Source organism: Pinus tabuliformis, chromosome 9 (assembly GCF_031772625.1).
Source record: "Pinus tabuliformis cultivar Carrire ecotype Pingquan chromosome 9, CPIR1, whole genome shotgun sequence".
Taxonomy (NCBI): domain Eukaryota; kingdom Viridiplantae; phylum Streptophyta; class Pinopsida; order Pinales; family Pinaceae; genus Pinus; species Pinus tabuliformis.
This window is the reverse complement of record NC_142307.1, coordinates 40,239,748-40,383,926: the sequence shown is the minus strand read 5'-3', so window position 1 is coordinate 40,383,926 and position 144,179 is coordinate 40,239,748. Positions and strand designations below refer to the sequence as shown.

The 144,179-nt window shown below is 37.3% G+C and overlaps 1 protein-coding gene across 1 annotated transcript; it reads left to right on the top strand.

Moving 5' to 3' along the window:
* The first annotated feature begins 40,737 nt into the window (after positions 1-40,737).
* LOC149147047 (hexokinase-1 protein) lies at positions 40,738-87,655 on the top strand. The gene is made up of 3 exons (XM_089439704.1): positions 40,738-40,898; positions 87,065-87,144; positions 87,319-87,655. The coding sequence occupies exons 1-3, from the start codon at positions 40,788-40,790 to the stop codon at positions 87,404-87,406; spliced, it is 279 nt and encodes a 92-aa protein (XP_089295830.1). The 5' UTR covers positions 40,738-40,787; the 3' UTR covers positions 87,407-87,655.
* The last annotated feature ends 56,524 nt before the right edge of the window (positions 87,656-144,179 follow it).

The following is a 144,179-nucleotide window of genomic DNA, read 5'->3' as shown; positions in this document are numbered from 1 at the left end:
TTCCAAGGCTTGTTGTATATTAGTATATCATCAAAAACTACTAACACAAATTTTCTAAGGGTTTGAAAATGGAATTCATCAAACTTTGAAATGTAGAAGATGCATTGGTAAGGCCAAAAGGCATGACCAAAAATTCATAATGACCCTAATGAGTTCTAACTGTTGTTTTTGGAATGTCTTCCGTCTTCATTCTAATTTGATGATATCCTGAACGAAGGTTCAACTTGGTGAAGTAAATTGCTCAATGCAATTCATCCAATAATTCATCAATGACAGGAATGGGAAATTTATCTTTAATAGTGATCTTGTTGAGCTCCATATAATCTGGACAGATGCACCATGATCCATCCTTCTCGTGCACCAATAATACTAGAGCAGAGAAATAACTTTGATTAGGTTGAATTATACCATCCTCTAGCATTTCTGCAAGGATACGTTAAATTTCACTCTTTTTGGCATAGGGATATCTGTAAGGTTTGATGTTTGGAGGAACACCTCCTGGAATCAAATGAATAGCATGATCATGATCACGAATAGGTGGGAGGCTTTGGGAGTCTTAAATACCTTGGAATGATTGTCCAAGACTTTTTGGAGATCTCGAGAAATATATGATTTCGATGTGGGAATCTATAGCCAACATAATTGTGCAATTACGCCATGTTGTTCTTTCTCTAGAAGCTTTGTCATGCTGTTAGAGTTGATTATCTTTCTCGATACCCCTTAATTCAACTTCCTTTCCCTCTAAAAAAAAGAAGAAGCTATCGTACCCAAAGATTGTAGCCATTGGATTCCTAGTACAACATCAACACCACCCATTGGAATGGAAAGAATTGGATTATTCAACACATATTCTACCATGGATATCTTGATATTATGGCACTTTCTAGAGCAATTTATGGTTCCTCCATTTGTAACCATCACTTGACACTCTAGTGCTCGATATAGAAGCAAATCAATTTCTTCGTTGTCTTACAATGAATAAAATTATGGGTGCTGCCTAAATCAATCAACGCTATTACATTTTTCTTCTTGATATGTCCTTCTATCTTGATAGTTTTAGGAGTGGTAATTTCGGCCAATGCATTACAAGATATGGTCGGATTCATTTCTTCTTTCTTTAGGGTTTGTTCCTCGTGTGTATCCTTTTCTTTTGATGTTTCTTGTTCCTTTTCTTCTTCCTCTTCACAATCAATGTAAAATAATTTCTTCTCAGCACACTTATGACCTTTATTGTATTTTCTATCACAACTATAACAAAGCCCTTTTGCTCTGTTTTCTTCCAATTGTTGTGGTGTCAACCTTGTAGGTTGTGGAAGGCTAGAGGCAACAACACTTCCATGTTTATAGTTGTGATTGGTAGGATTCTTTGTTGCCATAATTTTGCTTTCAATTTTTCTTGCCAACCTGAATGCCTTCTCCAATGAATTAGGTTCCCAAAGGCAAACCTCATGTCGGATGTTATCATTTAAGTCCCTATGAACACATGAATCTTAAGCTCCTATGGAATATATTTTACCCTTATATTCAATTTTTGGAAGTCCTCAATGTGCTCCACCATTGAACCCTTTTGTTGGAGATTTATCATTTGGCTAAAAAAGGTGTTGCTTTTTGTATCCTCATAATGTGCTATCATTTCTTCCGTAAAAATTTCCCAAGTGGCAATTTTTTTATGAGAGAAAATCCATCGATACCATACAAACTGATTGGGTTCCAAATATAAAGTCTCCATGCGTACCTTTTGTGTGTTTTGCACATTATGGAGATCGAAATATTGCTCCATCTGTAGTATCCATGTTACAAGATCCTTGCCATCAAAATTCCTCATATCGATCTTTGGACAATGGTGGGTCTTCAATCCAACGTAAGATTCTATGAAATCATGACTAACATTTCTTTTGTTCTCATCATGAGTTTCCTCTACTACCTTTTCGCCATTAGGAAGCATTTCTTGTAGCAACTTTGCAAAACCTTCCATGTCTTTCTTCAAATATTCAATGTTTACTTCTAAACCATCCATATTAGCTTCCACGCCTTCCATATTAGCTTCCACACCATTCATCTTAGCTTCCACGCCTTTCTTTAAACCATCCATCTTAGCTTTTGTTACTTTTTGTGAGAGTGAAATTTGTTGCACCTGGTCTCGTAATTTTGATATATCATCTTTATTAGAAACCGGAGAACCCACAGTAAAAACCATTATTTCTGTCAACGTTTCAGATCCCAACAGGGATCCATCATCAGGGCAACTATTGAGTGTTGATAGAAGAAGAGCTTGATAGGAGATATAAATAGTTATGAAGAAAGTTGTTTTGATTTAAGGAAAAAATGAAAGTCGGCTGTTTAATAATTAATAATATCAAAATATTTAATTTAATCTATTATTTATTTATTTATTTAATTTTTATTTATTTTAATTTATTTTAATTTTTAATTTTATTTATTTTTAATTTAGGTTTATTTTAGTTTTAATTATATAATATTAATTTATGATGATAAATTAATATTAATAATAAGTAGTAAAGGTTTCTTAGTAAAATACTTTCTCTCTTAACAATTAATAATTTTTTTTCTTTTCTCTTTCTTAATAATAATCTTGCATATAATAATTTGAAATGATTTATAATAATAGTATCTTGTAGTTAAATTTATTAATAATCTAAATTTTTTGATAATAATAATTAATGATAAAAATAAGAAGAATAATAATAAATAGTAAGTATTATAATTGTTATAAATAATTATTGTTAATAGTTTTCAATAAATAATAAATAATAGTAATAAATACTAAATATTAATAATAATGAGTTAATTTATCAAAATTAATGAGATCTTTTTAATTTGAATATTAATTAGATTATTTTAGGGGGTTACTTGGATTAATTCTTAATTTTTTGAATTAATGATAATACTACTAGTTATAATCTATGATAATAATTAGTGATAGTTAATAATACTAATTTTTAATAATCATAAGTAGTAATCTTATAATGATAATTAATAATACTATTGATACTAAATAGTCATAATTAATAGTCAATACAAATTATGAATTATCTACCACTTAAATATTATTAATTTAGTAGATTAATAATTATTATATTTGAATATTAATTATTAATGCCCTGAGTTTGATTAAAAAGGAAATACTTACTGAGGGCAAACCTGGGAAGCATTGGAGGTCATAATTTCTCTGATTAAGGGAAACCAGCTACTACTGATCTCGATGCCATTGTCCCTATCATGTTGCATTTCTTCCTCTTCTTCATGAGTCATGCTAGAGATCTCAGGTTTCTTACTAGGTGTTTCCATTTTCTTTCTTCGGGGCATCAATTAATGATAAATATGCTTCATTGTGCCCTTTGAATTACTTCAAACAATTTTTTCAAACCAAACTTATGAAAAAAAATTAAAAAGCCTACACACCTTTTTTTCTCTTTATAGGAGCTCGATATTGAATCTGTTGTATATTTGTAATTTGGATCTCCAAGGTCTGAAATTTTGTCATTTGATAGCCTTTGCATCCTCTTTCCAACCCCACAAGTCTGATCCAGATTGGATTCTCCAAGAAAGAGTTATGTCAAATCTCCCACGATGTCCTGATTATAGACTGGTTCAGTAGAGTGAACTTGTACGAAGTGCCACGTGTCACTGTTTTGACCTTTAGACCTGCAAATGATACAAATAAAACTACAGTCTGTCCTCTTTCTGTGACTCTTTACAAAATTTCAATCTGATGCTTAGAGAAACAATTATAACGATTTTCCCAAGGTGACATGTTTGAGATCGAATTCGAGAGCCTGCAAAAACCCTAACTTCCTTAGTTCATATCTCCGAAAATATAGCGAGACAAGATATGAAATTATGTCCCGAGGTTCATCAAAATGTAGTCTCAAATGGGTTTTAATTTCACCTTGTTAAGTTTCGTAGAAAAAAAGTTATAGAGAAAATTCTATGATGGCTTGTTTGAAGCAACGAAACCCTAAAATCCAAAGCTTTGATACCAATTGTTATGCAACCTGCTCACAAAATAGAAGAATGAGATATATCAGCGACTTCAAAAGTAGTATCCTCGAGGGGGAAACATCCTTTACATTACATAAATGAACAATTCTTGGATGATAGAAATGAAAATACATCTTTTCTTTATATAGGATTCTAAGGGGTCACAATATAATCAGAGCCGACATAACAATAATAATGTAAGGGCACAACAATAACAATAATGGGCTTCTATGGGGCACAATAATAATAATATGGGGACAACATGGGCACAACAATAACAATAAGGGGCTACAATGACAATAATAATAAGGGAATACACGAGTGTAATAGGGACCTAACAATTTAAGAGAAGGAAATGTTGGCAATACTACATGCACTAAAACAATGGAGACCTTACCTAATGGGAAGACACTTCAAGGTAAAAACAGATCATGATAGTCTTAAATACTTTTTGGAACAAATATTATCTTCATAAGAGCAACAAAAATGGGTCACAAAGATGTTGGGTTATGACTTTGAAATCATCTACAAAAAAGGGAAGCAAAATGTTGTTGCAGATGCACTCTCAAGAAAGGACGAGGATGTAGAAGAATTTCTTTGTGCCATTTCTATTATCCAACAGTATTGGATAAGTGAAGTAAGGGATGAATGGAAGATGACGAAGAGATGTGGACACTCATTCAAAAGTTGCAACAAGATCCCAGTACATTTGATACATTTAGCTAGAAAAATGATTCATTATGGTACAAAGATTGCTTATATCTTTGTAAGAATTCCCAACTCAAGCAAACAAATATTTTGGAATTGCACACCACCCCCCCCCCCCCCCCCCACCCTTAGGAGGGCACTCAAGATTTTTAAAAACTTACCACATGGTCAAGAAGGAATTTTTTTGGGATGGCCTTAAATCTGATATTCATAAGTTTGTGGCAGAATGTTTGGTATGTCAACCAATTAAAGTTGAGACAATTAAGACCTCGTGTCTGTTACAACCTTTAGCCATTCCAAGTCAACGTTGGGAGGAGGTCTCAATGGATTTTATCATAGGTTTACCCAAGTCTAAAGGAAGGAGTGTCATCATGGTGCTAGTTGATAGACTTACCGAGTATGCACACTTTTATGCATTATCTCATCCTTTTAAAGTTAGTACAGTTGCTTCTACATTTATGGAAACAATTCAAAAGCTACATAGAAACGCAAAGATTATTGTAACTGACAGAGATCCCATTTTCACTATAAATTTTTGGACAAAATTATTTTCTTGTCTTGGAACTCAATTAACTCATAACTTATCTTATCATCCTCAATCTTATGGGAAAACTGAGATAGTGAACAAATGTTTGGAAATATATCTTTGTTGCTTTGTATATGATAAATAAACACAATGGGTCAAGTGGTTACCTCTAGCTAAATGGTGGTATAGCACTTTCTTCCATACTGCAGCAAAAATGACCCCATTTATGGAACTTTATGGATATCATCCACCATCCATCGCATCATATTTAACAAAAAATTCTAAGGTTCAAGCAGTGGAAGATCACATCAAGCATCAACAACAAGTTCTCCAACTTTTAAAAGATAACCTCACTCTCGTGCAAAATCAAATGAAACAACAGACATATCAACATCGTAGTGAAAGACGTTTTGATGTAGGCGAATGTGTATTTTTACGACTATACAAACAAATGTCCCTCAAGCAAGCTAAGAAGGATAATAAATTATCACCCAAGTACTATGGTCCTTACAAGGTGTTGTAAAATATTGGTATTATGGCATACAAATTGGAGATGCTTGCATCTTCTCGAGTACACCCAGTTTTCCATGTTTCATACTTAAAGAAGGTTATAGGTGACAAGCTCCCAGTTCAAATAGTGTTTCTAGAACTTAACGAAGAATGGAAAATCATATTTGAGCCTAAATCAGTTACGGAAATAAGAACCCAACAACTACGGAATCGATTAATTTCAGATTATCTCATTAAGTGGAAGAACTTACCCACTAAAAATTCCACATGGGAGGATGAGAATTTTATACAGAAGCATCCAAAAATACTCAAGCGTTGAGGAAAACACTTTTTGAAGGAGAGGGGCATGTTAGGTCCTTAAATACTAGTGTATTCCCCTTATTGTTATTGTTAGTGTAGTCCCCTATTCTTATTGTTGTGCTCCATATAAGCCCACTATTGTTATTGTTGTGCCCTTACATTATTATTGTTATGTAGGCTATGATTATATTGTGACCCCTTATACTCCTATATATACCAAGGAGGTCTTATCATTTGTATCATCCAAGAATTGTTCATTTATGTAATGTAAAGGAGGTTTCCCCCTCAAAGAGGATAATTTTTAAGTCATTGATCTGTTTTTTTGTGAGATAGCGGCATAATACTTCTTCTCGGTTGGGCACATGTTGCAGTTACAATGAGTAAGAAGTGGATGCTTGTTCCCTACAAGTCTGTAATGCACATTGAGAGAAGGATAATCTCAAAAATGGCTAAGAAATGATTAATAACAAGTAAAGAGCACAGTAAAAGTGAGAGAAACAAGTTGCAAGTGTTCATATATCCCCTCGCAATCATGACTAAAAGGTGAAAAGCCATGGAATGCGAAGAGTTAGTAGAAACTCCACATGCAACAACAAGACAACACTTGTGCGAGCAAGAATAAATATAAATGCCAATTAATATGTAAAAATGTAGATCAAAACACCACTAAAGAAAGCAAAAGTGACACTAAAAATGACAAAAGCAACACTTCTCAAAACTTACCAAGAATTAGCGCACTTGTGACCAAGAGTGAGGAGAGGCTCCTTGTAATGATAAAATGCGCTCAACTCAAAGTGAATATTGATTGTGACAATGAACAACGAGTTGAGCTCCTTATAAAGAAAAATTACATGTAAGTTAATATTAGGGTTTCAACACATGCTTGCCATTTATCACATGATCATTGGGTTAGATGAGTGAAGAGGGAGAATACCCTTATTTTATATTCCTTTCTGCATGCAAACAAGGAGTGTGAATGTGTGAAAGACAAGGAGTACGCACCTTTTGTTGTTAAGGAGTGTGAACCTGTTGAAGACAAGGAGTGCACACTTGTTTTTGACAACGAGTGCACTCAAGCTGAGAATCAGAAGTGCCCAGTTTCCCAAGATAACACAATTTCCATTTGTCGTACATGTGTGAAGTTAAATTTTGAAAGTGTGCTTCCGCTAGGACATAAAGATGTGCTTTCATGCTTTTGTGATGTGTGCATGTCAAGTGAGGAAGGTTAGCTAGGTCATAAAGAAAGCTAAGGATTTTATTATCTTTAGAAAGGCGACAAGCTAACTTCTAAGAGATAAGAAAGTGACACGTGGGTAACTTTGACCTAGCAGAAAAAGTAACACGTATATATGTTGAAGGATAATCAATGTTTAGGAAAAATATAAACAAATGACACAATGACATAAGATGGATTGAAGCGATAACTCATGAAAACATAAGTAGGCTCCAAAATGGGTGAGGCAAAATTTTGGAGGGTCGTTGTCACAATGACAATAACTGGAAATGCAAACAAGAAGGGCACTACAAAAATGACTATAGATCTAAAACTCTTGAGAAAGGAAAGTGATCTCATGATTCTCCTTCTACATAGGTGAAAACCACCTCAGATGAAGGTGGGTATGTGTACTTGGCTTCTTCTTTAAGTACACATGTAGATCATGAGGCATGGTTGATTGACTCAAGTGTATCCTTTCACATGACTCCCCATAGGGGGTGGTTATGCAAGTACGAGAAATATGATGGTGGTGATGTCTTCCTAGGTGATGACAGGAAGACCATAATCATAGGATGTGAGAAAGTCAAGTTGAAGCTACAATGTGGAAGGATTAGAACACTTACTGGTGTTCTACAAATTCCAGGATTGACCAGAAATCTAATTTTTGTAAGAAATATGGATGATGCAGGTGTAAAAGTAATGTTTGAGAAAGATACCTGCAAGATGGTTCAGGGAGCATTGATATTGATTAGGGGAGTTGAGATCATAACTATATAAAAATTTCTAGCACTACCATTATTAATGAGTGCAATAATTTTGTGGTTCTCAAAAGTGGAGCAGAAAATCTTGTAATCTTTGGTGAAAAGACTATGTTGTGGCATCAAAGAGTGGGACACATTGGAGAGAAGGGCTTCCAAATACTACATGGTAATGGTATGGTAGAAGTTATTTCTAATTTCTCTCTGGATTTTGATTTCGGTGAACATTGTGTATATGGGAAGCATAATCGGGTGAGTTTTTCCTGTTGAGATGTCATTGTTGTCATTGATGGCCTAAGCACAAAGAACAAATATTTTCCTACAAAACATACATGGAAGAAGCCCTAAACATGACAAATTAGTGGCATGATCATAATGACAAATAGGTTTGCCATGGTTGAAATGGTTAATAAGGGTAAATAAGGAGGGAGCAAGCCCAAAACAAGTCATGCAAGAAAGAATGGGGTGGTGATGTACCTATGGTTCAAGTGTGTTAGTGCCCTAACTAGCCAAAATGTGGATGAACTGCTAGAGACTATCATGCTGGTCAGAAAGGACATGATTGCTTGAATTATGGAGGCAAAATCACCACTCACAAGCATTGATGTTAGGAAAAGATAGGAAGAATGCCTGGAATGTAAAATGCAGAAGCCTTGGTGTTTCTCTCTTCCAAATGTCATATTGTTTTTAAGCACTACAAAGGAAAGCTATCAAGAGAGGCCATTTCATACTCGATATCATTCTTAATATATGTGGAAGTGTTCCATTTATTGAGAAAGGAAAGTGGATACATGGTTATATTATTAAAAATGGGTATGAATCAAATGTGTTCATAGCTAGTGCCATACTTGACATGTATGTGAAGTATGGGAGAATGGATTATGCTCAACAATTGTTTAAGGAAGTCTTTCAGCAAGGGGAAACTCCTTGGAATTCTTTGATTACAAAATATGCACAAAATGATCGATGGTGATGAGACTTTGAAACATTTTCTTCAAATGTAGTGGGCAGACCTCAAGAAAAATCAATAAACATTTGTTAGTGTTCTCTCTACGATGTGCGAATATTACTTCTCATTGCAGCAATATTGTTCATCACCAGCCAAATTTGGTTACCACATTAAAGAATTAAAAAAATGTTATTGCACAAGTCGGCTCCTTCCTTCCAAAATATGTGTCTTTTCACATGATCGAACAAGTATATATTGAAACTAGACCTCTCCATTTCTACACTGATTTTAAGTAAGCAGTTTGATGATTTAAGGCTAGAAAATAGAAGGAACATTTTCAGACTTGAGAAAAAACATATATGTGTTTCTATTTATCCATTTGAAGGGTATAAACTTGACCTGTTCCAGATTTAATCCAACCTCTAAACCTGGGCCTTTGTATAGACCCAGTTTCATCCTCTATAAATCTCGGCCCTAAGGTTACCTCATGATTTAGTTTCAACACCTATAACTAGGGAAACTTTATCCCTTTGTAAGTCTGGTCCTGAGGCAAGAATATATGGTTGTAACTAACCTCGTCCTGTAGCCTATTACCGTTCATATTTGTGGAAATTATCATAAGGCTAAAATGCAAAGTTTTGGAGGCTCTTATACTCAGTAATGATCATGAAGATCGGAGGTCATAATTCCTATGATAGAACTCAAGTTTTTTAGTTGTGACAAAGGTCTATCTTTAGCCCTCTTACGAACTTATTACAAACTACATCTTCGACTTATTGTGGACATAATTGGAGGAACATCATCCTAATGTTTGAAAGGTTGACTTGGAATTTTGAAGGATGATTTTCTTAGCTTCATTACTGGTCATTCCTTCAAAGTTCTTTGAAGAAATATTGCATAGACTTGAAACTATTGCAGAAGTAGACTTACTGCAAAAATTTGAGACCATTGTTAGAGCTGCCTTTCTACACTTATTGTGCAGAGTCAAGGCCTTCATTGGAGTGTTCTTGGAGCACTATTAAAGATATTAGTGCATCATTGGAAGCATAATTGAGACCCTTTTTGAAGACATTCCTTGGAGCAAGCTTTTGTTGAAGCACTCTTGAACACTTGATGAAGCATTATTGAAGAATTGTTGAAGGACCTTATGAGGACCCGATGTGCAGACCTGTTGAAGACACCTTTAAAGCAACATTGTTGAAACTGTTGTAGCTTATATCATGTTTGAAGTTTATTTATCAATTATATCACTATTGGGAGTTCAAACTCAATAAAATTCCTTTATATTCTTTACCCCCCGCCCCGAAAAGTCTAAAAGAAGTGAAACATTTTGTTTATTATATATCGGCGTCGCTAAAGGAAGAATTGTTAAAGAATCGGCCCATGTGAAGTCAAATCACAATATAATAGTTATATGGAGCGGGTCATATATATGTGTGTGTGTGTGTGTGTGTGTGTTTGTGTGTGTGTTAGCGATGCGATTAGATCGCAATCGTGAAAAGTGCAGCGGGCAATTATATGAATTATTACCACAGGAATCGCCGATCGCCAGTTGCGATAAAGGCATATCTTGAAAATTGTGCAAAGGTTTTGGAAAAGGCGGAAAAAGGTATGGTTACACATTTTATATGTATTTCTATTATAAAGGATTATAATAGAAATAAAGCATTAAACAGGCCAAACCCGAAACACATATATATTATGTTTTAAAGTTTCAGCAGGTCCGCAATGATATAAATGATTGGTTCCGCCGATAGCGCCGATTGCAATATGCGATGGGCCGATGGGCTGGACCCGAAGCATATATATATTGTATTATAAAGCCCCGACGAGTCCGCAATATCGCATAATGATATATATATATATATATATATATATATATATATATATGGATATATGGGTTCCGCCGATTGCGATATGCGATGGCCAGACCCGATATGGTTTATATGCCATGTTTTATACTATCATCGGGTCCGCCATATCGCAAATTGGTAGGATTGGGTTAATACACCACTGAAAGCATCGATTGCGATATGCGATGGGATTCCAGATCCGATGGAGTTATTAAACTGGATTTATTCTTTTTCAGTTCTGCTTTTGCGTGCTTTGTGTTAATTTTGTTATGCAAAATGAAAAATCAGCGTTGAAGCCGAATCTGAAGAAAACGAAGTTGGGCATGTTTTCTTTGTGTTTGGCCAATATAAGCACATTTGATATATACGTAAGCCCCGGTCTATGCACAATTCAAAGTTTAATGCAATTAATTACGGTTTAAATGGATTAAGCGTTATTAAAGCATCCGCAAAGGAACTCAATAGCCAATTAACAGAGCCGAAAGCCAGCAATCATTGTCATCTTCTATGTTCAGTTATTTTCCGTTATTTTATGTTCTTTGAGATGTCTTTACCCTCTAGGTAATATTTTGTAATAATTCTTACTTCAGATAGTTAGAGAAACAGTTTAGTAGTTTGACAATTTCAAAGATCAGCAACTATTTCACAAATGTATAAAAGGAGGAAAACTTACAGAAAATGGGTTCGAATTTTGGAGAACCCAAAGACTAGGCCACTGTATTCCTGATATAATTGTTGATTAATGAAAGAATAAGAAGTTTCCATGAATTCTTGGGTATAATTTTGTTACCCTCTCTGTTATGTGTCATCTTATGTTTTCTTCTTTAATTATAGTAATGAAGTTGTAGGTCTTTATTTGCTTATGTAGATCAAGTTAAAATTCCTTAAAAGAGTGCTCCTATACTTGAAGTCTTCACCTTCCTTTCTAAGTTATAGATAACAGTTTCTATGAAAGACCAGCATATTATCTTTAACTTCGCCAAGAGTCACAAATAGTATTTTCTATGTTAAGCAGCATATTGTCTATGATTCAGTTCTCATTTTCATAATTCTTCTAAGTTACAGATAGTAGTTTTTGTGAAAGACCGCATATTATCTTTAACTTCCCCTTCAAGCTTTCTTCATTCATCATTTGTATCTAGCAACAAATTGCATTCTAAGATGTTCTGGTCATACATGTATTAAGGGTTAAAGACCAAGTTTTCCAGGTCCTTCATTTGATAACACAACAAGCAATAAAGTGACAACAAACAATAATCATTAATGTCTTAAGCACAATTTCTCCACAGCCAAGAAATTGGTTTCTTAATATACAACATTAATTGGCACCGCTGCCGAGGGAAGAAGACAAGAAAATTTTCCCTGGGTTTTTAAGATTTTCCTCTGGTTGTTCAGTGAGGAGAAAATACTTGGCTATTTCAAATAAAAGCAATAAAAGGTGACTCCTTTGTAACAAAGACCACAGATTGCAAAGCAATAGAATAAGAACATTTTTTCTTGAATTCATTAAGTTTGAAGTTGATTCTTGAGAGTGACAAGTTTCAGCAGTTGGTTGTACATTCACACCTGTGATTTTCACTTACAACATTGATTGGGGAATCCACTGTACTTTGAAGTTATCTTTTCTGGGTTTTAATGGCTCTCCCTGCATTTTTAGCCCATAAATTTGATCCATTTGGTTTTACTGGGATCACCGGCTATCCTCATGATATGCCTGCATTTTATGAGCAGGATAAGTATCTTCCAAAATTTAGTAGAATGGAATATGAAGATCAAGCTCAGCATCTCCAAGAGTTTCATGAATGCATGGAGCAGCAAGACATCATTCATGAAGATGTTAAGATGAAGTTGTTTATGTTTTCTTTGGACCAAGAAGCTAGGGCTTGGTTCAGGCCTCCGCCTCGTTCAAGCATTTCATCTTTGAAATATCTCCATTCAGTATTCAATTCTTCTTGTAGAATTTATTATCCACACAAGTTTCTTTTTTAAGGTTGTTCTGAATATTATGTTTCTAAAGAAACTTTAAAAGCTCATCATAATCTTGTTGAAAATATATCAAGCATTCAGAGAGATTATAGCCAGATTAACTATGAGCAAGTCTCTGAAAGCGAGGAACTATCATTTTCTCAAAATGATGCAGAAAAGTTTTTCTTCAATAATCTCCTAAGCAGAGAATTGATTGACTATGGTCCAAGCAGATCGAGCATCGTTTTCTCAAAATGATGTGGAAAATTTTATAAAACATTTCTCTCCAATGATCTCCCAAGTAGATAATTGGTTAACTCTGTTCCAAGCAAATCAAGAGAGTATTCAGATGGAGGAAAGTTCAAACATGCATCAAGAGTCTCTGCTCAGCAGTCAAGAAGAGGAAGAAATGATTGAGTTGCAAATAAATCCCCAGAGTTCCTATTTTGTTAAATTTGATGATCCTTCTATCTATAATGAAAATGGTTTAAATGGGGAACATGATGAAGATCTTCAAGTGCATCAGTTGGATGTTGAACCTACAGGAAGAAATCAACAAGTGGAATATGTTGGACAACAATATATTGAGCCATCTATCATAGCAAAAGAGGCTATCTTATGTAAAAAGAAAGATGATAAAGAGATTGTATATCATTGCATTGAAGAATGTAAGGATGCCCATGGATCAGAGGTAAACAATCTCTTTGAAATTGATCATATGTCATATAGTAATGTGAAAAAACCTCTCTTTCTTCCTGAGGTTAGAATTACAAATTATTTTCAATCAAAGCTTAGAGATGAAAAGTGGAGACATGAAAGTCACATAGATCGTTTTCTTAAAGATGTTGATGATTGTTCTGTTGAACATATTATCCCAATAGAAGGTCTAATTGAGCAGGAACCCTCATACATAGAGATTTTCTTTTTTGGGGCTAATCAAGAACATATTTTTTCTTATACTTTTGAAGATCATGTGTCAAATTACATGGAAGAATTTATTAGCAGTCTACACATATCATTTCGTGGATATACTCCTAATTTTTGTTGTGAGCTGCTTTTATGCATAATTTATTTTTTGTTCAGGATGAATTGCATTTTCAAGATTCATTGGCAGAATGGTTCTAGATTAAGCACTCAAATGCTAACCTGTTACCACTAGAAGATTGACTTCACCTTATGGAGATCAATCATGTGCATATGTATGAACTTGTACATAAATAATCTCAAGTGTTGAGCATTTGGTTTCTAGTTGCAGTTCTTCAGTTTAATCATTAGTTGATGAATAAGGGTGACTTTCCCAGTTGGACACTGGTTTGCAGAGGCTTCAGACTTTAGGATTGTCAGGTTCCAGTTTGTCAAATTTCATGGTTTTCACAGTTTCAGGCTCCATGCCCAACTAAGGCTATTGATCTACGATTCTCAACAAACATCCTATCACTACAGATATCGGCGTGGGTTCACTGTATAAAATTTTCACACAGTTAATCTTGGCGAAGTAATGTATGACTCCATGCCCAAGGACAAGGCACTAATCTGTGGTTCTTAGTGCTTCTGTGACAAGAGCAATATCCCCAATTGGAGCCAGATGTTGTAGCTTATATTGTGTTTGAAGTTTATTTATCAGTTATATCACTATCGGGAATTCAAACTCAATAAAATTCCTTTATATTCTTTACCCCCCCCCACATAAAAGTCTAAAAGAAGTGAAACATTTTGTTTATTATATATCAGCATCGCTAAAGGAAGAATTGTTAAAGAATCGGCCCATGTGATCAAGTCAAATCACAATATAATAGTTATATGGAGCAGGTCCTATATATATGTGTGTGTTTGTGTTAGCGATGCGATTAGATCGCAATCACAAAAATTGCAGCGGGCAGTTATATGAATTATTACCATAGGAATCGTCGATTGCGATAAAGGCGTAGCTTGAAAACTGTGCAAAGGCTTTGGAAAAGGCGGAAAAAGGTATGGTTACACATTTTATATGTATTTTTATTATAAAGGATTATAATATAAATAAAGCGTTAAACAGGCCGGACCTTAAACACATATATATTATGTTTTAAAGTTTCGGTGGGTCCACAATGATATGAATGATTGGTTCTGCCAATAGTGTCGATTGCGATATGCGATGGGCCAATGGGCCGGACTCGAAGCATATATATATTGTATTATAAAGCCCCGATGGGTCCGCGATATCGCATAACGTTTTATATCTATGGCCGGACCCTATATGGTTTATATGCCATGTTTTTTACTATTGTTGGGTCCACCATATCGCAGATTGGTAGGATTGGGTTAATCACCACTAAAAGGGCCGATTGCGATATGCGATGGGATTCCGGATCCGATGGAGTTATTAAACTGATTAATTCTTTTTCAGTTCCGCTTTTGTGTGCTTTGCGTTAATTTTGTTGTGTAAAAGGAAAAATCAGCGTTGAAGTCAAATCTGAAGAAAAAGCAGTTTGGCATGTTTTCTTTGTGTTTGGCCAATATAAGCGCATCCGATATATACGTAAGCCCCAGTCTATGCACAAGTCAAAGTTTAATGCAGTTAATTACAGTTTAAATGGATTAAGCATTATTAAAGCATCCGCAAAGGAACTTAAGAGCCGATTAACAGATCCGAAAGCCAACAGTCATTGTCATATTCTATGTTCAGTTATTTTCCATTATTTTATGTTCTTTGAGATGTCTTTACCCTTTGGGTAATATTTTTTAATAATTCTTACTTCAGATAATTAGATAAACAGTTTAGTAGTTTGATAGTTTCAAAGATCAACAACTATTTCACAAATGTATAAAAGGAGGAAAACTTACAGAAAAGGGGTTTGAATTTTTGAGAACCCAAAGACTAGGCCACTGTATTCCTGATATAATTGTCGATTAATGAAAGAATCAGAAGTTTCCATGAATTGTTGGGCATAATTTTGTAACCCTCTCTGTTATGTGTCATCTTATGTTTTCTTCTTTCAAGTATAGTAATGAAGTTGTAGGTCTTTATTTGCTTATGTAGATAAAGTTAAAATTCCTTAAAAGAGCGCTCCTATACTTGAAGTCTTCACCTTCCTTTCTAAGTTATAGATAATAGTTTCTATGAAAGACCATCATATTATCTTTAACTTCTCCAAGAGTCACAGACAGTAGTTTTTGTGTTAAGCAGCATATTATCTATGATTCAGTTCTCATTTTCATAATTCTTCTAAGTTACATATAATAGTTTTTGTGAAAGACCAACATATTATCTTTAACTTCCCCTTCAAGCTTTCTTCATTCATCATTTGTATCTAGCAACAAATGGCATTCTGAGATGTTCTGGTCATACATGTATTAAGGGTGAAATACCAAGTTTTCCAGGTCCTTCATTTGAGAACACAACAAACAATAAAGTGACAACAAACAATAATCATTAATGTCTTAAGCACAATTTCTCCATAGCCAGGAAATTGGTTTCTTAAGGTACAACAAAAACCATGATGAAGTTTCGTTGCATAAGATTATTTGAAGCAGACATTGTAAGCTTTTGAGACTCCTTCAATGGATATTGAAGCATTGTATAGGTTGGAGCCTGGTTTATAATTGAATATTTGAGTATTTATCTAGGGATGGAGGCCTGAAAGAGTTATAAGTTCTTATTGTACAAATTGGAATTTGAGTCCTTATTGTGCAAATTGGAATTTGAGTTCTTATGAGAGGAATGGAGTCCTCATCATTTTATTTATAGAATAATTCTTTGTTGTACATCTTATGTTCTGGTTTAATGATCTTAACTGGCATAATTCAACCCTGCTCACAACGAAAGAAGTCTTCTCTTTAGAAGACATTAAGTTTGGGGTTAATCGCCTCGCGAATGGGAAAGCTAAGGACATTGAAGGTTACCAGGCAGAAATCTTAAAAATTGGAGGCCCTGTCCTCATCCCCCACATCCACAAGCTTTTCAACCAACCTTTTAAGCAAGGGTTCCCTAAGCCTTGGACTGAGAGCCTCATTATCCCTATTTTTAAAAGTGGAGATACAAATAACCCCTCTAATTATCGGACAATTATGATCAGCCCTCTCTTAGCCAAGTTGTACGGTAGTATTCTGGAAAAAAAGTTAAGCATATGGCTTGAAAGTGAAGGTAAGCGGGCTAAAGGCCAAGCAGGTTTCAGAAGGCATCACTCAACAACAGACCACCTTGTTACGCTTAGGATCATTGCGGAGGAATGTCGTAATGATAAATCCAATTTATTTTGCTGCTTTGTAGACTTTAGAAAGGCTTTCGATACGGTTCCTAGATACAACCTTTGGAATAGGTTATAAGAGCTAAAGGTTCCTCTTGAGTTGAGAGCTGCTGCTATAAGGCTATACGAGAATGTAATTGCCAAGCTAAAGAACAATGAGGGGTGGTCAAAAGATATTAAGTGTAACATCGGAGTTAAACAAGGCTACCCCCTCTCCCCTACCTTATTTGGCATTTACATCGATAAGCTTGAAGGTTATTTAGAAGAAGCAGGATGTGGTGGCACAATCTTAGCTGGGATAATCGTTATCCTTCTTCTCTATGCTGACGATATTGTTCTTTTGGCAAGGTGCCCTTCTGATCTTGATAAGCAACTCAAGCTTCTTAAGGATTTCTGCTCTACCATGGGTATGACTGTTAACACTGACAAAACAAAAGTTATGATTATCAAATCCAAGAAGGACACTTGCGCTAATTTTATGTATGACAATAATAACTTGGAGGAAGTGTATTCTTACAAGTACCTAGGAATTGATATCCATCACAAGCTCAACTGGAACCATAGCATTGAGAAAACGATCAATGGGGGATGGAAAGCTTATTTTGGTCTTGAAAATAATTGTAAAACTGCAAACCTCGTAATGTGGGATAAAAAGAAGTTCCTCTTTGAAACTTTAGTCATTCCTGTTATCTTATATGGCTGTGAAGTTTGGGGCTGCAGCATCTCCAGAGAATCATGGAGAAAGATTGAGAAAATCCAGAAGCGTTTTATAATTTATAACCTGAAAATTAAAAGTAATACACCCTATCCTATTCTCCTTATAGAAGCAGGTCTCTCTCCTATTGAGAGCCTAGCTATGCTCAGGTTTCTGGTGTACAAGCACAAGCTCAATAACATAGACAATCATAGACTTCCTAAGCTAGCTTTAAATTCCAGCCAAAACCACCTAAGGCTTAACCGAGGATGGCATAAGGACACAAAGGCCTCGTTAAACTATTGGGAGATCAATGAGAATAATGCTTTGAAAAACATAAATAACATTAAAGATATTGTTACTTCTAAGTTCAAAGAAAAATTGTGGTGTGAGAAAGATTTAGCATCTAAAATAAAATTAAGTTATTATAAGAGGGTCATCAACCCCACCCTTGAAGATCAAAAGTATCTCTCTATTTTAACTAGCTCAAAGAAGAAAATTAATATAGCAAAGATTAGAACGAATTTTCATGAGCTCCATAGTGAAACTGGCCGTTGGGCAGTTCCTAAAACGCCATGGATAGAAAGGATCTGCCATATTTGTGAGAATAGGAGCATCGAGGATGAAAACCACTTCCTCTTAGAGTGCCCTGCATACAACCACATTAGATCTCAATTTCACAACCTTTGTTACAATACTGACCTTCCTAACCTTTTACAATGCCAAAATTATAGTGAACTCGGGAGGCTTCTCTCCAAGCTTTTTGAGCATAGGAATAAAATCTTAAATCAAAATAAATAATTTGTCTTTTTAGGTCCGATAGATCATTATTTGGTCTCAGCGGACGTTAACCATCATCATCATCATCATCATCAACAATTGAAAATAAATATTGATTCACCCCCGCTCTTAGTATTTCCCTCATTTCTTCTGGTGTAAAGAGGGAAAAAGGGACATTAGAGCTTGCACACAATGATGTGTTTGGACTTGTGAATATTCCATCACAGGGTGAATCTGTGTACCATGTCTCATTTATAGACCACTTATTGAGGAATACATGGATATATTTCCTTAGGAACAAATATGAAGTCTTTGACAAGTTTAAAGAATTTAAGGCTCCGGTGGAAAATTAGATAGTGAAGAAAGTCAAGGTGTTAAGGATAGTTAATGATGGAGAGTTTTGCAAGAAGTAATTTGAAAAGTTCCATAAGAAGTGTGGTATAACACAATATAAGACCACTCCATACACACCTCAACATAATGGAGTTGAAAAAGGAATGAAAATGACGTTGATGGAAAAGGCAAGGTGCATGCTCAGTGGTGTTGGGATAGGACAAGAATTCTAGGTAGAGGCAATGGATACTGCATGTTACCTGTTTAACATATTGCCTTCAACAACGTTGCAAGATAAGACTCCACATGAGGTATGGACTAGTAAGAAACCCTCTCTCTCACATCTCAGGGCATTTGGCTACAATGCATATGTACATGTTCCAAAGGAGAAAATAATCAAGTTGGATAGTAAATGTGAAAGGTGCATCTTTATTGGGTATAAAGATGGTTTAAAAAGTTATGAGCTTTGGAACCCAAAAATAAGGAAGGTTGTGTACAGTCGAGATGTGGTTTTTAGAGAAGTGAAAGATGTTATTAAACATGAAGTCCTACCAAAAGAAAAGGAACCAAAGAAGGTAGAGTTTAAACTGAAGGAGGAAGAATCGGGATCTACAGAAGAACAGGAATTAGAAGAGGAAGAACCACACGCTCTAGTTTTGAGGAGATCAATTTGAGAGAGAAGGCACCCAGAGAGGTATAGTCCATCTGCTTTTTGTTCAAATTTTGCTTTATCTATTACTGATGATGATCCTAGAACTATCAGGGAGGCAGTGGATATGGAGGATGGGAAACTCTCGAAAAAGGCCATGGTTGAAAAAATGGCGACCTTGGACACAAATGAGGCTTAGGATCTAGTGGAGTTGCTAGCTAGAAGGAAAATCAATGACAACAAATGGGTGTTTAAGAACAAGATGAATGCAGAAGGAAAGGTGGAGAAATACAAAGCTCAGTTGGTATTAAAGGTTATTCCCAGGTGTTGGCAATTGATTTTGGTGATATTTTTTCTCACATTGCCAAGTTAGCTTCTATTAAATTATTTTTATCTATTGTTGCTGCTTTTGATTTTGAGGTAGAACAGATGGATGTGAAGACAACATCTCTTCGTGGGGGTATGGATGAAGAGATCTACATGAAGCAACTAGAAGGCTTTGTGATGACGAGTAAGAAAGAACTGGTATGTAGATTAAAAAAGTGTTTGTATGGGTTAAAGCAGTCACTAAGGACGTGGTATAAAAAAATTGATACATATATACAGGGACTTGGCTTCACAGGGAGCAAAGCGGATCACTATGTGTATTTTAAATTAATTGGTGAGCATGTTATTTATTTGTTCTAGTATGTGGATGATATGTTGTTGATTGGAAATGATAAAGAAATTATCAAAGATTTGAAGACCCAATTGTCCTCTGAATTCGACATGATGGATCTTGGTGCTACAAACTATATTTTGGGCATTGAAATTTAACAAGATTGGGCAAAGAAGAAGCTTTGGTTAAACTAGAGGAAGTATGTCGAGACAATATTGCATAGGTTTGATATGTAGGATAACAAACCGGTGAAAGTTCTTATGCTTATAGGTGTAAATTTATTTGTTGAATAGTGTCCCAAGACACATGAAGAGGAAGAGGACATGTCCCATGTTCCATATGTGAGTGCAGTTTATAGTCTAATGTATGTAACGATCTGTACCAAATCATACATCATACAAGTAGTGGAAGTATTGAGTAGGTTTATGTCAAAACTAAGGAAGGAGCATTAGGTAACAATGAAGTAATTTTTTAGGCATTTGCGTGGCACAAGTGATTATGGCTTGTGCTACCAAGGAAGACTAGGATTTGATAGAGTTTTGGAAATACATGGCTTTCTTGACGCAAACTAGGCTGGTGATCTGGATCAGAGAAGATCTACAAGTGGGTATATATTTAACCTTTTTGGAGGAGCAGCTAGGGTGATGAGAAAGAGGTAGTGGCACTTTCAACTACAGAGGTTGAATACATGGCAAGCACTCATCTAAGAAAGGAAGCAATTTGGTTGTAGAGATTGTGTTCAAGTATGGGGTTAGTACAATGAGCTATAAGGATAGATTGTGACAGCCAAAGTGTAATTTTCTTGGCAATGAACCCTAATTATCATTCGAAGACAAAACATATTGAAGCTAAGTATCACTTTGTGAAGGATATGGTTGAAGACAAAAAGGTGTTGTTGGTAAAGGGGGACACTTTGAAGAATGTTGCAGATTCATTGACAAAGTCTGTGAACACTGAGAAGTTTTCTTGGTGTAAAGAAACAATGGGCATTGCAGCCTTGGACCAATGACTATGCACTTTTGCAACCTTCTACGTGGAAAGAAAACAACAAGTGGGAGAATGTTAGGTATGTGTTATATTCTTTGGGCCCAGGGCAATGCCTCGAGATTATTATTATTATTTTTTTATTTTTTATGTGAACCCAATCATGGTTGGGCAAACCCAAGAAAGGGGGGCGAACCCAAGGATGCAAGGCGAACCCAGGGATGGTAGGTGAACCCACCCATGGTTTTGGGCACGATGGCTTTACCCATGGTATTTGGTAGATCTATTCAAGGGAACTATGGTTATGTTCTAATCCAGGGTTAACGGATTGGGGTTTATGAATGCTTCGACATGTATATAATGTATTGTAACATTAAAAAGCATATAATGAAAAATCAATCTAGCTTTCTTGGTTTTGGGTTCCAAGAGCTAATCTTTGTGTGTGTGTGTGTATTATCTTTTTCTTCTTCTTCTTATTTTTATAAGAATTCACTTGCAGGTGATTTTTGTACAAGGTTAAATCCTACAACAATAACTTAGCTTTGTTTTATTTTCTACCAAAACTCTCATTGAATTTGGATGTGATAAGATTTTTAATATTATCGGTGTCTTGTAGAATGACAACTTCCTATATTCCCAATGATTTAGCCAAGACTTGGTGCCTTAATGTCATCCTTGCAGTTGGTGCTTCTTTTTGGAGTTGCATGTCATTTTTGGGAGTCTCTTGTTATCCTCATTGTTTGACTTGTTGTTGTACATGTAATAATTGATTGTGGCCATGCACTCAATGGGGGAGAGGTTCACTACTACGAGAAGGATATGATATGGTGTATTATTTTTAATATTGAGATTATAGGTTATAAAGTTCTTTTGGATTTCATTTATTCTTCTCTAGAAATATTGCATCCTCGAACTTCACATCTGTATAAGATAACATGAGTGACAAGAGCAGGAGATTTTTCTTGTTCGACAATTGAAGATCTATTAAATTACACTTGTTTTCAAGTCCATAATAAGCTTTCCACCCTCCATTTACCATTTTTTCAACACTATAGTTCCAATTGAGTTTACAATGAATATTGATCCCACGATATTTGTATGGAGGCAATTCCTCCAAACTATTATTATCACATATGAAAATGCCATAAGTGATCTTGTGGGATTTTATCATCATAACCATTGTTTTCTCTGTGATCACAATCATACCCATACCAAAGTACAAGTCCTTAAGGATTCTTAGATGATTATTGAGGTCATATAGATCATGTGCCATAGGAATAATGTCACTAGCACAAGGAAGAAGGATGATGACTATACCAACAATAGTCAGGCTAGTACAACCAATTTCTTCCAATGAATATTTTAACTTTTCGATGTATTTGCCAAAGAGAGTAGATGACATGGGACAATATTGCTTGAATCCTATATTACAATTAATTTATTTTGACCACTCCTCAATTTTGTTAAACTTGCAATGATACTTTCATATAGCCTTATTACAACAACTCGTAGCTCATAAACAACTTTGAGCTCTTCTAACCTATTTCAAAAGTTAGTCATGGACATTGTGTCAAAATATTTTCTAAAATTAATGAAACAAAAAATAAGATTAGTTTTATTATTGTGGTTATCTTTTGTAATAATCCTTGATATAATAAGATGTTCTATAGTTGAATGATATCCCCCAAATTCAACTTGTCCTTTAGCTCTTTTTTCTATGACTTTCAAGCCATATGCTAATCTCTTTTTTTTTCCAAAATACTTTGGCAAAAACTAGTTAAGATGGGGCTAATCATAATGGCCTTATATTTAAATGGATTACTTTTATCCCCACGTTTAAATATAGGAACTATAAGGCTTTGAGTCTAGGGTTTAGAAAAGCCATGCATGATTGCTAAATTGAAGAACTTGTGTATAAGAGGGATGAGGATAGGCCCTCCATTTTTCAAGATCTGAGCTTCGTGGCCTTTGATGTCTTTATATTTTCATTTTGCAAGCTACTTAACCCCAAACTTTATTTCTTTTGTAGAAAATACTTCATTATGTATAAAAAGTTTTGGAATATTATCCATAGCAATAGGAGATTCATAAAGTTTTTTTAGGTTGGAGTTCCATTCCTTCAAGGGAATCATATTCCCTTTAATTTTACTAGTAAAAATTTGCCTCCAAAATCTCTCAAGATCGATCTTTGATAGGTGGAGAAGCTTTTCTTACTGTTTAATTATGCAATGTATTTTTTCTATTTTAATAAAGCCTTTGTATCTTTTTATCTAATATGTTTTGAAGATCTCATTAGAGTCATCTCTAATGGTTTTTATTATAATTTTACACCTATTATCATATTGTTTATTTATGCATTGTCTTTTTCCTTTTAATCAAGGCTTTATAGTTTTTAATGTTATCTAATACTAAGAACACATTAAAGGCATCTCTAATGGTTTTTCCCACATTTTTACACTCATTCCTATACTAAGGGTTGGTTGTGGTATCTTTCTTTTTACATAACACCTTAATCCAAAATCTTCTAATAAAAGTAGAAAGTGTTGTCCTAAAATGATGATAAAGGTCATATATTTAATTTACTATATAAGTTCTTTAAGAAAAGATGAATTATATTAAAAATTAAATAAATTGATAACCAATTTTTTCCTTAACAAAACTTTTAATTAATTATTAAATACTTCTAACTTTACTTTTTGGAATAAATAATTATATTACCTTCCAAATAAGATGTTACATGAGACTGTTAGAGGTTTTAGATTGGTTGGTCCCTCGGGAAACTCAACCATATCCACAAATGTACTCATTTAAGAGAGGTAGAAGTTAGCCTCAATATTTAGCTTAGTTGGTCGAGTCCCCGTCGTTAAAAACACCTCTCATATTGAAAGGTCATAGGTTCAATTCTCTCAACACTCTCAAGGTCAGGCTCCTTGGTTGAGTCAATAGGAAGTAATGCTTTTCAGGTAGCTTTTCCTTGTACAAATATTTCATGGACGTAGCAATCACCGATTTCGACGACCGTGAACCATATAGAAAAAAAGAGAAGTAGAAGTTAAGACGTTGCGTAAAGATTCAAAATACAATATACATCTACTGACAATTGTTGAATAGTGTTATTATTGATGCCAACAGTTGTTAGTGAACACTCTTAATATTTATCTAGATTATATCAGTTGGACGCTCCATTGGAAGGATGGTTAGAAACCCTAGCTCTTGGGTTGGGATGTCTTGGTCAATTGGCATATCCAACAATCGTTGGAAGTTTTGAAGAAGCAAATCATTTAATTTTCCCAAGATATCCTCACCAATGGATTCTCCTCGTCGAGTTGATTTTGGTGGTATGTGGAACACCCTAAGAGGCCTCCCGGTTTGAGAGATATTTGTGTTTGAAGTTGAAGAACCTAGTTTGTGGGCAATAACCCCAAGGGTTTTTGAGGTGGCCTCATATTATTGGTTGAATGATGTGGAAACCAAGTCACGAGGATGTGGCAAATTCTCTTTGATGACAATGTGGCAGCATTACATTAGAGGATAATTTCATTCTAAGAAGGAAATTTAAATTAACTAGTCAAATGTTAATTTAAATTCTTTATGGTCAAAAAATAAACTTCAAATTGACTTATAGTTTAAATTAGAGGGATTATTTTATTTAATTCAAAATTTTAAATAGAATTACCCTCCAAAATATTAAGTTGTCCCCTTAAGAACAACTTCTTGAAATATATATAAACAAGATATCATGATCTTCAAATGTATTTATGGAACTAATTGAACTTCTCACAAAAAATCAATTCACTCTTTCATCTATGGCTAATCAAAAAGGTTGAAGCTATGTGAAGTCAAGTTTTGGTTTGGACTAAGGGTATTTGGTGGTTTATCTCTGTTGAGGGATTCACTGGAATATTTGTTTATTGCAGGCAAAATATTCACTTATGAAAGCTTGGAAGATCAACGAATGATTAAAACAACCTTTTTTTATGGATTAGTTGAGGCTACCTCAAAAAGCATAGGGGTATTACTAAGGTTCAACCTACTATTTCTATGGTCAACGGATTGGTTGATCTTTCTTTGCTCAAGAATGCTACATGGCCACTCGAACTCCCTTTTGAAGCAGATAAAGGGAAAGCTTGTTAAAATTTATTGGCTCTATATGTGGAGACTTATTTTCATGAAGAGCGAGCTATATGCATAACAACTTATTATCTACTACCATAGCTCTTGTGAAATACAAATTTCAGCTATCCTTCTCTCGGGAATATTTCACTCTAAAGGTTGAATCTAACCCTGTCCTAGCTTAAGTTGTCGCTCATATTGTGTAAAGGATTCGATCACTTGAACTAGCAAGGAGGTATGTAAATCTACACAATGACCTAATAGTCTTGCGACCTTCTTATTTAACAGAATTCTCGGTTTCAATGCATCAAATTAATTAAGTTTTGGTCACTAAAATATGTGATTTGTATCCTTAACAACTGAGGGAGGTCTTTACATTTGTTTTGGCACTGGGATTTTGGTTTTATCATTTCTATTACATGGAGAAAGGTCTCGACCCTTTATGAGGCATTATCTATGTTCATAAGTGGTTGATTATTGGTCTTAAAACCAAAAAGGCTACGTGAGTATTATAATTCACCCAAAAACTTATATTGTCACCACTTTAAACTTGCAATTTCCCTTTGATATAAATAATTGATCAAAAGCAATCATTGTCGGATATTTTCTAAAACAACTATAATATTCAATCAAGCTTATACTTCCCTGAAGATTGGTGTCATAATTCATCAAATTACATGTCAAGTCTGGAGGGCTTCTGGAAGCATTCTACCATTATTTTGAAGTAAACATTAAATCTGTGCACATATAGAAACTTGTGAAACCTTTGTACATTTGGGTAAAGTGATTTGAAATAGAGAGTAGATAAACGACTTTGATTGTGATAAACCTTATGATATCTAAACAACAAAAATTATAACGAGTGCATACATACTATCACAATTAAGAGCAATTTCCTTAAGAAAAACTTTGTGAGACACATGCATAAGATTTAAGAATGAGACGTTGATAAAGCAACCTTGATAAATTATGGTATGGCATTTATGTCCAAACATGTTTGAATAATACTACATGGCTCATTGAGGAATTGAAGTATAAGCTACATGGTGACATGATATAATCATATATTATTATTATTTAATAATAAACCTTGTGAAACTTTGATTTTTTTATAAGTACCTTGTCCATGTATTGTAAAGCAACAATATTTGTATGACGATTTATGAGCCCATAATAAACCCTGTTGGGTGTTTATAGTTGCCAATGGTTTTTCAGTGATATATGACGCTGCAATTTTGACAAAGATAAATATATGTTGAGATAGGGTTTTGGAAGAATTAATTATGCAGGGTTTGCAAAGAAGACAAAGAGATCAAGGTTGTCCATTTAGGGTTTGGTTCAACAACATATTTGGCTATACTAGAGTTTCCTATTGTGTAGCATGTAGAGTTTGACAAAGATGTTGAACAATGAGTTGGATCATTGATGCGAATAACAGTGGATTCATTGTCGATGCCTTTGGTTTCGTGTGTCAGATTGAGCAGAGGCAAATTTGTGTATGACAATTGATTGACAGGGAGTATATTGCAAGTTTTTGTATTACGATTTATTTTGGATTCATATATAGAGCATAACTGGATCCAGTCTTAAAATTGTGAAACGTGGTTCACCGACTGATCAAGGTGGAAGGGTGGTGCAAGGGAAGAGAGTGGAATCTTGGAACCTTTAGCCAACCAAATAGACCAAAGCATACTCATATGGACTGTACAGTTGGTCAAGTCAAGCTAGTAATGACCTAACCCAAGCCACCTTACCTCCCTACCTGAACTGATTTCAACGAACCATACAAGCCATACATCCAAGCTAGTTAACCCCATACCGGGTGGTGTTAGGGCAGCTTGTAGCTTGCACAGGGCATTGGAGCGTTCGTCCAGTTGCAGTTGGTAGACAGGTTGTTGGAGCCTGAGATCTAGGGTATTAGAGAGTCTCCCAATTGTAGTTGGTAGACACATTGTTGGAGCCTATAAATCAGGGGGTTGGAGCCTCCTTCATTTGGAGTTGAAAACTTGATGTTATTATTTTTGAAGACAAATATTAAGAAGCCTTCAATGGTTTTTGATCCAAAGGGGGTTTTCCACCTAAAAATCTCTATGTCTATTGTCTTGATTATTGTGCATTGTTGGATGGTGTTGTTCATTGTTGATGAATGCTTATATTTATATGATGTTAATGATAATTAATTCTTTGAAGATTAAAATTAAATAATTGGAAAGAAATATTGATTCATCCCCCTCTCAGTGTTTCCAACAATTGGAGTAAAAGCATGTTCCTTTAGTAGCAACTTAACAACTGGAAGGAAGATCTCTGAGTACAAATATGGGAGAATAAAAAAAGAAAAAGGCCAAGCGTTCAAAGGAAGTTCCAGGTATTGAAATAATTTCAGATCCTATCGCTGCTGACAAATAAAATGACATAGGAAGAGTGTTATTCATGGCTAGAGATAACAGGAAGGAAGGTCTTGAAGAAGAAGATGAAGAAATAAGTGAGAACAAATTTCAAAACAAATTTGTCAGAGTTATAAAGGAGCTTAAGGTTGAAAAAGAAAACGTTAAATTTCTGGAAGATGGATTGAAGATAACAAATAAACATGCCTAAAGCCTCAATAAGAAGAATGAAGAATCAAAGGAGCTCATCATCAACTTTAAAGTGTAGCTGGAAGAAGCCAAAAAAGTTGAAGAATCACTCATAAGATAACTTGAAGAAAATGACAAAGAATGGAAGAACACAGAGAAGGAAAATCACACACTCAAACAAGAAGTTTCTCTATTGAAACTTCAAGTGTAGGAAATAGAAAGGAAAGAGAAAGACCTGATAAGCCAACAAAAGGAATATGGTAAAAGGTACATATCTAAAGTTGATCAAAAGAAAAAAGGAGTTGGATAGAGTTGTTGCAGAAATAGACAGGCTCAGGAAGGAAAATGAAAGGCATAAGGAACATATTCAAGTTCTCAACAAAGAAGCAAAAAAGTTCACTCTTCTAAAGCTACACGTAGAAGAAGCAAAAGAAAGAAGGAAATTGTTGAAAGGAAGATTTCAAGAAGACTTTGCTAAAAAATATGAAGAACTTGACATAGCTCTTACTGAAATAAATAGGTTAAAGTAATGGAAAAAGGAATACTTGCAGGTTATTGACAGGAAAGATCAAGAATTGGTTGAGTTAAAGATGAAATCAAAAGAAGCAGGTAAAGCTCCATGTGATGAAGGCACAAGCTCCAAAACTCTGCAAGGTCGGATTGATGAAAATTTTGATCGAGATTAAAGGCCGAAGAAGATTACAAATGTTGCTTCTGTTGATTTTGGGTAGCATAAGATGTGCTCTAGCTCCAAACTTTCGTGGAGAGGCTAGAACACATGATATCTCCAAGACCCAGAAATCGTTTGGGGAAATTCCACCTAGATGAGGAGTTATTAAAATAATTAATATTTTTAATGTGTTCCTAAGTCTAAACTTAGGAAAATAAAAATATTAATGGTTATTAATAAAGACGAGGGTGAGAAGCTTCTAAGAGACAAGGATCAAGTCTGTTTTAATCTTAGCCGTTGATTAGAGACTTAATCTCGACCGTTGATTCATCAACAGGAAAAGTATAAGATAAGACTTGAGGGTCATTTGGAGACACACTGGGCAAATACTCAGTATCTCGAGGGAAATCGATTTTCAAGGGTGCAGATTTTGATTTCAGAGGGAGAGTTGCAGGGTGAAGGAAGAGGTGGGGTTTAGCATCAGTCAGAGACTGAGGAGGAGGTGACACAGTACCTCAGAGAGACAGCGCAGAGGGAGAGCATTGAGAGACAACACATGCAGGACGAGATCTCACGCAGATGATGCAGGGGTGACACAGTGATAGGTAAAAGGTCTCTCTGATGTCATAATTTCTCCTAGCCGAGGAAGAAATTTATCTCATTTGTTTTCTTTAATAATTCTCTATGTACTACAAAATTATTCCTTGTAAAGAGATTGTTGTTGAAGAATAATAATAAACCCTTCTCTGTTGCACCAATTTTCCCGCATTGGGTTTTTCCGAGGACAATTGTCCAAAAATAACTATGTTGATATTATTGATTCTCGTGCTTGTATATCACCGTTATTTTTCTTTATGCTATTGTGTGATAATTGCAGTAGAATTTATTTTAATGTTTGTTGAAGGGCGTTGCAAACAACTTATTGCGAGAAATAAGTAGGAGAGAAATAAATCAGTTACTGCAGTAGAATTTCATGTTAGAAATTTTCACATGGTATTATAGAAGAGATCAGGCAACAGGAATAAAGAATCTACTATGAGTCAGGAGCGTGATGTTGGGGCATCAACTTAGGAAGACCCGTGCATATCTCTAGAGGGAGAAGAGAGCACAAGGAACATGGATTAGGATTATTCTATGTTAGCTTGTAGACTGGAAGAAGAATTCGCTTGCTTACCAAGTTCTACCTCATTTGAGGTTTGGTATATAGATAGTGGAGCTTCCTGGCACATTACAGGAACATGAGAATGTTTTTCGAATTATCAGGAAGAAAGGATGAACTTCAAGATCACCATGGGAAATAAGTTAAAATGTACCCCGTAGGAAGAGGTACCGTAGTATTTCAAACATAAGTAGGGGATCAGCTTCGAGCAACCAATGTGTTGCATGTGCCTGGATTAGGGATGGACTTACTCTCTGTATCCCAGCTTCAAAACAAGGGCTATGATGTTTTCTTCATTAAAGAGAAATTATATGTGAAACACCTAAGTTGGAAAAAGAAGGCCCAGATTGGAGTCAGAAGTAACAAGTTGTACAGATTACAACTAGAATCTCCAATGGCATTAATAGGCAGCAATGGGGAAAAATATTTGAATGAACTATGGCACGTGAAGCTGGGACACTTACACCATGGGGCTCTAAGAATTCTCGGGAGAACAATATCAGGAGTTCCAGAGTTGAGTACCGAACGAGATGATGTATGGAGAGGGTACACTCTAGGAAAGTATGCCAAAGCAACTTTTTCCAGAAGTAACAATAGGGCTAAGATTGTTCTCGGACTGATACACTTAGATATCTACGGACCTGTGTCCACAAAAGCTCTCAGTGGTGTCGAATACTTCGTCACCTTCATCGATGACCATTCCAGGAAGACTTGGATCTACTTTATAAAAACCAAGGATGAGGTTTTTGGTCGATTCAAAGAGTTTAAGGCTCTAGTAGAGAATCTGACAGGAAAGAAGATAAAAGTGTTGCACTCAGACAATGGTGGAGAGTACATTAACAAGGATTTCATTGATTTTCGTGATAGGGAAGACATCATAAGAGAGTGGACAACTCCCTACAATCCGGAGCAGAATGGAGTAGCAGAAAGGAAGAACGGGACTATTGTGGAAGCAGTTAGGGCGATGTTGTATGATCAGGATATGCCCAAATTCTTGTGGGCAGAAGCATGCAGCACGACAATTTATGTCCAGAACATGACTCCTCATAAGGCATTGGGCAAGATAACTTTGGAAAGTGTCTTCACTGAGAAGACACCTGAAGTTAGTCATTTCAGGATTTTTGGGAGTTTGGCATACTGCCATATACCCGAAGAAAAGAAAGAAATTGGATCAAACAACAGAAAAAGGATATCTTGTGGGATATAGCGAGAATGTTAAGGCATATAGAGTCTATATTCCAGGGAATATGAAGGTAGTATTTCGGTGGGATGTTGTTGGGTTTTGTTATATTCTTTCCACGTAGTTAATAGGGGGTTTAAAGGGCACTCGTAACCCCACTTTATGGGGTCTGGGGCAGTGCCCCGGAAAATTTTGGTTTTGGACCCTATGTTAGGTTGGGCAGACCCACCTATGGTTTTGTGCATGATTTTCGCACATGTTTTTTGGACGCAATGGTTTTTGGTCCATGGTATTGGATGCGATGATTTTCGATCCATGGTATTGGACGCGATGGTTTTTCAGTCCATGGTATTGGATGCTTCGGCATGTATAAATATGTATTGTAACATTGAAAGGAACATAATGAAAAATCAAGCTGGTAGTCCCGGTTTTGGGATCCAGTGGGAAAATCTCTGTGTATATGTGTTTTATGTTTTATGCTCTCGCATTGTTTATTTTTCTGTGTTTTGGAATTCGTATGCAGGTAATTTCTATACGGGGTTAAAACCTACAAATGTAAAGTTCATGGAGGACGGAGCTTTCAGGAAATCCTGAGAAATGCCTTCCGCAAAGCAGTCAAAAGACGATCCGTTGATCCAACCAATTCGACCAACATAAACTAGTACCAATAATTATTATCCTAAAGACAATGCTTCAGAACAAGTGGAGTCTCAGGAAGAGGAAGAGCATATGGATGTACCCACTACCAGTGGAAGAACGAGCCAAGAACTTGAACAATTCTACTTGATGCAGAGGACTTCGTTGGTGCACCCAGGAATGATAAAAGGGAGCGAAGACAGCCAGACAGATACCAGGCCTTGGTAGCTCAGGATGGGGAACCCTCTAGTTTTCAGGAGGTCGTTCAACATCAAGTATGGGTAGATGCTATGGTGGAGGAATACAATTCTATAATGGTCAATGATGTTTGGGAAGTGGTACCTAGGCCTTAGGACAAGTCAATGGTAGATTCGACATGGATCTACAAAGTCAAATACGTTGCAAATGGCAATTTGGAAAAGTACAAAGATAGGTTTGTGGCTAACGGGTTTGCTTAGAAGGAAGGGATAGACTACGAAGAAACATTTACCCCAGTAGCTAGGTATACTTCTATTAGAACCACGATATCCCTTGTAGCACAGATGGGGTGGGAGATTCACCAGATGGATGTCAAGACAACATTCTTGAATGAGGTGATAGAAGAAGAAGTATACATTGAACAACTAGAGGGTTTTGAGAGACATGAGAAGAAATATCATGTATGCAGGTTGAAGGAAGCCTTGTATGGGCTTAAACAGGCACCTAGAGCATGGTACGGTCGAATTGATTGCTACTTGCAGAAGATGGGATTCATCAAGAGTGACATAGATCCTAATCTGTACTATCTTGTCGTAAAGAATGAGCCTCTAATCCTGGTGTTATATGTGGATGATCTTTTCCTGAAAGGCTCATCCGGACTCATCAAAGACTGCAAGTAGAACCTAGCCACAAAATTCGACATGAAGGATTTAGGACGGATGCATTATTTCTTGGGGTTGGAAGTTTGGCAACAAAAGGGTGAAATATTCCTTGGACAAGGGAGATATGCTACGAATATTTTGAAAAGGTTCAGAATGCATGATTGTAGAACTATGGATACTCCAATGATCACCAACTGGAAGAAGATTGATGCATCGAAAGATAAAGACGTTGAACCCACCTTGTACAGGCAGCTTATAGGGTCCCTGATGTATCTGGTCAATACCAGGCTAGACATTTGTTACGTTGTCAACACCCTCAGTCAGTTCATGGTGGAACCAAAGAGGGCCCACTGGGCAGCAGCCAAGCATGTTCTCAGATATATACAAGGAACAATTGAGCATGGACTATTGTACATCCAAGGCAATGACATCAGGCTGAGTGGGTTCACTGATGCAGATTAGGCTGGAAGTTCGGTAAATCAGAAATTACCACCAGGTACTGTTTCAAGATTGGATCAGGAATGACCTCCTAGTGTAGTAGGAAACAAAAATATGTGGCTCTGAGCTCAACTGAAGCAGAATATATGGAAGTTAGCACAACTTCGTGCGAAGCCATATGGCTTAGGAAATTGCTTGTGAATCTATTCAAGAGGAAGATGGAAGCGAGCATGATTTTTATGATAATCAGAGTTGCATCAAGCTCTCTGAGAATCCAATATTTCTTGATCGGTCGAAACACATTGATATCAGGTGTCACTTCGTCAGAGACTGTGTCCAACGAGGGGTAGTACAGTTGAGGTACACTCCAACAAGAGAATAGGTGGCAGACATTCTCAACAAGGCTCTAGGAAGAACAAAGTTTGTTTATTTAAGGGAGAAGATGGGGATGATGAAGAATCTGTTTCAGTAGCAGAAGTGCATAGTATAGGGAGTTTCAATGCAACAGTTAGCAGTGGCAGTGCTATGGGTAGCATGAAGCAACACATTCAGAGGGAGCAATAGTATAGATGTAGCAGTGACAGTTGCAATGTCATGGGAATTAGTACATGTTGCAACAATGCAGTAAATGAGGGGCAATAGACTGAGCATTAAACAATGCAGAGGACTGATGTCATGGATCAGTGTGGTGCTTCTATTGGGAAGTATTGTTAGAGCACATTACTTGCTAAGATGGAGTGTTGATTTTGGGTAGCATCGGATGTGATCTAGCTCCAAAATTTCGTAGAGAGGCTAGAACACATGAGATCTCCAAGACTTAGAAATCGTTTGGGGAAATTCCACCCATATGAGGAGTTATTAAAATAATTAATATTTTTAATGGGTTCCTAAGTCTAAACTTAGGAAAATAAAAATATTAACGAGTATTAATAAAGATAAGGGTGAGAAGATTCTAAGAGACAAGGATAAAGTCTATTTTAATCTTAGCAGTTGATTAGAGACTTAATATCGATCGTTGACTCATCAACAAGAAAAGTATAAGAGAAGAGTTGAGGGTCATTTGGAGACACACCGGGAAAATACTTAGTATCCTGAGGGAAATCAATTCTCAAGGAGGCAGATTTCGATTTTAGTGGGAGCGTTGCAGGGTGAAGGGAGAGGTGGGGTTCAACATCAGTCAGGGACTGAGGAGGAGGTGATGCAGTACCTCAGAGAGACAATGCAGAGGGAGAACACTGAGATACAACGCAGGTAGGACGAGATCTCACACAATCCTCACGCAAATGATGCAGGGGTGACGCGGTGATGGGTAAAAGGTCTTTGTGGTGTTAGAATTTCTCCTAGCTAAGGAAGAAATTTATCTCAGGTGATTTCTTGAAGATTTATCTATGTACTGCAAAATTATTCCTTGTAAAGAGATTGTTGTTGAAGAATAATAATAAACCCTCATCTGCTGCACTGGTATTCTTGCATTGGGTTTTTCCGAGTTCAATTGTCCAAAAATAACTGTGTTGATGTGATTGATTCTCGTGCTTTTATATCATTGTTATTTTTCTCTATGCTATTCTGTGATAACTGTAGCAGAATTTATTTTAATGTTTGCTAACGGGCGTTGTAAACAACTTATTGTGAGAAATAAGTAGGAGAAATAAATAAGTTACTGCAATAAAATTTCATGTTAGAATTTTTCACAACTTCAAAGAATAATGTTGTAACAATCAAGGACAAAGATCAACAAGAGGTTGTACATCCTCCAAGAAAGAATGAATACATAAGATCATCTAGATAAGATAATTCATATAGGTACATTAATTTGTTTAATGATTATTATTTTTCATGCACTAACTTTGGACATATGGTTGGAGATTGTAAAGCTTATGATAGGTACAATTATCAAAACCCTAAAAGTAAGGTTGCAGGAACTCAAGACAGACACTTAAATGATTTTGTCAATTGAAATTATGTATATCGCTCCATCATTCAGGGCCCATATTGAATGTTACAAATGCCATAACTATGGGCACATAACTCATGATTGCAGATACAAGACAGAATATTTCATGATGGACAACCCTAATACCAGGTACAAGAAGACTTGGAGAAGAAAACAAATACAAGAAGATCAAGCAAATGAGAAAGCGTAAATAATTATGCTTTTAGGTTTTGTAAAGATAAGAGAACATGCTGAATCTTTGATGGAAAGTGTTGAAGTTCAGGATGATCCAACTGAAGAGTAGGGTTATAAATTATTTTGAAAAATCCAGCTTGTTGACCCCTTAAATCTTGAATAGGGCGAGTCTATGCAGCCGTAGTTGCATATTTTTTGAAGATTTATCTATTGACAAGATGACAATTGACAAATATGCAATATTATGGATATAATAACAACTTTAGATTGACAAGACATGGAGAGGATTTCAATCAAATGTATCGAGTCCTGAATTATATCAAGCTGGGGGGGAGAAGAACAATCAAAGGAATACATGTCCACAATGATCGATCATTAGAATAACTCAAATAATCATCAACATTGTTTGCAAAGAAAATTGCAAAAGGTGACAACTATGCAAAATTGTGAAAGGCAAAGTTGATCCATAATCAACAGTGGTAATTCATGTGAAGCATAACATGATAGGGGGGGATAGGTTGTTTATTGCAACAAGCATTGATCAAGGCATTTCAAAGTAGATAAGGTATCTTGAAGGATGACAAAAGAAGGCTTCTCGTCAGAGGGAAGCACAAGCAAATTACAGGTCCACAGGAAGCTGGCAAATTGTCAGGGGGAGCCATCTTTTGCCATTGATGTCAAAGGGGGAGATAAATTAGGAGAAGAAGATTGAGGCATGAAGTCAGGGGGGGTTGTACACGTAGAAGGAGTATGTGTGTTGTCATAAATGAAAAAGGGGGAGATTGTTGAATGGTGTTATCATTGATGCCAATGATTGTTAATGAACACTATTAATATTTGTCTGTATTACATCATTTGGGCTCTCCATTGAAAGGATGGCTAGAAATCATAGCTCCAGGGTTTGAATGTCCTGGTTAATTAACATACACTACAATTGTTGGAATTTTTGAAGAAGCAAATAATTGAATTTCCCTAATGGATTCTCCTCGTTGAGTCGATTCCTGTGGTATGTGGCACGCCCCGAGAGGGCTTCCTGTTTGAGAGAGATTTGTGTTTGAAGTTGAAGGCCCCGATTTATGGGCAAAAATGCCAAGGGTTGTTGAGGTGGCATCATATTATTGGTTGAATGATGTTGAAACTAAGTCACGAGGATGTGGAAAATTCTCTTTGATGACAATGTGGCATTATTACATTGGATGATAATTTCATTCTAAGAAGGAAATTTAAATTAAATAATCAAAGATTAATTTAAATTCTTTATGGTCCAAAAATAAAGTTCGAATTGGCTTATAGTTTAAATTGGAGGGATTATTTTATTTAATTCCGAATTTTAAATAGATTTACCCTCCAAAATATTAGGTTGGCCAACCTCAAGAACAACCTCTCAAAATCTATATAAACAATATATCATGATCGTCAAATGTATTGATGAAACTAATTAAACTTCTCACAAAAAGTCAATTCGCTCTTTCATCCGCAACCAGTCAAAAAGATCGAAGTTCTGTGAAGTCAGGTTTTGGTTTGGACAAAGGGTATTTGGTGGTTTATCTATGTTGAGGGATTCGTTGGAATATTTGTTTATTGCAGGCAAAGTATTCACTTCTAAACGTTCAGAAGATCAACTAAGGATTGGAACAATGTTTGTTATGGATTAATTGAGGCTACATCTATACACAGAGGGGTATCACTAAGGTTCGAACTACTATTTCTATTGTCAGCGGATTGGTTGACCTTTCCAGTTCAAGAACACTACATGGCCACTTGACTTCCCATATGAAGTAGATCAAGAGAAAGCTCATTAAAATTTCTTGCCTTTATTAAGTGGGGACCAATTTTCATGAAGATCGGGCTATGTGCATAACAAATTATTATCTACTACCATAACTCTTTGGAATTGCAAATTTTGGTTATCCTTCTCTCTGGAATATTTTTCTCTGAAGGTTGGATCTATCCCTATCCTAACTCTAGTTGTCACTTATACTGTGTGAAGGATTCGATCACTTGAACCAACAAGGAGGTATGTAAAACTACACAGTGACGTAATACTCTTGCAACCTTCTTATTCAATAGCCTTTTGGGCTCCAATGCATTGAATTGATTAAGGTTTATTTGCTACAATCTGTGATTTGTATCCTTGACAATTGAGGGAGGTCTTTGTATTTGTTTGGCACTGGGATTTTGGTTTTATCATTCCTATTACAGGTAGAAAGGTCTTGGTCCTTTATGAGGCATTATCTTTGTTCATAAGTGGTTGATTATTGGTCTTATAAATAGAAAGGCTAAAAGGGTATTATGGTTGGCCCAAAAACTTATATTGTAACCAATTTAAACTTGCGATTTCCCTTGGATATAAATCACTGATCATAAGCAATCATTGCTGGATCTATTTTGAAACAACTACAATATTCAAGCAAGCTTATACTTCCCTGAAGACTGGTGTCATAATTCATCAAATTATAATTTGTTGCATGTCAAGTTTGGAGGATGTCTCGAAGCATTCAACCATTATTATGAAGTAAACGCTAAATATGTGCGCATATAGGAACTTGTGAAACTTCTGTACATTTGGATAAAGCGATTTGAAATAGAGAGCAGAGAAACCACTTCGATTGTGATAAACATTTTGCTACCTAAACAACAAAAATTATACCCAGTGCGTACATGTTGTCACAATTAAGAGCAATTGCCGGAAGCAAAACTTTGTGAGACTTGTGGGTAAGATTTAAGAATGAGTTGTTGATAAAGCAACCTTGATAAATTATGGTATGACATTTGTGTTCAAACATGTTTGAATAATGCTACATGACACGTTGAAGAATCGAGGTAGAAGCTACTTGGTGACATGATATAATCATATATCATTATTATTTAATGAACCTTGTGAAACTTTGATTTTCGTATAAATACCCTATCAATATATTGTAAAGCGATAATATTTGTATGACGATTTATGAGCCCATATTCAACTTGGTTGAGTGTATCTAGTTGTCGATGGTTTGTCAATGATATATGATAGTTCTATTTTGACAGAGATGCATATATGTTGAGACAAGGTTTTGGAAGAAATAATTATGTAGGGTTTGTAGAGAAGACGAAGGCATTAAGGTTGTCCAACTAGGGTTTGGTTCAACATCATTTTTGGTTGTACTAGAGTTTGATATTGTGCAACATGTAGAGTTTGATAGAGATGCTTAACAATAAGTTGGATCATTGATGCAAATAATAATGGATTCATTGTCGAAAACTAGGGTTTCATGTGCAGATTGGGTAGGGGCATATTCATGTGTGACAATTGATTAACAAAGAGTATATTATAGATTCTTGTATTGCAGTTTCCTTTACATTGATATTCAGAGCATAGGTGGATCTAGTCTAAAAATTGTGAAATGTGGTCCACTGACTGATCAGGGTGGTGCAAGGTAGGAGAGTGGAGTCTCCTTCAAGTTGGAGCCTGAGAACACTTCAAGGTGGCAGGGTGGTGCTAGGGTAGGTTGTAGCATACACAGGGCATTGGAGCACCCATCCAATTGTAGCTGGTAAATAAGACGTTGGAGCATCCATTAGGTTGCAGCCTGAGATCCAGGGTGTTGGAGCGTCCTCCTATGGTCCTCCTAGTTTTAGTTGGTAAATAGGGTGTTGGCGCATCCTACATGTTGGAGCCTATAAATCAGGGAGTTGGAGTTGAAAACTTGATGTAATTATTTTTGAAGAGAAATATTAAGAGCCATTCAATGGTTTTTGAATAAGAGGAGGTTTTCCACCTAAAAACCTCTGTGTCTATTGCTTTGGTTATTATGCATTGTTGAATGGTGTTGTTTATTGTTGATGAATGTTTATATTTATTTGATGCTAATGATAATTAATGCTTTGAAGATTAAGATTAACTAATTGGAAAGAAATATTGATTCACCCCCCTTAGTATTTCCAACAACAATTGGGCTTTTAAGTCCTTAAGAGAAAGACAAAAAAACCAATAGCTGATAAATTGAAAGGCTAAGAGGAGGGATCTGAGTCTGTTGTTGTGACTTGGATTGACTCCTTGTTGCTGTCCGAAAAGCAGTAAACAATAGGGGGATTTCAAGGTGCTTTTTGATGCACTTTAGTCAATGGTCCAAGTTCCTCATGTGTCGATGTAGGTGTTCCATGGAGAAGAGGAGGTCCTCCCTGTTTTCTTGCCTGTTGAGTAAGACTTTTCCCTGTAAATACTTCATGTACCAATACAAGTCCACCATGTACATGTATTGATTATATCATCCACATGTGTGATTTGCTTTAGGCAATTGATCAACCATATATGTCAGTACCTCTGTGTATGAGAGAAGATGTCGCCGGTTAGTTATTTCACGTTTGGCCTTTGAAATTTCTTCTTGAATAGAAAGTAGGGTGAGATCTCGAAAATGTGTTGTTGAGCCCATCTACTGCCTTAATTGCCACACTCTTGATAGTGCACTTCCCCCGGACAGACGTGAGCTCTTTGACGTTGCATGGTTGCTACATAAGGAGGAAGGCTAAGCTTAAGAGCAAGGAGAGTGGTGTTAGAGAAGAGACATGGATGGATGGGGGGTGAGGTGTTTATAGGAAAGCGCGACCAGAATAATGTCGAAGGTAGGGGTTGAAATCAAGAGAGGGCCATACAAGAAGTGCATTTTCCAAGAAAGGAGAGGGAGCCTGTGCCCCAAAGGTCAAAGTACTGAGAGAGAATGAGTTGTCGAGAAGGTTGCAAGGGAGCAAAAACTGACAAGAAATAAATAGAACCCATAACCTTAACAAAGGTGGAGTTCAAAACTGATCCACCTAAAGGCATAAGAGCAAGAAATAACCAGTGGCGAGGATGATCAATCTACAACAAGGTATGTCCAACCTGCTATTGAGATGACTTCCCACTAAACTGGAGCTCTTGAGCCATGTTTGAAATCCAAGATATGTCTCTATCTAAGAGTGAATTGTAGTGGTTGATACAAATTGCAGTTCATAGATGAGAAAGGAAAACACTAAAACCATGGAACAAAGCTCACTTACGAGCTATCATTCCTTTTCAAGAAACTCTTCAGGAAAGTCAAGAAAGTTTGAGATCTATATAACCAAAGGAGGAAGAGTCTGCTTTATGCATGAAATGTAGGACTGGGTAGGGTTGAGCTAGCAATCAAGGACCCAACTCCTTTGAGACAAATGGTTCTAAGTTTTAAGAGCCCCCGATTTAACCACTTGAAACACCCAACATTGCTAGAAAGCCTTTTGTCCGATTTTTCGGTCAGATGTGATATGGGGGGTAACCAAAACCTTGTTTTTAAACTCTATATTAATGGTTGTAACCTTTGACTTGTCACATGAAGCAAACACGTGAGGTGAGCAAGTGCGAAGATTATTTGCTAAATTGAATAGATTTGACGCAGGGTTGAAGCGCAAGAGTGGTGATCCATTTGATGGACACTAGACAACAAATTAAGATCGTCCCCCATGTTGTGACTGCACTTCATGTTTAAACAATTAAAAGAGCGTGTTGCTATGTCCCCTAGTCATGTGGCCTAATGAAACAACAACAATCCACCCCACCCTGGGAAGCCAATCACCCCATCCAAATTTTTTTTTTTTTTTTATTATTATTTTAATTTCATTTATTTTGAAATAAATAAAATACATTTTTCAAAATTTAATACACACTTAATCTTAAAAAATTCAAATAAAACTTTTTATTTTATTTTTTCAAAATATTAACATTATTTCCCTATTAAATTGATAAAAAACTAATTAATATTTTCCCCCATAATGTGGGCTTTATAATTTTTCCTCAAGTACTATCGTCTATATGTAAATAAAAAAATCTTTTCCAATAACCGCTATTATAAATAGATATATACGATCTGCAGCAGTATAGTATGAAGTGTTTGTCTTGCGAGTTGATTTGGATAGAGGGTGCAAATGGAGGACAGACCCGTGCCACGCAGAAATAGCCCCTGGGGAAATCCACAGGAAGAATACCGCCAACCTCGCGCTCACAGATGCAATGATCGGTTGGAGGACATCATCCAGGTATTTGTATTTGGATATTTGATATTTGATTTTATTTTGCGCCACCAATAGAATCCATCATTTCGCGAATAAAAGATCGCCATACCCATTTTAGAATTTGCCCTCATTTCCAGCCCTAAGTCCCATTCTGATCCATGATCGTCGACTTATACGACTTCTGGTAGAATGCTGTCGTCTATTATCTATTAAGACAATAAATAGATTACCTTTTTTGGCTTTGAAACTAGAGGCGTTACCCTTACGAAAAACAGAACCTCGTTCATAACCATCTTCATCAAAAACTCCCACAGTTTACTTCCATAAATTTTCCACTGGTAAATATCAACTAAAGACACCTAACTATGACACGCAAAATAAGGAGGCAGCTACAATGCCCTACTAATCTGTAAATTATGTAGCTAGAATGGAAATTTGCAACATAGCTTGATGGCTTCATATTGAAATAGATCCGAAATGTTTCAATGCCTCCAATTTCTTGGCATGGTCATTGGCTAAGTAGTGGTCCTCTAGCCATTATGTTAACGCAAAAGCAGCTTAAGATATTAAAGTGCTTTAAAATTGAAGTTGATAATGGTAGGACCTCCTTGTTTACTTGACAGTTCGTTGGGCATTGTCCTCGAAACATTACATGCACAGGGGAAATAATTACGTCTTCTAACGCTTATGCTCCGAATTCCACTTTTTGCCCGTATTTAAAACCACAGCTGAAGCATTGTTCAGGCCTATGTTACCCTCAAAAGTTCGCATGTATAGGATAAAGAATTTTGCCTCTGACGCTTATGTTCCCTATTTCACGCCTTCACCCGTGGCTGTGACTCGCTGAAGCATTGTTCAGGCCTATGTTACCAGAAGAAATTGCCCTCAAAACATTACACGCACAGGGCAAAGAATTCTGCCTTCTTATGCTTATGTTCCCGATTTCACAGCTTGCTGGTCCATATTGTCATAAACGAAAAATTCCAAACATAATGCAGATAGGTATGGTACAGAAAGTGGAAATTCACAGGTTTTACCCGACTGATGTTTTTGGGTTTTTTGGGATTCTTTTATTGTGTTAGAAAATAATTAAACTTAATTTTTTTTTGCAACTCATTCAATTTCTACAAGTAGATACAAGTTCCATTCACATTTATAATGAAAGTTTACATTGTGCAATGCAAATATAAAAATGCTGGATACCAAAAACGATAACTCAGGCCATAAATATACTATTAACTTTTTTATACTTGATGAGAATGGTGTAATCCTCACATTTGGTTATGGGCAACTCATATTGTTTCATTTATGCATTTGGTTAAACATTATTGTAATCATAATAATACTAGGTCATGGTGAAGGAATAGTCATCTTGATCATTCTTTAGCCCACATGCACAATTCTCTCTAATAAAGGGATTTTTACCTGAAGGTACTTACAACTTTGGCATTTTCTATTGTTCTTGGGTTAATCTCTCTTGTGCCTGGTAGCGTTCTGTCTAGTGCACATTTGATCAGCTCTAGCACTCCTTTTTCGGGTTATCTTGGCTGCTGTTGTAGATTTCTTTCTCTGTCACACTTGTGCCATGATTTGTTTTCTCTCTAAAGATTGCATTGCCCTGGTGATGTTATTTCTCCATTTATTGCAGGTTTTAGGGTTTGATCAGAGTTAATCTCTCCTGTGCCAGGTAGCTTTCTGTCTAGTGCACATTTGATCAGCTCTAGCACTCCTTTTTTGGGTTATCTTGGCTGCTGTTGCAGATTTCTCTCTCTGTCGCACTTGGGCCATGACTTGTTTTCTCTCTAAGGATTGCATTGCCCTGGTGTTGTTATTTCTCCATTTTTTACAGGTTTTAGGGTTTGATCACAATTTCATTGGATCCTTCTCTATCTTTAATGGATCTCTACATGGTGTTAGAGTTGGTGTGAACCCTTCCCTACTATTTTGTTGTTGGTCAGGGTTCCTTCTTGGCTGTTCATGCTAGTATGTTTTGTGATCAAATTTTGGCAAGTGGAAGAGTGCCTAACTTGAGGAGTTTTGGGGCTATTTTCATGTTGTGCTGTTGCTTGAGAAAGGCACCTTATCTAAGGCCAACGAAAATTTTAAGGATGGAAATTTTTCTTGAAGTTTAAAAACATTGGCGAATCTCACTAATCCCTAATATGCAAACTATAAAATGTTTATTCATATTGATATATTTGTAAAATTATTTAAATTTATAATGATTTTATATATAGTCTCTATATAATGTTGGCGATTTTGAAGGTAAAATAATTTTATATTCTAAAATTTGGGCGAATTGTCTTTTATAAAATTGGAAATTGGCAAATCTTTTTTTGTGGAAAAATCATGGAAAATTAGCCCACTGGGCGAACATTAGCCCCTAAAATTTTCCATGTCTAAGGCTATTTGGGCTCGTTTTATGTACTGGATTCATAGATCTTGTCCACATATTGGAGTGCACAACATTAGGGTTGACTTATTGATTTATTTCAGTTATCTTTTCTTGAGCAAATCTATGGCTATTAGATGGTGGACTGTGGTATCACTATTTTTTGTAACGGTGGAAGTAGGGTTTCAAACCATCTCTTTTATTTTTATTCCCAACAATGATTTGAAGATTTTTGTTTAGTGGCATTGCCCTAAGTGATTCGGGACTAGGGTTTCTAGATTTGATTTTTTAGTAGTTGATCTAGAGGTTTTTGGCTAATGGCATTGCCCTAAGGCCTATGAAACTAGGGTTTTTACATTTGATTTTTCTAGTAGTTGGTAATGAGGTTTTTGGCTAGTGGCATTGCTTTAAGGATTGTCGAACTAGGGTTTCCAATTTTGATTGTTTCAATAGCTGATATGGAGATTTTTTCATAAGTGGAATTGCCCTAAGGGTTGTGGAACCAAGGTTTCCATATTTGATCTTTCAATAGCTAATCCAAAGTTTTTTGGTTAGAATAAATTTTCCCCAAGAGTTGTGTAGCTAGGCTTCCAAATCATCTTTCCTTTTGGGTTTCAAAAACTCTCTTTCAAAGGAAACATTATCAAGCATGTTAAAATGCTAAGAGTCAAAAGAAATTTGTTTTGAATCAAAAGAAAAATTATTTGAGTCATGTCCCATTTGGACATTTACAAGAAAGAAGAAAAAATATTTTTATTTTGAGTCATAAGTCCACAAGATGACCAAGTCGGCCCTCCTTGGAAAAGTCGGTCTGGCCATCTAGAGTGACACCTATTCAACCCTCCTGGACAGCTATATATAAGAGACAAGTTCGACCCCTTTGGAGTACATTCACACATCATCACAAAAAGTATCTTTTGCATCTAACAAAGGAGAAGAAGACCGAGTTAAAGGAGAGAGAAGAGGTAAGTCAATACAAGGAAAATCTAGCATCATTGAACGAATTTTGACTTCTACCAGCTTGCACATGTGGAGGACAAATTTTTGTAAAAGAGGCCAAGATTTATGAGGTAGTTACATACCAATTTTCGGCCCCTCCTGTTGTCCAAATTTCAGAAGTTTGTCTAGATTTGGAGTAGTTTGACCAATGTTGACTTTGACTTTTGGAGGTGACTTGGTATCGTGGTGACAGTTTGGTCTTGGTCTTGGCTTGTATAACTCTCATTTTGATCTCATTCTATAAGGAAAGGATTGTTGGGTTTTGTGGGTTTTGCTCTGGTTACTAGCCTAATTTCTGGTGTCTCTTGTCTCATTGTGATCCCTATATTATCTTGAAAGATAGAACAATTGTATAATTGCTTGATGAAGAAGAGTCAAGACATAAGAAATAATAAGAAAACATCTATAATTCACTAGTAATTATCAAGAAATTAAGTGTCTAGACTACATTGCACTCGGTTTCTCAACACTATACTCTTCAGTAAAGGCTTGTGGCATCCTAGTGTAGATTTTGCACACTGCAAATCTAATGGAAGAAGTTGGTACCATTTTCCTTTTTTTTTCGGTGGAAAAATCATAATTTTTCATTAACTTTTGAAAATTTACATTTTGCTGCTGCATTAGGATGCATTTAGAACATCTGTCTAGAAATCTATAAGAACTAGAAGCAAAAAAAAGCATTGGAAAGCCCTTAAGTTACAATGGAGGTTCATGGCTTGCAACCCTATGTCATCAAAATCAAATATAGACTTATAGAGTACTATCAAGCAAAATTCATCAAAAATAGAAACATCTAACAACATTTGTCATGAAAAGATATATCAATGGGGTTCTATTTGTTAGTTTGAAGCATTATAGATTGTTGAATTTGTAACTATGGTCGGTCTTCATAATGTACATTTGGTCACTTGATGTAATTGTATTTATCATTGTAAAACATATTTATAAATGCTTGAGTCAAAAGAAAATTTATTTTGAGTCAAAGTCCCATTGTGACTTTTTAAAGATGAAAATTTGAATTTTTGAAATGTAAATTTTGGCTCCAAAAGTGACAAGTTGGCTTCCCTCCAAGTCAAGTCGGCCCTGGCCAAGAGACATGTCCATTCACCCAAGACAAACTACTATATAAAGGCAACTCAACCTCCATTTGGGCATTCACATTCTCTCACACAAAACAGTTTCTGGTCAATCAAGCGAAGGACAAGAAGGATGAAAGAGGCCAAAATATCTCTTCTCTCTCACTCTTGCAACTTGCACGTGTGGATTAGTCTCTCTTTCTCAGTGGTTCACATTTTTTTGGGGTAATTGTTACAGGGGGCCAAAATTTTTGGGTTACTGGGGCAACTGTTGTAGGGCAGAGTGAAGTGCAGGATCATATTGGGTGACTTGACTTGGAGGAGAAGACTAGGTTTGACCATAGGTCTAGGTGTGTCTCTTATTGAACAAGAATAATTTCTCTATTGAAAAATTTTGTTGGGTTTTACCCCTTTATGGGTTTTCCTAGGGTAAATCTTGTCTTCTTTTGTGTGTTGTGATATCTACTATTCCACTATTCGATATGGTTGCATTTCTGAAGTATAATCGCTGAATGATATATTGGAATAACTTAAAAGAAGATCTACATCAAAAGTAATTATCAAAATTTCAGAAATATTGTGCTAACCCTAATTGCACTAAGAAAATCAACATGGAATCAAAGCTTTGGTGAAGGAAGAAGGGAACATTGAGATCACCTTGACAAAACCCTAGAGAACATTTTATTCAAGTCCTTTTAGATTGGTTTCTATGACTTCCTCTATGAAATCTGAAAACAAGCTAGAAGAAGCATCAAAGTTCAGAGCTTGGAAAGTTAGAATAGATATTCTTCTTGCCAAGAACAAAGTTTTGGATATCATTACAGGAAAGGTTACTGAACCAGAACATGATGCAGGAAAAGCAATGTTCAAGGGTGATGACATCAATGCTACGAGCATTATAGTGGACTTCATTTGGTTCCCTACTCTGCAAAATTTGATATTTCAAAGAAGATGTATGACGCCCTAATGAATCTCTACACTATCAAGAACGTTGGTCAATCAATGAGCTTGAAGAATGAACTTCAAAATACAAGGATGACTAATGGCGACACTGTGGCTTCTTACTTCATAAGGATTTCTTGATCATATCCAAGCAATTGGAGAATCCATTCTTAGTCAAGTACTAGTGATTACAACACTCAATGGTCTTCCTAGATCATGGGATGCTTTTGCAATAGGTATAAGCAGTTGGAAGGAATCTCCTACATTGAACTATGGACATCATGTACTCAAGAAGAAGAAAGATTGATGACTAGAGATCGTTAAGATGAGGAAGTTCAAGCCCTTGCAGCTTATTTCAAGAACAAGGGAAAGAAGAAGTTTGGACATCAACACAAGAAGTCAGGAAAGGGATATTCTTTCTCTAAAAAGAAGAAAGACCTGTCAAAGATCCAATGTTATCGCTGTCAAGAATATGGACATTCCAACAGAGATTGTCCTAACATGGTTAATAACAAGAAGAGAAAAGGGAAGCAACATGCTTTTGCAACAGATGTTGAACATGAAAAACCATAGAAGGCCAAAGTTGAGAAGGATTTGTTTTATTATTATGCTTTGATAGGTTCCCTTGTAGATGATGATAACATGTGGTTGGTAGATAGTGGAGCATCAAGCACATGAACGGAGAGCGTGGGAATCATTCAAGCAATGGCAAAAAAGAAGTTATCTCAAAGGGTTGAACTGCGGAGACAATAACAAGTATGTCGTCAAAAGAATATGAAAGGTATCCATAGAGCTAGAATCTGGTAATAATGTACATCTCAACAACGTTCTTGAACCTTTAAATACCAGGTTGGAAAAAGAATCTTGTCTTTGTTTCTTATCTAGAAGTTAAAGGAGATAGAGTTGCTTTTGTGGATGGAAAAGCACTCGTTTGGTCCAAGGGATCTAGTATAAATGATGCCAGGGTTATTGGGATTCGTGATGGAAGACTGTATAGACTTGTGATTCATCCAGATCAAACACTAATACATGATGAGATAAATCTAGGTGAGCTATGGCACAAAAGGTATGAACATCTTCATTTTAGAGCATTGCCTGAGTTGAGTCAAATAGTGTCAGGGGTTCCTGAATTGCAGATAAAGAATGATGGTGTATGAAAAGGCTGTGCTCTTGGGAAGAACATCAAGAAACCATTTCCAAATAGTGACAATAGATCTAAGGAAGCTTTGGACTTGATTCATTCTGATGTATGTGGTCTAATGCTCATGAAATCACTTGGTGGTTTGTTGTACTATGTGACATTTATTGATGACTTCTCCCATAAGACATGGATATATCTCTTGAAGACTAAGGATGAGGTATTTGACAAGTTCCAGGAATTCAAAGTTGAAGTGGAAAACTTGATAGGTAGAAAGATCAAGATACTAAGATTTGACAATGGAGGAGAATACACCTCGAAGGAGCTTGTTGTTTTCTGCAAGTAGGCTGGGATTAAGAGGGAGCTAATTGTCCCCTATAATCCACAACAAAATGGTGTAGTAGAATGAAAGAACAAGTCCATTGAAGAATTTGTCAAGGCCATGATGCATGATTTAGACTTGCCATTGTTCTTATGGGGAGAAGTGTCATAGACACTGTGTGCATTCAAAATAGAAGTCCTCATAAAGTTCTGGAAGGTATGACTCCTGAAGAAGCTTTCTCTAAAAGGAAGCCAGAGGTTGGTCACATGAGGATCTTTGGTTGTCTTGTATATATTCATGTTCCTAAGGATAAGAGGAACAAGCTTGAGCCTTTAGGAAAGAAAGGCATATTTGTTGGATACAATGAATCATCGAAGGCTTACAGAGTATACATTCTAGAGCAACGACTTGAGTCAGTGAGATGTCACCTTCGATGAGAAAGTGGCATATTGGAAGTCTAAGGAAGTTTCTGTAGATTCCTTGGATGAAGTAAAGCAGGAGGCCTCAAGGGAGGAGCATTTGAGTTCTACAGAATGTACTAGAAGGCTAGAAGGGCCTCAAGATCTAGCAAAACCAATCATAGTTCTAGAGATCAAGAAGAGACCAACATGGCTTAAATCCACATTAGAAGAGGCAGAAGGACATGCAACTCCTGATGGCACATCTAGAGAGGTGAAGAAACCTAAGAGGTTCTCAAGCTATGCATCTCTCATGACAACTCTCATTGATGAAAAGCCTTCCACATATAAAGAAGTAGTTAGCCAACATGTATGGAAGGATGCAATGAATGAAGAGTATCGATCTATCATGAAGAATGATGTCTGGGAGATTGTGCCAAGGCCTGAAGGGAAGTCAGTGGTGACTTCCAAGTGGATATACAAGATTAAGCATGTTGCAAATGGTAGTATTGACAAATACAAGGCGTGGTTCGTGGCTAGAGGGTTCTCCCAGAAAGAGGGAGAAGACTATGATGAGACCTTTGCTCTAGTTGTCAAGTACACCTCTATTAGATCCATCATTTCTCTTGCTGCTTCGTTGGGATGGAAATTGCACCAAATGGATGTGAAGACTGCTTTCCTCAATGGTGTGATTGAGGAAGAGGTGTACATAGAGCAACCTCAAGGCTTTGAGGTATATGGAAAGGAATCTCATGTTTGTAGATTGAAGAAGGCCTTGTATGGACTCAAGCAAGCTCTAAGAGCTTGGTATGCTCGTATTGACAGCTATCTGACGAGACTGGGATTTACTAAGAGTAAAGCTGATCCAAACCTTTACTTTAAGGTTGTGAAAAATGCACTTGTGATCTTACTATTATATGTCGATGACTTGTTTGTGATAGGTATCGAGCCTCTTATCATTTAGTGCAAGAAGCAGTTGGATTTTGAGTTTGATATGAAGGATCTTGGGTTGATGCACTATTAGTTGGGATTAGAAGTATGGCAAAAACTTGTGAAGTCTTCCTTGGTCAATGAAAGTATGTGTTAGAGATCCTTCAAAGATTTGGTATGATGGATTGCAAATACATTGCAACTCCCATGGTGAATAATTTGAAGAAGTTAAGAGGCTCTGAGTCCAAATTGGTAGATCCATCCATGTATCGACGGTTGATTGCTTTGTTGATGTATTTGGTTAACACCAAGCCTGGGCAAATGCTTTGCTGTGAACACATTGAGCAAATTTTGGGTAGAATCGAGACATGAGCATTAGATTGCAACAAAGCACATTTTGAGATATTTGCGTGGTATAGTGAATTATGGCTTGAGATTTGTTGCAAACAAGGATGTACATCTTCAGGGATATACAGATGCTGATTGGGCAAGAAGTGTTGAAGATAGGAAGAATACCTCGGGAGTATGCTTCAGTTTGTGATTCGCTATGATATCGTGGATGAGCAGGAAGCAGAGGTTGATTACACTCGACATTGCTAAAGTAGAGTACATCGCAGCCAATGAGGCTTGTATCAAAGCTGTATGGCTTCGGAAGTTGTTTGCAGGATTGTTCGGCCAGGAGTTGGAACTAACAATGTTACAATGCGATAATCAAAGCTGTGTGAAGCTTTTAGAGAATCTCATGTTCCATGATAGGTTGAAGCATATTGAGATCAAGTACCACTACATCCGTGACATGGTGCAGAGGAGAGCAATAAGGCTTGAGTACATCTCCACCGATGAGCAATCAACTGAGGTTTTGATGAAGCTGTTGTCGAGAGACAAGTTCGTGTACATCAGAGACAAGTTGGGGGTCGTGGAGATTACCCCTCTCGTTGAGAGGGAGTGCTAATATGTCTGCAGCACTGAATGACGTTCTCCCGAAAGGGAGAATGGGTCCAAGAGACCCAGAGGGCTCAACAGGTAGTGTTGAGTGAGTGTCTCTTCTAGGAGGACCCTGATCACATACTAGGAATCGTGGAGTGAGGTCCTGGACCTTGATCACACATCAGGCATGGTGGAGTAAAGTATTTCAGCATTTGGAACCTGATCAGACACCGGGAAGGATGGAGGGAGGTCTTGGACCCTGATCACACTAGGTACGGTGGAGTGAGGTCCTTTCAGCATCTAGATTTGATCACCAACCAGGAAGGGGTTGAGTGAAGTCTTGGCCCAGAGTGCTCACCCGGAAGGGAGAGTGAGTGCTTGCTAGTTGAGGGTCTCAATGTTTTGGCCTAGGTAGAGGACACGAGATTCGAGGACCGATCACTTTAGAGGATTGAGTCCTGATATGCTGATGACATTGCCATGGGATTCAAGGACCGATCACTCTGGAGGATTGAGTCCTAATATGCTGATGACATTGCCATGGGATTCGAAGACTGATCACTTTGGAGGATTGTGTCCTGATATGCTGATGACATTGCCATGGGTTTGGTACGACCTCGGATATGGCCACTAGTGGATGTCGATGATAGATGATGATGCTGGTAATGATGGATAACCTTTTCTTTAGGAAAATTTGTTCAATTTGAGAACACCTATGACAATGATTATGAATACCTCCCTAGTTAAGAGAAAGTTTTGATTTTGTAACTATGGGCAGTCTTCATAATGTACATTTAATCACTTGATGTAATTGTATTTATCATTGTAAAGCATATTTATAAATGCTTGAGGCAAAAGAAAATTTATTTTGATTCAGAGTCCCATTGCGACTTTTTAAAGATGAAAATTTGAATTTTTGAAATGTAGATTTTGGCTCCAAAAGTGACAAGTTGGCTTCCCTCCAAGTCAAGTCGGCCCTGGTCAGGAGACAAGTCCATTCACCTAAGACAAGCTACTATATAAAGGCAACTTGACCTCCTTTGTTTGGGCATTCACCTTCTCTCACACAAGATAGTTTCTGGGTAAGCAAGCGAAGGACAAATTAGGAGGAAGAAGGAGGCCGAATTCCGAAATATCTCTTCTCTCTCTTTCTTGCAACTTGCACATGTGGATTAGTCTCTCTCTATGTGGTTCACATTTTTTAGGGCAACTATTGCATGGGCAAAAATTTCTGGGGCAACCGACTATTGCAAGAGGGCCGAAATTTTGGGTCATACAGGCAGAACGAAGTGCAGGATTAGATTGGGTGACTTGACTTGGAGGAGAAGGCCATGTTTGAGCATAGGGCTAGGTGTGTCTCTCATTGAACAAGAAGAATTGCTCTATTGAAAAAGGTTGCTTGGTTTTTCCCTTTCGTGGGTTTTCCCAAGGTAAATCTCGTCTTCTTTTGTGTGTTGTGATCTCTATTGTTCCGTTGTTCTTTATGGTTGAATTTCTGAAGTATAATTGCTAAATGCTGTATTGGAATAAGTTAGATGAAGATCTAGATCAAAAGTAATTATTAAAATTTCAAAAATATTGTGCTAACCCTAATTGCACTAAGAAAATGAACACAAATGCCATCTATAAATGGCCTATGATAGAATTCCTATATTTTATCTCCATTCTGTTTGATGATTTTCCAAGTGCAATAGTCTTGTTGAGTGCTAGGGTTAGTCCCACTCCCTATGAATATGGCAACAAGATATCTGATTAAAAGATTGTTTTAGTAGGAGAATTTTCTCAAGAATAGGTTGTAAGGCATAACTGTGACATATCTGAGCTTGTTTAACCAATTGATGACATTCATAAAATCACCAAAAATCTGAAGAGAGCGAACTTCTTTCTCATTAGCGAAACATAGTAGGAGTTTTAAAGATAATAGTTTAGCATAATTATTGGATCCCATGTCGAAACCCATTTGTGTTAATTTTTAGGGCTAGATTGTTCTTTGTTGAAGATTATTGCATTTTTTAAAACTTTTTCAACATTTTCATATTACATTCACTCCATAACATCATATCATCATTAGTGATTATGTAGAGAGAACAGTAACATCAACAATGCAGCAGAATAGTAAGGAACAACAAAAGTAAAACATACACAATAGAGAAACCGGGATTTTGGTTGGAGACCACGGTAAAACCCCACAAGGGGGAAAACCCATAAATTAATTCTCCTATTAGATATTCATCAATGTTCAACAGAGATATGTTGACACCTAATCTTTGGGATTAGGTAACTCCATGTAAATATTGTAAATATAAAATAAGGAGAATTAAAAGATGAAGAGACATTGGGAGATGAAACCCAAGAGTCTCTCCCTTCATGTATATATCTATGATCAATCTTAATGCAAGGACATAATTCGATTTGAGGAGTTACCTCCTGGCCTGACATGGTATCAGGGCCAACCCCTTTTTTGGCTTCCTTTCTGCCCTTGTAACTCCCTCCTGCCTTTGTTTTGTAGAATTGACACCTCTGGACTGTAATTCAAAGTCTCTCTAGTTTTTTGAATCACCATATCTCCTCAGTCTATTCTTTGGTAGACGATTCACCTTCTTCGTCTTCGCTTGACGACACGCTCTCCCACGACTTTGCTTCATCCTCTACCTTCCAATTGACCATACCTCTAGCCTTGAGCCAGCGGTCCATAGTTGACCCCTCGCGCAAAGATCTCTTGAGAGCAAAGCCAGCTCCATAGCTTGCCTTCCAAAGCCGGTTTGGATTCTTCGGTATTAATTCTGGTTTGTGGTATGGCGGTGTAATTGATATTAGATTCGGCCATTGCTGGGCGATCTCGTAAGAAAATCACATGCAGTAAGGATGACAAGTAATACACCGACCTAGCGCATGGGTATGCCCAAATTTCTGGCTCCTTTCGGGCCCCCTCACGCAGAGATCTCTTGAGAGAAAAAGAAGCAGTTGATTGGTATTTGCCTCAGTGTTTTAAAAATCGGCCGGTCTGAACCGGTAACCGGTCAAACTGGCAAAAAAACCCGGTTTGACCCTCCATTTCACCAAAAAAGTGACCAAACCGGTCCTAACCAACGGTTGTGGTCAAACGGCTGGTTCCGTCCTAAACAGGCCGGTTAGTTGCCACGGTTGCAGAGGACCCACACAAGACTGTTTTCTAAGTGTTTAGGGTGTTTTGGAGGGATAGTAAGGGTTCTTTCCCTCCAAAAACACCCTCTCCAAGCCTTTAAAAGGCCCTTCTCCCTCTCATTTGTCTCACGCATCTCATTGAGTATTTGTGAGTTTGATTGGGAGCTTGGGGAGTGTTGAGTTTTTGCTGGAGTAGTGGAACAACAGAGAGTTTAAACTAAGTAGTAGTCATCATGCATCTAAAAGCCAAGGATACTGCATGGGCTCATTGTGATATGATTGATGGCAAAATGATCTGCAAATATTGTGAAAAATCTATTGGAGGGGGTATTAACAGGTTCAAGCAAGACTTGGCTGGGATAGGAGGCTATGTAAAGCCACGTGAAGCACCAAATGACTCAATAGGGCATATTAGTGCAGAATATCTTTAGAAGTTTGAGACTCAAGTCGCTGAACCAATAGAGAAGTTTGTGACTCAAGCAGTTGCAAAGTTTGGGAGTCAAGACTCAACCAATTGTGTTTGATCATGATGACTCATGAGAAGTTTCAACTTTCAAGTGATAATGTTGATCACTATTATCATATATGTTATTATGTAGACTTGTAGTAGGCCACTGGCCATAGTTTGTAGGCTTTGTTTTTGCACTCTAGAGGCCATTTAGAGCCTCATTGCTTATGTATTTTGTCGATGATATGTATTGCACTCGGTGCCATTTTTATATATTCACCTTTACATGGTATATAAATGAGCAATCTTTGCATATTTTGTCTCTATTGGCTTGGAATCATGGTTTTAAATCTAAAAAATAATTTTTTTTTCATTAAAAATTAACTATTTAATGTATTTTTTAAAACCAGTTCGTTTAGACCTGACCAGTTCCGGTTCGAAACCCAGTTCATTAGGTGGACCGGTTCGTCACCAGTTCTAGTTTTTAAAACATTGATGTGCTTGCATTCAGTCTAACGGGAAGTCGGCTCACTGTACTAACTCTGCATGTAAGATTTGCAATCTGTGTAGATCAAACCGTATGGGGTTTTTGTAAAGGGCTGGTTAAATCACTAGGTGTTCTTTATTGCGTTGGGAAAGATGGTATCTTTGCGTTGAATGGTGAGGTAACAGTTCGTTGAGTTTATTATATGTGGAATACACAAAACTCCTTTTTTTTGAAGGTCGTATGGTTCATAAGTGAACATTCATATATGCCTTGTGTCCCTTTTATTAAAGAAATTATAAAGTGAATGGTGTATTATTTTTAGAGGTGTGAGTGGTATGGTGCTATATGATATACGTTGGAGCAGTGTTACTTGGGTGCGGGAGTGACATTTTCAAAAGCTCCTGGTTTGGGAACGAACCCGGAGCGTTTTTTATATAATATATATATATATATATATTTTATATTTTGATACATATATGTCAATAAAAACATTTAGAATGATGAATTAGATATAAAAAACATAAAAAAACATAGATTAATCATTGAACCATATAACAACAATCATCTAGAAGTTATGATCTTCATCAACCACGTCCACAAGTTAGTAACATACAACATATTGAGTCTCATGAATCATGATTCATCAATCTTAAAGTTTCAACTTCAAGCTTTCAAAATTGGAAATTCAAAATTTCAATATATAACATTTATCATCATTGATCACCAAAGTTGTACTTGTAAGCTAAGTTTAACCATTACAACAAATAATATCTAACATGAAATGAAATGTTATAAAATGAAATGAAATGAAACAACTTTCATGAAGCATCATATTCATAATTCATTACCAATGAGTTATAATTGCCAAATTCAAACTTCAAGCTTAAATTGTCATATATTGTTTACAAAAAATATCATAATAAATATGAAAGAGTCAACTATCAACAGCTATGAAAACTACTAGAAACTAGAAAAGACAAGTAAATCTATTATCTACTACTTCATGTGGCCCTTGCCACGAGAAATGTTTATGTATGAGCAGGTCGTCGTGGTCTTCTAGGAGTCTCCTCCCGCACATACCGATGACCAGAACTAGAAGGCACATGCCCTCCACGTGAGGGTGTAGATGGAGGCGGCGACAGCAAAGGAACAAGACTTGGAACTCGAGCACTGCTACTGGATGGTGGAGGTGGCATGGTTGTTGCTTCATCTTCCTCTCTCATAAGTTCCGCTTCCAGTTCTTCAAGATGTATAGTGCCATCCTCCAAATTATCATCCTTTGGGTGGTTGTCCCAAATTTTATATGTTGGATCCTCATAAGCGTGATCACAGTAATGACTCAACAACTCCAAATTGTAGTGCACATAAACCAAGCTTTCTGCCCGGTTTTCATCGAGTCTGTTTCTTTTCACATTATGTATGAAGCTGTAGGTGCTCCAACACCTCTCTGCAGAAGAAGTGTTTTACAACCTGTGAGAGATTTTTTTTGCCAATTTTGGCAAAAGTCCCTGGCCGCCATATGCTTCCCACCATGTGAGAGCATCAAATCTGTCTCTATCTTCCATTGCGTGGAAGGTACCAAACAAACCAATGCAATTGAACTATCTGCCTACTTCAAGGCGCAGACTGGTACATTCCTCCCTGTCAGGTATCAACTTGTCTAATGCTTGCAAATATCCTGTAGATACCTCTTCATTTATATGGGGTTTGACCCTAACCCCACCCCCTGGTGCAGGTTGGCCCAACCAAGATGCAGAGTAGTATTTTGGCGTAAGGATATACGCCAAGGCATGTAGTGGAACATTAAGTTTATCCCACCGTATACACACACAATTGTGAATCCGTGTATACAACTTGGGATCATTTTTATGAACAATATCTTTTATTTGCCCCAACATGGTATACACCTCCCCAATCACTGGTTTATCTGTATCTGAAAATCGAATCATGTGATAAACGGGCTTGGTGAAATCCAATACTTGCCTCACATGTGCCCAAAACATACCATCAAGAGTGGTCTCCTCCACCTGTTCAAAACCTTGCCTATCAACTGCATTTGTAGCCCTTTCCTTTAATACCTGCCAGTGTGTACTTGATAACATGCTAGCCAATGAATCTCTTACCTTCAAAAGGCGCCTGAAGGTGAGGTAATAGCTACCAAATCTAGTCTTCGCAATCTTCAACAACTCCAATCTTGAGTGATTGTGGAAAACGCCATGGGTATTGCTATGATTTGTAATAAATTTTATCATTTCTTTGCCTCTCTTGTACAAATCACCAATCCATTTGTATTGTTGGTTTTTGTTCTTAACAATATCATGCATCAAAAGGTTCATTGTGTGAACCAAACACCCAAACCAAAATATGTTGGGGTATTTATCCTCAATAATTGCTCCCACTGCCTTACAATTAGGAGCATTATCAGTGATGACTTGGATGACATTGTATGGCCTAATATGGTCAATTGTTTCAAGTAATGGTTCTACAATGTTGATGCTGGTCTTGAACTTGTCTGAGTAATCATATGCTGAAAGAAAGATGGCACCACTAACAGACACAACAAGAACACTTATCAATGGCTTGCCTTTTACATTTGTCCATCCATCAGATACAATGGACACCCCATGGTCAGTCCAAGAACTTGTCATTCTACTCAAAGAATGTGATATTTTTGCTTTTTCATGATCAAGTCCAACGGTTCTAGCCTTGTCATACCCAGGGCTCTTGTATCCTTTAGGGGCATAATTTATGGCAGAAACCATTTCGTGCCAATAAGGTGAGCGAAGAACATTGAATGGTATCCCACATGCATAGAGAAACCTGTAAACTTTTGAATCCACATCATTCCTACACCCTTCATCAAGGAAATCTGATATGCTTCTACGCCTTAAACTTGGTGACCCTGTGCCTCCATATCCACTGCCATGGGGGGATGCTGAAGGAGTTCTTTGTGCATGTGATTGTGAGCTTGGTTCAAAGAAACCCTTTGATTTTTTAGATTCGTATTAGGTTTCTTCCTCTTCCCTTATGTATTTGGCTTTATCTATTGCTGACACACCTGTACAAGTTTTGATTCCTATTTGTTTATCTCCATCCCATGGCCTTTTCCCGCAGAGGTGCTTTCTGGCGCGGGTGTATGAACTTGTGCAATTATTGTTGCAATGGGGGCAATGAAATTTAGTGGTTCCACCCCTTTCCCTACTTCAGGCCTATTAACATATTTCCACAATGGGGTTTGGTCTTGTTTAGTTTTTTGAGCTGACTCATTTTCACTCTCCTCAAGCTCCTCCTCACCAAGGTACTTGTTAAAATTGGCAACTAGGGCCAAACTCCATGTGGGTCACCTTATTTATGGCTGCTGATATTTTTCCTAGATTCCTCTCATCGAGAGGTGTAGGATTGATCTAAAGATCATCCGATTTCGACAAGTATTTATGGAGATATGAATTTATTTCTAATTACTTGACAAATTGTCAAGGTCGACCAGCAGCTAAGTGTGTGGCACACATGCCTAGCGTTTCATATAAATAGAAGAGAGGTTGAGTCATTTGGAACTCATCCAATCACTCATCTTCTCTCTCCCCTACGCATCAAAGGAGCCTCTCTCTCTCACATGTGTGGATGGAAAAGAAGACGCAGTAGGGCAAGGCAGACGCAAGAAGGACACAAAGGCTGCAAGTCATCTCTTTGACTAGCATTGACCAAGCGTTGACCATCTAGGAATGCGGATTTGGTGTGGCTACCTCTCCTAAGCAGGCCGCGGATTTTGGCACGAAAATTGAGGTGATCTGACCTTTGGTTTGACTGCCATTGACTGCCTTAGTTTGGGGCAGCAAGTTGACTTTAGTCAACTGTAGTTTGACTGCGTTTTCAGGGTTGTTCAAGGGCCGTTTCTTCTGGTTATTCGAGGGCTAGTTGACCAGAAATTGACCAAACATATTGGAGGTCAATTTCAATTCGTTTGACCAAGTTTGACTTCGCTGATCTAGGGTTTGCTGCTACTGATATAAAATTACAGAATTCTGATTTTGTACTATTTCCCTTTGCTGAACTATTGAAGATAAAAGAAGATTTGATCAAAGGGTTTCCCCCAATTGGGGTTTGTCCTTGGCTAGCCACCACATCTTGTGTCTCTTGTCTTGGCTTGTTTTCTGTTGATTGTTTAATGTTCTATCTGCACTTTACTTAATGTATATGTGATTGCTAATCTGTGGCTAATAAGAAGAAAAATAAGTAAACTGCTCTAAGCATAGAACATACCATAATTTAACATGGTATCGGAGCTGAGGTGAAGACAAAGCCCGAGCAAGAGCAAGGGCAATCACCGAACGCTGTTAAAGCTATCACTGAGATCAAGAACGATCTCCTATCTATTGGGGAGGTAATTCCTGACAGGGAAATGACACTCACAACTCTTGGAGGACTGCCACTTGAATTGTATATATTTAGGACTACTCTTCTCAACAATAATGTAATTACTGGATGTGAGGAATTGATGGCTAGATGCATTCAAGAAGAAACAAGGATGGAAGAGCAAGAAATGCCCGTACTTAAAGGTCATCCCTCTGCCTTTTCTTCTCATGCTAAAAGAAGAAACAATTCCGGGGCTAAATTCAAAGGAAAGGCTGGACCGAAGGGTGGAAGAAAAGGACGATGTTACAATTCTAATAAAATGGGCCACTATGCAAGGGAGTACCCTGATAAAAGGGACTCACATCGGGACGATGATCAAAATCACTCTCAAGGCAATCAAAGGAATGGCAGGTCAAATGGCAGAGGTAAAAGAAATGCCGGAAATCAAGGAAGAGGACAACCCTTCAAGAAGGCAAGAAACTCCAGGTATGAATCTAACGCTGTTAACAATAAGCAAGATGAATATTATCTACCAACGGCTCTCTCTACTACTGCTCCCTTGGACTCGCTGGGAAATTGGCTTATTGATAGTGGTGCCTCAAGGCACTTCATTGGTTACAAAGAAGCTCTCTCTAATCTGGTAGAGAAGGAGACCAACCTGGAAATTGTTATTGGGGACAAATCAAAATATCCCGTGAAAGGCGTAGGGAATGTCACTCTTCAATTGAATCAGGGAAATACAATCCATTTACAAGATGTATTATATGTACCTGATCTCAAAAAGAACCTGGTGTCCATTTCGGCAATGGAAGACAAAGGCTACAAGGTGGCCTTCAGCGATGGCAAGGTACGTGTATGGAAAAAGAACTTTAAAGATGCTTTCACTTTTGGGTTTCGAGTTGATTCTTTATATCAGGTCGGTGGAAGTCCGCTGGGTGTCATGTCTTGTGACACATCTCTTCAGTCTGAACTATGGCATCAGAGGTTAGCTCACCTTCATTATAAAGCTCTACTCGATGTGAGAAAAATGGTAACCAGGATGCCTGAGTTCAGATTAGAGCAAGAAGGTGTATGTCCAGGATGTGCCGAAGGAAAGCTCAAAAGGGAACCATTCCCCTCAAGCTAAAGCAAGACCTTCGATATATTGTAGTTGGTTCACTTAGACATATCCGGAATGATGCTTGTGAACTCCTTGGGAGGATATTTATATTACCTCACTTTTACAGATGATTATTCTCGCAAGACTTGGATATACTTCTTTAAAAGAAGGATGAAGTATTCTCTTGGTTTCGACACTTCAAAGCCTTGATCGAGAATCAAATCGAAAAGAAGATCAAAATCTTAAGGACTGATAATGGGACTGAATATGAATCCAATGAGTTTCATGACTTTTGCAAAGAGGCTGGCATTAAGAGGGAGACTACTACACCATATACTCCTGAGCAGAATGGTGTGGCGGAAAGGAAGAACCGTACGATTGTGGAAGCTGTCCGTGCTATGCTCCATGATCAAAGACTTCCGAAGTTTCTATGGGCCGAAGCTGCAAATACCACCGTATATGTACAAAACCGATGCCCTCATCAAGCATTGGGTTCCAAGACTCCCGAAGAAATGTTCATTGGTAAGAAAATTGACGTATCTCATTTTAGAATTTTTGGAAATCTTGTATATTTTCATGTGCCGAAGGAGAAAAGGAATAAATTGGGTGCATCTGGAAAGAAAGGAATCTTCGTAGGCTATAGCGAAAATACTAAGGGCTATAAAATCTATGTGGCTGGTCAAAGGGAAGTCAAAATTAGCCATGACGTCACCTTTGATGAAGATATGGCTCTTAGCAAAGTAGACAATCTTCCTACTCTAAGAGGATCTAAAGAAGCTGACACCAGGGAACCGAAGGAAAAGGAAGATGAGACGATGCCCGATGTGGAAGAACCTATGGATCCTATTGATCCTCCTCCGCAAGAGCCTTCCTCTTCTAGGAAAAGGCCTTCATGGCTTAGGGGGACACTTGATGATGCTGAAGAACACATTGCACCCAGAGGAACATTTCGTGAAAGTAAGAAGCCGAACAGGTATCAGGGATACCTGACCATCATGAGCACGATCATCCAAAATGAGCCTTCGTCATTCACAGAAGCTGTCAAGCATCAAGTATGGAAGGATGCTATGACCGAGGAATATGAGTCCATCATGAAAAACGATGTTTGGGATGTGGTCCGCAGACCCTAGGACAAAGCAGTGGTTACTTCAAAATGGCTTTACAAGATAAAGCATGCAACTGATGGAAGTGCAGAAAAGCATAAGGCTCGTTTTGTCGCTCGCGGCTTCTCTTAAAAGAAAGGTATAGACTATGATGAGATATTTGCACCTGTTGCCCGATATACCACCATCCGCTCGATCATAGCCCTTGCTGCTTCGCAAGGATGGAACCTACATCAGATGGATGTCAAGACTGCGTTCTTGCATGGTTCGATCAAAGAGGAAGTCTATGTAGAGCAACCCGAAGGATTTGAGATTCATGATCAAGAATCTCATGTGTGCAGGTTGAAGAAGGCCCTCTATAGGCTAAAGCAAGCACCCTGAGCGTGATATGAAAGGATCGTTAGCTACTTGATGAAGTTGGGATTCACTAGGAGTGAAGCTGACCCTAACCTTTACTTTAAGGTTGAAGATGACAATCCTCTCATAACTGGTGTTGTACGTTGACGACCTCTTTCTAACAGGGGCAAACCCTCTCATTCACAAATGTAAGAGGGAGTTGGCTTCTGAGTTTGAGATGAAGGACATAGGACCGATGCACTATTTCCTAGGACTTGAAGTCTGGCAGAAGCCAAGTGAGATTTTCCTATCTCAAGGAAAATATGTGGTGAAGATATTGGAGAGATTCGGTATGGTGGATTGTAAACCCGTAACTACCCCGATGGAGCTTGACTTCAAGAAGTTAAGCTGTAGTGTTGCCGGACTTGTTTTATGAAATGCTACCGAGTATTGTCAACTTGTCGGAGCATTGATGTTCTTGGTGAACTACTGTCTGGATATATGCTTTGCAGTCAACACGTTGAGTCAACATATGGTTGAGCCTCACCACACACATTGGATTGGTGCCAAGAATCTGTAGAGATATCTTCGTGGCACGATCACTTATGGGTTGAGATACACTACTGGAGATGTGAGACTACTTGGATATACCGATGCTGATTGGGCAGGCAATGTGGTGGACCGAAAGAGCACTTCTGGGTGCTGTTTCTCTTTGGGATTTGCCTCGATATCTTGGATGAGCAGGAAGTAGAAGTCGGTGGCTTTGAGCATCGTCGAGGCAGAGTACATTGCTGCTAATATGGCCTCCTGTGAGGCAGTTTGGTTGCGAAAGCTCTTCAGTGAGCTGTTTGGATTTACATTGGGTACCACCGTGATGCTGTGTGACAACCAGAGCGGGATTCGTTTATCAGCTAGTCCCGTATTTCATGATCGCTCCAAGCATATTGATATCAGGTACCACTATATTCGAGATATGGTGCAGCGGGGAGCAATAAGGCTCCAACATATCGGTACAGATGAACAGGTCGCCGACATTTTGACAAAGCCCCTGGGAAAGGTCAAATTCTTGAATTTCTGAGAACGACTTGGTGTCGTTCAGAGACCCTCTTATGAGGGTCGAGAATGATGTATTAAGCTCTGGGAGCTCTAGGGGGGCGCTGGGTACTTCTTGGAGCGACATGTGACCATAGGGCGACTCACCATCCCCTGGTGGTGCACTATGTACAGGGTAAAAGGTTCAACCTTCCCCTGTGACACCTCGTGGTGATTGTGGAACAGGATGATTAGTTCTCCTGTGGGCCAGGATGATTAGTTCCTCTGTGGGCCAGGATGATTAGTTCTCCGTGGCCACTGTGGAATAGGATGATTAGTTCTCCGTGGCCACTGTGGAATAGGATGATTAGTTCTCCTGTGGGCTAGGATGATTTGTTCTCTGTGGCGACTGTGGAACAGGATGATTAGTTCTCTTGTGGGCCAGGATGATTAGTTCTCCGTGGCATCTATTGGACAGGATGATTCGTTCTCATGTGAACAGGATGATTAGTTCTCCTGTCGAGGTATCCTACCCATGCAGTGTGGGACTCATGGGAAGTACCTCTCATCTGATCAATGAGCAGGGAAATGAGGTTAGGGACCATAGTAGTACTATCGATGGACGCATCATTGTATCTACGTACTCCCTATGCTAGGATGACCTCCATTGATTTGGGATCAGTGAGAGTGGTACACACTCTGAGACTGACTTCGGGTCAGTGGAGGATGGTATGATACATCCTCGATCATTTCCTCTTCTTCATAGTTCGAGCAGAGCAAAGCAGGGGTCAAGTTGTGCAGGGTAGTGCATTTGATGGATGGATAGTAGCGACGGTCAGACGGATTGCAGATGGAGTTCTCCCTAGGTGAGGGAGTGTTAAAATTGGCGACTAGGGCCAAACTCCATGTGGGTCACCTTATTTATGGCTGCTGATATTTTTCCTAGATTCCTCTCATCGAGAGGTGTAGGATTGATCTAAAGATCATTCAATTCCGACAAGTATTTATGGAGATATGAATTTATTTCTAATTACTTGACAAATTGTCAAGGTTGGCCAGCAACAAAGTGTGTGGCACACATGCCCAACGCTTCATATAAATAGAAGAGAGGTTGAGTCATTTGGAACTCATCCAATCACTCATCTTCTCTCTCTCCTACGCATCAAAGGAGCCTCTCTCTCTCTCTTTCACATGTGTGGCTAGAAAAGAAGACGCAGTAGGGCAAGGCAGACGTAGGAAGAAGGATGCAAAGGCTGCAGGTCATCTCATTGACCAGCGTTGACCAAAGCCGTAGATTTTGGCACGAAAATCGAGGTGATCTGACCTCTGGTTTGACCGACGTTGACTGCCCTAGTTTGGGGCAGCAAGTTGACTTCAGTGAACTGCAGTTTGATTGTGTTTTCGGGGCTGTTCAAGGGCTGTTTCTTCACGTTGTTCGAGGGCTAGTTGACCAGAAATTGACCAAACATATTGGAGGTCAATTTCAACTCACCAAGTTTGACTTTGCTGATCTAGGGTTTGTTGCTGCTGATATAAAATTACAGAATTCTGATTTTGTATTATTTTTCTCTGTTGAACTATTGAAGATAAAAGAAGATTTGATCAAAAGGTTTCCTTGCATTGGGGTTTGTCCCTGGCTAGCCGCCACATCTTGTGTCTCTTGTCTTGGCTTGTTTTCTGTTGATCATTTAATGTTCTATCTGCACTTCACTTAATGTATATGTGATTGCTAATCTGTGGCTAATAAGAAGAAAAATAAGTAAACTGCTATAAGCATAGAACATACCATAATTTAACAGTACTCTCCGGGGTTTTCATCAAATCCGCTATGACCCACTTCTTCATCCCATTCTTCATTTTCAACCCTCCTTTTTCTACTCTCCAACACCATAATAACCAAAAAAGGAACCAAGGAAAAAAAATACCAAGAAATATAATTATGATCTGACCTCTGGTTTGACCGGTGTTGACTGCCCTAGTTTGGGGCAGCAAGTTGACTTTAGTGAACTGCTGTTTGACTGCGTTTTCAAGGCTGTTCAAGCGCTGTTTCTTCAGGCTGTTCGAGGGCTAGTTGACCAGAAATTGACCAAACGTATTGGAGGTCAATTTCAACTCGTTTGACGAAGTTTGACTTTGCTGATCTAGGGTTTTCTGTTGCTGATATAAAATTACAGAATTCTGATTTTGTACTATTTCTCTCTGCTGAACTATTGAAGATAAAAGAAGATTTGATCAAAGGGTTTCCCCACATTGGGGTTTGTCCCTGGCTAGCTGCCACATCTTGTGTCTCTTGTCTTGGCTTGTTTTCTGTTGATCATTTAATGTTCTATCTGCAATTTACTTAATGTATATGTGATTGCTAAGAAGAAAAATAAGTAAACTACTCGAAGCATAGAACATACCATAATTTAATAGTACTCCTCTCCGGGGTTTTCATCAAATCCACTATGATCCACTTCTTCATCCCATTCTTCATTTTCAACTCTCCTTTTTCTACTCTCCAACACCATAATAACCAAAAAGGGAACCAAGAAAAAGAAAATACCAAGAAATATAACCATGACGTTTGAAATTTGAGGTTTTGAATCTGCAAAAAAATGGAAATAGAGAAAAAAAATTATTTATTTATTTAGGAATGAACATTAAAAAAAATTGCTAGAATAGAGTGTAGAGCCTACCTCTTTGGCCTCCAATCACCCCTTGCAAGCTCTTCAATCTCCCCTTGCTCCTTGCTCTTTGCCCCTTGCTCTCTCCTTGCTGCTTGCTCTCTCTTGCTCTCTCTTGCTCTCACTCTCACTCTCACTCTCTCAATTTCTCAAATAATGAAATTCATTTGAGGGAGGGTTTATTTATATTCCCTGCCTCCCTCACTTCCCTCCCTTTATTTTTTCCCACTGTCGCTTTCTTTTTGTTTTGGTTTTTGTTTTGTTTTGTTTTTTTTTTTAATTGCGGCATAATTTTTTTCCCACGAATTTTTTTTTGGGCGTCGTTCATCGCCATCAGGAGTGATTTTTATAGCCCGGGAGTGGTTGGGGAGCGATCCCGGAGCGATGGGAGCGTGGTCCTGAAATTGCTCCCTTTTCTGGAGCGTGCTCCCGACCCGCTCTCGAGTCGCTCTCGCTCGGCGCGCGGATTGGGAGCGGGATTGAGGGGGAGGGGCGCTCCCTCGCAACACTATGTTGGAGGATATATTTGAAGATATATTTGAGAGCTTGCAGTTTTTGAAGATATAATTGTTTGTGAATTAATTAGTTGCAGAGACACATCAATTTTATTGCAAGTATTTTTTGGGCCCATTTTAAATTTTATGATGCATTCACTCATCTCTATTGTGGAAGTGGTTCTCACTGGTAAGGAGAACTATCCTGAGTGGTCCTAGAAGATAAAACACACCCTAATTTTCAATGAGTTGTGGAAAAGGGTTTGTGAAGGAGAAGGAGACAATGCACCTGCAAAGCCCATTTCAGATAAAGAGCTTGCCATTTGGGAAAACAAGAACAACAAGGCCTATGCCTTGATTACAACGTCAGTAAATGAAGAGGTGAGTCGCCATATTTCGCCATTTTCAAATGCTTTTGAAGCCTTAAAGAAGTTGAAGGAATTGTATGACTCACACTCTGAACTTGAAGTTGTTCAGTGTTGAATTGAAAAATGATGACCCTCTTGCCTTAACATCAAAGGTAAGATCAATTATGCATGATATTATAGCTTATGTCAAGGAACTATATCCCACGTATTCACATTATCTTGAGTCATTGCAAGCGAGTGGAAATCTTAAGGAGATTACCTTTGACTCCCTTGAAAAGAGGTTTGCTGAGAGAGAAGGATTTTGGGAAGAAGACAACTCCTCAATCTACTGAAGACGTTGTATGCCTTGCACAAAAGAAGAATCATGCCAAGATTCTTCTAGAGGAAGAGGTGGTCACAGAGGAAGAGGGAGAAGGAATTTTAGAGGCAGGGGGGCACACAGTTCCAAGGAGAAAGTCTAATCTTCATTGCATATTTTGCAATAGAGATGGACATGATGCGTCCACATGTAAGTTGCCTCGGGACAAAATTGAGCAGGAAAGAAATGAAGGGAAAGGTAAAACCAATGACAAAGGGAACGGGGGGCAGACAGTTCTAAGGATAAAGTCTAAACTTCATTGCATATGTTGCAATAGAGATGGACACGATGCATCCACATGTAAGTTGCCTTGGGACAAAATTGAGCAGGAAAGAAATGAAGGGAAAGATAAAACCAATGACAAAGGGAAAGGTAAAGCACCCGAATCTGCTCATTATGTTGTGGGTCATTGCAACATTGGAGTAACTGAAGACTTATTCAATGCTTCACTTGCTTCATGGAAAGATGATTGGTTGCTTGATTCAGGAGCAACTTGCCACGTGAATTTCAGGATAGATTTCTTTGAAGAATTAACTGATAATGTTGATGGAGCAATATACTTTGCAGACAAGTCAAAAATCAATCCATCAGGCTCAAACTGCCTGGTCTTCTAGACTTTCTTCTACATGATGTTATATACCTCCCGAAGTTGAGGAGAAACTTGCTGTCTTTGGTCCACATCCGTCAGCAAGGACACTCCATTCATATATTTGATGACAAGGTCGAGGGAAAAAAACATCAGATCACTCACTTGTCATGACGGGGATAAAAGAAGAAAGACTTCTGAAGCTGCAAGGAACCTCTGCTCATGCACAAAACTTTTCATACAATTCTCACTATGATGAAGGTACACTTTCATCAAGTCTTTTATGGCATGCTAGATTTGGACACTTGAACTATGACAACCTTCGTTTGTTGAAGAAAAATGGTGTTACTGGTTTGCTTACAATTCCTAGGAAACTTAAGCAATGTGATGCTTGTATTCTAGGAAAGCACAACAAATGGTTTTTTCACGATTCTCATTCCAGAGCACATATAAAACTTGAACTCGTTCATTTAGATTTATGTGGCCCAATGCCTGTTCCTTCTGCAGATGGTAATAAATATATGATGACATTATTTATGACTACACTAGAATGTGTTGGGTTTATTTATTGAAGAACAAATATGATGCTTTTCAAACAATCAATAACTTTCATGCATGGATTGAAAATGATGCACAATTTCATATTGGCTCTATTCGCACTGATAATGGAAAAGAATACACTTCAAATGAATTTGAAAACCATCTTCGCCAGCATGGGATCAAACATCAAACAATTGTGCCTTATAATCCCCAATAGAACGGAGTAGCTGAAAGAATGAACAGGACAATCTTAAATATGGTACATTTCATGATGTTTTTCAAGATGTTAAACTGATGTTTTGGGCTGATACAGTTATATGTGTTGTGTATATAAAGAATAGGTGTCCATCTAATGCTATAAAAAACAAGACTCCCTATGAGATTTGGTATGGCCACATTCCTTCGGTAAGACATCTCAAGGTTTTTGATTCCACCTGTTATGCCTTGATACCTAAGGAACAGAGAAACAAACTCGGTGCAAAGATTCGCAAGTGTATCTTCTTGGGGTATTCAAATGCCTCCAAAGCATACCCTCTCTATGATGAAGACAATAAGAAGTTTCTAATATCTGGAGATGTGATCTTTCTTGAATCTTCCAAGGTTAAAAATATTGTTGAGCAGAACTTGATAGCTTGGACAGATTCGAACATGTAAAATCTTTTCAAGAGTTTGATAATGAGATTCCACAACTTGAAGGGGGGATTCCTATATTGGATCAATTTGTGGAATCTTCTTATGAAACATTCTCTCCCCCGCATGAAGCTCCAACCACTTATGACAATTTGAGTGATGTGATTGACAAAATTGGGAGTCTAAACTTTGATTCAGCCCAATCTCAGTCAACTAAGCAGCCTGGGCCATCTCACAAAGGTCCTCTTAAATGGATGACAAAGACACTTGAAAGTGTTCGTCTTGATGAGGTTGGAAAGACAGGGACAAGAAGCTCAACCAAACAAAATGGAGGTGATGTAGATGATTCTGATTCACCTGTTGATATTGGTGTTTCTTATGATTGTGAACTAAATTTGTCTACAGATTTCACGAGGAATCTTTAAAGGGGCTTGACACTTCTTTTCTTGAGCAAAGATCAGATAGAGATAGAGATTTTGGCCCTATCTACAAGAGAAACGAACCACCAAACTTGCCTAGAACTTGACCCTTCAACTCGGCTACCATATCTCGGCCTAGATCAATCACAAAACAACAAGACATACCTCCTTTCACTTTGGTTAGACAAGATAATGCAACGACTACCTCATAAACTATCTTCAAAGATCTGATATGATTATAATGATGAATGAGCTCCATAGATCTTCTATTTATATAAATCGATGGAGGAGGAAGGGGTGCCATGAGTGTTAATGTGACCTTTTAATTTGTAAAGTCAACTTGATGAAAACCCTTTCAATTTACTCTTAAAGATATTTAAATAAATTTACCAATTACTTTGATGATTGCTTGCCCAAGTAAAGTAGTGACATTAAAGAGGAGTGCCAAGAACACATCAATAATAATATATTCCTTTAACCAATTTGAATTCTTCCTTTGGGGCAACATGGGTTTCTTTTGGGGTAGATGGGTTTCTCAAGGGAAATTCATCCCATAGTTGCCCAAAATTTCAACACTCCCTCTCAGCTAGGGAGGAATTTCTGACTGCATCATAAGTCTTATAAAAAAGTGTACATGTCTCATTACAGCTACATCAACAAGACATCCATGTCATCACGTCTCACCTCTTCTCTGCTCATCAGCTGAAAAATGATGTCTCGATCTAAAGAGGAAGAAGAAGGATCCTCTCGGTCAAGTCCCAGACTTTACAGTAGGAGGAGATACACACTTCCCACAAGTGGTAAAAATCAAACACGCCTTACAATGACAATAGGGGAGATACATACTTACCGTGCTTGGTAAGGATTAGACACATCCTATTGTCTGTTGACCTTGTCACCTTGATCCTCAAGAATCAAGTGGTAGAACACTTAAATCCACTAACTTGGGGGAGATACCACTTACCATAAGTGGTAAGGATCAGACATGTCCCAAGTCTCCTCACTCATTGGCCAAATGGGTGGTGTTGTCGCTCAGATTGTACAAGCACGGTGTGAAAACGACTCAGGTCGGGGCCTGTCACTCTGATCCCCGACCTCTCTGTTCTAGCTATCTCCCAACAACAGTCTATGGGGGGTATTCCCTATGGAGGATGGAAATGAAAGACAAGTTGGTAACCAACGAGTGCGGGAGACACGATTGAATGGCCTAGCCACTTGGTTGATTTAGCAAGATTTTAGAGATTGGATTAAACTACTTATGAGACTAGTGCCTTATGGAGTCAACTTGCTTTAGATCGATTAAGGACCAGGTGACCGCATGAACAATCGCTGCTTGAATGCTTAACTATCCTATATGCTATCGAAATCCTATGACTTAGGTGTGATGCAAGAATTTTGATTGCTTTAAATTAGATGCCTATTCTAGGTGTATCCTTCCTCTTAACTATTTTGAAGCTAGTCTCTAGAGTAGGTTGTGAGAAGCAAGCAAGCAGAAGAGGTCAAGGGGAAGCAAGCAGAAGCTTGATTAACGATACCCCCCCTTAGGTACTAGCCACCCGGTGCCTCTGGCGCTGTAGAGACTATGGCTCTGACCACTGCAAGGTCACTGTTTTAACTACTAAAGAGGTGCTAGACTCCTCAAGCTAGATGAGAAAGGTGGTCCTATTCTCTATCAACCAAGCTTATGCTTGGAGGTAAATTATTAATGCACGACTAGTCTTAGGATGCTAATGCAAGATTATTGAGTGTTTTCTTAAGGCGAGATTGTTAATGTTTAAGTACTTTAGTTATGATTTATTAAATATGACAATATGATTTATCTGGTCTTGATGATGAACCACACTAGTTGGTTCGAAACGCGTCGGCCAAAAATTTCTCTTATGTGATTTCTACCGAAAGACTTTTCTTAATTCATTATGGATCACAGAACCCTGAATTCAGAAAATAAGTACTTAACAATGGAAAAAGTGACAATCTCAACCACAAGAGTATGTGCCAATTTAACAAGTGCCAACAAGATACAATATATATCCACGATACAATTGCTTAAGTGTAAATCACCAATATGCTCAATATTATCATCCACAAAGATATAATCAAGAAATGATGACAATGATAATAAGTAAAGAAACTAGAGCACTTATCCACTTAGAACAATTAGCCAATGAGATAATACGAAGTGCCAATGACAATTATTCAAAAGAGACAATAAGATTATTAATGCTTTTTAGACCATTTAGAAGCCTTCCAAGATATATCAATATTGCTCAATGCCAATTATTCAAGAGATGTTCAATTAAATTAGGAAGTCTTCAAGTTAAGAACTCTTAGATCTTAAATGCCAATGTAAAGTTATCATTCACAAATAGATATTAGTAATGAAACAAGAATGACAATAATACCAAGGCTCTTATGCTAATTTGCTTTATGGAAACAATACATACCAATATCAATGAATTCTTAGACTTATTCACTTCGACAAGTATGATATTAATGTGCTTTAGAGAGTGAAATTATTAGTGTAAAGTGTAACTTTTACAAGAGAACACAATGTTAGCTACAAAGTCAAATGCTAGCACATTAAACAACATAAGCAAATCCTTTCCACAATAAGCATGAAACAGTGAAATTTCTTTTGTCACTTATGTTCAATGAGAAATAATGAAATCTTTTATGACAACAGTAGATAGTTTGTAACCAAAAGGCCAAAGACAATGCTAAAATTATCAATTTCTCTTTAACTTAGATGAGCTTTCTTAAAATAGAAAGCAACCAATGAGAAGAGGCTTATGCTATTGTTTATATCAGATCTGATGACAGTCCTCAAAATTTCATGAAATATGCCAAACAATGAATGCCAAATATGCTCAAGTGACTTATCATTGTGTTAGATAGTTTACAAATTTATTTTATGCCACATGGATATGTTTTTTACCATTGTTGTGAAATGGCTATCTTGCTGAATCAAACAGTGAGAAAAAGAGGGTTTAGAGATCAAACCCTTAGGCTACCTACATCCACCAATGTTAACTCAAATATTCACTCGAAAATCACTGAAACACCAATAGATTAGCTCAGAAAATTAATGATAGCCCAACAACCACTGAATAAAGCCAAGAAAGGCTCGGAAAGGCTAAGATGGAGGAGGAAACAAGGCCAAGGGAAGGGGCAGTAGGGCCTAAAGGCCAAGGAGGCCTCAAAGCAAGGATAGGGAGGCCTCGACGGCTCGAGGCAAGCCCTAAGAGGGTTGTGGCCTAGGGATAACAATCCCTAAGGGACCGTGGCAAGGAAAGAGAGGGTCGTGGGGCCCATGACAGGGGCTTAAGAGATGAAAGAAGGGCAGTAGAGAAAGGAGGAGGCTTATGAAGGGAAAGAAAGGCAATGAAGAGGAGAAAAGAGGTAGCAAAGGGCTAGAAGAGGAGGACAAAGGCCTAGAAGCAGGCCTAAAGGCTTGCGACCAGGGTTATGAGCGCTGTAAAGCCCACGACAAGGAGGGAGAGGCTCACGGGAGGTAGGCCAAGGCCCTTAGATGTGGAATGCTTGAAAAGGTTGACGACAGGCTTCAAGAGGCCACACTAGGGCTAAAGGGGGCCATGCTAGGCCTAGAAGGGTTGATGCTGGGTTTGGTGGCCCTAATTTTTTTTTGAAACCCTTGCTAAAATTTGATTTGCTTCAGATCTGCAACAATCACCCCAATCACTGCAAAATTCCATGATGTTGGTTCTGCAAAACTTTGGAAACTAGATCTTACCCTAAAGGGCTTAGATCTAGCTCAAACCCCAACAAATATTCTTGAAATAACTTGGATCTCACCTACACAAATGAAAATAAAAATACCCAAAACCCAAATATATACAAAAAATTCAAAATAAACCGCAAACCCCAAATAGCTGAAAAACAAGGGTTAGAAAAAATTAGTCTACAAAAAATTTACAAAATATATACAAATATACAATGCTTGAAAGATTTTTTGAAGAATATTTTTTATAACAATGACAATGGCTTGATGTATTTCAAAAGATAGATATTAACCACAGTCTTAACGAAGTAAGAAAATCACATAAATTTCCCGAAGCCCAAACAAGGTCACCCTGTGTCCACAGTTTGTGAACTTGGAGCCCAAGGGTCAGGGAACCTGCAAACTCTATATATTTCTTCAAGAAAACTTGTTAGACATATGGCTTGATCCCTGTCAAAGTAATTTTGACCGTTGATAAGTATTTGATCATCTTTTAATATTTGTCATTGAAAATATTTATTTTTGAGGAATTTTCGAATTTCTCTTAAAAACCATTTTTTATTAATCCAAAAATAATTATGTTGGATTAATTTTCTCAAAAATTTGACTTTGACTTAACCACCAAGGTTCAAGGACTCATTTTTTCTTAAAATATCCATTTTGGCTTTGGTGGGGGACCTCCAAAAATTAACTTCTTTTTGACCCACAATTTTTTTTTGTCATTTTCCACTTGAAGAAATTAACTTCTCTATTTTTTTTTTTTCGATTCAAAATTAATTAATTTTCTAGCTTAGGACTTGATTTTTTTTTTTGCCAGAAAAATAAATTAATTGACACAAGAGGGGATTAATTATTTTTCCACCCTCAAATACTTTAGCCATGGTGTTAGATTGCAAGGGACCATGCACTGAAATATTTTTACATCAGATAATTACACATTCAACCTTCAAAGAGGGAATACCCATTCGTTATAGACCCTCATAATTTCTACTCAATTCTGTGACGCAATATGATCTACTAGACCAAGTGATTTGTAATAAAATAATTTAGCCAAATAGTTTAAATTATTTCCAAATCACTTTTACAATAGACTCCACTAAGAACACTAGGACTCACCTAAGACTTTGTCAATAAATTCCACCTTAGCTTTGGGGTTTAAGCTGGAGGGAAAAGCTCTGCCGATTATCTGTGTTTAGAAACACACATAATGCAGTGAGACGAAAAACCTCCTAGGATGAAATTCTTTGTCAAATTCAAAGGCTGACCTAGGTTGTTGCATAAATAAATGGTTGTATTAACATCATTTACATTACAATTTGCAGAAATTGGGTTTTACAATGACATAAGAATTGTCTAGCTGATGATTATGAACTTTGAAATTTTTTGTACAACTACTTCCTTGGACTTGTGACAAAATAGGTGCAACAAATGGAAATCCCAACAAGCCCAACTTGTGGGTAGGATGCATATTGGGGTATACTCGACAGTAGGGGAGATACCACTTACCATTCCTAGTAAGGATTAAACACATTCTACTTACAATAGGGAAGATACCACTTACCATTCTTGGTAAGCATCAAACATATCCTATTATCCTTGGATCACAAGGAGCATCCTCACCCCAAGAAGCTCTTCGGCTCCATTCCCCTCCCCAAATTAATGGAAGTCAAAAGACAAGGGGGAAGAGCATAGCTCAATGTTCTCGATCAACCGTGATCCCTTCCCAGAAGGGTCATATTCACCAGATCAAGCTGCTCTCTGAAGACCAAGAACTTCCCTTTCGGCAAAGGCTTGGTGAGAATGTCAACAACCCGCTCATCCAAAATCAGAGCACGACCCATACTAAAGCAACATCTCAATGTGTTCTTCTTGTTTACAACACTCATGGTTCACTTGGCAACAACATATTTCTTCTATCACAGTACTGCCTCAATCCATATCAATACAATCTTTGCAACATCCAATATACATGTCTCGTCTCTATCTGGCTCAGAGTACATGATGCAAAGCAAGGATCTATTTGACTGCCTGCTCATCGTAGGATCCACCAAATTTGTATCTGAAGAGGAGTCTCTCTCAACTGCTTCAGTGTAATTCATCATGCAAAGTCCTTATCATCTCTCTGTTACACTTTTATTCTCAAGAAGTGGATTTCTTGGGCTTAGAGGTAAACTCCCTCTGGTCTTCATGAGATGATCCATCCTATCAAAAGTAAATTACTAGTATATAAAACCAAATATCAAAGACATACCTTCAACCTTGAAGAAAGGTTGGAATTCACATCAGATGTCCATTAAGCCAAGCATACCAAGCCTAAGGGACTTGCTTCAATCCACAATCATGAGTCTCTTTCTTATGTGCCTAAAAGCTATGAAGTAGCCCCAAGTATGCTTCTTTGTTAAGTACATCATGGAGGAAACCAACTTCACATACATCTTGGTAATAAGCATCTGGAAACAGGTGCTAGTATGTCATCATAATCCTCTGCCTTTGAGAGCATATTCATGGAAGGATCTGACGCTGCAACATCTTGTTATCTAGAATGTTCCTTGCATGAAGGACGTATTGCTCCGAACATCTCATCTCACCATTGCATTTATTTTTGGCAGTCTACTCCCTCTGAGTAGGAAGCCTCTTCAATCAACTTGGGAGACTAGGATCCTTTCTTCAAGGTCTGAGCTCATGTCCATTTTTCAAGTGCCACTCTAATCATGGGATGGCTCTGCATCCTTCTCAATCTCGATATTGAGGACTTGGCCTGTACATCCATCTGATGTACCTGTTGACCCCAGAACAAGAGCACGGGCAATACTAGTAAAGTAGATAAACATAATCAAAGTGTACCTGATAATGAGGCAGGACTGTCTTTCTTTTCTAGATATGAGAGTGGCTTCTTCGTTTTCCAGCACCAACATCTTCATGTCTTTCACTCTGCTTGATCATGAAATCCATCATAGGTGTCTACACGAGGGTGATCTCTGTTGGAATTTCTAAGTCTAACTGTTAGAAATCCTTCCTGTACTTTCTGATTTATTTCTTCCTACTTGTTCTGTTAATTAACAAGTTATTTACCATGTAAATACTGAAAATAAATACAAGTACAATCTCAACACAAACAGATCATCAACTGAAGGAAAAACAAGCACACAAGTGACATCGTTATTTTTGGACTAATGTCCCTAAAAAAACCCAATGCGGGAAAACCGGTGCAGCTATTTGAGGGTTTTATTATTAAGCAGTTTCAGAATACAATCTAGGTGCTAGAAATGGCTCACCCAATAGAGAATGCTCTCGGCAGTAGTACCTCTCAGTCAGAGATAGATATTCCGACTAAAAACCTCAGATGTACAATCCCACAACTCTCAGCTCCAATATGCCCCACGAAATCTCCTAGCGTCAGCCTCTAGGGTATGCGTCAGCCTCTCTAGCCCAACGTCACCCCAACTAGCCCTGCGTCAGCCTCTGGAGGCTTTGTGTCATCCTCTGGAGCCTCTGCGTTAGCCACGCTGGCTCTCTCTAGCACTGCGCAACTCTTCATTGCCTTTGCGTGGCCTCTGGCTGCTTCTGCGTGGCCTCTAGCTAGCGTTGCATCAACCCTCTCCCGACTTCTGCGCTGATGCTCCCAGTACCCTCTTTGCCTCTCTGCTTCTTTATTCACCGCCCCTCAGCTGCAACTCTGATCACTCCTTCGATTTCCTCAGCAAGCCCTGCCCCAGAAAATAGAATTCTTGATCAACCCGGTGTGTTCTCCAAGTGACCCTCAAGCCTCCTCTTATACTTTTCTTGTTGACAATTCAACGACCGAGATTAAGTCCCTAATCAACGGTTAAGATTAGATTTGGCTTGATCCATGACTTTTGAACCATTCTAACTCAGTTTTATATTAATTCACATTAATATTTTATTCTCCCTAAGTTTAGACGTAGGGACTCCATTAAAAATATTAATTATTTTAATACCTCCCAAACTGGTTGGATTCTGCCCAAATCATTTTTGGGTATTGGAGATCTCATGTGCTTTAGCCTCTCCACCAATTTTCGTGGCTAGAGCACATCCGATGCTACCCCAAATCAACACTCCCTCTTAGCGAGGATTGTGCTCTAGTAATACTCGTCACTGAGCATCACCCTGATCATCTGACATCGGTCCTTGTGTTGATGCTAGGCCTGTTGCCCAACATCCTTTGCACTGCTGCATCATGTACGGGTACCCATGGCCCTGCCGCAACTGCTGCATCTGCACTGTAATCCCTCTTATTATGCTGCATCGTGCTGCCCATAGCACTGCCACTGTTAACTGCTGCACTGCAACTCAGTTACGGAGAAGTAAGTCATTGATCTCCCAACTCTGACATCTCCGTCAGTTTTGCTACTCTTTGGGGCTCCCATAGCAAGGTATAAACCAAGAGGTTGGGTACCTTGAGGATCCTGCCCCTCATCGCCTGTAGTCCGTTTGACTACAGCTCGATGTCTCCCCACTTCCTCTCACGAGGTGCATGAGCACTCATGGCACAATCGTCATCTGTCTCCACTTCTTTCTCCGCCCTTGTTGGCGCAACCTTGGTCTCAGAAGCCTCTCCCTTTCTCTTCTTCCTCGGACACTGGCTCGCATAATGACCCAGTTCCCCACAGTGGAAGCATTTGACCTTGGAGAGGTCCTCCTTTCGTTTCTCTTACTTTCCCTTAGATGCTAGGGCAACATCCTCCTCTTCCTCCTTCTTGATTCTGACCCCCTTGCCGTTGCTTCTTGCCTTGGTTAGCCTTTTGATCTCTTCTCGACGAAGAGCCGCCCACAGTTCCTCGCAATCTGGAAGGGTCGAGCTGCCCAGTATGCTTTGGACAAATACCTCCCAGTCCTCTGAGACTGCGTTCAATGCGGTCCTCATCGTTAATTCTTGATCCGGCGTGGCTCCTATGGAAGTCAGCTGATCCCAGATCTTCGTCAATCGACCGAGGAAGATGTCGATCTGTTCTCCTTTCTGCATCTGATATGACCGCAATTGATTTTCTAGTAGCATCTTCTTCTACACGGAAGTATGCTAGTACAATTTTGTCAGGGCCTCCCACATCGCATATGCCTTCTCCTTTTCGGCAATATGTGGTACTACATGGTCCTTGACCCCGTCAAGGATGATGCTCCTGGCCCTCGCCATTGCCTCCTCATACTTATCGTTCTCAGTCGGGTCAACTGGGATCGCTATCATTTTCAAGGCGAAGTCCTTGAGACAATTCCTGTCTAGAACGAACAAGATCTTGGCCTTCCAGACTATGAAGTTTGAGGCTTCGTCCAGTTTGTTCTGATCTCTTACCCCGTTCACTGCCATCTCACTGCTCCTCTTTCGACCCTTTCGAGTCTCTCTACTTCCTTCTTGGAAGTTCTCGGTGTGACTCCTTCTGAGCCTCGATTTCCCTCCTGGAAACCCCTCTGCCAATGTCGAGATGCCCCCACTGGCCCCGTGTCAGCGTCTGGAGGCTTTGCGTCAGCCATGTTGGCTCTCTTTGGCACTGCGTAGCTCTTGGCTGCCTTTGCGTGGCCTCTAGCTAGCTCTGCGTCAACAGCTCGCTGCTTCTGCGTGGCCTCTAGCTAGCTCTGCGTCAACCCTCTCCCGGCTTTTGCGTTGATGCTCTCGATACCCTCTATGCCTCTCTGCTTCTATATTCACTGCCCCTCAGCTGCAACTCTGATCACTCCTTCGATTTCCTTAGCAAGCCCTGCCCCAAAAAATCAAATTCTGGATCAATTCGGTGTGTTCTCCACGTGACCCTCAAGCCTCCTCTTGTACTTTTCTCGCTGACAATTCAACCGCTGAGATTAAGTCCCTAATCAATGGCTAAGATTAGATCTGGCTTGATCCATGACTTTCAGACCATTCTAACTCCGTTTTATATTAATTCACATTAATATTTTATTTTTCCTAAGTTTAGACTTAGGGAATCCATTAAAAATATTAATTATTTTAATATCTCCCAAACTGGTTAGATTCTGCCCAAACCATTTCCGGGTATTGGAGATCTCATGTGCTTTAGCCTATCCACCAATTTTCGTGGCTAGAGCACATCCGATGCTACCCCAAATCAACAATCTCAATGACTTTTTTTTAAGCTCAACTCTGTTACCATGTTAATTTTTAGGGCTAGATTGTTCTTGGCTAAAGATAATTGCGTTTTTAAAACTTTTTCAACATTTTCATATTACATTCACCCCATAATATTATATCATCATTAGTAATTATGTAGAGAGAACAATAACATCAACAATGCACTAGAGCAATAAGGAACAATAGAAGAAAAGCATACACATTAGAGACATTGGGATTTTGGTTGGAGACTTAGGGCAAAACCCCACAAGGGGGAAATCCATAAATCAATTCTTCTTCTTCTATTAGATATTCATCAATGTTCAACTGAGATACAAAGTACAATAAGAATGAGACATATGTCTTTTATCATCAATCACATTAGGTCATTAGGGTGTACCTTGGCAGCAGACAAGTAAGGGAGGCATTAACCAACCCTCTATGATAGATCTCCATATCATAGTCACAAATAACATATATCTATGTCAAGTCACTATCATAAAGACAAGCCATACATCACTGTCATGTCACTGTCTCATAGAGACACAACCATACATCAAAGATACATTGCCATACCTTAGAGTGTCGCTACCATATGCCTAAGGTCACTACGATATCAAGGTCATTGCCATATCAAGGATATATATCAGTGTCATACTGTCATATAGATCACTGTCACATATCAAGGACACTGTCATGCATAAAAGCACTGCATACATAGAGCACAACATACATAATAGCATAACATACATTATTGACATAAGAGCACTGCCACATATTATTGTATTAAAATAATTAATTATTTTTAATGGGACCCTAATTCTAAACTTAAGAGAATAAAATAATTAAAGGGTATTAATATAAACTGTTGGTGTAGCTTCTAGAAGAAGATGAGGATCAAGCATAAATGAACTTAGCCATTGATTAGCTTCTAATCTGGGCCGTTGAATGTCAACGAGGAGATTATTTAAGGAGGCTTGAGGGTCACTTGGAAGATACACAGAGAGAGTTCAATCGATTTTCTGAAGTAGAGCAGCTACTCAGAGATTTTTGATAGTGAGCTTTTGCAATGAGGGGTAGGGATAGTTGGGTTGGAGTATTTTCTCCAGGACCCAGGATCAATAGTAGAGAGGCAGAGAGACACCAGGAGGAGGCACTGCAAACCCAAGAGGGGTTGACGCTGGGCCAGAAGGGTCCACGTAGAGCCAGAAGGGCTCATGCAGAAGCAGCACAGTCTTCGAGTGCAAAAATTTGAAATCTCCCGGGGAGCTGAGATTTCTGAGTTAGGAGGCCTGGAAACTACTCCAGAGGGTAGATGTTTCCCAGTTGGATTGATGCAGAACCTGTTGAGGCTGACACAAGGCCTACGCAGGGCCATCACAGTGATAGCCGGGGATAGTTGGTTCAGCTGCCGGAATAGCCGGGTAGAGTGAGGTAATCTCACTAAGTTTTTTTGCCAGTTTATTCTCTGTAATTGGTTTGCCGGAAGGGCATCCAGAGTTGTATTTAGAAACTACTGCATAATAATAAAAACCCTCAAAACTGCTGCACCAGTTTTCCTGCATTGGGTTTTTTCGGGGATATTTGTCCAAAAAATACTGTCACTTGTGCATCTTTCTCTATCTGTTTTGTTCTTGTTTTGGGCAAATTAATTAATTAAGTGAAGACTGCAGTGTGTTAGCTTCGATATTTGCTGTAGGAAATAATAAATAATTTGTTTTGGTATTAACAGATAGTAGAAGTTTAATCAGGGACTCTTGAATTTTCACATGGTATCAGAGCATTGCAGGTGAAGCAAGGAAGGATAGTACCAGAGACCTAGCGCTGAGCAGAAGAGGGAGTTCCAAAAAGCTGCAGGAGGTAGCGTTCGAAACCCTAAAGGTTTTGCGCAGTTCTAGCTGAAGGGCTGAAATTTCGAGGAAGTCTCTTTCCGAGTGAGTTGATGGAGAGAAGGGCTTCCAGATCGAGTTTTTGCCGGGGCACAGGGAGCAGCGCAGAAGCCTCAGCGTGAGGAGAGCTGGTGGGACGCAGTCTTTTCTGTAGGTCATTTTGCTGGGCAGAAAGATGTCAGAGGAGAAGGAAGGAGCACGGTTGAGGGAATTTCTCCTCAGAGGACTTCCAGCCAAGGAGTCTGAATTCTCACTTGTTGAGCAGCAACGGAGAGAGGCAGATCTACAAGCTCCAGCAAGGAGTGCGTAGGCCAGTCTAGTGCTGCGTAGAGGAGAGAGGAGGTCATTCGACAGTTCTTGTGGCAGAAATGGCAACCAATGGCTTGAGGGATTAGGACAGGTTGGATGGGGCATCCAATTGTGTCATCTGGAAAGCAAGAATGTCGTTTCTTCTAGATGAGCATGCCCTCAAGACATATGTCGACAATGTGGTGGCTAAACAAGTAGATCCGGATCCGTTGAAGAAGTACTGAGCTGAGATGGTGAAGGCGAAAAGAATGATCCTCGACGAAGTGAAGGATCATGTGGTTTGTCACATTGCTAGCAGAGGGACTGCTAAGGAGATGTGTGACACATTGTCTACGTTATATCAGGGATCTTACGAGCAGTGGAAGATGTACTTAGAGCAGAAGCTGAGATCGCTCAGATGTAGAAGGGGGAGCATGTGGATCCATTCCTCACGAAGCTTTAGGAGACCCATGATAAATTGTCAGCTGTGGGGCATACACCTCAAGGTTCAGAGTTGGTTAGACGGGCCCTCAATTTTGTCTTAGATGAGTGGCAAGTCTTTGTCCAGAGTATCCTGGGCAGAGCAACTTTGCCGAATTGGGATGAGATGTGGGCAACTCTAAAACAAGAGGAGCTGAGGAGAGACTTAGTCAAGGTTAAGCTTGACGAAAGCAGCAACAGTGGGTCGAAGCCCAAGGAGGAGGAGGAGAATGTAGCTTTTGCATCGAAGGGACAACAGGAGTAGCGGAGATGTAAGAAGGACGTCTCAAAGATCAAGTGTTTCGGGTGTGGTGAGATGGGTCACTACGCTACACAGTGTCCTCCCAAGAAGAAGGACAAAGATGAGAAACACGATCTGAAGGCTGCGCCTGCGAATGTCGAGCAGGAGGAGTTCGCCATGATAGTTGAGATACCTCCAGGAGGGAGGTGTGCTGATTTGGAGTTGTAGTTCGAAAGAGCTACAAATGGGCAGGATCCTTGAGGAGCCCACTTCTTGTTGGATCAATTCCTTGCTACGGGAGCCTAGATTAGAGATAGTAGGATGGACTAATGTTGGATGATGCCAAGGAGTGTCAGGGAGACAGTTGCAGTGGCTAGGAGCGCTAGAGTATGAGCATTGCAAGAAGAGTTTGCAGCAATGCAGATGGCACAGAGGAGAGGTCAGCAACAACATAGTAGATTCAGAGGGTTAGCGTAGAGATTAGCAATAGTTAGGCTCCAACATTCACATGGTATCATACTGAACACAGTTAGTTCAATAATTTGGGATGTTTTTCCGTTGTTGATGTAGTAGCAGCAGCAGTCGGCAGTGGCAGTGCCAACAACAACACGGATTTAGAATTTCAAAGGGAGCTGTAGTACAGATGCAGTGTTGACAATGATAGTGTCAACAATAGTACAGTTGCAGCAGCAACACAGTAGTTGGTGGACAACATGTCAGACATTAACATCGTAGAGGACGATGTTATGAATTCAATGTGATGTGTCAGTTGGAGGCATTACTAGAGCACATTCCTCGCTAAAAGGGAGTGTTGATTTCTGGTAGCATCAAATGTGCACTAAGTCTCAAATTTTGCAGGGAGGCTTGGGCACATGTATTCCAAAGAACCCAGAAATCGTTTTGGGAAATTCCACCTAGAAACAATTGTATTAAAATAATTAATTATTTTTAATGGCACCTTAAGTCTAAACTTAGGAAAATAAAATAATTAAAGGGTATTAATATAAACTGTGGGTGTAACTTCTAGAAGAAGACGAGGATCAAGAAAAAATGATCTTAGCCATTGATTAACTTCTAATCTGGGCCGTTGAATGTCAACGAGGAGATTATTTAAGGAGGCCTGAGGGTCACTTGGAAGATACACAGAGAGAGTTCAGAGAATCGATTTTTTGAAGCAGAGTAACTGTCGGGAGATTTTCGATAGTGAGCTTTTGCAGTGACGGGCAGGGATAGTTGGATTGGAGTATTTTCTCCAAGACCCAGGATCAACAACAGAGAGGCAGAGAGACACTAGGAAGAGGCAGCACAGACCCAGGAGGGGTTGACGCTGGGCCAGAAGGGCACACAGAGCTGACGCAGAGCCAGAATGGCTCACGTAGAAGCAACACAGTCTTCCAGTGTAGAAATTTGGAATCTGCCAGGGAGCTGAGATTTCTGAGCCGAGAGGGCGGAAAACTATTCTAGAGGGCAGACGTTTCCCAGTTGGGTTGACGCAGAGACTATTGAGGCTGATGTAGGGCCAGTGCAGAGATAGTCGGGGATAGTTGGTTCAACTGCCGGAACAACCAAAATTGCCAGGTAGAGTGAGGTATTCTCACCAGGTTTTTTTGCCAGTTTATTTTCTCTGTAATTGGATTGCCAGAAGGGCATCCACTATTGTATTTAGAAACCACTGCATAATAATAAAAACCCTCAGAACTGCTGCACCAATTTTCCTGCATTGGGTTTTTTCGGGGATATTTGTCCAAAAATTACTGTCACTTGTGCATCTTTCTCTATTTGTTTTGTTCTTGTTTTGGGCAAATTAATTAATTAAGTGAAGGCTGTAGTTTGTTAGCTTCGATATTTGCTGTAGGAAACAATAAATAATTTGTTTCAAGGAAAAAAATCGTGTCTTTTTGGAGCTATCTAAAGAAGACTTCAAACCATTTTTGGGTCACATTTTGAACAATAATTGTGACAGATTTGTTGCCCCCACCTGAGGGCCTAATTCAGGCCTGTCTGAGGCCCTAATTCGACTCCCTCCTGAGTCCATTCAGAGGGCTTTTCCTGAAGCAATTCACTTTTTGATATTAGGATGGTTTGAGGCAACAATTTTGAAGCTCATCTCCATGGTCTGTAACAACCTTTTCTTAAGGCACATTTTGATGATATAAGATAGTAGATGCAAGCCATTCTCTGAGGCGCTTTGAGCCCTTGACCTGAGGCATTATCCGAGAAATATTTTGGTCTTCCTGAAGCAACATTCCATTTGATCTAAGGCTAAATATCAGTACCCTTTGAGGGTTGGCTAAGGCTCTTTGCTAACCTAATCAATAGGAGAAGTCTGTGGCTACATGAAGGCTGAATTCATTGCAAGGACTTTAATGCAAAATTGGAGAAGGTGCCTGTCAACATATTAAGGAGCAAAACCTTGAATATTCTGAAGCAGACATTTATAGTAGACCTTGACATTATGGAGCAACCTTTTGTAGCAGAGCCTTGGTACTTGTCTACATATTTTTGAGCATACTTTGACATTGTTTTGAAGGAGTCTTGAAGAAGGAAGGAGCCTTTGTTGAAGTCCTGAAGCAAGCTGTAAAGGACATTGTAAGGGCATCTATGGTATTGATCTGAGGTATGAAGTTTGGCTTACTTATAAAATGATTGAATATTGTTGTAATTGGGTCATTGTCCTGGGTACGAGAGCCCAAGAAGATTTTCATTTATCTTTTATTTTATAGAGTGGCAGGGTGGTGCTAGGGAAGGAAGTTGTAGCTTCATTTAGGAGGTTGTTATTGATATTTCTAGGGTTCACAAAAACTAGAAAACAATTTCATTCAACAGATAACTACTTCCAATGATCAGTTAGCAATAGCATCAATAACATTTAATATCATTAAGTGGTTATACAAAAGAAAATTTCAACCATTAAACATGAAAAGAGTAGTAAAATAACCATGAGACAATGAGACAAGAGACACAAAAATATATGCCTGTGGCCAGGGCAAAACCCATAAGGGAAAACCCAAAAATCTTTCCTAATGAGAGGGAGAGAGTTCAATACTCATTAATACATCAAGATAACAAAACATAACAACTGACCAGAAGCAAGTGCCAAGCTTCCCTGAGATTTTCGGTCTCCTCCTCTTTCCTCCTCTAGAACAAAGATAATACATGAGATAATTTAATGCTCGAATGAGGAGGAGGGCTCTTGTATTTATAATATTCAAAGGGGGTTGAGTAGGTACCTGCATAGGGGTCTCGCTGACTTGAGGCCGACTTGAGCAAATGTGGAGTTAAAAATTCAAATTTAATTCCATTTTCTTTTCTTGATGAAAATACTGACCATGGTACCATATTTCCAACACTCCCTCTTAGCCAAGGAGGTACTTTTCATTCTCTCTCAAGATCAATCTCCTTGACCAATCCATAGGTATCTTAGCCACAACCTATGGGAGAGATCACAAGTACAAGTCTCTCTCTATCAAGATCAATCTCCCTAACCAATCTGTAGGTCTCTTAGTCACTAGTCTGGCTAGTGAATTAGCCTTCTTTGGTTGTGGCTAATTTATGTGCCTGTTACTTGGCCTATCGGGCCTTGCTTCTTGCCTCACACACCGTTGTTTTCAAGATTGCGACCATTGTGGCAAGTCATGATGGCTACTCCCAATCGTGATCCGCTCTCCACTTTGATGTTGTTACTTTCCTTCCTCTGCGACCTAGTCTTTCAGATCACTTGTTGTTGAGTGAGTTGAACCTGCATCGAGCCCCAACAACTGCTATAGCCTCGTCTTTGTTGGCTACGGTCCGAGTCACTGCCCGTCCATGCTTACTTTGTTGCATTGCTCCATTCTCGCGACCCTTTGGTGTGTATGTGTCATCTACTAGTCTACTGGCTGCAGCTGGTTGGCCCAGCTGTGGGCCACCACCACAATTGCTCAACACTTAATTTTTTTTGATATATATATATATTAAAAAATGGGCCCCTTTTTTTCTTCTTTTCTCTTTTTTGTCGTCTCACTTGAAAAATTTCGCCTGTAGAAAAAGAAAGTTTCTCTCGGCCCCAAAAAAACAGTTCTCGTTCATATGATCCCAGTGAACTTGGCTTCAACGATCTGATACAAACCCAACACTTGTAATTCCGAGATTGATTCAGAGTTGGGGCTTTGATACCATGTTAGAATTTCCCAAACCTAGCACCCGATATTCGATTCCCAACAATTATTAATTGAACGAATACACGGCTAAGTTCCTAAGCAAAAACATTTAGCGGAAACAAAATTACTTGATCTAAATCACATACACATAAACTGAGATCTACCCAGTCAACAATTCTTCATTAATAAATTAATCACGGAACTTACTTGGGCTCCTGTCATGGGATAATGGCCCAACTGAGAAAATACAAAACTGATTACTAGCCTCACTGTCCTCTCTTGGACCTAGCACACGCTCACTAAGAAGCCTCTCTCAATCTTGTACTACTGTTGTGTCTTAGCTTCAACACTTAGGCTCAATTTACAACTTTCCTAAGCTAAGATTGACAGCCAAAATTAGCTCGTCAAGTTAATTGAAGATATTTTTCTTTATTTAACTCTCCTATATTTAGCTTCCTTTACTTTAACTCAAGTACAAGTCGTAAATTTAGCTTGTTTTACATGCACATCCCATGCATGTTACATGCAACACATTTGCATGCGTGCAACTTAGTTGAACACTTTGCATCTCACATGCAAACTCCTAAAGAAGCAAATTAAGGTCCTAGTCAAGACACAAAGCTAGAAGTACCTTCCGAGCTACAAAAATCAACATGAAAATTAATGAAGAACTATGATTGAGTAGAATTTGTTCCGTCATCTATTTTGTGATTGAGATTGATATATTTTTCTTTTGCTGAATTTATTAATGTTAGGAAACTAGCTGTGCAATTAATCAATAGATCTATAATCTGCTAGAAATTAAGTGTCAGGTGGTAGGTTTGCAAAAAAAACTAACAAAAGGAAATATCAAGTCACAAGGAAATTATGAAAATGTGGAGGAAATAAAGATTGAGTCTGATAATCATGATTATTCATCACCAACATAGGGCACCAACAAAAGGTTTTCAAAATTCAAACTATTGAAGGATAACTTAGTTATAACACATAATAGGATGAAACGACAAACATATTAATATTGCTCTGGAAGGAATTTGAAGTGGGGGATTGGGTATTTTTGAGGCTACAACCATATAAACAGATATCCCTTAAGCAAAAAAGGGGCAACAATAAATTAGTACCCAAGTATTATGGCCCCTATAAGGTGTTGCATAGGATTGGGAGTATGGTTTACAAATTGGAGTTGCCTCCATCTTCACATGTACATCTAGTCTTGCAAGTTTCTTGGTTAAAGAACGTAATCAGTGACAACTACAAGATCTCAGTTCAAACTGTTTTACTAGAGATTAATGTAGAAGATAAAATCATACTAAAACCAAGAATAATTAATAAGTACCTCATCAAATGGAAGGATCTACCAGTGGAAGAGGCTACATGGGAAGATCAATTATTCATGTAGAAACACCCACAGTTAGTCAAGTGTTGAGGACAAGACTTGTTTGAAGGTGAGGGGCATATTAAGCCCTGAACAGAGTCCCACATAAAGCCCTAGATAGTGAGTTACATTTCTATTGTTATATTAGTGTTGTCAGCTAGACCCTTTAATTGTAATTGTACCCGTTGTCTCGTATACATGCACATAGATACACACACACACTCACAAACACACAAAGGAGCTGGAGACCTAGTTTTAAGATCATTTCGTCAATTTCTTGTACATTTGTTTTATTATAAAAGTAGGTTGCCCCCTCAAAGAAGCCTATGTTTCATTCTTCTCCTCTCTCTCTATTTTCATGCCATTTTGGTATTTGTTGCTTATCGTGTTTTTATCGTTTTCTCAACCAACCATATCTTGCAATGTCTTTTTCAAATAACATCTGGCTTTTATGGTTCCTGTAGAAACAAAATCTTCAATTGAACGATGTATATTTATCTTTGATTTATGTGCAGAGTCTTGCACTTCGCTTCATTATTTCTTTTCATTCCCCCTTAAGAAGGATAGAATAGATGATTATATACATAATTGGCCTTCATGGTTTTATTCCGTCCTTTGTCCAACAAAATCTTAGTAACTTGTTTCAGTATGCAGTTGTTTATTGTATGGAAACATGGGTGGGCTTCTTGTATTGTTACTAGAAATAGGATGTTGATGTTTCCCAGATTGTTAAATGAGCGAGTTATGCTAATTATATTTTCTAATGTTTTCAACAGGCTTGTTTTGAGGGAAATATATTCAAGACTGTTCCAGGCCCTTTAAGACTTTTTAGGGAATGCATGAAAGCAAAACCGGGGTAAGAATGAGCCTGGTGGAAGATCATCCCATCGCTTTTCTGTTTTTCTATGTTCCTTCTATCATTTAGTTACACAAGTTTTAGCCCATTGGCAACCAGTTAGCTTCTTATTGCAATGTTAGCAAGATATGTTGACGATGGCACAATAAAAGAATGGTTATGCCTATTTTGCAGTGAGGAGCCTACAGAGCCCTTTTTCTATCTCAAGCTTGATCCTCCAAAAAAGAAAGAGGTCAAACTCGAAGGTGAATTAGGGGACTGATTCCCCTAATTCATTTTGCACATTGTCTCAGGCATTGGTGGTCTGAACAAAGTTATATACCCAGGTGTATATAAATCGTTTCTCAAAATAATACAAACAGAAAAATAATGACTATGGATATTTTTATAGTTATGCTACACGTTTTCATGAAACTTATGGCAGTAAATTTATAAAGCTGACTTGTAGGAAACATGGCTACAATACATCAATTTGAATGCTTCATGAGTTTAACATGAAATTTTTTGGTTAGGGGCTTGTCTTTTCCATGCATCAGGGTAATATGTTACAGTTGGTGTGGCTGTTGTAATTTCAAAAATTTGTTAACACCCTTCTGATTCCTCTAAGTCATGTCTGTGACCCTGCTTAACCATGACTATGCTTGATTACTAACATTTTTTTCTCAATATAATAACTATGTATCAGAGGTTTAGTCCTTATTGTCTTTTCAATGACAAGGCATATTTTATCGTTTAATTTGTTAGGCTGTTATGGAAACCTTTCCCAGAAAGGGACAAATGGCTAGGAAAGAACTTTCACTTTAATCTGGACACATAAATGTGCTCGTGCTACCAAGACAGTAAATGGTATATCGAAGTCTTAATATTATTGTAAATACAAATCCCCTGTTTTATGGTGCTTGTTATTAAAAGGATTGTTCAACTCCTAACAATAACCTGAAGCTGGTAATTTTTTTTGCTCACAAGTGCGACAAATTTACTGTGCCGAATGATGTTGTTTTGGATACGATATTCAATATTTGAATTATGTTGCCCTTTCCTTTATAGACGATAACCTTGCATTAGGCTATATAACATAAATTGGACTAATCATGGGATTGGCCAACTTATTGCCCATAAACTAAATGGACTCTGGAAATTGATCAGATGAAGAAAGAGTCCCATGCTTAGGTAAGTGAAAGGTCATGTAACATCCAAATGGGTTTCATACAAAATGCACACATGAAAAAAAGCTGCAGCATCCTGTACTCCTACCTTCATCCAGTCTTAATTTTGAAGTGATATATTATGCTTGGGTTTATTCTTACTCTTGATAAGAATAGTTTTAAACCCTAGTTTTGATAGGTTAGCTATGCCCTCATCATTTGAGCAAAATATCATTATAGTAAGCAATTGGCATTCGGCATAACCTGTTGAACCTTCTTTCCAATTGTTTATGCCTATATTATTAACTTTATTGCCTCATAAATCTAAAATTGTGCAATACAAGAATGCAAATTGTCATGCATGGTTTTAGTTTGAATAGAGTTCTCATAGCTTCATGCAGAATATTCTGCAATTGTTTATCGAAGGGGATTTGTGAAATATTAGATTGAAGAGAAATCTATAGCTTGTTTTTTATGAAGCTCAAGCTGATGAAAACTACTATAATTAGAGGTTTTTACCAAAGCTCCTTTACCAAAGAAAATTTGGATGAGGTTAATTATTGAAGCTAGTATGAATTGCTTGGGAACACTCGATGTACTAACCAAATCATATTATCAGAATGTAGAGAACAAAAAGATCTACGGTACCCATTGCTATGGTGTACACTTGAGACAAATGGAGAAAATAAACTCGGCATTATGGGGTTAGTGTGATTGCATATCCACTCGAACATTAACTGTTATATTTTGAGCACATATTTTCTTAGTAGATTGTCTGTTGCTTACGGGGGACATGATATTGATTATCCAAATTTTCCACAATCTCTCCATTTGTTAGTGCCAAAGTGGTCATTTCATCATTCAACTACTAATGAGTGGTGGTTGCATGCAACTCCATCCCCCATCACGATACAACAAAGTTTCTACTTACTTTGGTAGGCTTTTGCTTTATAACTTAGTTCCTGTCATCAATTTTTTTTGAGTTACAATGATGAAAACATGTATGTAGCTATATTTCCTCTTTACTAATGCCCCAGTTCTCATTGATCATATTAGAGATTTAATGTTGTAATTTTGCTTCCAACTAAATTATAACCATTTAACTATCCTTCCCCAACACACATTTAACTATATCTAAGAATTGGACCATAGTTATGTTGTAGCTGCTACAACCCCCCTCTGAAATTTTGCCTGCGCTTCATTTTTGGAGCCTACCTTTTGTCAATAAGAACTTATCCTTCACGGTCGTCAAGTGTTCCTCTTGATGGTTTAGTGTTGTAGTCACTCATTCTTTCATGCAACACTTTTGTGATGTCTTGTTGCCAACAATTGCACAACCTTTGACGACAAGTTACTTTCCTCCAAACACAAGCCAACTCTTGTCCTAATCTAGCACTGATTGTCCTTCATGGTCGTCAAGTGTTCCTCTTGATGGTTTAGTTTCCTAGTCACTCATTCTTTCATGCAACACTTGTCTGATGTCTTGTTGCCAACAATTGCACAACTTTTGACAACAAGTTACTCTCCTCCAAACACAAGCCAACTCCTGTCCTGATCTGGCACTGATCGCTAGTCTTGCTTCTAGGAACTGCACAATCCTTTGCCATTGTTAATTGCGCAATTCCTTGAGGAATTCAACTGCGCAATCTTGCTAGACAGACAATCATTAAGCAAGTAAAATGCACAATCTTCCATTAAGAGTTAGAATTGTGCAATCCATTAAGCTAGTGGACTGCGCAATCCCTTGTCACTGGGAATTGCACAATCCTTTTTGCCAGTGGACTGCACAATCCCCCAGAGTAAGCAATTGCGCATCCCTAGAAAGTAGGGGGTGAACAATCACCTATTGACAAGTGGCACAAAGTTTCTATTTTCGATCTAAGGAAAAGTGTTGCTTTTTCCTTGATTTTAGGCATGAGAGTCATAAACCTTAACCTAATCCGTGGGGGCTAAAGCTATGTAATAAAGTCTTGTAGAGCTCATTTGCACACTCGACATTGGAGTTCTAGCCTTCCCCACAAGATCAAGGAACTTCAGATTCGGTTTGCAGAGCTTTTCTGGGTGAGTTTCTAAAGTGTTGCTTTTTATTGCTTTTTCCATCGCTTTTGTGTTTGCAAGTGCCGCTTTGCTCATTTCTTCTTGTAGTCACTGAAGTTTTTGCTATATTTACCTTGTACAAGTGTTGTTTCAGTGTGTCGTTTAGTTTTTACAAGTGTCACATCCCTCCCAAGCTATTTTACATACTAGCAGTTACTGCTGTTGGGTCTTTTTGTGCATGCATGTTCTTCCCTTTGCATAATCTTTTTGGTGGATGTTAATGATTGATCTAACTTATCTTAAGGCCGATCTACACTTTCTCCTTCCTCAGCTATAGATCTGAAAGTTTGCCTCTCTCTCGGGCAAGACTACACAATCCTTCATGAGTTTCTGCCTTCCCTTACTACGCATTATGCAATTCCAAGGCTCAAACTTATCATTCGCTAGTCGTGATTGCGCGATGTACAATCATTGTCTTGCCCAACTACGCATTGCGCAAGTCCAACCCTCAGCTACCCAGTCTTGGCCTCTGAGAATACGCAATGCTCAATTCTCTCTCTTCTACCTAGTTGAGACTGCACATCGCAAAATATCAAGCCTCAAGCCATCCCTTTGACAACTGAGACTGCACAATCCTCCTCTCTCACTATGTATTACGCAATCCCTGAGCTCAACTTTCCCTCTTCCGGCCCAAAATTGCGCAATCTCTCTCCTTATCACTGTGTTGCTGCTTTTTGATTGATTAATGAGCTGATTTGTCTATAGCTAACTTGCCTTTGCTATGAGTGCATTTTTTGCCATAGGTATTGCAAGTCTTGAGCATAATTTTTTTCAACAGCAGAAAACATAATGCCTCCCAAGAGATCAACATCAAAAGAGGCTACAAAAAGCAATACCAATGAGGTTGTTGAAACTCCTTCATCCTTAGTTCCCATTCTAACAGATACACAATTGTACATTGAAAAGGATTCAAATATCACATGGCATATTGTGAAGGATGCATTCACGACCACAAAATTTAAGGAAGATCTAGAGGATAAAGAGGTTTATATCAACATCCAATGGTCGAGGCTTCACAAGGTTGCTTGCAGATTCTTGGTATTACCTTGTGTAGATGTCATTAAATGGATTCTGCAAGGATTTGACACCAAGAGCATGTCTTTAAACAATGCTAGTGGGAAACAACTTGGCTCATACCAAGCACATGACATCCATCAGGCGCACCACTTGCCTAAGCCTGAGCAATATATGGACTCTCACTTCTATGCAACAACATGCTATCAATATATGGACTCTCTCTTATATGTAGCAACAAGCTATCTCAATCCCAAGGAAGTGGTCAATATGTGGGTAAAGGAACCATCAAAGTTTCACCAGACACCAAATAATACTTACAAGACCAAATCGCTCAGAAAGGTGTTCCAGTACTTGATAGTATCGTGCTGCTAGGTTTATGGACTCAAGAATACTAAATCCTTCCCTGAAGGATGTGTTTACATGTTGTATCAAATTGTTTCACAGGGGAAGATTTTCAACTCGTCGGATCTTGTGTCTCGACAGCTAAAGATCAACCTGAATAAGGCGAAAAATCCACCAAAAAAAAAGCAACAACAATTCTACATGTCTGCCTACCTGGTGGATGGTATATGTGCTCGTAATACTTTCCCTAGCATGTTTTGGAAATGGACACCTAGTGAGCCTGCTATTCATATTTATTGCAGATTGTTAGCAGAATGCAGTTACAGGGGATTCTTTGAAAAGCTGGTTGATCATTTCTTCAAGGTCCTATACCATATGATTTTTGAAGAAGAAGCTCTTTTCATGTTTGTGAGGCAATGAGTTTAGTATTAGAAGTTACAAATTGGTTTGCCTCACCAGATGGCACCTACCTCAGAGTGTTTGGCTGCTAGAAACCATCTCATCTTTTGCCAAGGTATGCCACAGACAAAGTAGCCATGCAAGAGGTTGCATATCATCTTGTCATAGGTTTAACTGCAGTACTGCAGAGGAAGAAGAAGGCACCATGGCTTGCTCTTCCCTTGTAGGTGGGATCTTATGAGATTAAGAACTTGAAGGCCGTAGAATATGAAGTCACATAATTGAAAAGTCTCAAACTTGTACAATAGATTTTCATTAGTACGATCCTAGGGGAGTTTGCAAGAAGCACTGTGCCAAGTTGCACTTTGTTTGGCCATATGGGACCTATGCTAGGCTGGAGGAAGAAAAGATGAAGAATCACTATAATGCGTCTCGATCATGTGCACCAAGAGATCAGGCAGGCCCTTCCAATGCAGTTTTAGAAATAAATGTTACTCAGGAAGCCAAGCAATCAGGAGAGCACTCTCCAGTGAGTATTAAGTATAAGAGGAAGGTTGCTCACAACCCAATAGAGGAGCAAAGTTGCAAATTCAAGGTAGATCCAGCTATTCTAAAGGTAACTTTGGCAGCCAAAAGGAAAAGGAAGCAATGAGAATTGGAGAGGAAATAGGAAGAAGAGCAAATACAAAAGGAAGAGCAGGAAAAGAAGGAACAATAGGAAATGCAGGCACAAGAAGAGTTAATAAAAGAGGAGGAAGAAGAAGCTAGACTGAAGCAGGTGGAAGAAGAAAGGTAGAAAAAACTTGAAGAAGAAGAAAGAAAGCATACGCAGGATCAAGAGCTTGTTTAACATATAGAGGAGCAGATAGTAGCCCAGGGCATGGAAATAGTACAAGTGGAGCAAAATCAAGATGTTGATCTCATGCCCAACACAAAACAAATCATCAGTCAACCTTCGCCTCACAAAACAAATCATCAATCAACCTTCGCCTCCCCCTACAGATTGGCAAGCTCCAAGTGGTGCAGAAGAGATCTCTCCTCTAGATGAAGACACAATCATGGATATCTAACACTCTCCTGATAATATGGCACATCTTGCTTTGATTCATACGAAAAGGGTGACTGTCACTAACACTAGAAGGATTCCTCAGACCATTGCTGAAGCTAACTTAGCCTTTGCAGGTGCTTCAAAAGCAAATACAAATTTCCTGATGGCGGAAAACAAATAAATGACAAAGAATATGGAAGTTGCAAAGCAACAAATAGAACAACTCCAAGTAGAGAATCAAAAGTTGTCTTCTGCACATGTTTGCTTGCAGGAGCTTTGAGCAGCTATATATGGCTAGATCCAGGCATTGGGAGACACTATGAGGCATCTTTATGAGGAGTTGGTTACCTTGCATAAAGCAATAGTCCCTTACTTGATATGCAAAAGAAATTGCGGGAAAATGCGAAAGCTTTGAAAGTTATTCATGCAACCATTACCGCGTGAGTGGGGAACTAAGTACATGGGCGCACTAATAAAATTGGTCAAGAAAACAAGGCAACACATAGGGTTGGAAAAGGCAGAGGTCATGATGCTCATACAAGGCAACAAACAACTCATCACCTTTGTGGCCAACATTTTCGCTACTTATGCACGGTTATATAATAGTTTGGATTCCTTGGTTCAAGCACACACGATCCCCTTAGTAGGGCCATTTGCAGAAACATAGTGCAGAAATGTGGTTAGGCATGAGATCGAGGAATACTTGAATCAACTAAAGCAGATCACTACCAAGACTTGGAGGTTAACAAAGACATGGAGAAGTACATAGGTGGTCTTGCTAAGATCAATATGAAGTTGTTCTTGTTGCAAAAAGAAGCACAAATTGGTTCTAAAACCATCTATCTAGATGTGATGGAAGCTAGAGTTTGTTTTCAACCTAACCTTCCAACAAAGGTTGAGGAGACCATCACATAGTACAAAGTTTAGCATCAATATGTAACCACAAAATTGGAAGTTGAAGTTGTCGAGCTAGAGTTTCCTCAAACTCAAGCTTAATGTGTCTAGCTTGTCTTATTAGGCTCTACCCATTTTTGTCATATATGGGTTTTTGTATTATGGTATTTGAAATAAAATATGCAAGTGCAAAATCCAAGAGTTAATTGTGGAATACGAAAAGTCATTAGTTAGGAAAAAACAAAAGAAGTTAGAGTCATGAGGGTAGCTCAAAGGTCATAAAAGGAGATGAAGAGTCATCTCATTTGTTATAAACCAACATATATCCATCTTAACTCTGTATCTATCAAGCGTCGAGAGGGATCAAATCTCTCGAGGTGTACATCTTTTTTTGGGGTGCAAAACTCGAGGAAAGGTTTTTGCACCTCAAGAGATTTGATCTCTCTTGGCGCTTGATAGATCTAGAGTTAAGATGGATCTAGGCTGGTTTCAGTCGTGTGCGGCCAAGGAAAATCTATCGAAGATATGATTAATTTGATCAATAATATGTAAATACATCTAATATTAATACAATCATTTTAAATATGCTAAATATGTCTGAGATTAATCTAGTCATTTTAATTTTAAATTTTCTTAGTTACCTTAGTTTGTTGAGATGATAAATATTGTTAATAACTTTAATGATGAAAAATGATGAAATAAAAATTTTGAATGCAAAGTGACAATGTAATAGTGTTGAATGATAAAAAATGTGAATAATAAGAATGTAGTCAATTACAAATAGTCTTCATTGTGATCCATCTCAAACTATTTTTTTTACTATTCTTATTGTCGCATTTGTTAGTTTTTTCATATTTTCATATCGATTATATGTAAATGATAGTTGAAATCGTAAACCATTTAAATTTTTAGCTCGAGCTATTGTAGTAAACATCATACCTTGTCTCTCTTGCTCTCCAATATTAATAAGTTGAATTACTATAACATGAAAATCAATGTACAATGCCGATAATTTTTTATGCTTACACTGAAATCAATGCACGGTGTTAATCCAATCACTTAAAAATTAATGTACCATCATACATCCAATTACATAAAATCAAAAGCAACATCTACACTGAAATCAATGCATCTAATGCAAGCAATCAAATAAGATTAGAAAAAAACTTCTACACTGAAAACAATGCATGTAATGCAAGAAATCAAATAGGATTAGAAATCAACATTTACACTCAAATCAATGCATCTAGTGCAAGTAAGCAAATAAGATTAGAAACCAACATCTACACTGAAATTAATGCATTTAGTGTAAGCAAACAAATAGGATTAGAAATCACCATCTACACTGAAATCAATGCATTTAGTGTAAGCAATCAAATATTATTAGAAACCATTTATATTGAAATCAATGCATTAGTGCAAGCACTCAAATATAATTAGAAATCAACATCTACATTGAGATCAAGGCATCTAGTGCAAACAATCAAATAGGATTAGAAATCACCATCTACAGTGAAATCTATGCATTTAGTGCAAACAATCAAATAGGATTATAAATCATCTACATTGAAATCAATGCCTTTAGTGCAAGCAATCAAATATAATTAGAAATCAACATCTACACTAAAATCAATGCATCTAGTGCAAGCAATCAAATGGGATTAGAAATTGCCATTTACTTTAAAATCAATGCATCTAGTGCAAAAAATCTTCTTCCCTCAGCCCGCCTCGCCCATCTATATCTATATCTATATCTTCCTCCATTTCTTCTTCTTTGTCTCTCTATTTCACACCCCCAAACACACCCACTCTCTTACTCCCTCTCTATCAATCTCTCTGCCCGTCTCTCCCTCCATCTCTCTCTTCTTCCGTCTCTTCACCTTTTATCAATATCTCTATATCCCTTTGTCTCTCTATATCACCCCCAAAACATACTCTCTTTCTCCAATCTATCTAGCTATCCCTCCCTCCTCCTTTCCCTTTCTCTCTCTCTCTCTCTTCCCCTTCTCTCCCTCCTCCTCGCTTCTCTCTCTTTTCCCCTGCTGTCCTCTCTCCCTCTCTCTCCATCTTCCTTATCATTCCCTCTCTCTCTCTCTCCACTTTCTTCTCTTTCTGTCTTTATTTTTTATCTCGCCCGCCCACCCCCTCCAACTTCATCTCTCTTTCCCTCCCTCTCTCCACTTTCTCATATCCTCTCTCGCCTCTTTCTCTCTCTCTTTTCACCCTCTAACTTTGTTACCATATCCCTCCCTCTCCTTTTCTCTCATTTTCTCCCCCCTTCTCTCCATCTCTTCTTCTTTGTCTCTTTATTTCACCCCCAAACATACACACTCTCTCTCCATCTCTCCCTTGTCACTCCCTCTTGCTCTCCACTTCTCACTCTCTGTCTTTCTTCTTTCCTCCCTCTCTCTCAAGTCCTCTCTCTCATCCTTCCTCTCTCTCCCTTACTATCTTACCTCCCTCTCTCTCTTCCCCCATCACTCCTCTCTCTCAAGTCCTCTCTTTCCTACCTCCCTCTCTCTTCCCCCATCTCTCTCTCTCTCCCTTTGCCCTCCAATCCTCTCTCTCTCTCTCTCTCTTTTCCATGCAATCATCTCTCTTCCCACATCACTCTCTCTCTCTCTCCAGCGAGGTTATTATATCCCTCCCTCTCTCTTTCTCTCTCTTCTCTCCATCTCTCATTCTCTCTCCTTCTCTCAATCTCTCTTTCTTTGTATCTTTATCTCACCCCTAAACATACACACTTTCTCTCCATCTCTCTTTCTTTGTCTCTTTATTTCGCCCCTAAACATACACACTCTCTCCATTTCTCCCTTGTCACTCCCTCTCTCTCTTCACTTCTTACTCTCTATGTCTTTCTTCTTCGCTCCCTCTCTCCCCTCCAACTCCGCTCCCTCTCTCCCCTCCAACTCCATCTCTCTATCCCTCCTATCTTTCTCATCCTTCCTCTCTCTCCCTTTCTCTCCTACCTCCTCTCTCTTCCCCTATCTCTTTCTCTCTGTGTCCCCCAATGCTCTCACTATCTCCCTCCCTCTCTCCTTCTGCCCCCCCTCCATCTTTGTGTTTCCCTCTCCCTCTTTTACCCTTCTCTACCTCTCTTACTACTCTCCCTCTCTCTCTTCATTCCTCCTCTCCCCTCTCCTTCCATTTATCTCCATCTCTCCCTTGTCACTCCCCCTATCTCTCAAGCTCTATCACTCTGTCTTTGTTATTCCCTCCCATACATATTTAGAGTTAATATATATCATGATATATTAACATATACTATAAAATAACAAATTTAATATTGTATTAATCTAAAGTTATTAAATTTAATAATATTAATATTATAATATATTAATATGAATATTAAATTTAATAATATTAATATTAGGGTTAATAATGTATTTTTGCATGATATTAATAATAATTTGGCCCATAGCTTTTACGTAAATAAAACCTTTTTTTCCTTTTTTTGTGATCGTAAATATAAAAAAATGTTTTATTTATTTACCATACCTCTAGTTTATTTATATATTTATTTATTTACCATGGTATATTTTTATTTATTTGCCATACCTTTTTATATTTATTTATTTATCATACATATTTTCTTAAAATGGTATTTGGCCCATAGACTTCACATATATATATATATATATATATATATATATATTTTGGTTGTTATGAGTTTTCGTAAATATAAAGAGGTTTATGGAATAAGTATAAAAGACATTTTATTTATTTAACATACATCTATTTATATTTTTATTTATTTATTATATTTTTTTTGAGTGTTAGTGGATTATGGAGTAAATATAAAAAAATGTTTTTATTTATTTACTATACCTCTGGTTTATTTATATATTTTTTTGTTTACTATACCTCGTTTATTTACTATGGTATACATCTTTTATAAATATGGTATTTTGGCCCATGGTATTAAAATGGTATTTGGCCCATAGACTTCACCTAAATAAAACATTTTTTTTTTGAGTTTTCATAAATATAAAGTGGTTTATGGAGTAAATATAAAAGTGTTTTTATTTATTTACCATATATATATATTTTTATTTATTTAGTATTCTTTATATTTTAAATTTTTATTGTGTTTATACATCATAATAATTAAATTGATTTTTAAATTGAGTTTTTCTCTAAATATAAAGAGTTTTATGGAGTATGTCCACATGGGGTAGCTCAAGCAGCAAGGGTCGTGGAAATGAAGTCTCACCGAACCAGAAGTCTTGGGTTCAAATCTTGGGCTACCCATCCACCCTACCCTAGAGGGGTACATAATGGACATGTAAATCAGAGAGTCCCGCCCCAGCTTACAAAAAAAAGAGTTTTATGGAGTAAATATAAAAAGAGTTTTTATTTATTTACCATACATCTATTTTATTTATATTTTTATTTATTTACCATGCTTCTTTTTCGATTGTTCGTAAACCTTTTTATATTTTAAATTTATATTGCGTTTATACATAATAATAATTAGGTTTATTTTTAAATAGGGCCCACATTATATTAAAAATGTTAAATGTTAAACATTACATGTTAAATATTTACGTTTACGTTTACATGTCTTTACATTTACATGTTTACTTGAGATCTAAACATGTCTTATGTTTACTTGAGATCTACCCCATATTTGGCTGTAGAGTGCCTCTTGGGGCAACAAACCCTCATAACTCAAGCAAAGAGCTTGGAACCAAAGACTTGGAAGCTTAGATTTGGAGAGTTGGCTTCTCTACTCTAGCATAAGAGGAATATCTGTCTTTGGAGAAGCAAGTGTTGGCTTTATGTTCCACTATTGGGGCTAGTGTCTTATCAATGTAATTGTATGCTTGGAACTTTCATTTTATAATTAGAAGCTCATAGCCGACAGATATTTTTTCATATGTCGTGGATGTAGTAAGACTATTCTTTATATATTTTTGATGTATGTTGTTTCATGTACTCTAATGCTAATGAACTAATTTGTTTGCTTTAGTATGTATCTTGTTGGATGCGTGTTGTTTGTGTTTTTGCAATCATTGTTATCTTGTGAACTATTTTGCAGGTTAACTAACGATTCTTTTGTATCACTCGTGTGCCTCTTTTAAGTTAGTACTATTACTTTTTTTTGAGGGGCTCACTTATTTCCCTTTGATTGTTAGGATATTCCGACACATAGGAAATAGTTAAGTACAACTTGGTCTAGTATAGAGTTAGGTAAAGTGTGTTTCTTTACTATGTACATTTTGTAACTTACAATCCGACGGTCACGATATGTAGTGATCCGACGGTTCATTCTCTCATCGGTATTACCGACACTTGATCTGTGGCTTAACACCCGACTGGTCCATGATCTCTATTTAAAGAGCATGGAGGGTCATTTGTAGGGTAATCCGTCTATGAGAGAAGCATATGTAAATTTTCATTCTTTTATTAATAAATTGCCTGAAGTGGCCGCATTGGCTCAGGCCGTGGACTGTTTCCCTCTTTGAGGGTTTTAACCACGTCAAAATACTGGTGTATTGATCTGTGATCTGTTTGTGAGCGGTGTCCTTTGGTGTTCTGTTTGAGGAACTTACCCTGTAAATTCCTACATGGAACTAGAGCTATTTGAGGGCCGCGTCTGTTGGTGATCCAAATCTGAAGCCGGTAGAACTGCATCCGACTACCGTTTCCTAGATCTACTGTTTCTGACTGCTTTCGGGCCGAGAGGACTGCTCTGTTGTGTTGAGAGCATCTGTTCTAGTGAGGAAGCCCTTTCGTTTCACGCTAAAAGGTTTCCGGTAGCCCTAGCTGCGTCATTTTTAAGATCTGGAGGTATACAGTGTTTATTTGCAGTTTACAGTTATTTTCTCTCTGTTTATTTCGGTTTTCGGTTTATTTAGCCTTTTTTATTACCGGATCTATACCTTTCATTTCTGCGTATGCTCTTTGCCCTGCGACTCTGTGCGATCTGGGCAAATCAGAAACAGAAAGGAAGGATTTTTCTCATGCGTATGCTCTTTTCCTGCTGCGCCTTAGTGTGATCTCGGAAGATCAGAAACATTGAGGAAAATATTTAGTTTGCGGCTAAAGCTAACTTCGAGCCGCAAGGTTCGTTTTTTTTTTGTATGTCTGTGTTGGGTTTTGTGTTTTTTGTTTTGTAGGGAAAAAGAGCTTTCTCAAAGCAACCACGCAACCCAAAGCATCAACCCCCCCCTCTCTCTCTCTCAAACTTTTTGTATAGCTCACTTGGTGCAAAGCTAATTTATGAGAGTAGAGGTCTTAGGTTCAAGTCTCCATTTTGTGGGGGTGGATTTTTCATTTCCGCACATTCCCGCACTTCGTCGGCGACTCCATCAATTTTTTTTTTTCAAAAAGCCATAACTTCTTCATCCGGAAGCCATTTTCAGAACCGTTTTTTTTGAAACAGCCTAATTTTTCGAGATCTTTCCATTGAAACACTTAGTTTCAGCGTCTATAGCTTCATTTTTTAAAAAAAAATGGAAAGTCCATGCCAAGTTATTCTTGACAACACCAACTACTTCCAATGGTGGTCCTACATTGTGGATTTACTTAGAAGTAAAGGTCTTTACATAATAGCCACAGGCCAAGAGACCAAACCGAAAGATGAAGACAAGGCAGCTAAATGGGAAAATAGGCAAGACCAAGCACGTGGGTTGATAGGGATGTCTATTTCTCCAGATCTTAGATTCCATATTGCAAAACTTGATACTCTTGATGAAGCAATGAAACAGATTACTAAAGTCTTTGGAATTAAAAATGAACTTAAAGCCCATCAACTTGAAAATGAATTGCTTACATTGGACCCCAATAATTTTTCTTGCATTGAAGATTTTTTGTCTAAGTTCAAGACCCTTAGATTTCTCTTGGAAGGTGTTAAGGTTAAGAAAGAAGATAGTAGCCTTATCTACTCCATTCTTACTAAGTTGGGACCAACCTATTCTGTGGTTGTTTCCACCTTCCATTCTACAAGAGAAGCCTTCATTTCTCAAGGAAAAACCTACAAGTCTCCTTCCTTTGATTCCTTTTGTGATTCTTTAATAAGAGAACAAGAAAAACTCTTACACCTTGGTCTTCTTCATCTTGGAAACTCTTCTAAGAAAGCGTTAGCCGCCCAGCAGCAACCAAATCCAAAGAATCCTAAGAAGTTGTATCCTAAAAAGAATGGTCCTAAACCAAACAAGGGTCCTAAGCAATTTCAGCCTCAAAATGAAAAATCATTTCAACAAAATGATAAGACAAATAAAAACAAAGGGAAGAAGACTGATAGAAATTGCAACTTTTGTAATCGAGATGGCCACTTAGAATCCAAATGCTTTAAGAAGATGGAAGCCTTGGAAGCAACAATGAAGAAGCATAACATCCATTTGGAGCAATCTTCAACTTCAACTTCAACTTCATATTCAGGAATGGTACTTTCTGCATGTGGTTGTCAAGCATCTCGGTCTGGCTATGCACTAAATGTATCTTCTTCTTCTCATTCTCATGAGTGGCTCATTGATTCTGGAGCTTCTTATCACATGGCCAAAAACAAAGCCATGTTTTCTTCTTTAAATGATTGTAACACCAAAAATATATATGTTGGTGATGATAGATCTCTTAATGTTGTAGGGACTGGAACCGTTCATATAGACAATGGTTAGTTTAATGATGTATTATGTGTTCCAACCTTATCCTGCAACCTTCTATCTGTATATCAGATAACCCATTCAGGTGAAGGTAAAATCGTTGAATTTCACCTCACGATGTTGTAATTAAGGACCTAAGAGATCCTAGACAGATTTTAGCTACTAGCATTGTTGATGATTCTACAAGGTTGTATAAGTTTCACAACTTTGGGTCATCAAATCTTCCCTCAGTATTTGTTGTTCATAATGATGAAGTGAGCAAACTTTGGCATGAGTGATTTGGTCACTTAAACTGTCGCTCTCTTCAGAATCTATGTAAAGAAAATATGGTGACAGATCTTCCAATGGTATCTTGCAGAGATGGTGTTTGTTCCGGATGTGTACTCGGAAAACATCATCGGGATAGTTTTGAAAAATGTGCCTCTTGGCACGCCTCAGCCCCTTTACAACTCGTGCATAGTGATTTATGTGGTCCACTTCCAGTTGCTTCATTCTCTGGCTACAAGTATTTGTTAACTTTCATTGATGATTTCTCCAGATGCACTTGGATATACTTCTTAAAACTAAAGAGTGAAGTATTTAACATGTTCTTGACCTTTAAGGCCTTTGTTGAAAAACAATCTGGACATCAAATTCTTAAGCTAAGATCTGATAATGGCGGAGAATATGTTAAAAACACATTCATCAAATTTTGTACTGAGAATGGAATTCAAAGGCAACATATTATTCCATATACTCCACAACAAAATGGTGTATTGATCTGTGATCTGTTTGTGAGCGGTGTCCTTTGGTGTTCTGTCTGAGGAACTTACCCTGTAAATTCCTACATGGTATCAGAGCTGAAAGGAAGAATCACACCTTAAAGGAAATGACTAATTGTATGCTTCAATCTAAAGGACTTAGTCTTAATTATTGGGCAGAAGCAATTAAATGTGCAAATTACATAATAAATCACACTCCTACTAAGGTTTTAAAGAATATCACTCCAGAAGAAGCATGGAGCTCAATCAAACCAGATGTAAGTCACTTTCGTGTTTTTGGAAGTGAAGCATGGGCCCATATTCCAGATGAGAAACATAAAGCTTTAGAACCTAAGAGTGAAAAATGTATTTTTGTTGGATATTCTGAAGATGTCAAAGGATATAGACTTATTCCACTTAAGTCCAAATATGTTATCATTAGAAGAGATGTAAAGTTTGCTGAAAATATATCGGCCTGCGAGCCTAGTTCGACGGATGTGCCACCTCTCCCTATCTCTTCTACTTTTGAAAATATTTCTTCTTCAGATGATGAAAGCGAGGATAAAAATCCTCCCCCACCTTCTCAGGATCCTCCTTCAGCTCCTCAGCTTCCAAAATGGGTCCGTGCTACCCGAGATGCAGCAGGTGATCTTGCTGGTGATCCGACAGATCAGTGACGTACACGTTCTTAGTTCGAGAGAGCCTCTTCTTTACTGGCTCAAGCTTCAGTGAATTATGATCCTGACACCTTTGCAGAAGCTTCAGGCCATCCAAATTGGGAAGCAGCTATGAATGAATAATATCATTCATTATTGGCAAATGATACATGGGATCTTGTTCCTCTACCAAAGGGACGAAAACTTGTTAGATGCAAATGGGTTTACAGAACCAAGTATGGACCAGATGGGAAAGTTGATAAACATAAAGCTCGTCTTGTTGCTAAGGGTTTTTCAAAAGTTGAAGGCATTGACTACACTGAAACCTTCTCCCCTGTTGCCAAAATGAACTCTATCCGCCTTGTTCTTTCCCTTGCTGCTTCTTTCAAATGGGAAGTCCATCAGATGGATGTTAAATCCGCCTTCTTGCATGGGGACTTGCATGAAGAAATCTATATGGAACAACCTATTGGCTTTATACAAACAAACTCCAGCCTTGTATGTCGGCTTAAGAAATCCCTTTATGGTCTCAAGCAAGCTCCTCGAGCTTGGTATGCCAAAATGGATAACTTTCTTTTAGAATTTGGCTTCTCTAGGTGTCATTCTGACAATACTGTCTACACCAAGAAAGTGGGCAAGTCTCTTATCATTCTTGTTCTTTATGTTGATGATCTTATCCTGATTGGTAGTGATCCCAACCTTATAAACCATGTGAAGTCTAGCCTTAAAAGGAAGTTTGAAATGACAGACTTAGGACACTTACATTATTTTCTCGGTCTTCAAGTCTTGCAATCCAAGGAAGGTATTTCCCTTTCTCAGTCCAAGTATGCTTGTGATATTCTACGCCATTTTCACATGGAAAACTGTAAGTCAATCCCTTCTCCCTTTCAGTTTGGAGTCAAACTTTCAGTCACTTGTACTTCTCCTGAAGTTGATGCTACCTTATACCGTCAACTTGTAGGAAAGCTTTTGTATCTAACCCATACTCGTCCTGACCTTTCCTTTGCCGTTGGCCTTGTTGCTCGGTTTATGCAAAACCCACATGAAAGTCATTGGAAAGCAGCTAAAAGAATATTTCGTTATGTTCGAGGTACAATTCAATTTGGGATTCATTACAGTGCCGAAGCATCTCCTCTATTGGTTGGTTTCACTGATTCCGATTGGGCTGGTGACCCTGATGATCGGAAGTCTACTGCAGGTTATGTGTTCACTCTTGGTTCAGGACCTATTACATGGGCTTGCAAGAAACAAGGTGCCATTTCTCTTTCTTCAGCAGAAGCAGAGTATCGTGGTGCCGTAGAAGCTAGTAAAGAAGCCTTGTGGCTTTGTCAGATCCTATTAGAGTTTGGCTTTCAGCAGCAGCATCTGACTACACTTTGGTGTGATAATCAAAGTGCCATTCAAATATGCAAAGATCCAGTTCAACATCAGCGCAACAAACACATTGAACTGCACATGCACTTCATCAAAAAGCTGGAACTTTGAACTGCACATGCACATCCTTCCATGGAGTGATGGAACTTTTCATGCATTACATTTGATACTTCACAAAGTTGATACGTTTGTTGTCACCAAAGCCATACATATATCACTCCATGTGTTTATCGCAGCCAAGGCACATCTTTGAAACCATCACTTTTTTCAACCGATCGTATTCGGGTTGGGGCTCTTACTCCAAACAGTGTGGAGTCTAATTGAGACTTCACATATGGGCCTTATTGGTGGCTTCCAGCACCATCAAAAAGTTAGTACGTCTTGCGTATAGACCATTTCTTTTGTGTGCATGTAAGTCTATACTTGAATGCAGACATATATTTCAACAATTGGCGATTACCATGTATAAGTGGTGAAAATTCTGTGTGGGCAATTACCAACATGTGCATATTCATAAAGAAGAATACTTCTACATGTGGGCAACTACCTCTATCATAGGAACATTAGAGAAATTTTGAGGTCTAAAATAGGCCTCCTAAGGAATACTATAAAATAATAGTGGAAATAATAAAATAAGATTAGATTCTATCATCAAATTTTAGAGGGAAAAAAGAAAAAAAATGTTTTTTCAACTCGTATTTTCAACTCACCTCCCTACAATTTTACTCACATATTGAGCAGGAGCACTCGTTGGATGTAGAATTTAATTCCTCATCTAAGTAGTATCCATGTTGCATACTTTCGATGGAACCTGCTACACGAAAAATGAGAAATACATGAAAAAACGTGATTGCAATAATATTTTTAATGTATTTATTATTTTTCGTGTAGTAGAGTCCATAAAAAATATACAACGTGGGTACTCGTGGGTACTCTTTGGATGAGGAAGAGTAAAACCATGTGGAGATAAGTTGAAAATACGAAATGATTTTTTTATTTTATTTTTTAATCTTTTTACTTTTCTACCCCAAAAATGATGAATCATTTTCCATGGTCTTATTGGTTCTTATAAAATTGATTTTGATTGTACATTTTTTGTTTAGAAGCTCATTTTATACCTCAAAATTTCTTGAATGAATAATTGGGTTATAATAATATTAACATCATTACTTGACAAAATTGCAGTAATATTTATACTTGAGATGTTTTGCTATTTTTATGATGGTAACTTTGACTTGTTACCATATGGATGGTGTGACTTCTAGTCTCATATAGTGTTAATTGGAAACTTTAGTGATTCGATGTCTTAAGGCTAGGCTTTTTTGGTCTACTACGCCTATATATAATGTCTCTCAACTTTATTATATATCATTCATCCAACATGATCATCTCAAGTAACCTTTTGTTGTATGCATTATAGTGAATATTATGAGTACAATAGATCATACGCATATATTTTCTATGTATTGATTGGGTTTCTCGTGATGATCAATGTTTATAATGTTTATATTTTTAATGATAGTACATTTTCATAATAGGTAATTCTTGCCATCTTAGGGGTGTAAGTTTTTATTTTGATTTGTGTAAATGACATAATGAATTGTCACTTGTCATTGATAAACTATGCAAATGCAAACCAAGAAGTCATGGTGATAACAAATTTGTTCCAAATCATGGAAAAGTGTGTTGAGCATGTATGGAATGTGAATACATGAAAACAATAGCATGAACAATTGATTCATGTGACACGTTAAACACATGGTGAGGAACCTTGGTTGGCATTTTTTGTTAAAAGTATTTTGGGTTATGACGTTGCATTTGAGAAGTGTACAATTATGTTTTGGTATTTTATTAGTAAATCTTCAATTAATGATGTCGTGGCACCATGAAAAAGTTTGTGAAATAATATAAGCTATGTTAGATGTCTTTGTTTGGAAAATCTCATGAAGTGTTGGTTGTGAGATTTTTGTTGCACCAACGCTTATGGCAAGATCACTAAGTTGTAGTGTATCAAGCGTGATTTCTATCATTGATGTGGATACATACGTCACGGGCACGATGCATTCGTTAAGGTAGGTTTATGTGCAGCTTGTAACAAATTGTTAATTGTTGAATGTGGGTTTTACGTTTTTTGAATTATTGGCGTAAGCACTTTTTTTTCAATCAATAGACCAACATCAACCTATCCTTTTGAGGCAAGAAAAACATTGTTGTCAAAATCAAGGGAAAGCTGGTTTGGGATAGCTTGTTCTTCATGGAATTGTCATGGTTGAGAAAAAAATATTTTAAATATATCAATGTGGTTTAGATGAAAGTTCAAATTTTATGTTGTGTTTTTATGTATGTAGGTTTTGAAGTAACACTTTTGAACCCTATTAAGAATTGTTTGCAAAACTTTATTAGGAATTGTTTGCAAATTTGATAATTGTTGTTAGAGCAGATGTAATGCTATATACCATTTCGAGGTTTGAGCATTGTAGATTTATGTGGCTTCTTATTAAGCCAGGTTCCTCAAACACGATTTGTAAGCATGATATATTTTCACTAAATCTCATGAGGTCATCAAACAACCTTGACTATATGCCACGATTACATAAATGGTAGCTCAATGGATTTCTCACTCTACCTTAGGAAGCTTGACAATAACTCACAATTTTCCAATTATATCTAATGGATTTCTATGCTTTAGCTCTACATTTTTTGTGTTGACAACACCTTTTGTGGCCATAGTTGTGTTTTCCCTTCATGACCTACTTTGCTTAACAAACAAAATTAAGATTCCTGTGATATACATAATCTACATTGCACCCATATGTTATATACTAATACGATACTTGTATGTTGGTATTGCTAATAATAATAATGGGTTATAAATCATGCCATTTCAACCTCGTGATTGTTTAATGATATTTATAACATCACAAGTGGTTCTACACACACACACACACACACACACACACATATAGGGTTTATCTTGGGTGGTTGGGAAGAATGATTGTTATCCTCCTCACCCAACTTCAATTCCTAAAACTGATATGACAAACTTTGTTGCAATGACTGCAAGCCTTGTTATTGAGTTTGAGCACTGAGAGATGTATATTCCTTATATGGAATATAAAGGTATTCTTCATGATATATATATATATATATATATATATATATATATATATATATATATATCATTTTGAAAATGGTTGTTATTGATGTCAAACATTGTCCAAATCGAAGAGAAAGTTACATAGTCAAAAAACATATTTCGAGCCTCCTAAAAATATTATTGTTGGATTTTTGATACCCCATTTGGATACCCTATCTTTGAATGCATATACCTAGCTGAAATGGAAACAATATATATATATGGTTGGCAATCTTATTTCGATACTTTTCCAAAGGTGTATGACACTCCCTCTAACTCCTCAGGGTTGAAGATAAATGGTTTTTTGAATATTCATTATACATTCTCCCAGTTGCACAAGTTAGCTTAGCAAGTGGACAAGTCAACCCAACCAGTGGGAAAGTTGGCCCTACTTTTGGGGGTCAAACACATTATATATACGGCATTATGTGGAGCAACCTATGACACACTCGCTCAAGCCAATTCAGGTCTATTTAAGCAAGCGAAGGAGCAGTTCTGAGGCTCATACCTCATGAACCAAGTGAAGTGAAGCTGAGTTGGAGAGGTTTTCTATAGGAAGGATTTTTGGGACATTTTTGAAGGGTTTTTGGCATTCTTTGGTAAGATTTTTGGTCCCGTTTAGTGTTGATATTTGTAAGGCAAACAAGATAGAAATTTTTTCTTCAATAGATAGCTACTTCCAATGATTAGTTAGCATCAGTTACATATATATAACATCTATTATCATTAAGTAGTTACACAAAAGAAAATTTCAACCACTAAACATGAAAGAGCAGTAAAAAATAACCATGAGACAATGAGCCAAGAGACACAAAGATAAGGCTAAATCTTTCCTTATGAGAGAGAGAGTTCAAAGTTCATCAATACATCTAGAAAAATAGACATAATAGTTGACCATAAACAAATGCCGAGTCTCTCTGAGATTTTGGGCCTCCTCCCCCTTTCTCCTTCATTAGAACAAAGACATAACAATAGATCATCAATGTGCTAAATGAGGAGGAGAGGCTCACATATTTATAGTCTTCCAAAGAGGGTTGAATGGGTGCCTCCAAGGGGCCCAACCGACTTAAACAATAGGAGGCTAACTTGAGCTATTCAAGAGGGAAAATTTCAATTTCAATTTTGTATTTTTTTTAGATGATGAAAATACCGACCATATCTACAAATTTTTCAACACTCCCTCTTAGCTAGGGAGGTACTTTTCATTCTCTCTCAAGATCAATCTCCCGACCAATCCATACGTCTCTTAGCCACAACCTAAAGGAGAGATCACTAGTGCAAGTCTCTCTCTCTCTATCAATATCAATCTCCCTAACAAATCCGTATGTCTCTTAGCCACTACCCAATGCAGAGATCATTAATATCATCATAAGTAAAGATACATAACATCCAACACCTCCCAAAAGCTGCAACCTTATGGCATCTAGTTCAGTTCCCAATTGGCCAATGGGATCAATCAATGAGGCCAAAAAAATCATGTGCACAGGGGACATCTCCCTGACCACAAACAAGGTCTCTCAGTCCACAACCTAAGGGAGGAATCCCTATCTCAATGCCCGACTATATATTCTCTTGGTCCACGACCTAAGGGAGAGAACTTGAGATCAATCTCCTGGACCAATCCATAGGTCTCTTAGTAACTGCCTAAGGGAGAGATCATAAAAACAATGTCCTCGACCATACTGTTCTCTTAGTCATCATGACTTAAGGGATCACTCTATGCCTCAAAACCGAACTCCCCGACTAGATTCACTGACCTCCCAGTCAATTGACCTAAGGGAGCGACAATCTTCCCTACCAATCCATATGTCTCTCCACCATAACCTAAGGAAGATTCATGTTGCTAAAATCAATGCTCCCTCTCCAAAGGGATTCTCAACCATTCCAGGGTTCTCACAAAAACATCAACAGCCTGCTTAATAGTAGAAAAGTGTGCCATGGTTGAATCCAACAAACAACAACATCCAACTATTCATTTATGCTTCAACCGAGGCTTCTTATAGAAGCAAACATCAACAACCTTCTCATCAACATACATGTATACCATGGTCGAAGAAAATAACAACCAACTATTCATTCAACTTCAGCTGCGGCTTCTCACAGAAGAAAACATCAACAACCTGCTCATCGGTAGACATGTATACCATGGTTGATTCCAACACAACGTTCAACAAACTATTCCCGAGGCCAATTGCTTCATAAATCAACAACATTTATAGCTTCAATTTTGCTAAATGCAACAGGAACGTTTATGTCATTTAAACCAACACAACACCCAAAAGTGTTCTTTTTTTCTTTAATACATCCAATCCAAATAGAGTCAATAATTCCATGCATCAAGTGGTTCACTGAGCCAATAAGAGAATCAACAGTCTTGCAACTTCTTCAATTTTTTCATCACATAGATGTTCATGGACTCGTAGTCCATTGTAGCAAGGATTTCACCATGCTCATGCATTTTAGAAAACGACTCCCTCTTACATAGGACACAAAAGTCAAAGAAGCTCCTCCAAAGCTTAACAACATCATCAGGATCATCAACATCACGATCCAGTACCTGCACATCAAGGAAAAACATCAGAGGAAAAAAGAGAAAAACACATGCATCAAATACAAGAAATGACTTCACTGTCCAACAAACAACATCTACAAGAAGGATGAGAAGAAGCTACAAGAGGAAATATGATGGATAAATGGGTCAGATATTCTTTAGGAAGGTTTATATAGGTCCCCCAACACCTGCACATCAACATCAACTCAACAGCATCATGCATCTCTCTCCAACAACCATCAGGTAGGTACAAGTATGCAATATTCTTGACCTTTTCTCTTGAGCATATTATAGTTAGAAATTTGTTGTCAATGCATGAGAGATGGGGTTTTATAAGCTAAGGATGGGTCAGCAGTATCAACCGCCTTCAACTAGTTAATTGCAACGCACTCCTTCACTCATGCAATGTTGAAAAGTCAAATTATGAAGGGTGATGATTTCAAGGAATGAGGACAACAATTAAAATAAGAAATTTTTGCAAAGGCCAAGTCACCACAACACTCCAATCCCTTCATCCACTTCATATTCACTATCTATTCACCATTCATCCATCCCATTTCATTCTTGAAAAAAAAGAAAAAAATAACAAAGCATCCTCTCCATTTTCACAAACCTACACTACTCCCTTTGAGCCCTAACATTATCATCCAATCCCTCTTCCTCATTTCTCATCACTCCCATACAGTTAGAAGACCCTGAAAGAGGAGGAATGACTACTACAGGAAGACAGAATGTTGCTACAAGAAGGAATAAATGAACAAATTATGCTAAACCCCAAGATGGTAGAGCTTAAGAGAGACCTAATCAAAACAGAGAACTCCAAGGCCATTAGGCAGTTATCTAGGTCACAAGAGAGAAGAAGAAGACAACAAAAAGAAATGAGGCATTCACCATCAAAACAAAACTCAAACTGCAGCGATGAAAAGATGTTTTCCAAGAGGTCTCCAATTTCTTTCTAGCTTTTGTCCAAGGCTTAAAAATGGGAAAAAGGCATGGGAGTCAAGTTGAGGGCCTATCCTAGGCTCAAAATATCATTTATGCTCAAAAAGGGTTTTTTGTAGTTCTAACAAGGTTTCCTGTAGTTTTGACAATAATTACTACAAGATGTCCTAGTTCTCATATAAAGGCAATTTGAAGGTTTTGGAGGTGTCCAAATGGTGGAACAAGGTAGAAGAAGGTTGATAAGGATATGGAAGACCTTGCTAAACTGAAAAATATTCAAGAAGCCATCTTGAATAAGGGCAAGAAAGCAAGCTAATGGTTTCAAGAAACAATGATTTTTCTTTGCACAAATATGTTTTTGGGCTTTTCCTTGCATAACTTACATCCAAGATTCTTAATGCACAAGAGAGAGGCCATGGATGAGGCACAATAAAGTCATTAACTTGCTCAGAGGATGAGCAATACTTTCAGCAGGGGGTATGATGAGCCTTTAAATCAGACATAAATTAAGGCCTATGCCTATAAATTAAACATAAACTAAGGCCTATGACCATCCTTCAACACATTAAACCTCTCTTTTTGCATTAGATAATGTATTTTTAACTTTAATATATTCATTAGGAAGTTTATGAATAATTGCATATTTGTGTCTAATATTATTTATTTTTGTGGAATATTATGAGAATATTGGGCAGATTATGAAGATTTGGAGGAGGAGATAATTTAGGGACTTTCTCCCTACTACAAGAAGATCACTATTAAACAATAAATCAACAAGATATTATGGAATTATGGCACATATTGTGGAACTCCAATGATTGAGAAAATCTATGAATGTGTTCCATGCCATTTAATGCAAATTCCTAGTATTGGGAACTAGATCCACTAATCAAGGGATTTTGGTGGGGAAAGATTCCTTCATTCATGGGGAATGATTCTTAATCATTTTGTATAAGTAACAAGTCAAATTTTCCTCTAGGGGGAGATTTTCATTAATGTTCTTGTGGAGAGAACTCGTATTTTTGCAACTCCATTGTATTTCCTTGTAGGGATGTAATTGTATTGATGAAATAATAAAGATTGGTGTCATGTTCAACTTCTAAATCTTGTTCTCCTCCATAGGTCTCTGAGTTTCCTTGGGCTTGGCCATCCCAAGAGCCTCAGATCCCTTTTGTATCATTTTCTTTCCTTCTTTTCACTTCTTATTCACATGCAGCTCTTGTTTTTATTTCCTTCTACTTCTGCATTTATTATTAATGATTTCTTCTTGTAGGATTGAGTTAAATGGTTAATGTAAGTTATTTTGCAGGGTCACAAGCATCATTTCATATTTGGAAAAGCTTTGGAATGTCATAGTAATCATTGAGCTACTTGGATTAGCTTTCTTATTCCCAAATCTAAATTTCTAAAACTCCTTTGTGGCAAAGAACAATAAATTTATGCTATTTTTTAGAGCATGCTAACGAGCTTCAGTTGAGTTGGTTCCACTTGTATTAGATCAAAAAAACATTCTAGTTCATAAAAAAAATTACCCCACTGCATTTGCACTTGATTAGGATAGATATTTTTTAGATTTACTAGCTCACTAGCTCTCGAATTTCTAGATTTTCGACTAGTAATGTTTTTCTATTTTTTAGCATGGGTTAACAAAGGTCTTTTTGAATGATTCCACTTGTAATGGGGACCTAAGACATCCTATTCAATAAAAAAATTTGTCCCATCTAATTTGGATTTGTATTTCTTGGTCATTTGATGAATTATAATTTCGTATAGTAAATCTTTAACATCCTGTAGTAAATCAAGGGAACCTGTAGGAAATCCTGTAGCATCTTGTAGAAAATCCTGTAGCATCTTGTAGGAAACCCTGTTTTGAGCCCGAATTGAGAAAAATCATCATTGAAGCTGGGATTAGGCCTCTACTTTACCTCCATGTCATCAAGACCATTTTAACCCTCTTGCTTCACACTTGTCTCCCTTGCCAAAGATCAAGGAAAGATTAACATTTGCATTTATAAAGCAAAAAGATTTAAAAAATGAGTTCTTTGATATTTACACATGCACACAATAGTTAGTACTCTCTAGATCAGATTTCATGCTCAGTTAGTTTAAATCATCCCATGTGATAAATAGGGTTAAGCTAGGTTTCTTTTCCATTTAATTCATGATCTTTATGCAATTAGAATATGTTTATTTCCTTGTACTTTTTTTCTTGCAATAGGTTAAGGTTCCATTTTGAACATTTCATTTTCTGCAATTAGTTTAGTGTTTGACTTCAGTACATGCACTCCATTACATCACAACAACAAAAGAATGACACATTGTATGTTGCATATATAGTACTGATACCTCTTAAGTTTGTACGAACCTCGGGTTGATAATTAAAGTCTGTAGCCTTGGGAGTTGCAACATTCTTGTTGCAATACCAAGGCTCATCAGAAGGGTAAACTCTTTCTGACACTTTGAATATCTATGCGCTCTGCGACCACAACTTGCGGAGACTTTACATTTTACACAATAACACTTGGGCTTTTTGCCCCAAAACTTTGGATTTTGCCCTAAAATTGATCCTAGGGGACCCTGTCCCAACAATGAGGGATGGATATGAAGAAGAGTTCGTAGAGAAGACAACTAGATACATTAATGGTCTCAGGTTTGACATCCAAGATGAAATCAATGTGATATCACCCAGGATAGTAGAAAAACCGCACTTGTTAACTTTGAAGATTGAGCAGAAGCTTGCAAGGAAGAAATATGTAGAGGAAAGAATACTATTAGAGGAAGAGAACAACAATCGAGTAGAGGAAGATCTACAACACAAAATGAAGGAGCTAGGAGCTCAATTCCACAACAACAAGAGGGATACTTCAGAGGCTGAAGATCCTTTTCCAGATGATGAGGAAGCGACAGAGAAAGAGAGATTCGTTGCTACAGGTGTGACAAGCTTTTACACATGGAATATGAATGTCCATAAAATAGAGATGTGAGCTAGAGAAGTGTTATTGTTTCCCCAACATAAGAAGGGGAACCAAAGGTACATGAAGCATAAAATATACCAGAGACAAGAGAGTCTGTATTGCTCAAGAAAGTGCTATTGAAGGGAGAGAAGGAAGCTGTTGAACTAACTCAGGGGAAGGGTTTATTAAGGAATGTTTACAAAGTCCAAGGAAAATGCTGCAAAGTGGTGATCGCCAGTGGTGACACAGACAACTTGGTGTCTATAGAAGTGGTGGAGAAGTTGAAATCAAAGAAGATGAAGCATCCAACACCTTATAAGGTGTCATGGCTTCAAAAGGGTCATCAATTGTTGGTGAATGAACAATGTGAAGTGGATTTGTAGATAAACAACTACAAGGACAAAATCTTGTGTGATATCATGCCCATTGATGTGTGCCACATTCTATTGTGTAGACTATGGCAGTTTGACAGAGGTGTTGTGCATGATGGGAAGAAGAAAATTTATAAATGATAGAAGGATGGAATCAACCTTACTTTGTTTCCTTTGCAAGAAGAGGGGACATCAGAGAGAAATGATTCCAAGGCATTGTTATTGAGTGGGGATTTTTTTTTGTAGCAGATGGAGGATAATGAAGTAAGATTTGCTTTGGTGTGTAAACCTAAGGTAATTATTACTTCCACTATTGTAATTGATTTTCCTTCTCAGATTCAAGATATTTTGAATAAGTATAGTGATATCATAATGGAAGTCTTTCCTAATGAGTTTCCACTTGTGAGGAGTATAAGTTACCATATTGACCTGATACTAGGAGAAAGTCTACCAAATAAAGATGCATATAGAATGACCCCTTAGGAGAATGAAGAAATCTTAAAATAAGTGTAGGATTTTTTGGATAAAGGAACGATAAGAGAGAGTCTTAGTCCATGTGCAATGCCGACAATATTGAGTCCTAAGAAAGATGGTGGTTGGCGCATGTGTATAGACTCCAAAGCATTAAACAAGATCACAATCAGGTATCGATTTCCTTTACCTCACATAGATGATTTGTTGGACTGTTTGAGTGGTTCTAGTTGTTTCTCTAAGATTGATCTAAAGAGTGGGTACCATCAAATCAAGATTAGAGAGGGAGATGAGTGGAAGACAACCTTTAAAACCAATGATGGATTGTATGAATGGATGGTTATGCCATTTGGGTTGTCCAATGCACCCAATACCTTTATGATATTGATGAATGAGGTATTGAAGGAGTTCATACGGAAGTTTGTGATTATGTATCTAAATGATATTTTGATTTATATCGAGTCCAAAGAAGAACACTTGAGGTATTTGAAGGATGTATTAGAGAAGCTGCAACAAGAGAAATTACTCATCAATTAGAGGAAATGCTCATTTCTGAAGATAGAATTTGTTTACTTGGGCTTTGTTATATCCAAGGACAGTTTGAAGATGGATATTGAGAAGGTAAGAGCTATTGTTGATTAGCCCTCTCCTAAAAGTATTTTTGAATCTTGAAGTTTTCATGGTTTGGATAGTTTTTACAGGAAATTCATAAGGAATTTTAGTAAGATGAGTGCGCCAATTGTGGAAACCATAAAGAAAGAGAGACAACCATTCCAGTCGACCGCTAAAGCAGAAAAGGGATTTCAATTGTTGAAGAAAAAAATATCACAGGACAACCTGTTCTATTGTTGCTAGATTTCAACAAACCTTTTAGAGTGAAGTGTGATTCTAGTAGAGAAGCGATTGGCGCTTTGTTAAGTCAGGAGGATATGCCCATAGCCTATTTCAGCGAGAAGTTGAACGAGTCCAGAAGGAAACATACTTATTATGACAAGGAGTTCTATGCCGTGGTTCACGATTTAAAGAAATGGATACATTACTTAATGTCTAAAGAGTTTATTTTGTACATGGATCACCATGCCCTATAGTACATTTTGCAACAACCAAAGTTGACCAAAAATCATGTCAAGTGGATCGAATATCTCCAAAGTTTCACTTTTGTTTTGAAGCACATTAGTGGTCAAGCTAATAAAATTGTTGATGCTTTGATTAGGAGGAATTTAAGTATGTAGGAAAGTCAAGTCCAAATTATGGGGTTCAACTTCATGAAATAACTTTATGAGGAAGATGCAAATTTCAAAGAGGCTTATAAAGCTTTAAAAAACCAAGCAATCCAAGGTAGTAGTTCGTGGCTCGATTACATGCTTCAAGAAGGATTATTTTTCAAGAATAATCAGCTCTGTGTTCTAAAGTGCTTGATGAGGGAGAATTTAATCAAAGAAAAACATAATGGAGGTCTTGCAACAATTCTACTTTTTGGATAAATATTGGGATTGATATGCAAAAGTTTGTGAGTAGTTGTATAAGTTTCTAGCATGCAAAAGGGGAGAGCCAAAATACAGGGTTGTATATACCATTACCAATTCTAGATAGACCACAAGATTCGGTAAGCATGGAATTCGTATTGGGTTTGAAAAAAATTCAAAAGGACAAATTTTAAAAAATGGCCCATTTCATTCCTTGTTTTAAAACCAATGATGCTACCCAAGAGAATTATGTTAGATAGAGACACCAAATTCTAAGGACATTTCTAGAGGACTTTATGGAAGAAACTTGCAACTAAGTTGAGCTTTAGTTCAAGTTATCACCCTTAGACCGATGGGCAGAATGAGGTAGTTAATAGGAGTTTGGGGAATATCTTGAGAAGTTTGTTTGGGGACCATCCCAAGAAATGGGATCAGGTGCTTTCCCAGGCTAACTTTGCCTATAATGATTCTAAAAAAAAAACACTAGTCAAAGTAATTTTCATATTATGTATGGGATAGATCCAAGAGGGGTACATCAACTTAGAAACTTAGGGACATCAAAAAAAGGAGTGCAACAAGAGAAAATTTTGTTTCATATATGTAGGAGATCCATGAACAAGTGAAACAAAGACTACAAGTGAGCAATCTTAAATATAAGACATGAGCATATCATGAGAGGAGAGAACATAACTTTGAAGTGGGAGACTTAGTACTTTCACATTTGAGGAAGGAAATGTTTCCTAAGGAGAGTATAATAAAACTGAAATTAAAGAAAATCGGTCCTTGTAAGATCCTTAGGAAAATTTTAGCAAATGCATATGAGATAGAGTTGCCACCAAGGATTGGCATCTCTCCCATTGTCAATGTTGCAGACTTGTATAAGTATCAACCTAACGAGGAGGTGCAAACAACATATGACAATGGACAACACCAAATTCAGTTGTAGAAGTAGTTACTAGTAGCAGAGTCTTTGCAACGAAAGAAGCTTTTAGATAAAAGACTGATTAAGAAGACCAAGGGTAAGGAATACTATGAGTATTTGGCCAAGTGGAAGGATAATCTAATAGTTGATGAAACTTGGATGAATTCCACATTACTATAGAAAAGTGGAAGAACTGTTGAAGATATCATGGGTAGGAATCCATGAATTCTTTGTTCCTCGGGAGTATGACGCAGGGGCATCTGTAAACTCTGATAAACGGAGAGGTCAAAATCATTTACTAGAGAAGTTGGTTCCTCAATGTGTGGGTTTGTTAGGATGGAATTATTTTTAATTGCCATGTAATATATTACATTTAATCAACTGTTTTAATTAGTTAACCATGCCCAGAATGGTCCATCCGATCCTATTCTCATGGATATGGAGCGAGCTGTGATGTATTATTTATTACTTAATTTAATAATATGAGCAGAGTGTGGAGTGTGGTGTGGACTTGAATAAAATTCGTGAACCAATCCTTCTGCAATATATTGTTCCCATTTCTTAATCACATCACACATATATATTATAAATATTGCAAGGGTACTTTGTCATACCCCATACCTTTCCTTTAATTCCTATAATCAGAGATAAGGTTAAATTGGATCATTTTTTTCAACACGAGCCGAGTGGTAAGCCTGTAGGCATAACAAAGCGAGCCAAAGTATACATGCAGAGAAGGAAAATCTTAGTTTTTTTAGATTTGGCGGAAGTGCATCTATTGGCAGGAACTAGAGAGATAGAAATGGGGTTCTGTCAAAAGAATATGTTACAATACAAATTTTGTAGAATAAATATTGGGAGAAATAAGAACCTTCAATTAACAGAAGGGATAGATGGTCCGTTGGAAATTTGTTGTCTCAGAATAGTCTTAGAAGAAACTTCTCAGAGATTTCTCCAAGAAATCCCTTTCTTAATCGCTGAGGTTGTGACGGAGAAAGAGACGTGAAAAAAGGGCACACACCGAGAATCATTTTCCTTCCCGAAAAAAACTTATCAGAAGAAACTTTTCAAAAACCTTTTTGTGTAAACGTCGATATTCCGATAGGTGACAAGGCCGAGTAATGGAAAAGATGAGTGGTAGTTGACGAAAGAATCTTGGAACTTGTCATCTCGGAAGATTGGAGCAGAGGCACAACGACTTGGCTTTTTGGTGAGATATGAAATTTAGTATGGTGGTCACACGTCAGTTCATGTGGACTGGTCCCTTGCATTAAAGCTGAAGTGGATTGGCCACATTTAGGTTTGGTTTGAGGGCCAAGTTTTGGTGCATTGAAGGCCGATTTGAGGTATGGTTTGAAGGTTGGATTTTGGTGCTTTTGAAGGTCAAGCTTTGTTGGAGAACTGTTGTAGGGATCTTTAGAGGCTGCATCTGGTTGGTTAAGGTAGTGTTAAGGAAGCTATTAACTAAAGTAGTTGTGATGTTAAGGTGATGATAAAGTCGAGACCTATTGTGGAAAAAGGTGCAATAAGAGCAAAGTTATCATGTACAATTTTTATGGTAGGCCAATGGGATGCATAAGGTGAGTATTTAGTGCAAAGGTTGATAGGCCTTAGGAAGAAAACCTTCAAGGTTGTAAACGCTTGTTTGGTTCCAAGTCTTTTAAAAAACCCTATGTAGCAAAAAGAAATCTACAGTGTTGAGTACAAGCTACAAGGTTGGTAGAACTACTCTTTGAACGTATATTGCGCCCAATTAGTGACAATTGAATAATGAAAAATAAGAGTTGAGGAAGATGAAATGCCAAGTGGACAAGCCTCTTTTTTATCAAATACAAAAATATAACGTGTACCAGATGAAGTTTAAAGAGCCAAGTCAAGAAGGCTAGTTGAAGAGTATAACATTAAGGTGTACAAGTCACGTGGTTGTGATCAATCTTAAAGGTGAAAACTTGAAGGTTTCATGGTTAGATGATAACTCAACGAAGAATTTGTTAAGGACCAAAATTTATTGATCTCAAATCCGAGGAACAACTTGAAGATGCAGGTTGGTGCCAACAATTTGCTGAGTTGGTGCTCGACTGGGGGATTGATGTCCCCTGTAGGTTGGTGCCTATGATAACTATAAGTTGGTGCTTACTTTGTATTGGGAAATTTACAAAATATTTACAAATAATAATTTGTGTAAATTTTTCTTATGTAAAGATACATGTTTCATGATTTATGTGCATGAAATGTTTTAAATATAAACAAAGGGAAAAATAATGAAATATTGATTCACCCCGCTCTAAGTATTTCCAACATTTCACACGTTAACATTATTTATAACATTCCAAGTAGTTGTATCTCATAATTATATGTGTGTGTGGAGAGTGTGTGTGTGAGAGAGAGACATGTATGTGTGTGAGAGATATGTGTGTGTGTGTGGTGAGAGAGGGAGAGAGTGAGAGAGATGTGCATGTGTGTGTGTGGAGAGAGAGAGAGAGAGAGAGAATTGGATTGGTCATTAAATCGGTTAATCTCAAAAACTTGAATAATATTGTAGCTAGAAGAGAAAATGGACCACAAAATTGGTAATGAAAAATTACATAAATATCAAAATTAAAAAAAAAAGACATATATTCATGTGCATTATATGAATCTAAACCATAATATACAAATATGCAAAGTTTCTCATTGTGTATAGCAAATAAGGGTGCATATAACCAAAATAACACTAATTTGAAGTTCATCTTTGAGCCAAAATACATCAATAAATAAGTTCTAAACAACCTTTAGAGTAAAAAAAAATGTCACAACAAATAACTACATATCGTCAAAAGCATTGCCTATATTGGAATCCTCCTCATAAATACCATTCTCTAAGCATTAAAATAAGATAGAAAAAGCTCAACATGCCTAATAAATTATTTTGCTTGAATGAAGGATACATTTTCACTAAGGTCATGATAAATGAGTTCAACAATCAATTCCACCACATCAAGGTACATGAAGGGCTTAGTGCTCTTAATTAAATGTTAGAGGGCTTAGTGATCTTAATTTAATTTTAGCTCTATACACTCATACATGATAGGATCCAATGGAAATGTTGCAATCCTACCAATCTTGAAATCTTAAAAATTGTTAAGTTTGAATTTTGAATGTGATTTAAAATTCTACTTTATCCATATGAAGTCTAAAGGGGTTGGAACTACTCTCAAGCTTCCTGAAACAATTAATGGTAAAGTTTTAAGTAAAAGTTGACATTTTCCTTCATCTTTCCTTATTGACATATCCCTCTATCTTTTCTTTTCTGTTATGAAACCAACTAACAAATAAATAGACCAACAACTTAAAAATTATCCTCCTCGAGGGGGAAACCTCCTTTACATTATATAAATGAACAATTCTTGCATGATTCAAATGACAAAACCTCCTTTTTATATATAGGAGTCTAAGAGGTCACAATATAATCAGAGCCTACATAACAATAATAATGTAAGGGCACAACAATAACAAAAATGGACTTCTATGGGACACAATAATAACAATATGGGGGCTAGATGGGCACAAAAACAACAATAAAGGGGCTACAATAACAATAAAAAAAGGGTCTACACTAGTATTATAAGGACGTAACATGCCCCTCTCCTTCAAAAAAGTGTTGTCCTCAATGCATGAGTAGTTATGGATGTTTCTATATAAAATTCTCATCCTCCCTTGTGGAATCTTTAGTGGGTAAGTTTTTCCACTTAATGAGATACTCTAAAATTGATTGATTTAGTAGCTGTTGAGTTCTTGTTTCTATGGTTGCTTTAGGTTCCAATATGATTTTTCTTTCCTCATCAAGTTTTGGCAATATTGTTAGAACTGGGAGCTTGTCACCTATAACCTTCTTTAAGCATGAAACGTGGAAAACTGTGTGCACTAGGGAAGATGTAAGAAGCTCCAATTTGTATGCCATAGTACCAATATTTTGCAACACCTTGTAAGGACCATAGTACTTTGGTGATAATTTATTATCCTTCTTATATTGCTTGAGGGACATTTATTTGTATGGTTGTAGCCGTAAAAATACCTAGTTGCATACATAAAAACTTCTTTCACTGCGATGCTGATCTGCCTGTTGTTTCATTCGATTATGTGCCAAAGTGAGGTTATAATTTAAGAGTTGGAGAACTTGTTGTTGATGCTCAATGTGATCTTCCACTACTTTAAGCTTAGAATTTTCTCTTAAATATGATGTGTTGGACAGTGGATGATATCCATAAAGTGCCATAAATGGGGTCATTTTGTTGTAGTATGGAAGGAAGTGTTATACACCATTTAGCCAGAGGTAACCACTTGACCCATTGTTCTTTCTTATCAGATAAAAATCAACGAATATATCCTTCCAAACATTTGCTTACTATCTTAGTTTGCCCATCAAATTGAGGATGATAAGATGAGCTATGAGCTAATTGAGTACCCAAGCAAGAAAATAATTCCATCCAAAAATTTCTAGTGAAAATGGGATCTTGCTGCAATTTTTAAATGAGTGTCCACACTTCTTCATCGTTCTTCCATTCATCCCTTTATTTATTTATCCAATCTAGTTGGATAATAAAAATGGCACAACACAATGCTTCCACATCCTCATCCTTTCTTGAAAGTTCATCTACAACATCATTTTTCTTCCCTTTTTTGTAGATGATTTCAAAGTCATAACTCAACTTTTTTTTGACCCATTTTTGCTGCTCTTCTGAAGATAATATTTGTTCCAAAAAGTATTTAAGACTATCATGATCTGTTTTTACCTTGAAGTGTCTTCCCATTAGGTAAGTTCGCCATTGCTTTAGTGCATGTAGTATTGCCAACATTTCCTTCTCATAAATAGGTTTGTGTAAATACTTCCTTTGATTGGATGACTTTCAAAAGAAATGGGTCTTCCTTCTTGCATTAAAACAATACCAATTCCATTTCCCAAGGTATCACATTCCACAATAAAAGTTTTTGTGAAGTCTAGCGTAGCTAAGACTGGTGCTTGGCACATTGCCTCTTTACGATGTTCAAAGGCCTTAGTTGCGTTTGGAGTCCAAGAAAATGCATCTTTCTTCTGTAATGTTGTTAGAGGTGCTGCTATTCTCCCATAATTCTTAACAAACTTGCGATAATACCTAGTCAACCTGATAAATCCTCTCATATGCTTTATGGTTGTGGGGATTTTCTATTCCTTAATGGATTTAATTTTTTTAGAGTCTACCTTAACACCCTCATGAGATACAATATGACCCAGATATTCCACCTCTTTTACTCCAAAGAAACATTTGGAGGTTTTTGCATATAATTGTTTCTACTCCAATAATTTGAGCACCCTATCAATATGTTGAACATGATCCTTCCAAGACTTTCTGTAGATTAGTATATCATCAAAAAATACTAACACCAATTTTCTAAGGAAGGGTTTGAAAACGGAATTTATAAAACCTTGAAATGTAGAAGGTGCATTGGTAAGTCCAAAAGGCATGACCAAAAATTCATAATGAACCTCATGAGTTCTAAAAGCTATTTTCAGAATGTCTTCAGTCTTCATTCTAATTTGATGATATCCTGAACAAAGATCCAAATTGGTGAAGTAAATTGCTCCATGTAATCCATCCAATAATTCATCAATGATTGGAATGGGAAATTTATCTTTAATAGTGGTCTTGTTGAGCTCCCTCTAATCTGTACACATGCACCATGATCCATCCTTCTTGTGCACCAATACTACTAGAGCAGAAAAATAACTTTGACTAGGTTGAATTATACCAACTTCTAGTATTTCTGCAACCATACGTTCAATTTCAATCTTTTGGGCATAGGGATATTTGTAAGGATTGATGTTTGGAGGAACAATTTATGGAATCAAATGAATAGCATGATCATGATCACGAATAGGTGGGAGGCCTTTGGGAGTCTCAAATACTTTGGAATGATTGTCCAAGACATTTTGGAGATCTGGAGAAATATATGAATTCGATGTTTGAACCTCTAGTGAGCATAATTGTGCAATTATGCCCCGTTATTCTTTCTTTAGAAGCTTTGTCATGATATTAGTGCTAATTATCTTTCTTGGTTTCCCTGAGATACCCCTTAATTCAACTTCCTTTCATTCCAAAAAAAATTCAAGAAAAGTTCTTGAAAATTAAAAGCTATCGTACCCAAAGATTGTAACCATTTAACTCCTAGTAAAACATTAGCACCACCCATTGGAATAAAGATCATCAGACTATTCAATACATATCCCCCCATGGTTAGCTTGATATTATGGCATTTTCTAGAGAAATTTATAGTTCCTCCACTTGCAACCATCACTTGACACTCTGGTTCTGGGTATAGGAAGAAATTCAATTCCTTAGCTATCTTACAATGAATAAAATTATGGGTACTACCGGAATCAATCAACACTATTACCTTTTTCTTCTTGATATGTCATTCCATCTTGAGAGTTTGAGGAGTGGCAATTCTTGCCAATGCATTACAAGATATGGTCGAAGTCATTTCTTCTTTCTCTAGGGTTGGTTTCTGGTTTATATTATCTTCTTTTGAAGTTTCTTGTTCCTTTTATTCCTCCTCTTTACAATCTATGTAAAATAATTTCTTCTCAACAAACTTATGACCTTTAGTGTATTTTATATCAAAACTGTAGCAAAGTCCTTTTTCTCTTTTTTCTTCCAATTTTTGTGGTGTCAACCTTGTAGGTTGTGAAAGGCTAGGAGGAGCAACACTTCCATATTTATAGTTGTGAGTGGTAGGCTTCCTTGTTGCCATAATTTGGCTTTCAATTTTTCTTGCTAACCAGAATGCCTTCTCCAATGAATCAGTTTCCCAAAGGAGAACCTCATGTTGGATGTTATAATTTAAAGTCCCTATAAATACATCAATCCTATGCTCCTCTGGAATATTATTTACCCTTACATTCAATTTTTGGAAGTCCTCAATGTTCTCCACCATTGAACCCTTTTGTTTAATATTTATCAATCGGATAAAGAAGGTGTTTCTCTTTTTATCCTCATAGTGTGCTATCATTTCCTACGTAAATATTGACCAAGTGACAAGTGGTTTATGAGAAAAAAGCCATTAATACCATACAAACTGATTGGGTTCTAAATATAAAGTTGCAATGCGTACCTTTTGTGTGTGTTGCACATTATGGAGATCAAAATATTGCTCCATCTGTATTATCTATGTTACTAGATACTTTCCATCAAACTTCCTCATATCGATCTTTGGAATATGGCGGGTCTTCAATCCAATGTTGGAGTCCATGAAGTCATTATTATAATTTCTTTTTTTCTCATCACGAGTTTCATTTAATACCTTTTCTCTATTAGGAAGCATTTCTTGTAGCAACTTTGTCAAACCTTCCTTCAACCCTTCCATGTTTGCTTTTAAACCATTCTTAAAATCTTCCATGTTGCCTTTCATTTTTTCTTCTATACCATCCATATTCACTTTCATTCCATCCTTCAAATCTTCCATGTATTATTTTAAACTATTCTTCAAACCATCCATATTAGTTTCCATTCATTTTTGGTTACTCTTTGTGAGAGCGAAAATTTTTTCACTTGATCTCGCAATTTTGATATATCATGTTGCATTTCTTCCTCTTCTTCATGTGTCATAGAAGAGATTTCTGGTGGCTTACTAGGTGTGTCCATTTTTTTGTTTTTGTTTCGAGGCATTTTTAAATAAAAAAATTATATCTATGCTTAACTATTCCCTTTGAATCACTTCACACTGATTTTTCAAACAAAATTTATGCAAAATTTAGAAAATACACAGCTTTTTCTTGTTTTTTAGGAGCTATATATTGCTGTTGTTTTATCTCTATAATTGTGAATCTTCAAGATCTAAAATTCCCTCATGTAGTAGTCCTATGAGTATTCTTTCCAATCCAACAAGTCAGACCAAGATTGGATTCTTCAAGAAATATTTATGCCCTCCAATCTCCCATGATGACCTGATTATAGGCTGGTTCAGTAGAGCTAACTTGTACATAGTTCCACATGTCACTGTTTCGACCTTCGGCCTTGAAAATGATACCCAAAAAACTACAGTCTATCCTCTCGCTGTCATGTTTTACAAAATTCAAATCTGATGCTCAGAGGGAAAGTTATGATGATCTTTCTTAGTTCACCTGTTTGAGATGGAATTCTGGAGCCTGCAAAAACCCTAACTTCCTCGTATCATATCTATGAAAATATAGCGAGACAAGATCTGAATTTCTTAAACGAAGTTCAACATGATTTTGACTCCACGTGGTTTCAATTTCAACTTTTGAAGCTTCATATAAAAAAAAGTTATAGAAAGAATTCCACGATGACATGTTTGAAGCAATGAAACCCTAGAATCCAAAGCTCCGATACCAAATGTTATGCAACCAACTCCCAAATAAATAGATCAACGACTTAAAAATTATCCTCTTCAAGGGGGAAAACTCCTTTTCATTATATAAATGAAAAATTCTTGGATGATTCAAATGAAAAAACCTCATTTCTATATATAGGAGTCTAAGGGGTCACAATATAATTAGAGCCTACATAACAATAATAACATAAGGGCACAACAATAACAATAGTGGGCTTCTATGGGGCACAATAATAACAATATGGAGGCTACATTTGCACAATAATAACAATAAAGGGGCTACACTAACAATAACAATATAAGGGGCTACACTAGTATTATAAGGACCTAACATTTTCTATCATTTTACTTTAAGAATTTAATATTACCATTAACTAAAGTTTGAAATGTAGGCATTAATGAGGTCATGTCTCTAACGTTATTTCTATGTGTTATTGTCTTCTAGGAAATCATGTCACTATTACATATTTATGAGCGTTGTGCTACTTTTATAGGAAAAAGAGTGTAACCATAATAAATGAGTATAACATGCTAGTTAATGACATGAAAAATTTGTAGCTCACAATAACTTGAGAAATGCATGTGGGTTTTTGTTTGAGGAATGATCAAGGGGCCTTGATTTGTACATTATCTAGACCAAATGTGGTTGTTTTTGGAAGTGAACACCATTTTTCATGTGGTTCCATATTGGTTGATGTGTTTTGATTTATGAGGGTAGGAGGCCAAAAACTGGTCAAAGCACATCTTGTTTTTATTCTTATGATGGACTTGAGAGATCCTTTATGAGGAGATCATCTTTAAAAAAGAAAATAGTGACAACTTGCAAACAAATAAGGGTCAAATGACATGGTATTTCTTCTTCTAACAAGGCAATATTTCCATGATCCAATGATGACTAACATGACAATAATGATTAGGGTTTGAAGATGAACAATGCCATGGTAAAGCATGATAATGGGGAAAGACAGAAAATATGAAGACATGATCACATTAATACATCATTACTTTTATTGAATAATTGAAATGATGATGCCTATAAGGGACACATAATTTGAAACAATAAGAATTTGTGACTAGGAGGCCTTATATATACAATATCATAGATTGATTGAGTGCGAGATGTATATGTATAAAACATTGCAACGGCGAATTGGAACCAACCAACCTCAATTATGAATCTCCATGTTGTATTGAAAAATTGGGTCAAACTTGGGTAATTCACCAATGGTGATGAAATCCACTAGGGGAGGGTCTCAAAAGTGAATGTAAAAGAGTAATTATATATTCTCACAACAGGGGTATGAAATCGAGGGATAGTAACCTATGAAGTGTAGAAATTTTTGTGTTCATTCATTTTATTGCGAATTAGAAGTTTCATCTCAAAAGAAGGTTTCGTATGTCTAGTTCTTATGAGATTCAACCTTATGGTTGCTTTGAAATATTAATTTACAACAACAAACATCAATAAATATTTCATGTCACTTCAACCCAACACACTAGGCAGGAAAATAGAAAAGAGACCAAATAGATGCCAACTTAGGATACTATTTTCCAAGCATAAACCATATCTAAAATCACTTACTTCCAACATATTGTACAACAAAAATATTATTTCCATCTTATAATTATATGTTAAATAATCCAAGATCCAAAAAAGTCAGTTATCAACACTAGCAAGTCTTTGGTTTCACCTATCTCCTTCTCTTTTCCTCCCAATCAATATCCTATAGGGTAAACTCAGGCTTCTTTACCTCCATGAAACCATATCCCTAGAACAAGCTTGAATTTTTCCAAGAACCCTTTCTCTTAAGACAAAGAGAGATAATATTGAAGAATACAAATGCAAAGAGTGTGACTAGTGTGCTACCCTCCTTGCGCCTTTAACACAAGATGAATGAATAGTTGATCATATCCAAAGTCTCTCTTTCTCCATATCTTCTCCTAGGGTTACCTCATGAACCTAAATATATTCCTGCTTACAAGGCAATACAAATAACACAATAAAACAATGATGATGAATGGGAGGACTCTCCCCTTACTCTTTTTATATGAGAGTAATTGAGATTAACAACAATAAGTAGGCCTAAACAATTACAAGCAACCTACCCTACACAAGTAGGACCATATGTGTGAAATGATAGACTCCAAAAGGACACATGTCAAGCTCCGAGGTGATATTTCAACAAGCAAGGCTCCAAGGCATGAATGCTCCATGGCATGTGTATAGTGCTTCTCTTCCTCAAGACTCTAATGGCTTCAATGCTTCTTTGGAGCAATTTCTTCCTTTGGGTCCATCACACTTACATGATCACCACCTCAATACAAACTAGCATAATTCAAGTACAAACCTCCATACAAATGGTCTAAGTATGTCCATGCCATCTATGGCTTGGTGTCCTTCTCCAAAAATCCAAGCTCTCCTCTTAGAATGCAAGTGTACACCAATAACTCAACCTCCACATGGCCATTATAAAGAAGTCACCATGATGTTAATTTATCCAAAGATATAAAGAAATAATGCCACATAAGCATTAAACAAAGTCTATCAATACAAATTAAACCACCTCCACATGTGCATGTTCATTTCAAAAGAAAAAAGGATCATCCATACACCATGAAATGACACATCACATGTAGCACACCCAAGCGTGATGTAAACACATTTAGAGTGACCTTGAAAGGTAACACTCCCTCTTTACGAGGAGAGTGTTTTCAAATACACTAGTCTACTCCCTCTACAACTCACCCGTACATGTCAATCGCAAATTTATATCTACTATAGTCATAAAATCAACCATTGAATCTTAGAATAGAAGAATCTCTTGACTGTCACACTCTTGCATTAATGCATCACACCTCACTTGTGTAAGACCACCAAAAAGTTCACAATGGAAGAAACCAATGAAATATGAGTGGAATATCTCCTAAGAGGTATACTTGACCTAATTGATGTCTTGAGCACTTGTACATGCTCCTATGCATCCTATAATGTTTGAGTAAGCCATATCAACTTCTTGCGAGTTTTATTAATAGGTGAGGGGATATCCATCCCCAATATCACCTCATTCATTTTTGGATTTACTTCTTCTCTAATATTTGAATCAACTTTTGGAATAGAAACCTCCATTCTCTCCTCCACCATACAAGGATAATATTATGACCTAGAATATCTCACATCCTCATGAAACTTCACATCAATACTCAACACAATCTAGTGAATCTCCAATTGTGTTATAATATCAATCTTTTATGATGTGGAAGTCTTACTATATCCAACAACATAAGACAACACCACAACATCTCAAATTTCGAAAGAATGTTGACCACCTATGAATTTAAGGAACATAACTTTGGATCATCAAAAACCTACCAAATTATATCATTTGTTAAGTCAATGTCATGAGCCAAAACTGTCAACATCTTCTAATCATCGATATCTAACTCATGCACCTCAAAACCTTCAATAACTAAAGCATCAACCTCAACAAGGTCACCTCCCTCTTTTTGAGAGAACCATGAAGAATAATAAACATTATGGTTAAGTTCCCCCCCCCCACAAAGAGAATTCAACAACACTATCATTTTACTTTACAACTCTCCCATCAATGGTAGGACTAGAATCATTCATTGCTTCAATAATAGGTTTAGAACCCATCTCCATGGAATCTTTCCATGCATTCTCTAGATATGCCTTCTTAATTCTAGAAGGCACATACAACTTTTTGTTGGAATATGTAAGCATCACATGCTCAATAAGTATTTGTAAAGGCCACCATCTAGCACACCTCTAACCAAAATCCTTAGACTGTCTTAAATCCAAAGTGAAACAACATCATTGAAATGAAACTTTTCAATAAAGCTTTTCCATACAAGAAAGTAAAAGAATATTTTTCTTCAACCTAGGAAAAACATATCGTTGTTCAACTCAAGAACACCGTTTAATGGAATTTAGAAGGAAATAGAGGAAAAAAATCTCAGAATTTAAGTAGGATCACCACTTAACTCGACACTTAAACCTCCCTCTTACTCCTAATGCCTACAAAATAGTGTCCCATATAGGTCATATGTCTTGATGCCCCATTGTCAACATACAATCCAAAAATTGACATAACATTGGAAAAAAACAAGAGATTATGGAGTAGGTGATATCGAGTTGGGATTATTCTTCCCCTTCTTTTTCTCTAGAGATTGATTGGCATAATGTCCCATTTGGAGACACCTAAAGAATTTCACCTTACTTAAAATTCCCCCCTAACCTTAGATATTTCTTCTTACCCTTCTTGTTCACTTTCTTGCTTCTCTTGTTTGTCCTCCTAGCAAGCGTTGTTTATTTACTTCCTTTTTTACATGAATAGGCTTACAACTTGATCTCTTTGTGCACAAGGATATCACAAAGCTTCCCAAAATCTGAGAAAGTATCATGAGGAAAAACGCTTGAGAAAAAAATCAACCAGCTAGAGTAGTGCATTCGAGGAAGTTGGTACCAACTCCTTATCCTCCTTGTTTTTCCCCATGGAAATGAGTTGATATATCAATTATATGATCTTGGTAAGGTAGCTCACCATCATATCAATGTTATGCATGCAAACTGCAAAAATCTTGTTCATTAAGAGCATATGTTCGAAAATACAAGTATTTTGAAATAAAGAAACCAAAGTATCAAATACATTCTTATTGATATTCTTCTCTATAGTGTGAATGATGAAGTGATCCTTCATTAAATCGAGGATGAATCGCTTTTCCTTAGCATCCTTCTTATTATGGGTGGCCAACTTCGTCAAATCAGTAGGCGTAACAATCACTTTCTCAACATGCTCCCATATGTTAAATTTCTTTATAACCATCTAAAGCTTGAGCTTCCAAGGTATGAAATAAGAAACATCATCTAGCTTGTCACAATCTAAGATTGAGAGTAACCATCTTGCAAAAGTGAAGCACACCTTGAGGCAAAAAATCGATAACAAATTAGCAGAACCACCCCTTGTAGGTTCAAGCACTTCTGTCAAGCAACCTAGGGTTTCTCACTCAACCACTTGTAAATAAGTGAAGTACCACTCCTCTGTGAAAATTTTGAAATATCTAAAACTTTCTTCACTAAGTCAATGATCTTAATAAATATATTTTGATACCATGAAATGTTTTCAATGTTCAATAATTTTATTGCAAATTAGACATTCGGTTTCATGAAAATATTTTCTACATCTACTTCTTACAAGCTTCAACCTTAAAATTAATATAAAATATACCTTTACCATTAAGAAAAAATAGACAATATTTCATTCTGTTTTAACCCAAAATACAATGTAGCCCAAAGAAAATATACCAAACAATAACAAGTTTCATCCCAAAACACTTTTCCTAAACATATATCAAATTTCAATTCACTTTAATTCTAACCGATTTTGCAACATAATATATGCATTCTTTTAATCTTTCGATTATATATTTAATCATTTTAAATTAAAAAAATCACACCTTTATGTTATACTTTTAGTATCATAAAATATGAAAAATTAAATTAAATTAAAGTTATTATATAAATGTTTTACTTCACCCATAACATTATCATTATCATTTTCATATATACAATAAATTTTATAATATAAATAATTAAAATGTATTTAATATGCGAAAAATAAGTCTACCATGTTATTATAACTTAAATATTTAGCACGAGCATAGGTTTTGCATAATTTTTATATATGCACTGTTATTTTTTATTTAGGGGACGTAAATTATATGTACAATTTGCCCCATATATATATATATTATAAAATTAAATAGCTTTTATTAAGTGCATTAAGTGATATTTACGGACAAAGAAAAAGAGCAGGTGAATGATATTAATTATCATCTTCAACGTTTTTACTCAATAATTAAAATTTTTAAAGGTAGTTACTTATATCAAGAATTATATGCATAAGGCTTATTTAATTATGTATTTTTTTTTCTTGGTCTAGCCTATTTAACTTGCTAGCATATTTACAAACTTATTTTGAATTTTCAATATATGTTGTGTCTTATGAATTTTTTATTTAGAGTTTTTTTAACAATTTATTTAATTATTTTTGGAGCTTTCACAATGAAACATATAAAATATTGTTGGGTATGGAGCTTGATTATCTTCTTTATTCATAGGTATCACCACATTGGACCCCAGTTCGTAATGTGGTGGAAACGCCGCCCGTAAAATGTGCGCCGCTAGGGGGTCCAAGGGGGGCGACGACGATTATTTGGAGCCCCCTCGGTTGGGGATTGGGGGCAGTGCCCCCGAAGCTAAAAATATGTGTAAAATTTCATTGTAAAATGTTGTAATTTCGTAGTCAATCTGGGCATTCATTAGGAAGAGATATGACGGTAGAAGTTATGTTTAATTTAGGGTTTTTTACCCTAGAAGGCAACCCGTCACTATATATGAGGGAATTTTATTGCAACTATGTAGATCTGTACTCTGAGTGAGAAAGAGAAATGAGATTGTGTGAGAGTCAAGAGGGAATTACAACAGATTTGTTGTAGGTTGTATCTCTTCAGTTTGCTGGATAGTATAAAAGGAAAGACTGGCTGTTTCTCCGTGGATGTAGCCCAAATTGGGTGAACCACGTATATCTGTGTCTCTCTTGTTTTATGTGTTTATATTTCTGTAATATATTTTATGTGTTCCATTGCTCTGTAATATATAATTTTCTAACAAATATCATCTTGGAATCAACTTTATAGGGGTCATTAATGCGTTAACCAAATTGTAAAATAAGTAATTAATGCATAATTAATATCTAATAAGCACCAATAAGCTTGAATATATATTAACACTTATTGTATAAACGATGTTCATAATGGTGAAGAAGTGGGGTCGAAACTAGAAAAATAAATCATGTAGCATCAGTTATCACTTCTAAACTTGTGGTTGTGTTGTCGTTGCTACAAAACCCTCCAAAAATTTCACTACATTCAAATTTTGGAACTTAATTCATTATCATATCTAGTGTCGCCTCGTTTGTCATGTGTCGCTTTATACGATTATAAGTGTTCTTGAATGTTCTCAAGTGTCGTTGCATTGATTAGAACATCTCTAGGTGAATTTCATGGTCACAACATCTTTGTATTATCAAACAACACTTTTGGGCCGCAGTCGCACACACTCTGTTGAAAAGCGTAACTAGGTTCGATCTTCATAATGACATGTAATTATGATATTTGTAAATGATGAAAAGAAGATAATAAAATTCTTATTGTAAGGCTTGCTTCATGGGTTTCATGAGCAAGGGATTTTATTTTAGATGGCTCCCATTGAGAGCCTTAGGATTTTTCATTAAAGTCAAAGAGTCAATGTCATATATGAAGAGTTATTCTTGAGCATGTGTCAAGTGTATATAAGTCTATTAAAGTGTACTCATGTCGGCTCAGAGTTAAGAGACACATCCCTTCAATAAGAACATGTCAGCTTATTTATAGGACAAATTACTATATATACAAGGGAAAGATCTTCACATTATACACACTGCAGATTTCAGATCTCTCTAAGTTTTGTTTTGTTTTGTTTTTGTTTTTGTTGTTGTTGTGTTTTTTGTTTGTTTGTTTGTTTTGTTTTGTTTTTGTTTTTGTTTTTTTGTTTTTGTTTTTGTTTTTTGTTTGTTTGTTTGTTTGTTTGTTTGTTTGGTTTTTTTTTTTTTTACGGAGATCACTTTGGATCTCTGAAACATAGATGAGTTCAGATGGAAGGGGAAGTGAGTAAGATGATAAGGGAGTAGCGAAAAAGTCTAATTGCAAGAACAATGGCTCATATTTCTGAACGAAAGTCTCAATATTATGTCAAATGTATTTAAGTCTATTAAAGTGTACTCATGTCGGCTCATAGTTAAGAGACACATCCCTTCGATAAGAACATGTCGGTTCACAGTTAAGAGACACATCCCTTCGATAAGAACATGTTGGTTTATTTATAGGACACACTACTATATATACAAGAGCAAGCTCTTCGCATTACACACAATGCAAATTTCAGATCTCTTTGAGTATTTTGTTTTTTTGTTTTTGTTTTGTTGTTTTGTTTTGTTTTGTTTTTTGTTTTTGTTTTTGTTTTTGTTTGTTTTTATTTTCGTTTTTTTGTTTTTGTTTTTTTCCTTCGGTTCAGATGGGTATTACAAAGATCAGTTTGGATCTCTAAAACATAGATATGTTCAGATGTAAGGGGAAGTGAGTAAGATGATAAGGGAGCAACGAAGAAGTCTAATTGCAAGAACAATGGCTCATATTTCTGAAGGAAACTCTTAGTATTATGTCAAATGTATATAAGTCTCTTAAAGTGTACTCATGTCGGCTCACAGTTAAGAGACACATCCCTTCAATAAGAACATGTCGGCTTATTTATAGGGCAGACTATTATATATACAAGGGAAATCTCTTCACATTATACACAGTGTAGATTTTAGATCTCTCTGAGTTTTGTTTTTGTTTGTTTGTTTGTTTGTTTTGTTTTGTTTTGTTTTGTTTTTTTTTTTGTTTTCGTTTTTTGTTTTTGTTTTTTGTTTTTTGTTTTTTGTTTTTTTTTTTGTTTGTCTTTTTTGTTTTGTTTATTTTTAATTTGTTTGTTTTTTATTTTTGTTTTTGTTTTTTGTTTTTTTTGAATGGGTGTTACAGAGATCAATTTGGATCTCTAAAACATATACGAGTTCAAATGGAAGGGGAAGCGAGTAACATGATAAGGGAGCAACAAAGAAGTCTAATTGCAAGAACAATGGCTCATATTTATGAAGGAAAGTCTCAGTATTATAGAAAAAGTTCAAATATCAGATAAGGGTATATGAGCACAGTTCGGTGTTGTAATAATACCACACTTAGATATATCTCTATATTCATATTACAGTGACTAGAAGCTCAGATCTCTGTCTCGGTGCTAGGAAGAGGTCTCATATCAGTAGATATAAATATTCGTTACTATCTTTGATGACATGACTCAATGAGGTCGAAAGAGGAAGAGGAGTCACAAAGAAGAAAGGAGAAGAAGACAATCAATAGAATTAGTGTCTTGGTCTCGGAAGTCGCTGATAGGTCAAGGATCTTAGTCTTGGTATTCGTTAATTGGAATCTTTAGAAGAAGAATTTGTGTGGGTTTTCCTCTCAAAGAGTGAGAGATTTTGGCCCTAGCTCATAGCCTACATTCTGTGTCTCTTATCTATTTATGTTCGTGCATTGGTTACTGTTTGATGAAGAACACTAATATTCTAATAAGAAGAAGATTCTAATCTAAAGAAATTAAAAAGCATTCACAAGAAATTACTAATCGAAGAGAAATCACCTAATGTTAATGCCCTAGATTTCTCAACTCTCTCAAGCTAGTAGTACTTGTGGAACGTGTAGAAATTAGCATTTTGATGTATATTCATTATTGGTCTAGCTTTTCTAAGTTTTCTCGATGAGTTAGTGTGCGTCGTGCTTGGTTTTATGTATAAACTCATCTTGTTCTCCCCTTACCTTATCACCTAGAATTAGACAAATTTTGGTTGCAAAGCAATCACATTAAGGCCAAGAGTGCACAAGCGCACTCTAAATCCTTGACGAGAGATTCTTTGTTGTTCGGAAGCGTGCCCCGTGCCCTCCTTAAAAGACTGGGCACACTTCCAAAGCATGAATCGCCTTCCTTGTTCCAAACTACGCCCTCCAAAATGACAAAGTCTTCCTTGAGTTCACTCCTTGGACTTGAAGAAGTGCATTCTCCTTGAGCGCGCTGATGCACCTTGAAGAACCAAACCATGATCCTTCAACCTTCTCCTATATGCCATGCACCCTCCTGAACTTCTTGAGCACACTGACACACCTCGAAGGCATGAAGCCCCAACCTTTAGCCTTCAAGAATGCACCTTGCACCCTTCCTGAGGCCTTTTGAGTGAATGAGCACACCCTGAAGCCTCGGCCTTCAGCCTTCGATAGTATTCCCTATGACTTCCCCCTCTCCATTGAGCGCATAATTCAGTTGGGCCCCAATCCTTCAGACTTGAGACATGCGCCCTACCATGATTTATTTCTTCCCTTGAGTGCATGAGTGCATGCTGAAGCCCCAAAGCTCCTTCTCTTCAGCCCTTCAGCCTTTCGAAGTATGCCCATGAGCTCTGAAGCACTTTGGACCATTTTGAGTGCATCGAAAAGGCATAAAAATGTAAATATGCATAGAACATGGTAGAATAGGAGATTTTCAAGGTGATGGTTATTCGTCATGAGTGATTGCAGAAACATATATTCTAGGGACCTCATGGCAAGCATACACGAGGAAGATCGGGCAAATAGGATAAACAAAGGAAGCACGAAAATAACCAAGAACACACTTGAAACTTGATGATTGAAGCACCCCAAAGACTCCAATATTGAAGAACCTTTGAAGGGTGAAAGCGCCATGATAAGAAGATGGAAAAAGAGAAAATATAGTGTTAGCTATCTCATCACTGGAGAAAGTCCATGCCATTAGTCATTGTCAATACTAGTCATCCAAGATGGTGATGTGTCTAGTTTCAACGTATGATGATGTGGATGCCATGATGTATTATTGAAATCATTGTAAAGGAAAAATGAAAGGAAGCCCTAGAGTCATGTATGAGCTAAAGAGTCATGGAACTCCAAAAGACATGTAATTCCAAATGTCATTTGGAATTCCAAAATGTTGTAAAAATCCAACGGTCATTAGAAGTTATAAAGTCAAGAGTCATGAATGTGAAAGGTCATTCCTCAAGTTATAAATAGATCCTCATTCCTCATGTAAAGGAATTTTAACCTTGGCTTCTCCCATAAGGAATTAGAGAGACATAGTTAGTAATTTTGGGGAGAAACTAGTGGCTCTAACCCTCAACTATTGGAGCAAGTGGTGTTCATTACATTTATGTATCTTGGGACTTTTGCTTAATATTGAAGCCTTTTCAGGCCGACACATTTTCACACATGGATTATGGATGTTTCTAAGACTATTATTTGAATTTTTATGGTTCATTTTTGTTTTCATTAAGTACTGGACCAGTTGAACTATTTCAGTTAATTCAGTACTCCTTGTTGGAAATACATTGTTATGCTTATGACAATAGTCGCATTCTTGTGAACTATTTCGCTTGATGCTAGATGAAACTTCCTCTCTCACATGTGTCTCCATTACGGTAGTACTATTACTTCTCTCTTGAGAGGCTCACTTCATTTTCCCTCGTAGTAGAAGGAATTGGATACATTGACAATCAAACATACACAAGGCATACCAACTTTCTCATTCGAAAGGACCATTGCACTTCCTATCTCATGCCCATAGTTTTAAAAACTAGTCGGCTTGAACTAGAAACTGGTCAAACCAAACAAAAAACCTGGTTTATGGGCCTATTTCATCAAAAAACCACAAAAACCGGCCGGTTTATGAAGGAATCGGTCAATTTTCCCATAAGCCGGTTGATTTATTGCCAGGCCAGCTACAAACCCCACAAAATGCAATTTTCTGAGCTTTGATGTTGTTTTGAGGACCATAAACATTTGTAACCAGGAAGGTGTTCGACACCCCCACTGGTTGAATGATAACTGATAAATAATTTCTCGATGCCTCCGCATCTATTTGGCTGACTTTTTGGGGCTTCCATAGAGTGAGAATGACCCCAGCTGTGTTCTCTACTTTAACTTCTAGAAACTCAAATCTATTATGCCATTTTCTTAGGATTTGTTTTAATTTCTGAATGAAGCATTTTGTTTCTTGAATGAATATTATGTCCGGTGTTTCTAGCTTCATTCTGTTACTTAGCATTCTTTGTTTTCTTTTGCTACCTAGAAACACACATATCAACCCTAGCAACACTAGCAATCAATGCCAAATGGTAATGTTAAATTCTTAAAGTAAAAGTGAAATTTCCTTTATTTTTCATTTTTATCCTTTTACTTAAATTTTTAATATTACCATGAAATGACTTAGGATGTTTGAGAGTAGTTTCGACCTCATTGGATTTCATATGGAAAAAATAGAATTTTAGAGTTCATTCAAAATTCAACAAACTTAATGATTTTCAGGGCTTCATGGTTTGGGGATTTGCAATGTTTCCATTTGATTCTATCATGCATGAGGGTATGATATTGGTGTTTGATCAATAACATGAAGCCCTTTAAGGACCTTGTTGTTGGTGGCATTGATTTTTGAACTTTGTTAATGTTACCAGTATTGATTGGTTAACTCCTCTACCACGACCTTAACAATAATGTACCCTTCACTCAAAGGAAAATAATTGGTTAGGGATGTTAAGATTTTTCTACCAGTTTATAAGGATGTCAAGATGAACCCTTCATTCAAACCAAAATCACTAGTTAGGCATGTTAAACTTCAATTTCTAGCATATTATAAGGTTGAGCAATCCAAGTCCGAAGACTTTGAGCGAGATGTTGTTTATGTATCTATTGCTGATGATACCATTTTTAGTAGCGTTGAATCAATGATGAGTTTCATGAGTGATCATGTTGATTAATTATTTGTAGTTTTGATGTTTATTTTTGTTGCTACTACTACTACTACTGCTAATGTTGCAGAGGAGTTTTAGGAGTCCTCAAAAACTCACCCAGATTATTTATGTAGCTCATGTTGATGATCCATTGTCTAGTAGTGGTGATGAGTTTGATCATGATGAGGAGTGATCATGCTTATCGCTGATATGTAGACTTGTAGTAGGACAGTGACCCCATAACTTATAACATTGTTTTTGGAATCTAGAGGCCATTTTGAGCCTCATTGATTGCGTATTATGTTGTTGATCTGTATTGCACTTGGTGCCAATTTGATATATTCACCTTTACCTGGTATATAGATGAGCAAACTTTGCATATTTTATCTCCATTGGTTTTAAATCTTAAAACCATTTTTTTCATTTAAAACTAAGTATTTCATGTATTTTTTAAAGACTGGTTCATTGAGATATGACCAGTCTTGGTTTGACTAGTTCTAGTTTGAAACCTGGTTTTATAGGTGGACTAGTCCGGTCACCGGTTCCGGTTTTTAAAATTATGCTCGTGCCGAAAGCTAAAGCCAAGGCATATCTTTATGTAAATGACAACCAAGTTGTATTTCAGATGAGACTCCTACACCAAACGATGTAAGGTCTAGTAGGGACCTTATATCGAGGAGATCCCCTGTATGTTGGCGGTATCCAACACTGTCAACAGATTGATAACCAAGAATTCTTTAAAGAGCCATCCATTTGAATATTCCTCCAACTCAAGTACACTTAACTATATAACGTTTTCCTCTAATCAATCCCACTTAAATTACTACATAATCGTAAATTATTTATTTAACATTTTATTAATATTTTATGTATTTATCTCTATCTTGTATCATGATATTCGTGAATAGTCCTAGAGTAGATCTAAAGCTGATTTTGAATGGCTAAGATCTCATTTTCCTTGAAGATAAGAAAATAGGTTAAAGGCCAAACACCCAAAAGCAATCAGAAGGATGGCAAAAGTAGAAGCGTACAATCTCAATGACAATTAATAAGTCATTTTAGGTGGGCACTAGGCCTACCTCATTGTGAGTGGATAACACATAGATTTTTTCGAACAATTGTGATAAATCAACCTCTATTTATGAAGATTAGGTAATGATAATTGTCCTCATTATTAACTAACAAATAAACTACAATAAAATTTATCATTTCCAAAAAAATATTATATTTATAAAAAAAAACCAAATAATTTCATCATATAATTTATTTTATAAAAAATAATACATTACATATACAAATAATACATCAAGTAATATATTTTGTAATAACTAGTACATTATTACAATGAATTGGTAGTGATTCCGCACCACTCGTGTAATGCATTTTTCATAAGGAATAAATTGTAACTTATAAAATAAGTAATACATTATTACAATGAAGTTATTAATCAAATATCCTAAAACTCACGAAGAAGTTGTTGAAAAAATATAGCAAGAAAGGCTCAATTTGACTTAGCCTTGGTCAAATTGATATCGAAATTTCAACATCAACAAACAACTTGGAGGCAATTAACTAAGGTGAGATGGCTCTTGTCACTAAGTTAGCTCATTAAATTCGAGTTAGAGGGCTTAGAGTTTAGTTATGCATGTATGATTGCAATTTTTTAGCAATCCAGTTCAGTTATTTTCAATTGTACTCAGTTAAACTAGTTCTAACAGTTGATAGAACTAGTTGGAGTTTAGTTGTGCAGTGGGACAATAGTCTAACTCAGTGATCATCTAGTTAACTGATCAATCAATCAAAAATAGCTCATGCATGTAGGGAATTTGAATTGCTCAGTTGTGGTGGAGATTCCAAGGCAATGTAACCTCAATTGTAGACTAGTTTTGAGTGTACATGTGTTGCATGCAATCAGTGATAAATCATTGGGAATTGTGAAATCAATGCTCTTGAATATGTAGTAAATTCTCTAACATTAGAAACTAACATTCTTTATCTGCCATTTCTATTAACGTTTGAAATTTTCAATTATAATGTCCACAATTGTCTAGTAGACTCTGGTGCATTTGTAAATGTAATTCCTTTATCGGTAGCAAAGAACATAAATGCAAAAATGGTAGAAAATTGATGCACAAATTGTCCGGCTGGACAAGTCTCTTGTCCAAGCTATTGGAGCTTATAAATATGCTTATCAGATTATCGAAAGATGAACGGGTTCACCAATGTATAAATATTGTAATTGCAGACATACCAGACACTTGTGGTGTATTACTGAGCAGAGACTGAACCAAAAAATTACAAGGATATTTTGCAACAGACTAGTCACATTTGTGGCTTCCATATAAGGGAATGGATAACCAAATTTGAGTTAAGACCAAGCCATAGATGAAGCACACCGTGACACCACTTGAGGGCCAAAATGAGCCTCTCACTTTTGCTGATTTTATTTTTAGGAATTGCTTTCTCGAAGCCGACCTTGGGTGTTATCAGACACAACCATCACCCGTTCCACCAGATACACAACTGGAACTCCTTCCTTGTTCTCCAGTTGGTGCAAATGAAATATGTAATATAGATGTACATAGTAGTAGTATTAGAAATAATGGTTATATAGGAACCAACTTAGCAAATCATAATATTTGGTATTTATATTTTGATGGTTCAAAGGCACAGGACGATTCTAGAGCAGGTTGTGTTCTTACAGACCCAAGCAATAAGAAGAATATCCTTGAATGTTGTCTGGAGTTTGAGTGCACCAATAACACTGTAGAATATGAAGTGCTTGTACTTGGAAAGATATAGACCTAAAGGTAGAGTTTCTAAAGGTAATCAGTGACTCAAAGGTGGTCACTAATTAGGTATGAGATATTATACACTGTGTTTCACTGCATCCTAAAAACTACGAGTAGGGGGTACGACATTTCATAAATCATTTTAAAGCTTTCAATATTATATATGTTTCCAGAGTTAGAAATGTTGCAATAGATGCACTAGGATGTCGCCAATGAAAAATGGTTTTTCTTTTGAAATTTTATATAAACCATCTGTGCCAAACGATGTTATTAATTTACACATTTTTAATGACAACCAACTGATACTACACTTTATGGCTAATTCTGATATGTTCAAAGACACTGCCATAGAGGAGGATGAGCACAATTGGGCTTTGCAGGAAGCCTCCATTGCAACGAAAGGAAACACTATGCCAAAAGGTGTGGTGTCTCGGGAGAAATTATATGATCTACAAAACTGGTTTAGAGGACCAACTAATAAAAAGACTCTGTGTTCAAAGCTAACATCTCAACAAGTCAACTTGGGTTCCCCAAAAAATTCGAAGTATATAAACCTCGATAAATTTTGTTCTCCATAGGAACAACAAGCATTTATCCACTTATTCAAGTAGTATCGAGATGTGTTCGCATGGGAATACGGTGACTTAAAGACTTAGGACACTCATATTATCTAGCATGTAGTTCCTATAAAAGAAGGGGTGAAACTGTTCCAACACAAACTACGAAAAGTTCACCAAATACTGGAACCCCTTATTCAGAAGGAATTGAGAAAGCCATTGGATGCCCAGATCATCTTTAAAGTTAGACATTCCACATGGATTTCCAACTTGGTCCCAATTAGAAAGAAGTTTGGTGAAATACGTTTATGTGTCAATTTTCAAAATCTCAACCTCGCTTCTGATAAAGATAACTATCCAGTGCCATCCATGGAGTAGATACTCCAGGAAGTATCTGGGTCTGAAATGTTTTCGATACAAGATGGATTTTCAGGATATAATCAAGTGCTAGTAGCGGAACCCAACTGATTAAAAACTACCTTCGAGACTAAATGGGTAATGTTTTCTTTCAAGAGGATGCCAATTGGTCTAATAAATGTTGGTGAAACTTTCCAAAGAGCGATGGACATATAATTTCATGGCCTTATAGGTCAAAGAATTGTTGTTTATTTAGTTGAAGTTACCATGTTTTCTAAGAAATGATCAAGTCACGTACGTCATCTAAAGCAGATATTCAAGCTGTGTCGAAAGTATGGGATTTATCTTAATCCCAAGAAGAGTGCCTTTGGTGTGTCCAAAGGGATTATACCAGGCACATCATAACAAAGGGTGGAATAAATAATGATCTTGAGAGGTTCAAGGCTATCACACAGATCCCATTCTCGGTGAATAAGAAAGCCATGCAGTCTTTCTTAGGGAAAATCAATTTCCTGAGGAAATTCATCTCTGATTATGCTCAGATAGTCAAACCTATACAAGATATGATTAATACAGATGTAATATACAAATGGGACAAATGGGAGAAAGACCCTTTCGCTCAGATCATGTAGGCTATCACCAATGCACCTTCAATCTTCAGTCTAGATTATGGTAAGGATTTTTTGCTCGATAGGATTTGTCAATTGCATCTGTGTTGACTCAGAAAGATAATGAAGGAAATGAGTGACCAATTTCTTTTATGAGCGCGAGCCTACGAGGGTCCAGATTGTATTATCCTGCCATTGATAAATATGCGTATGAAATATACAAGGCAATTATGTATTTAAGGCCCTACATATATATATATATATATATATATATATATATATATATATATATATATATATATATATATATATATATATATATATATATTTTTTTTTTTTTTTTTTTTTTTTTTTTTCTGAGTAAAGACTATTCTATTATGTATAAAAAAGATGAAAAAATATTTACAGAGAGGTTTGAACCTCTGAGGGGGCTGTAGCCTGCCCTCTGTCAAAAAAGCTGTTGCAGTCAGCTCTTAGCCGTCTGTTTACATAGATGAAAACCAAAAGCCCAGAACTCACTATAGCTAGATAGGGTCTATACTTTGTTTCCCGCCACCCTGTTACAAAATGCATTTCTATGCAGCTATTACAAAAAGCTAGAAAGCCAGACTCATAAGCTGGAAGATGATAAAGAACCATACTGAAAATACCATAAATCATACCCACTGAGAAATTCATCCAGAAAATACCGCAGTCCTGAGATGACTTGCTGAGACAGGGTGAGTTATGCCTGAGGTGGCAAGTCTTTATCTTCTTCATTAGCTTTGCAAGGAGAGCTAACCCATTCAACCATCACATTGTCTTCTATTTCCATATTGTTGCAGCCTGGAGGAGTCACAAGATGCAGTACGCTGCCTGAGAATTGCGCCGGTGCACAAGTAATGATATCCTCATGAGAAGAGGCTTGCTGTTGGCGCGAATCCTATTGATGATCTTCAGCCTGCTGTGCCCCTGGATTATTGAGGACATCACCCGCCACGCTTCCTTGAGAGTCACTAGAATTATGAGAGAGAGACCTGTCCTTTGAGTGTTCATCAGAGCCTGTGAGGTCATCTTCTTCCTCTGAGAAGATGACTGTAATGATAGCAGAGATAATTGGCTTGTTTAGCCTACTTTTAAATTTGAAGTGTGAAGAGTGGAAAGAACTGTTAAGGGACGGACCGGAGTGGTCTGATGACTGTGAGGCTGGCAAGACAGAAGCTAGCGGGGAAATGCAACGAGGACCAGGTCCACCCCTACCCCTAACACCTCCACGAGCTCCTGAACTACTACCCCTCCGGGAAATTCCACGACGCCGGGCCATTGCAGAGAGGATTAATAAACTGAAAGGGCGAAAGGATTGATGGAGGAAGAAAGACGACCCGCCCCAATCTAAAAGAAACAGGAAAGAGCAGTACTCTGAATAGAAGGCTCCCAGGGAAAACTCCGCACATAGAGTAAACAGACCCACGAAAAAAAGCCCAATACTGACGGACTGAACCCCACAGCCTGCCCAGACAACTTCAACGAAGACCGTAGCGAAACCTATTTCAGAGATGGGCCAAAGGAAAAAAGACTGACCATACCAGATGCGAACCAGAAGAATCAAGACAAAATACCTGAAGCTGGCTAGATGCGAACGCCTATGGAGCCATGGTGGCTTCCAAGTGCTCTGCCCTGCGCCTAAATTCTGAGAACAATTCCGTCCGAGAATGTCTCTGCCTGAATAAACCAGAGAGAATGTCGAGGTCAGAACAACTGAATCGCTGCTTGTGCTCACCATCTTGAAAACCTTACCCC

What these genes read in the sequence shown, in the direction of transcription:
- LOC149147047 (XM_089439704.1), top strand. Translation starts at nt 40,788, where the DNA reads ATGGAGGACAGACCCGTGCCACGCAGAAATAGCCCCTGGGGAAATCCA. An exon ending in GGTTGGAGGACATCATCCAG is followed by an intron (nt 40,899 to 87,064) that starts GTATTTGTATTT and finishes TGTTTTCAACAG; the next exon opens with GCTTGTTTTGAGGGAAATAT. An exon ending in TGCATGAAAGCAAAACCGGG is followed by an intron (nt 87,145 to 87,318) that starts GTAAGAATGAGC and finishes CCTATTTTGCAG; the next exon opens with TGAGGAGCCTACAGAGCCCT.